At 47.3% G+C, this 144,179-nt stretch overlaps 5 protein-coding genes across 7 annotated transcripts; 1 reads left to right on the forward strand and 4 right to left on the reverse strand.

The window, feature by feature from the left end:
- Positions 1–3,926: 3,926 nt before the first annotated feature.
- Positions 3,927–21,093, reverse strand: EXOSC5 (exosome component 5). The gene is made up of 6 exons (XM_040442353.1): positions 20,928–21,093; positions 15,369–15,482; positions 13,342–13,463; positions 9,958–10,098; positions 9,595–9,684; positions 3,927–4,620 (listed from the first exon to the last, which is right to left on the reverse strand). Exons 1-6 carry the CDS (start codon positions 21,082–21,084, stop codon positions 4,528–4,530), a joined length of 717 nt encoding a protein of 238 aa, XP_040298287.1. The 5' UTR covers positions 21,085–21,093; the 3' UTR covers positions 3,927–4,527.
- A 69-nt stretch (positions 21,094–21,162) lies between these two features.
- On the forward strand, positions 21,163–38,442 carry BCKDHA (branched chain keto acid dehydrogenase E1 subunit alpha). Its single transcript, XM_040442352.1, has 9 exons — positions 21,163–21,316; positions 24,668–24,844; positions 25,109–25,195; positions 27,234–27,342; positions 27,420–27,581; positions 28,393–28,599; positions 35,684–35,825; positions 35,908–36,079; positions 37,912–38,442. The coding sequence occupies exons 1-9, from the start codon at positions 21,248–21,250 to the stop codon at positions 38,080–38,082; spliced, it is 1,296 nt and encodes a 431-aa protein (XP_040298286.1). The 5' UTR covers positions 21,163–21,247; the 3' UTR covers positions 38,083–38,442.
- An 8,484-nt stretch (positions 38,443–46,926) lies between these two features.
- Positions 46,927–48,819, reverse strand: B3GNT8 (UDP-GlcNAc:betaGal beta-1,3-N-acetylglucosaminyltransferase 8). The gene has a single exon (XM_040405282.1). It carries the CDS (start codon positions 48,815–48,817, stop codon positions 47,606–47,608), a length of 1,212 nt encoding a protein of 403 aa, XP_040261216.1. The 5' UTR covers positions 48,818–48,819; the 3' UTR covers positions 46,927–47,605.
- Positions 48,546–93,212, reverse strand: DMAC2 (distal membrane arm assembly component 2). Of its 3 annotated transcripts, none has more exons than XM_040405284.1 (7): positions 93,179–93,212; positions 86,675–86,856; positions 82,538–82,618; positions 78,861–79,000; positions 74,644–74,806; positions 69,260–69,453; positions 48,546–48,678 (listed from the first exon to the last, which is right to left on the reverse strand). In XM_040405284.1, exons 1-6 carry the CDS (start codon positions 93,194–93,196, stop codon positions 69,294–69,296), a joined length of 744 nt encoding a protein of 247 aa, XP_040261218.1. In that variant the 5' UTR covers positions 93,197–93,212; the 3' UTR covers positions 48,546–48,678; positions 69,260–69,293. The 3 variants fall into 3 exon arrangements, with proteins under 3 accessions (XP_040261218.1, XP_040261217.1, XP_040261219.1); XM_040405283.1 differs by lacking the exon at positions 48,546–48,678 and adding an exon at positions 48,688–48,820; XM_040405285.1 differs by lacking the exons at positions 48,546–48,678; positions 93,179–93,212 and adding exons at positions 48,688–48,820; positions 92,984–93,121.
- Positions 93,213–99,200: 5,988 nt separating this feature from the next.
- PRSS16 (serine protease 16) lies at positions 99,201–115,086 on the reverse strand. Its single transcript, XM_040442444.1, has 12 exons — positions 114,949–115,086; positions 110,585–110,766; positions 109,677–109,776; positions 108,304–108,433; positions 107,710–107,833; positions 106,829–106,906; positions 105,947–105,994; positions 103,220–103,483; positions 102,992–103,133; positions 100,923–101,102; positions 99,373–99,518; positions 99,201–99,289 (listed from the first exon to the last, which is right to left on the reverse strand). The coding sequence occupies exons 1-12, from the start codon at positions 115,004–115,006 to the stop codon at positions 99,236–99,238; spliced, it is 1,506 nt and encodes a 501-aa protein (XP_040298378.1). The 5' UTR covers positions 115,007–115,086; the 3' UTR covers positions 99,201–99,235.
- Between the last annotated feature and the right edge of the window lie 29,093 nt (positions 115,087–144,179).

The following is a 144,179-nucleotide window of genomic DNA, read 5'->3' on the forward strand; positions in this document are numbered from 1 at the left end:
TCCTGAGTGTGCACTCTGCTCTCCTGTCAAGGGGATCCTGCAGACTCGACCCATTGTCCGCAGGAACCAGAGTGCGCTTGGACAGTTTGGCAATCGCCATGTCCACCTTGGGAATGGAACCCCACGATTCCACCAAGGGTTTAGCCATCGGAAACATGGTTCTGAATCCTTAGTTAGAATCGGACCTCTTTTGGGTTTCTTCCACTCTGTGCACATGACAGAGAGGAGGGTCTCATCCGCTTTAAAGACACGAAGTGCCCGACTAGCGGGAGAAGAGGGCTCCCCCAGGTCAACATCATGGTCCCCCGACCTGATGGACTTAAGTAACTTTTGCGTCTTATCAGGAGGAAAGAAGCATGAAGTAAGCTCCTCCTCATCCGAGGAGGAGGAACTCAAGGAGACTACGGAAGGTCTCTCTACTGGAGCCGAAGACTCCATAGGAGTCTGAGTAGGAAGCCTCTCATCCAGCAGGCTTATAACCCCTTTGATGGATCCATCAACATAGGTCTTCACCCACTGATACATATCCTGCATCGTAGGTTCGGTGGAAGGTTGGACCCTCGGACGGCAGCCGTCACACTTGGAGTAGGGACAGCTATCCTCCAAAACCGCGCTACAATCATAGCACGAAAAATGTTTCCGCTTGGAACCCGCCTTTCTGCCATTTGAATCCCGTGGAGGCGACATCACTGCGGGAAAAAAAGGATAAGTAAAACCTTTGTAAACAACCAATAAATGTTTCAGGAGAAAGGTAAAAGAAAGGCAGACCGGCGGAAGCTGAAAATGACGACCAGAAAAAAGGCACCAATAAGTGGAGGAACACCAGCTTATAGGACTCTGGGAGCTAGCTTAAAAAGCATGTGCAGCCAGAGAACGACCTGGTTCACAATGTTTCCTTAAATAGGGGAGGGAGTGGGCTCAGAGCCGAGTCCCTGCCCCCAGAGGAGAAAAACACATATCAGAAAATAAAGGTTTCCCCCCAGGAAGGAATACAATAAGACCTCCAACCGGAGGAAAAATCGCGAATTATATATAAAATAAATCGCAATAATGACGCGAAATCGCGTCGCAAGGAAAAATTCCGGAAGTGACGTCAGATTCCAACATCACTTCTGGAAGATGGCGGCGCCCAGAGGCCGCAAGGAAAAGGGCCGAGGACGCCGAAAAACGCACGCAGCGATACACCGCTGCGCAGTGCCGGCAAGCCATCTAGTAAAAGCGGAGGCAAAGCCCGCAGATAAATGAAAAAAAGATTCCCCCCTAAGAGAGGGGGAATCACCGCCCAGTCCACCTGTCCGGAGGACAGAAAAAAACACAGTGGGCTGGAGGTGATTCCCTCCTTTATAGGGGAGGGTTAAGTGTTTAATTATTACTTGGGCTCATTAAAATTCCGCCGGTCCTACCAGTCCATGGGGGGTGGTTAGCCCCCATCTGTGCTGCTGGTAGGACGTAAGGGAATGCTTGCATTCTACATGAATCCTTTCTTAGAGCTTTTTGTTGTGCTGTTCCTCTGTTATTCCTACTAGAAATGTATTTTTAAATTGTCAAATGGCTTTTACTAACTGGGGGGGGGGGGGTGGTGGCTCCTATTTGATCTGCAGAATTTTGGACCAAAAAAAAATGACATGATAAGTAGAGGTAGACCCCTTCCCTCCCTAAATTAGGGCATCAGTAAAATGCTACAAGGGTTATAATACTGGGTTAGGCTACTATCACATTTGTACCCACCAACCGTGATGGTCGGGGGAGAATGAAATGCATGGAGTTTATATGTCGGCACTTCCCGTCACTGTCACGGCAAGTGGGGATAAGAGGAACACCAAGTAAACAAACAGCAACAGGTAAACCGACTAGGCCCCAAATCTAGGGAGGAGGGAATGGTAACCTCCTAACAATCCCTGATCGTCTCCCTGACTGCTGACAGTATGAGCAAGTCCTGATAGTGAACGAACTCATACGCTGGAACCTAAGCCCTGCTGACACTGAAGCAAACCCTAACTTAGGGAGCGGGGAATGAGACAGCCGGTACCTTCCACCGTGAAGGGACCAGCGTCTCCCTGAGACCTAGAAGCAACACACGCACAAAGGAGAAAACAGGAGGACTTAGCTTGAGATGAGCGGGAAGTAGAGGATCCACAAACAACCAGTATAGAACTCCAGAATGAAAATATCAACCGCAAGGTCAGCAGTAAGAGGCGGACTTAAATAGAGCCTCTTAAAAAGCAAACGAGCAGAACCCGTGGAGAGGTGGGATCCTGCCCACAACAACAACAAACAGAAAGGAAACAAAGAAATACCTGTCAGATAGACTCACGTGCTGCAAGTCTATCCGATCTTCTCAGATCTCTCACAGGGCAGGCAGTGACAGTCACTTACAGTTGGGGTATCAAGTGGCACTACTGCCTGGCCAAGGGAGGTTACCTTAATTTTAGACGCCCCCCATTGCTCTAAATTCTCGGTGCAGGCTCGCCCCGTATCTCAATAGAATAAGGAGGAGGATAATGACGGTGCCTGCGCGGATGTATATTGGATGAGCCACAATCTATTTGTCTCTGTCTTAAATTCTACAAAATGCTAACGCATTTCACACCTCCAGTACTTAGTAATATAGTAAATGACGATGACTAAGCTGCGGGAGAGCACAGCGCCTGATGGAAGCGAGAAGCTGTGTATGGAGGCATCTGGTATGATTTGTAATAAACAATTCCTGATTTGCATTTTATGCCCCGAGCTCGGCGGTGAATTCCATCATCTCTGCGCTACGCTGGCAGATATCAGAGGTGACATCACAAACAATAAATGCACCTTATTACGGTCCGGTCAGATAACAAGGACAATGCATTATCTGCCTGCAAGGACACCACGCCATTGATAGGAGGTTATTAGGGCTGTGACAGATTTACGGAGCGCAGAGGGAGATGCATTGTGCGCGCACAATCAGGACAGACATCGCATTAACACAAGAGAGGAGAGAAGATCTGCGAGATGATCCAATCAACTTCTATGAACTCTTCTCATGGGGGTGGGGGGGTTGTGTATAGACATTTCTCTACAGATGGATAGGATCTGTCTGAAGCTATCTCCACCCCGAGTTCTTGTAAGTATCAAAAGACCGAGTCTTCCTTCCATCATCTGATGAGATGAATAGGAGGAGGTAAAGCCGAACAGCTGCCTTATGAGGATCTTAAGACTTAACCGGCTTGACGACAGTTCTCCTTCCTCTTCTGCAAAGTCATCCTCAGAGAAGTCCTGGATGCTTAGATCTATGGTGCTGGTTGCACAGGTGAGGCTCTTCATTATGAGAATCCTGCCAAACAGCCGCATAGATCTCAGCTCTCTGGTAGCTTCTAGGATTAAGGGGTAGGCAGTGAGGTGGACTGGGCTTAAAGGGATTATCCCATTATTAATATACAAAAAGGAAAATCATACAGTACATGACGATCTCTTAATAACAAAGCTAGAACCAGCCCTGTACCTCACATGGGTCCAGAGACCTCCCCATTCATTGATCCAATTGCTCTGCTAAATTCCTATTACTATCACAGCTCAGTGGGCTTTTCCTTTCTGTTCTCTCCAGTCATCTCAGTGGGCGTGTCCTTCCCATTGTAGCTCAGAGGGCATGTCCTTTCTGCTGCAGCTCTCACAGCTCAGGGGGCGTTCTTTCTGTTGCAGCTCTCTCCCTGTAACTGTCAAGTTGATACAGTAGATATGGCTGGTAACAGTTGAAGAATGGAACTGAGCTTGTGCGACCACCCAGCCAGGTGGACAGAGATATAAGGAAAAGAACAAACCGCAGGTGGCGCTATACACATTTACTTTCTTAAAGAACTCAGTGTCTATACAAAATTTTTGTGGAACAACCCTTTAAGTGAATTAGAAGTGCCAAAACATGAGTGTGAATGTAGCCTAAGCCTTTGTTCAGTTTTTGTGGCTTTTCTTGCATAAACACCATTTACAATGTTTCCAGTAAACAGGCTGAGGGATCTCCAGATTTACAACATATATCCACTAGGGGCGCTGTTCCATTGAACTTAACCTATGCCTATACATCACAGAGACGCAAACAGGAAGAATGATATAAAAACTGTGGAAATGTATTTATTAAACTAGAAATGGACAAATACGTCATCGTGTAAACACCTTTAATAAAAGATTACTATTTACAGTTTCATCGTGCGGCTTCGCCTTTGTCCGCGCACCTTTATTCTGTAGGCATCCAGCTAAGGATCATGGGAAATACCCAGAAATCCATATGGCCTCCTGGGGACAGTTCAGGAGCTATTTTGCAATCTTATCCACTATCGACATGATTTCCAATCCATTCACAATGCCCTGCTGAGATCCGCGAAACGCGCTGTGCCTCGCGCCTCAACAGTTCACTGTGCATTTAAATAAAGCATGCTGCATAAGCGTGCAAAACGACTGCCATATAGTAGATACAAACAAGACAAGAAATGGAAAAAAAACAACAACTGGGTCTGATCAGGTCTGGTCCTCCGCGGTGCAGGATGAGGTGCCGCTCTTCTGTTAGGATTTGGAGTATCGCCTCTTGACCGAGTCCCTGTAGAAGTGGAAGATTTTTTGGGCTGAGAGCTGGGCGGCTGCTATACACTGCTGGAGCTGGGGAGAGAGGAGACAGCGGTGAGGAGCGAGCGGCGGCGGCGGCGTGATACATGGAGAAGACACGTTATTAAACCCCCAGGCTCCCCGCACCCACCGCCTCCCCCTCCCGTCCTCTACCCGCTCACTTTATGAACTGCCACAGGGAGCTGCAGCTATTTGTTCAATTTTAATGATTCTCTTAACATCATTTTATTAAATTGTCTCTCACTCTGTCTGCCTGGGGGAGGGGGGCCGCGCTAAAAAAATAAGAAGAGACGGGGAATCTAAACACATCGAGAGCAGAAGACAGGAACAAATGTCCACCCCACTGCGGGAAAATGATAAATGGGGTCTGATTCTCCCACCGCAGGGCGACACAGAAGGCAAAAAAATTATGTCCCTCCTACTATAGGGTGAAATAAGGTGGATGACCCTCCTACTACAGGGTGACATACGGAAGATATGAGACATGGATGTCCCTCCTACTATAGGGTCACATAAGGCAGATATGAGACATGGATGACCCTCCTACTACAGGGTGACATAAGGCAGATATGAGACATGGATGACCCTCCTACTACAGGGTGACATAAGGCAGATATGAGACATGGATGTCCCTCCTACTACAGGGTAACATAAGGCAGATATGAGACATGGATGTCCCTCCTACTATAGGGTGACATACGGAAGATATGAGACATGGATGTCCCTCCTACTACAGGGTGACATAAGGCAGATATGAGACATGGATGTCCCTCCTACTACAGGGTGACATACGGCAGATATGAGACATGGATGTCCCTCCTACTATAGGGTCACATAAGGCAGATATGAGACATGGATGTTCCTCCTACTATAGGGTGACATAAGGCAGATGTGAGATATGAAGGCCCCTCCGATAACGGGGTCACCTTATCTCTCTGGTATGGGGGCACTCTGCCCCCAGCCCAGGGTGACATTGACAGCAGACAGCTGTAGGACGCGGCATCATCAGTATTCACCAGAGAGGAGCCATCAGACAGAATCCGAGCTCCTCTCCAGCTGCGGTGGATTCTGTACGACAGGAGGGAAAGCAGGAAAAAACGTAAATGATGGCGCCGCGTTCTCTCACCACCCGGGACCCCGATATCTGCCGAGGAGTCAGAATATAATCCCCTCAATTTCTGGCACCACCGGAGCTCAAACCTGAGCAAAGATAGGATAGGACAAAGGAGCAGAGCTGGATGTGCACAGTCAGGGCGAGGGGGTAGCAGGGGTGCATGATAGGGACTGAGTGGGGTGCCTGGTAGAGGCCACAGAGCAGGATGATAGGTGTAACTATACAGCATAGTGCGCAATACCGCCTCACCTCCCAGAGAGTGCAGATCTGGCAGGGACGCTGGATGGCAGCGCTGCCCACTAGATGCTGCCAATCACTGGCTTTTGCAGTGGATACATGGCAGCTTTTCTAAGAATGCTGTATTTCCATTATTCCCCTGTTATTCCTCCTGGAAATGTATGACTAAACAGACAACTGGAGCTGGCCATTCTTCTTTTGATCAATACTGACACTGGTGGACTATATAAGGCCACACGGCAATGGTAACGTCAAGTTGTCAAGTTATACACGCATTTCCAGGAGGAGTAACATAGGAACGTCAAGAGACAGAAGATAAGAGACCCCAGCAATGTCATTTCAAGGAGAATGGAAGAATTTACTAAACCCAACACGTCAGGTGGACAGAAACGTCCTCTTTACGACATGCAATCGATGTACATATTGACTTTCAGAGGTTGCGGCGGCCATTTTCGTTTAAGTGACAACAGGAAGTGCCGCCATATTGGTTGTCACTTTCAAATTAGCTTCCAAATGGACAGAAAAGTTCAACCATCAATTCCTGAGATGTTAAGTCAAAGGTGACAACCTATATAGGGGCCAGTCCTGTTGTCACCAACAAAAATGGCCACCGCAGCTTCGGTACTAACACATGGACAATTTTCTGACTGACTGCCCTCTGGATCCTCATAGAGCTGAGCAGCACAGGGCATCATTGGTCTTGTAGTGCATGTCACTGGTCCCCGAGCCTCCGCTCTGAGGCGCAGCTTCAGTCACCAGTGCAGCTGATAATTCGGATGATGGCGGGGGCGATGACAGCTCTGACTGGCCTGTATAAACAGATGAGTGGCGGGGGGCAGCCTGTCATTTCCCTGTCTCAGTGTGCAGACACCTGGTCATTAAGCTCACATTGGCGAGAAGTGGCGCATTTGGTCAATTAGATGGGGAGCCGGGCTGGCGGGCACAGATCTGACGTACACTAAGAGATGGGCCAATTACCCGCAGATTACTCTGATGATCTGCGGCCACCTGGGGTGGGGGGGTCACAGCGAGGGAGATGACTGGTGCGTAATGCTGAGCAGAGGACCCCGGGATACATACAGCGAAGGCTGAGGGATACCAAACCTCCTAATCCACCAGTCCTAGAGGTGTAAAGTTGCAGCGCCCTCCACTGGTCAGTGACAGATATAATCTCCGTATGAGTTGGAGCCTGACCGCCATCACTCACCCGGGCTGCCCAGACACTAGCATAATGCAGGCTGCAGTTCTCGGTGCCAGCGAGGACCATGGTGTAATGCAGATACCACGTACACCATGAGGTCTGAAGCAATCATGTGTGATAACATCTCCTGCATTACTTTCCTACAAGACCCATAAATGGTGTCCCCCCGGGTGTGGGCACCAAACATTTTATGCAGATCCAAACAGTCCGGGAAGTTGTCAGATGCGGCCTCCGTGGGTCAGGCATGTTTTTTCATCACGTCCCTATCGATATGCCACCAAAGTGCGAGATGAGACAACCCCTTTACACTTGGTGTCATGTTCCTCACACCATTTCTAAACAGTTTCTGCAGTGTGGCCAGGACATGGTACTGCTAAAGGAGGCCTCCGCCTTAGGCTACTTTCACACTGGCGTTTTGGCTTTCCATTTCTGAGATCCGTTCAGGGCTCTCACAAGTGGTCTAAAACAGATCAGTTTTGCCCCGTTCCGTCTCCATTTTGCTTTGGAGGCAGACACCAAAACGCGGCTTGCAGCGTTTTGGTGTCCGTATGACGAAACGGAGCCAAACGGATCCGTTCTGACACACAATGTAAGTCAATGGGGACGGATCTGGCACAATAGAAAACGGATCCGTCCTCCATTGACTTTCAATAGTGTTCAAGACGGATCCGTTCTGAACGGATGTATGAGGTTGTATTATCTGAACGGATCCTCACCAATTGCGAGTGTGAAAGTAGCCTTATCTGTACGATGTTTAGGTAGGTGTCACATCCACCTTAACATGTATAGCTTGGAAGAAAGAAGAGACAGAGGGGATATGATAGAAACTTTTAAATACATAAAGGGAATCAACTCGGTAAAGGAAGAGAGCATATTTAAAAGAAGAAAAACGACCACAAGAGGACACAGTTTTAAATTAGAGAGGCAAAGGTTTAAAAGTAATATAAGGAAGTATTACTTTACTGAGAGAGTAGTGGATGCATGGAATAGCCTTCCTGCAGAAGTGGTAGCTGCAAATACAGTGGAGGAGTTTAAGCATGCATGGGATAGGCATAAGGCCATCCTTCATATAAGATAGGGCCGGGGGCTATCCATAGTATTCAGTATATTGGGCAGACTAGATGGGCCAAATGGTTCTTATCTGCCGACACATTCTATGTTTCTAGGTCAAGAACCAAGGTTGCCTATAGCATCACACTGCACCCCCCCCCCCCCCCCCCCCCCCCGCTCGTCTTCTCCCCATAGGTTACCTGGTGCCATCTCTTCCCCAGGTAAGTGACACACACACCCGGTCGTCCACATGGAGGTAAAAGAAAACGTGATTCATCAGACCAGGCCGCCTTCTTCCGTTGCTCCACGGTCCAGTTCTGATGCTCATGTGCCCATTGTAGGCACTTTCGGCAGTGGACAGGGGTCAGCATGACCGATCTTCAGCTACACCGCAAGTGGTGATGTCCTCTGTGTCCCGACAACTTGTTACCATAGTTAGCAGGAACTTTTGTCAGCAGTTTCTGCTCCCGTACCTCTTCTGTGAGATCGGACCAGAGAGATCAGTCTTCACTCTCAACGTACATCAATGGGCGGCCATGACCCTCTCGCCGGCTGTCCTTCCTTGCATCCCTTTTGGTAGGTACTGCATACCAGGAACACCCCACAATATCTGCCATTCTGGAGATGTTCTGACCCAGTCACAATCCGACCTTTCCTGGTGCACCGCTGCCTTCTCAAACAGCTGATCGGCGGGGGTCCCTGGTGTTGGACCCCCACAGATAATCTTGGGAAACCCTTTTAATGTTTTGGCTGAACAATGTGATGCAGGGGGTGGGGATACATATTAGGCTACTTTTACACTAGCGTTCGGGGCTCCGCTTGTGAGTTCCGTTTGAAGGCTCTCACAAGCGGCCCCGAACGGATCCGTCCAGTCCTAATGCATTCTGAGTGGAGGCGGATCCACTGAGAATGCATCAGTCGGGCACCGTTTGTCGTCCGCTCAGCAGGCGGACACCTGAACGCAGCTTGCAGCGTTCGGGTGTCCGCCTGGCCGTGCGGAGGCAAACGGATCCGTCCAGACTTACAATGCAAGTCAATGGGGACGGATCCGTTTGAAGTTGACACTATATGGCTCAATTTTCAAACGGATCCGTCCCCCATTGACTTTCAATGTAAAGTCAAAACGGATCCGTCCGTTTTTTTTTTTTGTTCATGCTAATGCAAACGGATCCGTTCTGAACGGATACAAGCGTTTGCATTATAGGTGCGGATCCGTCTGTGCAGATACCAGACGGATCCGCACCTAACGCAGGTGTGAAAGTAGCCTTAATGATCTCATGGGGGGGGGGGGATACATGTGAATATTCACATGCGGGGGGGACGACACACATGTGAACAGTCTGATGCAGCGGGGGTTTCTCTGCTTCCATGACAGATGTGTAGAACCAGTACGGCAGACACTTACCTCTGCGGGGGAGTATGCACCTCGACTGGAAACGGTTAATATTTTATTTTCTGTGCTCTCAATCGCAAACGTCAGAACGGTGCGGCTCTCCTGGGGACATAACACAAGACAGAATAAATCATCCCAACCCCTGGGCAACATTTCACAGAAATTTGGGTTGGGATTATCCAATTTATTTAAAAAAAATACCAATCAGATTGCATTTTTCATCCCCAAAAGTGGTCTTTGAAATATGAAAGCTGGAATCTGATTGGGCCTGCCATGTCGTATGGCGATGCTGCGATAGCCGGGAAATGGAGGTGGCGGCAGCACGAGTGGCACTGAACCGGCGGCGGGCACTTCTCGGACTTCTGAATGACTGACCTTTTGTTCTTTAGTAGTGGGGTCAATGGTTAGTTGTCCGTCGTTGTCCAGAGCGCAGGTGACACCACAGAACAGGGCGCGCATGGGCAGCCCGGCATCCATCATACCCATGCAGGCCGCATTTAGGAAGCAGGCGAGTAACTAGGAGGGGGGCAGTCAAGGCTTTAAGCACAGACAGGAGCAGCACCAGCTAGGTGAAGGATTTACACATACTCTACAGCAGCAAAATGGCTGCAAATGTTTAATACAGAAAGTTGCTTAAAGCGATTTTCCAGGATTTTCATTATCATGGTCTATCCTCAGGATAGGTCATCAATATAAGATCTGCGGGGGCACGCCCGACGATCAGCTGTTTGAGAAAGCAGCGGCAGTTACCAGAGCGTTGGTGAATGCTGTGGCCTCCTCGCAGCTTACTAAGCACAGCACCACCCATTGTATAGTGGCCGTGCTTGGTATCGCACCTCAGCCCCATTCACTTGACCGGGACCGAGCTGCACCTGGGCCATGAATGTGACGTCACTGACCTAGGAAGAGGCCTCATCATACAGCTGATCGTTGGGATGCCCGGAGCCGGACCCCTGCCAATCTGATATCGATAAACTGTCCTAAGGATACGCCACCAATATGAACATCCTCAAAATCACTTTACAGGGGCTGTGCCAGGTTCACAAGTTATTCCACATCCACAGGAGAGGAGATGACTAACTGATGGCTGAGGGCCGACCACCGGATCTGATGGGAGTGGCAGGGTGTATGCTTGACCTGCCGCTCCATCAGATTATAGGGACTCCATTCTCGGGATCGGTGGGGGTCTCAGAGGTCAGATCCCCAGCGATCAGACATTCACTATCCTTTGGATATGGGATAACTTGCAAACCTGGCACAACCCCTTTAATTTTCCATAAAAAAAATAATAATAATCCTGTAAGGGTGTCCATTGCTCTTAAAGGGGTTTCCAAGACTTTTATATATCATCAATATCAGATCGGTGGGGGTCCGACCCCCAGCACTTCCACCGATCAGCTCCGGGGGCAGCACTGCTCCCCATCACTTCTATGTTTGAACTCGTCTATCTCCGGCAGTCCCGTAGAGCCCCCGTTCCCAGGACTGGCAGGGAACCCCGCCGATCAGACCCTGGAGAGGGGTTAAGTTGTCATGGGATATCCCCTTTCAAGAAAATACTTCAGCCATGATGCTTCTCTAACAACCAGACAAGAAGAGGATGATGTGAGTGACGGCAAGAATCAGCCGGATCCTATTTTAAGCCCTTTTCCCAGCAGCGCAGACATCTTAATTCCAATGCTACCTGAGCTGCTTTAATTAACGCACTCATTTCTGACTAATTAAAAGGTAAATGAAGTCGGCTGCTCTGCCTGAGCGCACGTCTGGGGGGCTGCATTACATCTCCAGCTGTCGGCAGGTACGGCACCTAGCAGGCGACCATGGTGGAGCTCATGTGTGTACACTGCCCTCTGGTGGTGAGAGACAACACAATGCAACAATGCCAATTTATGCTGTAGAGCGTTTATCAGCAGGATCCACACTATTAAACCATGCATGCCGCCTTGTAGGGTTGATGCTGCAGATGAAAAATCTTATGGTCCCGTTAATGAGGGCTTCGGTGCCCAGAGGGGCCGGTCCTACCCCTCAGAGCATCTCAGCTTGTCCACTTTCAAGACATCTTCGTTGTCCTCCTGCCTGGCCCCGTAATCCTGCGTATACGTCATTAAATCGTCAATCAGTGCATGTGCAGATAACATCTCAACATCGCGGGAAAGCCAACCAAGATGTATTGTGCATGGGCGATCGACGATTCAATGGCGCATGCCCAGGACAACAGGGCCAGGTAAGAGTCGCTGCCCTCATGCCTGGCCCTGTAATCTTGCGCATGCGCCATCAGTTACTCAGTACATGCGTGCATCTCAACACTGGGGAAAGCCAAAGAGATGCACTGCGCATGTTCCGATGGAAGATTCAATGGCGCATGCGCAGGATAACCGGGCCAGACAGGAGGACGGGGAGGATGCTTGGCCCCGTCAATCAAAGAGGGCCAATGGAAAGCGGAGGCGCTAGGGTGCTCAGAGGGGTTAGCAACATCAATAAATGGCTGATCTCTCATGAACAGGGCACCGGGTTTTAACGAGAGGTATTGTAGAGGGGCTGTGACATAATTAATGCAAAAAGTGTAAATCATATAGTACATGACCATATCTTTGTAACAAAGCTAGAAACAGCCCTGTACCTCGCATGGATCCAGAGATCTCCCCATTCATTGCTCCAATAGCTCTGCTAGATTTATTTCAAGCTGGCAGCTCAGAGGGTGTGTCCTTTCTGCTGCAGCTCAGGAGGCGTGTCCTTTTTGCTGCAGCTCTCTCCCTATCGCAGCTCAGGGTGTGTCCTTTCTGCTGTAACTCTCTCCCCATCACAGCTCAGGGTGTGCCCTTTCTGCTGCAGCTCTCTCCCTATCACAGCTCAGGGTGTGTCCCCTTTCTGCTATAGTTCTCTCCCCATCACAGCTCAGGAGGCATGTTCTTTCTGCTGCAGCTGAAGGATGGAAATGAGCATGTGCAGCCATGAGCAAGACAGAGAAATTAGAAAAAGAGCAAACAGCAGGTGGCGCTATACGGACAGATTTTATTGAATAGCTCACTGGCTATGCTAAATTTTCAATGACATGCAATTATAAAAGAATTCAGATCCAGGTGCTGGTTGCAAAAATGAAGAATATTTTTGTGGTTCAGCCCCAGGATCAACCCTACCCTAATCAGCAGGATCAACTCTGCTAAGCAGCATGCCTGGTTTCATAGGGGTGACCCTGCTATAGAAGCTCTATAGCCCTTTTTTTCTGAATGCAGTCACTAGGGGTATCGCCAGGACCCCTATAACTTCAGGTACCTGGTACAGAGTGTCAGCTCTATGGACGCTGGTCTACAGCTTGTCCTCTGCAGGCTATTGCACCTGTACAGAAGCTACATGAATTTATTTTCCATGCCGCTGCCAGATTTTATCTGCGGATAGTTCCTGCGGCAAGCAACTAATGGACGGATATTACCTTGTACATCTCCATGGTGGTAAACAATTTAACAAATTTCCACAAGCAGGGCTTATGGGGCGTGCCCTGATTGGGCGTCAAACAAACACGTGACATTTCAGTCTATTCGCCTTCAAATCTTCCTAGAGTGCAATCTCTGCTGCGCTGATATCAGCCCGAGCCGACTGCACAATGCCTGGCGTTCTATCCATGGGAGATAGCGAGAAGATAAGACAGGAAGAGAAGCGTGTACTGATAGCGGAGGACACGAGGAGGAATCATAGGAAAGAGCGGGGAGAACACCTGCCCTCCGGTGGCCAGTCATGATTATTACAAGTCCAGTAAAAGGATACAGAGCCCGCGTCATTGATGACCTGAAGCACGATGGTGATGGATGTCCGTGGGTGCAACGTGCCCAAGATGACCGACTCACAGGTCTCCCGAATCAACTGCTCGTAGTTCTTTTCTTGTATAGCTGACGGGAAGAGAGTAGAAAGTTTTGGATTATTAAAGGGGTAATTCCGGTTATCCCCTATCCACAGCTGTAGGACCCCCACCGATCATGAGAACGGGGGCCCTGTACCCTGTGGACAGAGAGGCTGGTCGTAAAAATGAGTCTGGCTATGGCAGCCCTGGAGATAGCCGAGTACATCGCTGACCAGTCGCTTCCGTCCATTTCAGGGATGCTTCACAGAGTTCGGGGCCCCTGTTCTCGTGATCGGTAGGGGTCCCAGCTGTAGGACCCCCACGATCTGATAGTTATCCCCTATCCTGTGGGTAGGGGACAACTTGTTATAACTGGAATACCCCTTTAAGATAAATAAGCTGCTCGACGGGAGGTAGCCTGCCACCGCAGGAACCACCCCGCACACACCAGACACTGCGCCATGTGCGACTATGTACACAAACAGAAATATCCACATAGATGTCTAGATGGACGCTTCAGGGAACACAAAAAATCAATAACAAATAAAAACGGAGCAACTCGGTTAATTGAACACATACATGATGTGCGGGCATAGAGAAAGTCCAGACCCCAACAAGAGGGGGGGGGATAGAAAACGCATCCTGCTCCAGCAGGAAGCCGCATGGATAATTAGAACGCAGGCCATGGGACCTTTAGGGTTAAATGATAAATTTGTCTGTCTTCATTTGATTCTGTGTATTGCTCTACATGCACCGTATTTTTGTAACTATGAAATAAACTGCAATTCAAGATTGATGGCGAGCGCCGCGGCGCTTTCCTATTTTTGTATACTATCATATGGACTATACCGCCGTGCAGCTATGAAGTGATATATGTGATCAGACAGACACGCGGGGCAGTGCCGGCTGCGATATTTCTCATTTTCTAAATCAATAATAAAAAACCTCAAAATAATAATGTAAATTGCAAAAAAAGTGCAAAAAAAGAGGAAACTGTGAAAAGAGCCCCTTCAGGCGCTAGGGTGCAACACTACAGCGCGGGGAGCGGGCACTTCTTTGGGATGGGTTCACAGGTTGTACCCGCTCCAGAGTCAGTAGGCGCCATCTCTGCAGGTTAAAGGGGTTTTCCGGGAGGTCAGTGTGGATGATATATGCTCAGGACAGGTCATATATCAGATTGGTGAGGGTCCGACACCCGGGACCCCCACCGACCAGGTGTTTGAAGAGGCTGTGGTGCTGCGGCCAGTGACATCACATTCATCAGGTCACATGGTCTTCTAGGGGCAGCAGGTCTGGGCTGCAATACCAAGCACAGCCACTATACAATGGACGGCGCTGTGCCTAGTTTTCTATGAGGAGGCCGCTGCACTCACTGGAGCATCGCGGCCAATCTGGACTATGTCACTTCCGCCGCTGTGGACAGGAGGCCATAACTATTCATCTCCCTGCGCAGGCGCAGATGAAGTGGATTCAGGCGTAGGCGCATACTCCATGGAGCGGAACTGTTCCAGCCCCATCCACAGCAACTCCCTGTACCGGGCTGCGGAAGAGACGTACCCGTCCATCGACCAGACCGGAGACCTGGTAAAGGACGTGAAGTCGGCAGATTCCCGGTCCAGTCCATGAAACTTGAAGAGGTAAGTATGTCGCATTGTCTTCCGCACATATGGGTGGGGACGTGCCTGGTCCCAGAAAACCCCTTTAACTGATGAAATTCCATCTGGCATCAGCCACCACTAGGCTTCTGCCTATAAGCAACAAGCTCCCCCTAGTGGTGGCTGCAGACAGACAGAAGGCCATCATTTCCACATTGCAGCCAGTCTGCTCTACTATACCAGTAAGTGTACGGTACAGAGGCTCCGCCCTCTACGCCAGATATGCAAAATAACAGGTGAATAACCACTTAGAACATAAGCATTAAACATCAGGAGGATATGAAGGTCGGGGTACTCACCAGGTAGCCCCACTTTTGGCCGCACCATCACCTCGACAGTGGACTTGTCGTGCATCTCTCTGCTGAATTTAATCTCTGCCGGGCCATAGACTCCGACCAGAACCGACGTGTCCCCTGCAGTGACGGAAAGAAGTACGGATGTCACCACGGTCTAGGTCAGTGATGGCGAACCTTTTAAAGACCGAGTGCCCAAATCGCAACCCAAAACCCACTTACTTATCGCAAAGTGCCAATGGCAATTTAACCTTAATGTTGAGGTTTTATTTTAGAAAAACTCATACATTCACATCTTTTGCTTTAAAATAAAAATACAATAACAGACCTTTCAATGATACAAATGTAGGACCCCAGCTTTAATAATGGCCCCCATAGTGTAGGATTTTTTTTTTTACTGTCCCCAGCTTTAATAATGTCCCCCATAGTATGTGTGTGTGTTTTTTAGCACCCTCAGCTTTAATAATGCCCCCAATGTAGGTCCCCATCTTAAATAATGGCCCCCCGTAGGGTATGAATAATTTTTTTTAATGCCCCATATTAATTTCCTCCATGCTTTAAACAATGCCCCCATAATGGTCCACACCTTATCCACTTGCTCGCTCTGCAGCAGTCTCTTCTATCTTCACTGAACAGGACCTGCGATGTGCATGATGACGTCACTGCGCGCTCCCACGTGGTTACGTCACCACACAAATCGCAGGTAATTCGGCAGGTCCTGCTCAATGAAGAGAGAAGAGACTGCCGCACCGCGAGCAAGTGGATGAGGTGAGTTTTTTGGTTTTTTTTGCTGCGGGTCACCATGGGGGCACTATTTAAACCATGGGGGACACTTTGTTAAACCCCTAATGAAAGTGTACTCGTCAATTGGCTGTTAAAAACAGTCTTATTGATTTCAGTGGGGTCCGCATGGCTGTGGAAACTGAAAAAAATAGGACATGTCCTATTTTAGGACAGATGCTATTCACTGGCTGTTTATAGAACGGCCATGTGAATAGCCCCATAGACTTTCATTGGTGCTAAAACGGCAGTCACACGGCCATTATTCGTGTGCATGAGGCCTAAAGGATCATTCAGAAATGGATCAAATAAATGCTAAATGTGCAACTGATGCACGGGATTATTTTTTTTTTACAGGATTCTTAGATTTTTTTTTCTTTATTCAGAATGGAAAAATAATGGTAACTTGAACACTTCCCAACTTAGGCTACTTTCACACAAGCGGCAGCCTTCTCCGGCAGCCTTTTCCGGTGGGGGAACAGCGGACTTGTCCCACAATCTTAAGATCTTATGATGTTGTGTGCTCCCCTGCACATGATCAATACCAGTCCGGGACATATGGCCCACTCAGGCTAGTTTCACACTAGCGACAGGATGGATCCCTGTTGGATCCGTCCTGCCGCTAGTTCACGTGTGGCCCCGGACTGCTGCTCATCCCCATTGACTATAATGGGGGTGGAGTTCCAGCGGCAGCACTTGGTGAGAGGCTGCCGTACTAAATGTCGGACATGTCGTAGTTTTAGTCCAAGGGCCTCTCGCCGAGCGCTGCTGCCGGAACTCCGCCCCCATTATAGTCAATGGGGATGAGCAGCAGTTCGGGGCCACATGTGAACTAGCGGCAGGACGGATCCAACAGGCTGTCGGATCCGTCCTGACGCTAGCGTGAAACTAGCCTTAGACTGGTCGTGTGCATGGGCCCTTAGGGAGGAGGACCCCTCTACCACCTCCCATAAACTGGGCTGGAGTCTGAAGGTGTATGAGTGGGGAACAGGGGTGCTCCCTGAGTCCCCTCAGTCAGTGTGAACTTTTATATTAAAAAATAATTATACCAGGGCAGATGTGATTCTCTCACTGCTTGTTCTGCTCCCAGGAACAGCTCATGGGTCCAGGCTGCACCACTCACAGAGCAAGACGATGTTGTACTGACACAGCAGAGGAAGAAGAAGCATAACGCTGATTGGCAGAAGCTTCTTCCTGAAACCCACAAGCAGTCACTGACGGAATACTGAAGGGTAGTGACAGGGGCGGACTGACAACTCACGGGGCCCCCGGGCAATGGAAGATTATGGGGCCCCTGTGTCCCTGCCCACCCTCAAGCCACACCCACACACAGCCCCACCCACATATCGCGCCACACACAGGGACAGACACACAGCTAGGCCACACCACACTCCAGCCAGGCTCCTTTCCGTACAGGAACACACAGGGTCACTAGTGGGTGGGAGCAGGGTTACTAGTGAGATGACAGGAGGAAGGGGGCGATCAGGGTCACTAGTGGGGTGACAGGAGGAGGGGGGAGCAGGGTTACTAGTGAGATGACAGGAGGAAGGGGGCGATCAGGGTCACTAGTGGGGTGACAGGAGGAGGGGGGAGCAGGGTCACTAGTGGGGTGACAGGAGGAGGGGAAGCAGGGGGAGCAAGGTCACTAGTGGGATGACAGGAGGGGAAGCAGGGTCACTAGTGGGGTGACAGGAGGAGGGGGGAGCAGGGTCTCTACTCTCCCATCGCCTCATCAAAGAGGCTGAAAAGACGCTTTTTATGGCGCATCACTGCAGTATTTGTTAATCACACCCAGATGTAGCAGAGCTTTGTTTGCAATTTGTGCAGGGTATACAAGATAGTAAGCGGGTTCCCTGCACAATCCAACCTTATGTACTGTATCATACAAGAGACAGCCCTATGGCCTGATGACAGTGACAGTGTGTCCCTCAGTGATTAACCCTTCCAGTGCTGGCAGCCCAGCAACAATTCCTTTATGTCAATGCAGAGAACAGAGCAGTAATTCATGATCATCCAGAATGCTGCTGCCTGCTTACATAAGGGCAGCCTGTACTCAGCACTTTCCTCTTTATCTGCAATCAATGAAAATGGAGGGTAAACAGTGATCTGCAGATAGAGGTAAGTGGTCTAATCACATCCACAAACCCTACTAGTTTGGGGGGTAGTGAGAACACAAATAGGGACTGGGAATGAGAGACATCAGCAGGGATCCCATATGGATGGTGGAGACACAGGGGCTGAGAACTGTGCACAGACATAAAGGCCATTGTGTGGGAGGGAAGAAGTCCGGATACATGCAGGAGGACATCTGTGGACACTGGCATACCTCTCAGGAGATGTGATGGGAGGGTGGTGCATTGATCTGTCTATAGCAGGCACTGGGAGCATTCTGTCCATACTAGGGATCTCCTTATCTGATGATGATAGGATCAGAAGATCATTACTGACTGTCTCCTCAAACACATAGACAGAGCCCCACTAGCCAGCAGCTACCTGTGTGTATCCTACTAGACAGGAGGATTGAAGCAAGCTCCTGTAGTGAAACAAACAGGAGGAGGGGTGCTGGGGAAGAAAATAAAGAAAACGGAAGCCAAGCAAAAGAGTAATAGTAGCAGCAGCAGAGGGAGGGACACTCTTGTGGTCAGACCTGCTCTCATATACTCCACGGACCCCCTGACTTTATACAGACCAGCAGACTCAGAGGGACCCTCCTGACAGCCTGTGCGTGCCTAGGGATCCAGCAGAGAGAAGGGCAGGCACAGCACTTATGAGGAGGCGGGCCCACCATGGTGGAAGGCGGACCCACGACCCAGACAGCACAACGAGCGGGGGGAACGGAGGCACTGCGCAGCGCTGCAGCCTGCAGCAGCCATATCAAGTGAAGTGGCGAGGTGATCAAGTAATCCTCGCCACTTGCTAAAGTTAAGTGTGTCAGTGTGTGACACTGTAATCCTAGGGGCCCACCGAGGATTCCTCCTGGTGGGCCCCCTAGTGGCCACGGGCCCTCGGTCCAGGCCCGAAGTGCCCAAATGGTCAGTCCGCCCCTGGTCCCTCCCCTCTCACTCCCCTCTGTGTTCGCAGCACTGATGCCAGTCCCTCCCCTCTGTGTTCGGCGCACATGAATAAGTCAGCTGGAGTCCGGGACCGCGATCCTCCTCTTTATACATATGGGATAGGGCGCGCGTGCCGACAGAGAAGGCTCTGCGTGCCCTCTCTGGCACGCGTGCCATAGGTTCGCCATCACGGCCCTATAGGATAGGGAAAACTTCAAAACTTGGCACAACCCCTTTAAAGGGGTTACCCAACCCGTATAATGCCCCCCAAAATGCCCAGGCCCCTCATGCTGTTCATACTTACCATGCGGCACCCGCTTCGCTTCTCGTGCCGGACGGCCGCCGCTGCATCTCCCCATCTCGCGGATCAAAACATCTGGCGATGGGGGTGAGCAGCCAATAGCAGGCCGCGATGGGAACGAGCTTCACTAGCATCGCAGGTGACGCTAGGAGGCTTATCCCCGTCGCAGCTATTGGCTGCCCCCCCCCCCCGCCACCGCCACTGGATGTTTTGATCCGCGCAACAGGGAGATGCAGCGCCAGCCATGCGGGCATCAGAAGCGACGCGGGTGACGGGGAGTGGGGTAAGTATGACCAGTATGAGGGGCATTATAGGATTTGGATAAACCCTTTAACACCCAATTGTAACCTGCTGTCAGAGGTGTTCTCCTCTCTGCCCATTGAAAGCACATGCATGCTCAGCTGGGTATGTGTGTGGAGGTTGGGGGATGGGGGGAGTCAGGAGAGATAGCGGGGCATAAAGCCCCAAAATTTTGGAAGGTAAAATGGATGCGCCTCATTCTGTTTCTCCCTGATGTCCCTTCTCAAAGGTTGGTGAGTATGACATAAAGGCATATTGGGGGGGTCTTTGATCGCCCCTGTACTGTTGGAGGATGCGCCTAATTTATGGTATGAGGCGGAGACCTCGTCAGAAATTAGGTGCATCCTCCAGCAGTCAGTGCACCTAGATTGAAGACTACTCCAGTCCCTGGAAATGGGTGTTAATGTTGATGAATTTGCAGAGGCCCCATGGCCCGGCCGCCGCCATTTCCCACTGTTGAGGGCGGTGTAAAACATTGGAGTTTAAAAAGTTGCAAAACAGGGTCTTGCAACTTTTTTACACCAAAAAGGGGCGTAAGGAGTTTTAGTAAATGACCCCCATTGTGTGCTGTCAAATGTCTGCAGCTGCTCGTAGCAACCAAAAATAATCTGACTGGTTGCTATGGGCATCTGCTACTTTTCCCTTGCACCAGTATTGAAAAATCTCCCCCATAGCACTAAGCTAATGAGGGGGCAACAGAACTATAAGGGGTATGCATGAAAACTGTCTTTGTTGCCCCTGGCAACCAATCCCAGCACAGCTTCCAACATAAACAATGAGAGCTGAGCTGTTACTGGTTGCTAAGGGCAACAAAGCCAGTTCCTTTAGGTAGTTTTCATAAATCTGGAGTAGGTTGCATATGGACCAATTAGATCCCTGTTTTCATATTCTACTCTGTGCCACAAATATGTCCGCTGGAATCTGATTGGCTGCTACAGCTAACGCCTGCAGGGAGACCAATCAGATCTCTGCTTTCATCTTCTACTTTGCGCTCCAGAGAAGACTGCTGGACTCTGATTGGTTGCTATAAACCACGCCTCCACTTTTCCCTCCTAGCGCTGTTATTTTTATGAGGCTCTGGGCAGACATTAATAGCGTCTAATGGTCGGTCAGTGACTGACTATTCATTACCCTGCACGAACGTCGCGGAGCCATCCGGCCGGCTCAGGGGGCTCTGCTCACAAGCGATCTCCCTCAGGCCAGGTTCCTGCACCTCCATCTCGCCCCAAAACGGCACGTGCCGGACACTTCCACTTCCGGGGTCCTGCGCTGAGCTGCCCATTACCATTGCCTGTCAGAATCGTGTACCGGTTGTGACGGTATTGTGCCTTCTCTTCAGGTGGGAGGTTAAGCGCAGGGTTGTTTTCGGAGATCAGGCGTGAACAGGGATCCCGGGCACGGACGGGGGCCTGACGTGAGACAGGCGAGCGCAGGGGGCAGTCTGAGAAAAGATGGCGGCGCTGAGGACGTTGTTGAGGATACGAGCTGCAGCTGGATGGAGGGCAGCCGGGGGGAGACAGGTGAGAAGATAGTCCAGGCTTGGGCTGTCACTCAGGGGGCAGTTACTGTGTGTATGGGACATGCTGTGTGTTATACAGAGGGTGAGCCCTGCACCCTATAAACATACTATATGTGCAAGGACTGCTACCTACCTGTACCTCAGCCTTCCAACATGGTGGTCTCCAAACCCATGGCTCTGTAGAACCACAACTCCCAGCATGGAGAGCCGACGGTTGGGTGATGGCTGTGTTCCGTGGCCGCTGCGGAGGAGCTCTGGAGCCCACCACAGCGTCTCCCAACGATGACCGGTTCCCTTAAATAAGGGCTTTAAATAAAGAATAGAAATATCCCACTAAAGGAGTGTTTCGGTTATATCAAGTTATCTCTTATCCACTGTACGGGGGATAACTATTAGATGGGTGGGTGTCCTACCACTGGGACCCCCTCCAGTATGAACGGAGCGCTCAGCTATCTCCGGAACGCGCAAAGAAATGAATGGAGCCACCATGCACATTCCCGACATTCACAGGGTTTGAGGTTCTTGTAATCAATGATCTAATAGTTCACCCACATCCTGTGAATAGGGGATAACTTCATATAAGTGGAATATCCCTTTAAGAGGAAATTTGTGGAATTTGCTGCAAATCTGTGGCACAATCCCCATGTGTTAAATGCTAATTCTGACCTGGATCCTGCTGCGAAGACTGACTGGAAACGTAGGACTATAGTAAAAGATGCCAGAGGGGAAGGAGACTGACTGGAAACGTACTAGAGACTATAGTAAAAGATGCCAGAGGGGAATGAGACTGACTGGAAACGTACTAGAGACTATAGTAAAAGATGCCAGAGGGGAAGGAGACTGACTGGAAACGTACTAGGGACTATAGTAAAAGATGCCAGAGGGGAAGGAGACTGACTGGAAACGTAGGACTATAGTAAAAGATGCCAGAGGGGAAGGAGACTGACTGGAAACGTACTGGGGACTACAGTAAAAGATGCCAGAGGGGAAGGAGACTGACTGGGGACTACAGTAAAAGATGCCAGCTTACTGAGGACAATTTTTTTATTATTTTTTTAGCTACCAGACTGGGAACATAGCAGGGGCTATATTTTCAGCTACTGGAGAGGAATGGTTAGCACTAAATTTACAGCCATCAGGTGAGAAGGAGACTAACTGGGAATTTACTGAGGATTATGGGGGTCATTTATCATCCAGAAATAAGTCTAATACCCCCCCCCCCCCCCCGCCCCCCCCCCCCCCCCCCGGCAGGTCTAAAAAAGTGGGTGTGGACATGCCGGAAGTCCCGTCTCATTTACCTTTTTCTATGCCTGTTTTAGGTGTAGAAAATTGCCTAAAGCTACTTTCACACTCCGGCGGGTGAACAGCCTGCCAGATCCGTGCTGCCGCTAGTGCACGCGTGCCGCCGGAGGTCCGCTGCAGGGCTGTTGACTATAATGGGGACGGGCTGGAGTCCTGGCGGTAGCAATGCAAACGTGCCGAGAGGTGGCCTGGAGTGTATACGGTTCATGATCTGTATGCGCAGTGCCAGGGCTGTATATGTTACCTATACTCTGAGGTCTGGGCACAGGTAACGCCCCCTTGGGCACACATGTAGCTAGAATTCCTTTAATCCGGCGCCCACAAGCCCAGGATAGCCATATATTGGTATGGTATGCTGTCTTCCTGAAGGATGAGCCCTCATAAGTGCCACGTCCAGTAATCCAGGGAGTTGTCCAGGACTACAAAATCATGGCCGCTTTCTCCCAGAAACAGTGCCACACCTGTCCACAGGTTGTGTATGGTATTGCAGCTCATTGAAGTGCAGAGCCACCCCTGTCGGTGAATTGAGTCTGGTATTGCAGCTCAGCTCCATTGCAATACTGTACACGACCTGTGGGCGGGGGTGGTGCTGTTTTTGGAAGAGCACAGCCATGTTTTGTTTTTGTTTGTTTGTTTTTTTTATTTTATTTATCCTGGACAACCCCTTTAAAGGGAACCTGTCACTTGGATTTTGGGTATAGAGCTGAGGACATGGGCTGCTAGATGGCCGCTAACACATCCGCAATATCCAGTCCCCATAGCTCTGTGTGCTTTTATTGTGTAAAAAAAACGATTTGATACATATGCAAATTAACATAAAAGAGTCATATCTTACTTGTGTGACCAGAGAAGAGTCATATTTTCAAGCTCTGACTCATCTCAGGTTAATTTGCATATGTATCAAATCGGTTTTTATACACAATAAAAGCACACAGAGCTATGGGGACTGGGTATTGTGGATGTGCTAGTGGCCATCTAGCAACCCATGTCCTCAGCTCTATACCCAAAATCCAGGTGACAGGTTCCCGTCCAGGACATTTGCTAGGACTTCACACTCCACATTGGCCTCCGTTATGTGCGGAGTGACTTTGTGTACATACAGCTGCCACCGCCGCGTTAGAAGGTCAGTGACGGGGAGGCTCGCCGGCAGAGCTCAGTCCTGATTGGCTGCTCGCAGGGAGGTGCAGGAACTGGAATTTCCATCCCCCCCCCCACCACGCCATGCCTCGCTTCTATAGACAATTGTGCTGCACGTTTCTCCAGGGAGATCCATAGAGACTAGCGTGACGCGGATTGTCCCTGGGATATGCTGTCATCCTGTGATCGGTGGGGGGCTGATCTCTTGCCCTCCCTGAGAATTGAAGGGGTGACGGCGCTGATATAGATTTGCAGCCTGTAGTAACCATTGTGCGGCAGATCCAGCAATGCATTCTGATAAGCCGATACGTCTTAGGGCTTACACGGCCCGATGGCGGGGGGGCGTAAAGAGCACCAATCGATGATCTAGCACAGGGATCAGCAACCTTCGGCACTCCAGGTGTGGTCAAACTACAACTCCCAGCATGCACAAGTGCTTGGCTGTTCTCAGAACTCCCATAGAAGTGAATGGAGCATTTTGGGAGTTGTAGTTTCACAACAACTGGAGTGCAGGAGGTTGCTGACCCCTGATCTAGCAAGTCAATCGGCACTCGTTTAAACAGCCTGAGGGAATCTGTATGAGGGATGAATGATCGTTCGTAAGATGCATCACATCCCCTGTATACACATTATTGAATGTATTAATTAGCCGATCTTCGGCCTCGTAAAAGGGCCCAAAGGCTGGAAGTATGGTAGGTGGCAACCAGTGGCGGTCAGCCCATTGCAGTGCATCGAGTTCATGTCAGGTGGCGATCTTGTACCACCACGGTCACCAGCGACCTCCCTCTCCAGCTGTCTGCAGAGACACATACAGTGGATAAAAAAAGTCTACACACCCCTGTTAAAATGTCAGGTTTCTGTGATGTAAAAAACGTATTTAAATGACTTACCTGTATTTCCCTGTATCTGGCAGGTCATCTGCTCCCGCAGCGAGTTCACGTCCCTGGAGGAGAAGCCTCAGTTCCCTGGAGCCTCCGCTGAGTTTGTGGACTCGTTGGAGTTCATCCAGCCCAATGTCATCTCTGGGATCCCCATCTACCGGGTGATGGACCGTCAGGGGCAGATTATCAACCCCAGCGAAGACCCCAACGTAAGGACCTCATTGTCTTTCACCGTTTCATGTGTTGCATGGTTTGTACGGCTTGAAAATGGTGAAGTATCGAGACGCAAAGCTTATTAGAAAGGCGCCGAACTGTCGATGTATCTTTATTAAAGGGCGTGACCCCCTAACATGAATTATCCATGGGCGTGGGGGGGGGGGTGTTGGTCTACAAATTCCCTGTTCTCCCTCCATTGGTGAACTCATAGACCTGATATAACAGCGTGAAAAAATGTCATATTTGTCTCATTGCAGCTCCCGAAGGAGACAGTCCTAAAGTTTTATCACACGATGACGCTGCTGAACACCATGGATAGGATCCTGTATGAGTCTCAGAGACAGGTAGGTGGATTTATGTCTGACACTTGTAGTGCTTGGGAGGTACTGGTCCTCAGGTGGAGATCCAGCAGGTGTTGGGGCTTCCTGGGAAAAGAATGCAAATTGGTTCTCTGCCGGAAGGAAGAAAACTCTCATCTACTGTAAGGCCTCATGCGAAGGTGTGTTCTTTCCGTGTCCGTTCTGTTTTTTTTTTTTTTTTTGCAGACCGTATGCAGAACCATTCATTTCAATAAGTCTGCAAAAAAAACAGAAGTTACTTTGTATGCATTCCAATTCCGTATGTCAGTTCTGCGAAAGAATAGAACATGTCCCGTTATTGTCCGCCTTACGGACAAGGATAGGACTGTTCTATTAGAGGCCAGCTGTCCTGTTCCGCAAAGTACAGAAAGCACACGGATGTCATCCGTATTTTTTGCAGACCCGTGTTTTGCGGATCACAAAATACATACGGCCGTGTGCATAAGGCCTAAGTCAATGTCTGGACCATTAAAGGGGTTTCTCAGGGATTTATATATTGATGACCTATTCTCAGGATAGGTCATCAATATGAGATTGATGGGGTTCCAACTCTGCCGATCAGCTGTACGATGAGGCCATAGCACTCGCACGCCTTTTTCTAGACCAGGGACGTCACGTGACCTAGGCACAGCTCGGTTCCATTCCAGTGAATGGGGCTGAGCTGCAATACCAAGCACAGCCACTATACAATGAATGGCGCTGTGCTTGGTAAACTGCAAGGAGGCCGCAGCACCCACATGAGCTCTGTGGTCCTCTCAAACAGCTGATCGGCAAGGGTGCTGGGAGTCGGACCCTTGCAGATTTCACATTGATGACCTATCCTGAGGGTTGGTCATCAGTATATAAATCCCGGAGAACCCCTTTAAGAGTACCTGTACTTTCCTTGGAATTTGAATCTTCGAGAGAAGAAGCCAGAGGATAAGTCATAGGGTGATTTACTTTCCAGAGCCTATGTGCAGAACATGGTCGCTGGGTCCTGTGTAATGCATGTCTACACAACCCTTCATGAAATCTGTCTCATTTCTCTGCGGCTAGAGACAGATTTGACGTAACAACGTAGTATAAAGGGAGACCACAATTTAGGGCGTTTTTAACGGGGTAAGGGTACTTTTACACTTGCGGGTTTTTTTTTACGGCACTGAGTTCCGTCCTAGGGGCTCTATACCAGAAAAGAACTGATCAGGCATATCCCCATGCATTCTGAATGGAGAACAATCTGTTCCGGATGCATCAGGATGTCTTCAGTTCAGTCTTTTTGACTGATCAGGCAAAAGATAAAACCACAGCATGCTACGGTTTTATCTCCGGCCAAAAAAACTGAAGACTTGCCTGAATGCGTAGACTGAAAAAAAGGTGAAAAAAATAAATGCCGGATCCGTTTTTCCGGATGACACCAGAAAGACTGATCCGGCATTTCAATGCATTTTTCTGACTGATCAGGCATTTTTAAGACTGATCAGGATCCTGATCAGTCTTACAAATGCCATCAGTTGGCATACGTTTTGCCGGATCCGGCAGGCAGTTCCGGCGACGGAACTGCTTGCCGGATCACTCTGCCGCAAGTGTGAAAGTAGCCTATCACAGCATTTTTTGTTAACTCTAGTCATGCTTTACTTTATTGACCAGTCCAACCAGAGACTCCCATCTGTAGATGATGCTGTTTCTGAGGTTTTGCTCCTCATCGGCGCAGAGAAGGATTCTGGTTGGCCGGGTGAGACTCTGTAGATATGCAGCTCCTGGGACCAGAAACCTACTCTGAACTGATAAGGACCAAGAACCCCAAAACAGGGGAGCTCTGGTTTGGCTGATATCTCTAGTCGTGTTTCAAGGCTCTGCCATAGGTCACACATCGTCTTATAGGTCATGTACCTTCTGGAGGAAAACTCTCTGCCCACTCTCATCTTGTGGTCGGGGCAGACTGTATGCTGGCATACACACTTTGACCTGTGCCCGCTCCAGTGATTGTACCAGACTCCACTCCGACACTGATCTAAAAGCTCATCGTTACACTCCTGTCTCGTAGGGAAGAATTTCTTTCTACATGACAAACTATGGAGAGGAGGGGACGCACGTTGGCAGTGCAGCGGCCATGAAGGACACGGACCTTGTGTTTGGGCAGTATCGGGAGGCAGGTGAGAGGCTGTCTGTAAAGCGATTGCACGGCATACACCGTATGTGAGCCTCTTGACGTGCCATGCTTTCTCTCTAGGAGTCCTGATGTACAGGGGGTATCCTCTTGATCTGTTCATGGCACAGTGCTATGCCAATGCATCAGATCCTGGCAAAGGAAGACAAATGCCTGTCCACTATGGCTCCAAAGACCTGAACTTTGTGACGATTTCTTCACCATTAGCAACACAGATACCACAAGGTGAGGATAGCGCGACCACAAAGCCTTTCCTCCTTCTAGTCCTTGGTTATTATATAGTGTTCCACGTTGCATCCACTTCTCCTCACAGGTCTAAAAAAGTGGGCAGGGAAGGGGCCGGGCTACATTTACCATTTTCTATGCCTGTTTTAGGCATAAAAAATGGTCTAAACGTAACACAGCTAGGAAGTTGTCTTACGTTTAGAAGCGGCAGAGGGTCTGCCGAAGTTATGTAGACGCTGGCGCCTCTTCATAACTCGGGCAGATCCACCGCCAGTCATGGGGCTTATTAAAACCGGCATCTAAACGCCAGTCTAAATAAATGTGCCCCATAGTGTATATCCCTGTGTAGTCCGATCCTGTAGTAATATTTCCCTTATGTGTTCTATTTCGGCCTAAGTTATCCAATGTACATTAGCACAATCTAGTGGACACATGGAACAACGTATGAGACTATTAGCTGGATCCGACTACAGAGAATTTGTTGTCTGTCACCGTGGAAACGCATAGTCTACATAGGAGCTGTACAGTCGAACAAAAATTAAAAAGATAATATAATGAGTTTTCTAAGACTAAAAGGGGTTGTTTACCTCGGTGGGTTTTGGGAAGACCCCCCTGCCCATATTACCTGCCCCCCCCCCCCCCCCCCCCATTGCTGGGTCCCGGCTCCTTCGTCATACAAAACTCCTTTTAATTAAAAAAAAGTCTTTCATTTTGTTTCTACAGCGCCTGTGTTATCCCTGCACTTAGTCCACTAAATCACACTAAACTTCATGATGTTTCTGATATAAAAGCCACCCTCTTGTTTTCTCAGCCGTGGGCGCTGCCTACGCCATGAAACGGGAAAATGCCGACCACGCTGTCATCTGCTATTTTGGTGAAGGAGCTGCGAGTGAAGGAGATGCCCATGCCGGTTTTAATTTTTCTGCTACCTTGGAGTGCCCCGTGCTGTTCTTCTGCAGAAACAATGGATACGCCATATCTACTCCTACCTCTGAGCAGTACCGGGGGGATGGCATCGGTGAGTGTGCACCTTGGGTCTATCTACGGTCTAGGGCGCAGCCTGTATGGCGGCACACCAAGTCCCTAAGGTTTCCCATGATAGACTTGCAGAGACTCTGTGTACTGCTACGTGGGTCCTCCGTGTGGCACTATATTCTCCCATAGAAGCAGTACTGCAGAATACCGCCATAATAGAGCACGCAGTGGAACATATTACCACTTCTAGAAGCTTTGCGATAAAACTAGATGCACAGAACAGGCCCACAGATTTATATGATGGATTCATAATATCCCGGTCTGGCTGAGACCTTCTCTGTTGCTCGTTGTTTCCCTGTACAAACCTCTACTCAGGCAATGGGGGATTTTATCAGGTTTTCTGTCTTCCACAAGTCACAGTCTTTGGCACAAGCAGCATTTTGTGCAAAAATGTCCACTTTCACACCACATTCACCACTTTAGAGAAAAGTGAATAGGGCTTAGCAATGCCCTTCCGCAGCCCAACAGATTTAGGGAGCATTCACACGACAGTGTTGGTTTTGCGGTCCGCAAATCACGGATCCGTGTGTTCCGTATGTCTTCAGTTATCTTTCCGTTCCGTAAGTCCGTTTAATACGGACATGGTGCTTCTGTGTGTCATCCGTTTTTCACGGTCCGCAAAAGACTGAAATGGGGTTTCCTAGAATGTTTTCAGTCCAGGGGTCCGCAAAAAACAGATGCCATACGGATGCATTTCCGGGGCCACGGACCGCAATTTGCGGGCAAGTATAGGACATGTTCTAAAATAAAAGGAACGGACACACGGAACGGAGAGCACACGGATGACAATGAAAGGCATTCCGCAATTTTTGCGGACCCATAGAAATGAATGGGTCCGTGCATTGTCTGCAAAAATTGCGGAACGGACACGGAAGGAAAACACGGTCGTGTGAATGCTCCCTTACTATACTTTGTCAGAAACCAGTAGCTGGCATAGGTTTGCTTTCCTGGTGTACAGATTTCCAGAAAGATGCGCCAAATTTATTACGAGGCCTGCGCTTTTTTTAGGCCTCTTTCACACGAGCGAGTTTTCCGTTCGGGTGCGATGCGTGAAGTGAACCCATAGCACCTGCACTGAATCCTGCCAGTGACAATGGGTCTGTGCACTAGGCCTCGTGCACACAGCCGTTGTTTTGGTCAGCATCCGAGCCGCCGTTTTGGCGGCTCGCATGCGGCCCCATTCACTTCAATGGGGCCGCAAAAGATGCGGACAGCACTCCGTGTGCTGTCCGCATCCGTTGCTCCGTTCCGTGGTCCGCCAAAAAATATATAACATGTCCTATTCTTGTCTGCGCTTTGCGGACAAGAATAGGCAGTTATATTAAAGGCTGTCCGTGCCGTTCCGCGAATCACAGAACGCGCGCGGACGCCATCCGTGTTTTGCGGATCCGCGATTTGCAGACCTCAAAACACACAACGGTCGTGTGCATGTAGCCCAAGAGTATTGTTTTTTTCACACATCAGTTTTGTGTTGCATGAGAATCGCAGCATGTTCTAAATTCTGCATTTTTCACGCAGCCCTGGCCCCATAGAAGTAAAGGAGGGCTTTAGTGAAAAACGCATTGCATCCGGGTGCAGTGCGTTTTTCACTGATGGTTGCTAGGAGATGTTGTTTGTAAATCTTCATTTTTTTTTTCACACGCGTGAAGAACCCATCAAAACTGATTGATTGCCCCTGCGCAGAAAAAACTGAAACACTGAACGCACTCGCAGACAAAACTGACTGAACTCACTTGCAAAATGGTGCGAGTTTCACTGAACGCATCCTGAGCCAATCTGTATCGCTCGTGTAAAAGAGGCCTTAGAAATTTGTCGTGTCTTACTCCAGTGCATTTTTTCATTAAGATGGGCATGTGAAATGGCAGTCTTAATAAATTATTATTTTTAATTTTTTTTTTGGCATCTTCTCCACCCTGAGATTTTTGCTTAAAGGGGTATTCTCATCACGCAGTTTCATACTTACCTGCTCCCGGCGCGCTGTCCACTTCCTGGTTTTGGCAGGGGGCGGGCTCCATCTTGAGTGAAGTCTTCTCCTGGCCGGGCCGCGCGCTGGACTGAACGCGCACGCCGCCGCGCATGCGCCCTAGTGACTTCTTCCTGGCAAGTATACTATACTGGCCAGGAACAAATCACCATAGCGCATGCGCAGCCTCGGGGTGCGCTTTCGGGACTGCGCGCGGCCGGCCAGGAGAAGAGAAGTCGTCTGCGCAAGCGCGGCCACCGCGATTCCTGAGAAGAGCGGTGGCCGTAACCAGGGAAGACTGAAGACAACAGTCAGGTAAGTATATGTTTACTGGCGTGCCCTATGTTATACTAGGTGTGTATATACCTCCTCCTGCTGGCCTCTCTGTTCTACAGACTGCGGCGGGCTTTGCAGCTCAGTTTCCATTTGCCGGGGTATTGTGCATGGGGGACCTTAATTTGGTAGGAGACGAGACATTAGATAGGTTTCAGGCCAATCCCCGTGTGGACGGCATACATACGGGTGACTCGCGACTTAAACGCTTCATATCGGAGTTAGGGTGGCTAGATGTGTGGAGGGAAAGACACCCGTCTAATAGAGAGTTCTCTTGCTTCACGCCCTCTAGGGGGGCGCTATCCCGCATAGATTATCTGTTATGTGATGTGCAGGCTTACCTCACAATCTCTGATGTGAAGTATGTGCCTCAGGGACCGTCTGACCATGCGCCCATTGTGGGGACGCTGCTCTCATCTGATGGGGGGTCACGTGGCCACAGTCTTCGCATTCACCCATTCTGGCTGTCCCTGATGAACATAAATGACCGTATACCTGACCAGTTGAGAGTGTTCCTAGATCTTAACACAGAGGGAGATGGCGATGTTCTTATACTATGGGATACCCTGAAAGCTTTTATGAGAGGCTGCGTCAAATCATCCATATCTTACATCAAGAAGACCGGGAGGCTTAAAGGGACACTGACAGGCCAAATCAGCATATATAGTTAGATATATGACATTATAGGTCTTATACAGTCTTTTAAAATCATCTAAGTATCCCCCCTGTCCACCTTCTAAAGAGCGAAATATAAAGTTTTATAACCTGCTTGTCCGGTCAGCAATCTGCCCAAGGGGCGGCGTTTCATGTGAAAATGCGCCCAGCCAGCCGCTCCCAACTGCCGTTCTTAAGCCCCGCCCAGCTCATCATTATTCACTTCGCTGGGCGGCGGCTAGAACTCTCCCCAGTCCCGATCCTGCGCATGGGCAATTCAATCCTCTGGGACGCACTATTAACCCCTTTGACGATGTGAGTGAGCAGCGCTCTGAACAGTGCATGGCTGAAGCTGCAGCTGCCTCCAAGACGCAGGCAGGCTGTGTGTGTACGCATGCGCGATCTAACCACGGCGGGGCGCAGGCGCTGAAGATTGGGCATGAACGATGCCCAGAGGATTGAATTGCCCATGCGCAGGATCGGGACTGGGGAGAGTTCTAGCCGCCGCCCAGCGAAGTGAATAATGATGAGCTGGGCGGGGCTTAAGAACGGCAGTTGGGAGCGGCTGGCTGGGCGCATTTTCACATGAAACGCCGCCCCTTGGGCAGATTGCTGACCGGAGAAGCAGGTTATAAAACTTTATATTTCGCTCTTTATAAGGTGGACAGGGGGGATACTTATATGCTTTTAAAAGACTCTATAAGACCTGTAATGTCATATATCTAACTATATATGCTGATTTGGCCTGTCAGTGTCCCTTTAAGGAGGAGGAGCTGTGTGCAATATGTAAAACAGCAGAAAATGCATATGTTTCTGACCCCTCTGAAGAGAATAGACTAGATTGGATGCAGAAAGGCAGACAGTATATATTATGCTTGCAAGAAAAGAGCGACCGCAAGCTCTTCCTTAAACAACAAGCTTTTGAGCAGGGTAGTAAAACGGGGAAGGTCCTAGCACAGGTTGTCAGACGCAACACTATGGCTCCTCCGATTATTCGCATCCAGAATGAGGATGGAACCGTAGTGGAGGACCCTGGTGGAATATTTAACAGATTTAGAGAATTCTATAGTGAACTATACTCCTCAAGAACCCAGTATACATTGTCTGATCTACGAATGTACTTAGGGGAGGTGGCTCATCCTCAATTATCCCCCTTGGATAAGGGGCTTCTTGACGAAGAGATTACGCTAGAGGAAGTAACTGCTGCGATTAAAGGTTTAAACTTGGGAAAGTCCCCAGGCCCAGATGGCACCCCCCTGGAGGTATATTCCAAATATGAGGATATCTTGGGACCTCAGTTGCGCAGGATGTATGCTGCTTCTCTGGACAGGGGCCAGTTACCAAATACATTATATGACACCTCTATTGTAGTTCTCCTAAAGCCAGATAAAAATCCCTTAGAATGTGGGTCTTATCGCCCAATATCACTATTGAATCTAGATTACAAAATCTTGACTAAGATTTTTGCAAATAGATTGAATAGAGTGATTGCCTCAATTGTTCATGAGGATCAATCTGGATTTATACCAGGTCGATCCACATCTAGCAATATCAGGAGAGCCCAGGTGGGATGTATAGACGGCAGACAGTGGGCCTTGGCATCTCTAGATACAGCCAAGGCATTTGATTCAATTGAGTGGGCGTTTCTATTGCATGTCATGGAATGTTTCGGCTTTGGTCCCACTTTTATCAAATGGATAAGGGTGCTTTATCACCAGCCTACAGCTAATATTATGGTCAATGGTTCTTTGTCCTCTACTTTTCCTCTGAACAGGGGAACCCGGCAGGGATGCCCCCTATCTCCGCTGCTCTTTGCAGTGGCAATTGAACATCTAGCCATTAGAATACGCCAAGACAACATCTTTAAAGGGGTGTCAATAGGAGGCAGGAAGGATAGACTGGGGTTGTATGCAGACGATCTTATTCTGTTCATGGACTCAGTAGATTTATCCTTGCCAAGGGCAATTGATCTGATCGATAGATTTGGTAATTTTTCTGGCCTACACATTAATTGGTCCAAATCGGCCCTCATGCCCTTATGGTCCCCGAGCTGGCCCCCTGTATATCACAATCTTATGGTGGTGGAACATTTTAAATATCTGGGTGTCATTATCACCAAGGACCCAGCAATGTCACACCAACTTAACATTGTCCCTATTGAATCTTATGCTGTAGACAAATTTAAGTCCTGGACCACATTGCATCTATCCATAATGGGCAGATTGAACCTTGTCAAGATGATTCTCTTACCCAAAGCATTATATTTATTAGGACATGCATGCACCCCAGTTCTGAGGAGTTTCTTTATAAGGCTACACTCTGCTATAGCGAGATTTGTGTGGGGAAAGGAGAGAAGGAAGCTGGCCCTTGACAACTTGCAGAGGGGAGCGGCCATGCCAGATCTTTTTCTTTATTTTCTGGCAGGACAGCTTAGATTTTTGACCACCTGGGTTTCGCAGACTCCCTTGCCAAATTCTGAATTTTATCTGAAATGTCATTTGGGTCTGTCAACCTTGTGGCCGGTTCTGGAAAACTTACAAACAATAGAAGGCCGAATACTACCCATACACAGGTTAGCTCATCAGGTTTGGGGAGCTGCAAAGCTTCAGCAATACCAAGACCTTCCTGAAGAGATAGTATTATGGAATAATCCTATGTTTCCACACTGTGAAGGGAGAACTATCTGGGAAAACTATGGCGTGCTCACACTGAGGGATCTGTATGAGAAGGGTGTTCTATATTCTTTCTCTCAGTTACAGGAGAAGTTTGGAGTTCTGCGGCCTCACTTCTACAGATTTCTGCAGTTACGACATGCTCTTCAGTCTCAATTCCATGGGATAACAAGAAGTATTTCCAAATACCCATTAATAGGCATACTCAAGACACAGGGCCCAGGTGGGATGATCTCGAATCTTTACACACGCCTTCTTGATCTCAAAGTACGATCCAAACCTTTGTTGGTGGAGGCTAGGTGGAAGGAGAAGGTGACACAGATCACTGATGAGGAATGGGCTGAAGCTTTGAGTGCACCATCAACTGTGTCGCCTTCCCTCAACAACAGGCTTATCCAATTATTCATTCTTCACAGGAGTTATTTGACACCCACCAGGTTACACAAGATGGGTAGATTAGACCACACGAGATGCCACAGATGCGCTCAAAACAATGCAGATTTTTGGCATCTTATCTGGTACTGTCGATACGTACAACCCTTTTGGAAAAAGGTAGTGGATACGTTATCCACCTTAATTACAGAGGTGATCCCATGTTGTCCTAAAATTTGCCTTCTGGGGGTAGTGGATAGTGATAACCGTTCCCTGTATGTTTGCATCTTTTTAAGAGAGTCCCTATTCCTAGCCAGGAAAGCTATAGCTCTACGTTGGATGGCGGATAGACCACCGACCATAGGTCAGTGGAAAGCGCTGGTAAACCAGATATTGCCCTATGAAAAAATAATGTACAGTAATAGAAAATGTCCTCAGAAATTTGAAAAGATTTGGGGTTCTTGGTGTTCTTCATCAGCTACTGCAATGCCATCCCATATGTTCTCGGTGCAAAATGCATAATACTGTCTACCTCAGTACTTCATTATCTGTGTGAGGGGGAGGGAGGGGATTGTACTTCATTTAAAGTTACCACTTGTTGTGTTCCTTCTTTTCTCTATGTCGCTTTCAAATGTCCTAATTGAGGAATTGTACCTCATCAAGATTGTACCAGGAGACTTCACTATGGAATATGTATATTCACGTGAATGTAAAATGATATTGTCACATGTGTAATTGTACCAATTTTCATTTGTTATTCTCAATAAAACGAGTTAAAAAATATATATATTTAGAAAAATGATCACTGTTAAATCAGATTTAACAGTGATCATTAAGATGGGAATACCCCTTTAAACTGGCACCTTGGGAAAGGTTTCCCTTCTCTCCTGTGCTATTCCCATGTTGGATGGGTGAACACCACTGTGTACGTTGTTAAGCAGGTGGCAGTGTCACGTGTCACACCTTAGGGCGTTTGTCTTTGTCCTCAGAGCTGCTCTTCATAATTTGATCTTTCTTTTGGTGCTTTAATATGACAGACAATGGATAAGATTATGGTATCTCTGTTTTCTCAGCCGCCCGAGGTCCTGGCTACGGCATCATGTCTATTCGAGTGGATGGTAACGATGTCTTTGCCGTGTACAATGCCACCAAAGAGGCAAGACGAAGAGCAGTTGCAGAGAACCAGCCCTTCCTCATAGAGGCTATGACTTACAGGTAAGTAGTGCTATCTTAGAGGTAGGTACATGTCTTGCCTGCATTACATGATGCTGAATAAGTCTCAAAATGATTATTGAAGGATCGGACACCACAGCACCAGCGACGACAGCTCTGCCTACCGCTCTGTAGATGAGGTCAACTACTGGGACAAACAGGACCATCCCATTTCTCGACTTCGTCACTACATGATGCACAAAGGCTGGTGGGACGATGAGCAGGAGAAGATCTGGAGGAAGAAGTCACGGAAAAATGTGAGGCTCGCTCTGACCCTGGGCTTTACGCCTTTGATTTGGCACTGCACAGGGCTCTTCACCCTGTGGGAACACATGGAGCTCCCTGTGTGAATGGAGCAGTACTGTTCACGCCTGACGACCGCTCCATTCACTGTGGGACTGCAGAGTGCAGCGCTTGGCTATCTCAGTCCCATAGAAGTGAATGAAGTGGTGGTCACACACGCTCAGTACTTCTCCATTCACACAGGGGACCCTGGATCTCATGATTAGTGGGTGTCCCATAGGTTAGATCTCCAGCGATCATACATTTATCACCTACCCTATGGATGGGTGATACATGTTTGTGTGTCAACACCTCTGATGCAGTTGACTAGATCCTGTTTTAAGTTAAAAGGCATCTGTCATCAGATTTCTACCTATAACACTGGCTGACTTGTTACGTGTGTGCATGGCAGAGGAAACGATGTTTAAATGTATACAAATGAGCCTCTAGGAGCAATGAGGGCGTTGCTGTTACACTTAGAGGCTCTGCACGCCTGGTCCTGTTAATCATAGTGCAAAGAGAGCAGAGCCTCTAGGTGCAACGGCAACACCCCCGTTGCTCCTAGAGGCTCATTTGCATATATTAACACATAGGAACATGGGACCAACACAGATGTCTTCAGCTGCCAAGTGCACATGTAACAGGTCAGCCGGTGTCATAGGTGCAAATCTGCTGACAGATGTCATTTAAGACACAGTCATGTTTCCCTAAAAATCTTAAAACTAGCCAGCATACTTGAGGTCCTCCTCCCCCCCCCCCCCCCCCCTAAAAGGTGCACATGTTTAAGGACTTGTGAAACTCTATTAATAGATAATGTGCCAAGTTATTTATGTATCTCCTATTCATGAGACCCCCAGTGGTCGAACCCCCACTAATCACTTCTCCTAAATCCTGTGGACAGGGGATAAGTCTTGCATAACTTGCACAACCCTTTTAAGGGACATTTTGGGCAAAACATATGCACTGTTATGGCTAGTACAAGGCCTGAGGTGCAGTGCATGACACTGTATCGGTTATGCCCAGAGTATTCCCATTTTATCTGCCAGCACTTCATGATCAGTGGGGTTCAACCTCTAGGACACTTACTGCTTTAGTGCTACATCTCCTACGTTTTCCCTGTGCAGTGGACTCCTAGTCCCATGGATTTCCCAGCTCCTTGGCCGGATGCAGCCGCCCAAGGGGAAATGGTGAAAGGCATGCAGCGCTAAATCACCACTGTGGCCTGTTCAGTGGGTTCAGAGGTCGGACCCCCACTCATCATAAAGTGATGGACTATCCTAGCAGTGCGCCGTAAAACTGATGTCCCACGTAACATTTTTATATATAGTCCGATATAAAATGTACTACAAACGAAGGGGCAGATTTATTAAGACCGGCATTTTAGAAGCTGGTCTTAATAAGGCCCTGCGCTGGTTCTTTGTGCCTGAGCCGTAAGCCAAAAGAAAAACCCAGAAAAACACCACAAAGTCCCTATGTCTGTGTTTTTGGCATAAAGGAGACCTAGAGGAATTGAGGAAACATATTTTTTTTTTGTATTTGTTTTATTGGAGTATCTAAGAACCTGGCAGCCGGCAGTAAACCCCCCGTCGTCAGAGCAGTTCAGAAGCAATTCAATCAGGGATACCTGCTAGTGCAGGCAGTACAATGCAGGCAGCGTTCCGATGATTGCCGCCTGCATTGTAACGATCCATAAAGTAACACAGAGCTAAGCTGGACTATGGAGCTGTCAGTTTTTCTCCGGAGTAATAGGCCCTCTGTGGACTCCTAGTGAGGGTGTGAAGGTAACAGAGCCTCTTTCTGCCTGCAGGTTATGGAAGCCTTTGAGCAGGCAGAGACGAAACGCAAGCCCAGCATCGAACACATATTCACGGACGTCTACACCGAGATGCCGCCACGTCTGAAGAAACAGGAGGAGTCTTTAAAGAAACATCTGAGGGTTTATGGGGAGCATTACCCCTTGGACAGCTATGAACAATAAGTGCAGCCCGGTGCTGCAGAGACATGGCTCTAAAATACTGTTACCCTAGGATCCCTGTTACAGGCAGCAGCAGCAGCAGCACACTCCAGCGGGGTCTCCTCCTCAGGGCTGCCATTTCCGTCTTTTTATTTTTATGGGATAATTACTGATTTCTGCAGGGGTCTGTAAATAATAGGAGAGTTTTAAAGCGGGGAGGTGTCAGGAAGTAGAGGAACCTCCTAGCTGGAGCCTGAGAGGGGCAGTTATAGATAACGGGTGACATTGTGTAACGTATTCTATAAGAACGAGAACACTAGCTCTAACTAATGGTGGAGGAACTGTATGACATTGCAGTGAATAAATGTCTCCTGGTTTGGGGCAGCCGCTTGTCTTTCAGTGCGTTCTTGGGGTACTCCAACCCTAGTCGTGTTTATATGTGCAGGGAAGCCATATTAGGGCCGCTGAAAACAGCACAGGGGTCCTCCCTTGTTCCAATGCCCCCCCCCCCCCCCCAGCGCTTCTTGACAGATGTTCGGTACGCGTCATGATATCCTACAGCAGGAATCAGCAACTTTTGGCGCTCCGGCTGCTGTGAAACTACAACTCCCAGCACGCACACTTTCTTGGCTGTTCTTGTAACTCCTGTGGAAGTGAAAGGAGGATTCTGGGAGTTGTAGTTTCAGAACAGCTGGAGTGCCAGAGGTTGCTGATCCCTGTCCTATAGTAGTGCAATGATGTGACGTAATTTCAGGAGGAGGGAAACGGGCATGTTTCCCAAACGCACTCCCAGGATGTCAACTTCTGCTTTGATGCCACAGCAGCCAATCGCTGGCCGCAGTGGTGACCTGCTCCTCTTGCATCATGTCAAATGGTCACGTGATTCAAGGGGGGGCAGGTCAACACCGGACCCAGCGATTGGCTGCAGCGGCGTCTTAACATAAGATGACATCCTGAGAGTGCAGCCGGGGCGAGAAGGGGCCAGAGCCAGGAAGCAGTCGCTTGGCTATTTTCGGCTGCATTCCACGGATACTACTAGGCTAAAATTTAATTTTCTGAACATCTATCAGTGAAAAATGGACCAAACATGGACACCATCCGTGTAGCGTCAGTGGCTTTCACAGACCCATAGACTTCAGTGGGTGCGGCTTGGACCAAAATTCTGCATGGGTTTTCCCACTGACCGCGAGTCAGTGCAAAATCACAGATGTGTGAATTAACATTAAAATCAATGGGTACGCGTGGAGAACATGGGAAGCACACATCCATGGTTCATGGATGTGTGAATAAGGCCTCATGTATTTCACGTTGTGCAATACACAGATCCACAAAATACAGATGACATCTATGTTGCCTTTTTCTTTTTTTTGCACGCACAGTGGATATAAAAAGTCTACACGCCCCTGTTAAAATGTCAGGTTTCTGTGATGTAAAAAAAAAAATGAGACAAAGATAAATCATTTCAGAACTTTTTCCACCTTTAATGTGACAAACTGCACAACTCCATTGAAAAACAAACTGAAATATTTTAGGTGGAGGGAAGAAAACAAAAAAAACTAAAATAATGTGGTTGCATAAGTGTGCACACCCACTTATAACTGGGGATGTAGCTGTGTTCAGTATTAAGCAATCACATTCACAATCCTGTTACATAGGAGTCAGCATACACCGGCCATCATTTAAAGTGCCTCTGATTAACCCCAAATAAAGTTCAGCTGCTCTAGTTGGTCTTTCCTGAAATTTTCTTAGGCTACTTTCACACTGGCGTTTCAGGGTCCGCCTGTGAGATCAGTTTCAAGGCTCTTACAAGCGGCCCCAAACGGATCAGTTTAGCCCCAATGCATTCTGAATGGATGCAGATCCATTCAGAATGCATCAGTTTGGCTCCGTTCTGCCTCCATTCCGCTCTGGAGGCGGACACCAAAACGCTGCTTGCAGTGTTTTGGTGTCCGTCTGACAGTGCGGAGCCGAACGGATCCGCCCTGACTTACAATGTAAGTCAATGGGGACGGATCCGTTTACATTGACACAATATTGGTGCAATTGTAAACGGATCCGTCCCCCATTGACTTTCAATGTAAAGTCAGGAGTCCCTATTAATATACCATCGGATCGGAGTTTTCTCCAATCCGATGGTATATTTTAACTTGAAGCATCCCCATCACCATGGGAACGCCTCTGTTAGAATATACTGTCGGATCTGAGTTTTCACGATCTAACACAGAGGCGTTCCCATAGTGATGGGGACGCTTCAAGTTGGAATATACTAAGAACTGTGTACATAACTGCCCCCTGCTGCCTGGCAGCACCCAATCTCTTACAGGGGGCTGTGAGCCGCACAATTAACCCCTCAGGTGCCGCACCTGAGGGGTTAATTGTGCGGATCTCAGCTCCCTGATCGGGTGCTGCCAGGCAGCAGGGGCCAGACCCCCCCCCCTCCCCAGTATTAAAAGCATTGGTGGCCAGTGCCCCCCCCCCCCCCCCTTCCCTAGTATTAAAAGCATTGGTGGCCAGTGCGGCCCCCCCTCCCCAGTATTAAAAGCATTGGTGGCAGTGGCCACAGGCTAACAACCCCCTTCTCTCCCCCCCCCCCCCCCCCACATCATTGGTGGCAGCAGAGCGGCATTTCCGATCGGAGTCCCAGTTTAAACGCTGGGGCTCCGATCGGTTACCATGGCAGCCAGGATGCTACTGCAGTCCTGGCTGCCATGGGTACTTAGCTTATACTTACATGAGCTGTCTGTGGCCGGCCGGCGCTCCTCCTACTGGTAAGTGACAGGTCTGTGCGGCGCATCTTTTTTTTTTATGTAACGGACATACAGGTGTGGAAAGCATGTGTTTTGCAGACCACAAAATACAGACGGTTGTGTGCATGAGGCCTAAGTCTGTGTGTAACACGTGTGAATTCACTGCAGATTTACAGCAGAAAACATCCGAACCGGGTTGTTTTGACGCTCAAATGTCTGCGATAGGACGCACGAGACACCGAAATCTAAGCAACAAATCTGCCACGTGCAGATGTTACCCTAAGAAACTCTGTTCTCAGGACTGTTAAAGGGGTTGTCCAGGCTTTTTAATATTGATGCTCTATCCTCAGGATAGGTCATCAATATCAGATCGGTGGAGGTTCGACACCCGGCAGCCCCGCCGAGCAGCTGTACGGAGAGACTTGCGCGTGCAGTCTCCCTTCGGTCTTCCTGTCCGCTGCTGTATGCCCATGGGACAGCAGCAACATCGGAGAGAAGGGAGACGGCACGTGCGCAGTCCCTCCATACAGCTGATCGGCGGGGTGCCGAGGAATGGTAACACCCACGCTGTTGACAATTTATTCATACACTTCCAGGAAGAATAACAGAGGAACAACACAGAGCTCTAAGAAAGGATGTTCCAGCGTTCTTGTTTTGTAGGGGGAAAAAAAAACCAAGGGTAAGATCCGTGTCAGGAGAAATAAGAAGTTCAGTAAAAAAATAAAATAAAAAAAAACTTAGCGGGAGTCGGCTGCTTTCCCGAATTTTCACAAAGAAATTTGCTTTGTGACAAATTACTAGCGCATTTCTTTGTAAGCAGCGGGCGCAATGACTGGGAATGGTCATTGAACCCCTCAGATGCCACGTTCACTGCTGATCGCGGCATCTAAGATAAAAATTGAGGGCTTTAAGGGGTTAATCAATTAAAAAATTTTTTATAAATAAATAATACTTCCCTCATCCATTTGAGAGCGAAGAGGTCGTCGCCGCCATCTTGATTGAAGATCCCGTGCGGTGCGTGATGACGCTGCCCGGCATGGTGATGTCATACGTCACAATGCACGAGATTTTGTGCAGGATCCTCAGTCAAGATGGCTGCCGCAGGCTCTTCACGCTCAAATGGAGGAGGCGAGTGTGATTTTATAAAAAAAATTTTTACCGCAATTTCAGGGTAAATGGATTCGTTACCACGAAGCACAAGGAAATTCGGCTTTGCGGCGAATCAAATTTTCCCTGAAATTCGGATTGAAGTCCACTTTGGATACTTCCATTCGCTCAACACTAATAACTTAGATGTGCAGTTTTTTGGTGGATTCCCCCTTTAAGAGCTGGTCCCCAGCTCTCCGCTCAGTTCTGCAGAAGATCCATGTTCTGTAATTGCCATCTCCTGCCTGTAACGCCCATAACCCGGACATGAGGCGGATGCTGTAACGTGCCCATTACTTGTGGTGTATAATTGCTATTTACATGACTGTTAAAGAGGCGGCTTTCAGTCAATTCCCGAGTCTCCAGCCGGCTCGCCATAATTACTCTCAATATTTCTCTATAATTGCCTTCTAATGACTCGCAGCGCCGCATCCTAGGAGTTAATGGAGCTGAGCGCCTGCTATGGGACCCGGGATTCTCCTGGCACTGCTGGGAGTGGATGCTTTTAACCCATTATTTACCACTGTGATAATCACCAGGGCTTTGCGCTTACCTCATAGGAAATATAAAGATGGCGGTGCTCTCCTCCTGTTTTTGTTATTCCAGCTCTAGAAGTCGCCACCTCCTGCCTGTACCTTCTTCAGGGACTGGTTACTTTGCAGGTCTTCTCCGTCAGTGGGGGTCATTTATGAACATTATTACACCAGTTTTGGGCATAGAAAAGTTGCAAGACCCCTTTTTTGCAGCGTTTTAAACTCCCGTGCGACAATATTTTGGTGTTTTTGTGTCATCCTTGTGACATTGGGAGTGACGGTGACTGGCCCGGGACATCAGCCTCGACAAATGCCTGGAAACGGGTGCAAATGTTGGTGAAAAACTACTTTAGTCAGGGGCTGCAGTAGTTGTTACACCAGGTGCACCTAATGTACGCACGCCTCGTCATAAATTAGGCGCATCTTTCAGCAGCACAGGGGAGAATCAAAGATCAGCTTTACGCCAGTCTTTCTAAATGACTCCCAGTGGCTCCAGTTTTAGGGCCTGTCCAGATCATGTTTTTGTTCTAGGCCGTGCACAGGATATATATTAGATAGAGGTGGGTGGACTGCTGGGACCCCGCCCCCCTCACTGAATTGAGCAGTAGTGCATGTCAGTCAACAGCACAAGCTGAAAAGGATGTTGTCACCTGGTGCATTTTTGTCTTTGAGTTAAAGGGGTTTTCCAGGCTCCAGCTATGTCATTAATATCCAGTCGGTAGCTGAGGTGCAGTACCCCGGATCGACCACTGCACTATGAGTGGAGCTGTACTTCCTGTTCCATTCACAGTGCTAGTTCCAGTGGAAGAGGCTGCAGGGAACAGCAGATCGGTGGGGGGTCCCCGGTGTCAGACCCCCCAGCAATCAGATATTAATGACCTATCCCGAGGAGCCTGCAAAACCTCCGGTCATAGACATCATGTCAGCAGTTAAAAATGTGACGGACACTAAAAGGCCATGGACACCTTTGGGGCAGTTTTTTTAAGATTAGTATACTAATTTGGGGCTAAAAAATGTATTTCAGTAGTTTTTGTGATACATAAAGATAAAGATCATTCTATTTGCAGACTGTCCCTCCTGAGTTCTGTCAGCTGACGGCTCATGTGTAGCTCTTATTTCTGATTTCCTGACCTCATAAGCACTCGTTATAGTAAAACTCTTACCAAACTGATAGGAATAGGTTCTCCCTCCTCTGGCCACACCCTCATCATGTTGATTGACAGGGGCAGGCAGTGGTCACATCACGATGCCCATGATGAGGGCGTGGCCAGAGGAGGGAGAACAGAGCCTCTAGGAGTAAGGGCAACACCCCCATTGCTCCTAGAGGCTCATTTGTATAAAATAAAAGTTCATTTTTTACAAAAACAGAGGCACATAGAAAGAAGGGACAAGGACTGATGGCGTCAGCTAACATTGGCACATGGTTAAAGTCAGCCAGTTTAATAACCATGTTCCTGATGACAGAAGCCCTTTAAATGAGTGGTAATCATGTCAGGAGATCAGAGATAAGGCCGAACGCGGGAAGGACAGTCTGCAAATATGTATATGTACAGTATATAAATATGCATCACAAAAACTGCAGACAATTTCGAATAAAGACCAATTGAAAAAATTGTTTTTAGCCCAAAATTAGTAGAATGCAATCATTACAAAAATTGCCCTGAAGGTGTCCATAGCCTTTAAAGGATAATTGCCACTGGCCTGTAGACGCATAGTACTTCCTGTGGCATACAGATCCGTAACCATATTACCACCAGGATTTCTCCTGAGAATATGTCCATTATAGTCAGCCTGAGGGCTCATGCCCATGAATGTAAAACCTTTGACAAACACATAGGGCAACAGCACTCTACAAACCAAAGGTAGAGTACAAAAGTATATTACATAGTAAATGCTATGCTAATAACTTAGAGATGCTTAGCAAATACATTTTGTACAAAATCATTTGAGCCCGTCTGCCGCACGCCAAGGCGATCTCTAATAAGACGGGTCCTAACACTAAAGCTCACCTGTTGGGTGCCATAACAGCGAGCATGAAATCCAGGAAATGCAGGTCCCACATGCATGCTGGGCCCCTGTTGATCCATGTTAGGACCCGTCTTATTAGAGATCGCCTTGGCGTGCGGCAGACGGGCTCAAATAATTTTGTACAAAATGTATTTGCTAAGCATCTCTAAGTTATTAGCATAGCATTTACTATGTAATATACTTTTGTACTCTACCTTTGGTTTGTAGAGTGCTGTTGCCCTATGTGTTTGTCAAATGTATATTTGCAGCCACACTGCGACGTGCACCTACGCATTGGGATGTGCTGACCCCCCTTTTTTGTGTTCATGAATGTAAGACCTGACTGGGTCCGCAAGCTGCCAGATATGGCCAAAGATTGGTAATCTCCCATCTTCTGCGGTACAGATCGGAAGCCCACGGAAACACTATTAAGAGCTTACATGGGCTTTCGGGTCCGTGCCTCCGCACTACAAAAGATAGGACATGTTCTATCTTTGGGATCATGGACCCATTCAAGTCAATGGGTTCGCGTCCGCAAACAGAGTGCACACGGCCAGTGCCCTGCGGACCGCAGCACAGGGCCATTACGCTCGTGGGCATGAGCCCTTAACGGGGATACTCTAGGATTACATACACATGGCTGCTGTCTTATAGAAACAGTGCCGCACCAGTCCATGGCTTCTATGTGGCATCGCAACTCATGTCAAATGGAGAGAATGGGACTGAGGTGCAACACCACACACAACCTGTGGACATGGGTGGCGCTGTTTTTGGAGCAAAGCAGTCTTTTAATAACTGCACTGTGGGAATATTTCCCTATAATAATAAGTTGCACTGAACAACCAGAATAAAAATAAATAAAATAAAATAATGACCTTTTCAGTATTTGTGTGACTTTTAGCCCTTTTTCACACGAACTATATGGATTCTGTCAGGGTCTGATGGTTTTTCGCGCGCGTTCAGTCAGTCTTGTTTGCGATTGCACCCACGAAGAAAAAACTGAAACACTGAACGCAATCATTTTTGGATGTGTTTTTCACACGCGTGAAAAAAAAAAACGGAAGAATTACAAACAACATCTCCTAGTAATCACCAGTGAAAATGCATTGTATCTGGATGCTTTCTGTTTTTCACGCGAGCCCCATTCACTTCTATGGAACCAGGGCTGCATGAAAAACGCAGAATATAGAAGATGCTGCGATTGTTCCTGAACGTAAAGATGATACATGTGATAAATTAGACCCATTAAAATGAATGGGTCAGGATTCAGTCCAGATGCTATGAGTTTCTTCACACATCGCACTCGGACGGAAAACTTGCTCGTGTGAAAGAGGCCTTAGAAGGTTACTTGAAGATTTCTTGTGTGGGTCAGTGGTCTCCAACCATAGGGAGCTATAAAACGTGGTAAATCACAGGACATTGTGATGCTGTGCAGTCCTAGCAAGATTAGTCCATGTTCAGGACACATTAACTGGTCTTCTGTAACTGGGATATAAACCAGTTCTTTTACGGTTGGGTGAACAGTTCCTTTAAATTTAATGGAGAGGTCCAGAATTTGAAAAACAAAACAGGTTGTGTGTGGTGTTGCAGCTCTGCCCCATTCAAAGTTGATGACCTATCCTCCCGGATCCCCCACAAATCAGCTGTTGGAAGAGGCCGGTGCTCCGTGGCCTCTTCCTAGGCCATGTGACGTCACCCTACATCGGTCACGTGACCTAGCTGCAGCTCTGCTCTATTCAAGTCAATGGGGCTGAGCCGCAAAACCAAGTACTTTATTATAAACATATTCTCAAATACTTTTCATTATAATGGCTCGTTTTGCCTGGGGAGCAATCATCAGAGAAAACAAAATGGCCGCTGTCCCATTAGTTCACACAAAACCTGTCCTGATCACACATGAGGAAAAGTTACTTTACAACACTGAGGTAAATAGCTGCCTCATCCTCCTCCTCTCTACTTGTCAGGGATTATGACCCTGAATACAGATGATAAGAACTTTAGCTGAATCTCTGAGGAATTTGGTTCATGAGGAGACATGAAGTACAGAGAGGACAGACAGGATAGGCTGTGGTAATGGAGGCTGCATACAAGAGCTGCTGCTCATCAGCCACACCTCACCCTCCTCTCATGTCTCCTTATCTCCATTCCCACAGTGATTCACCTGTATTCAGGATCAGGATTGCTGACAAGCAGCACAGAGAGGAGGATGAAGCAGCTTATTAACTAAGTGTTGTGAAGTAACTTGTCCTCCTGTGTGATTAGGACAGGTTTTGTGTGTACTAGTAGGACAGCGGCCATTTTATTTCTCCTAATGATTACTCCCCAGACAAAACAAGCCATTCTAAGTAATGAAAGGTTTTTGTCAATAGATTTATTATAAAATAATACTTAAGTATTTTTTTAATTCCTGGAGAACCCCTTTAAAGGGTTTTTTCGGGTGTTTAATATTAGAGAACTATCCTCCAGGATAGGACATCAATACCCGATCGATGGGGGTGTCCTACACCCGCCAATCAGCTGTTTCAAGAGACCATGGTGCTCCGGTGGGCCCTGCGGTCTTCTCCACTGCTTACCAAGCAAAGGACTGTACACTGTATAGAATCTGTGCTGGAATTGCAGCTCAGCCCCATTCACTTGTATGGAACTGAGCTGGGCCTAGGCCATGTGACCGATGAATGTGATGTCACTGTCGTAGGAAGAGGCCTCCTCAAATAGCTGATCTTGGGGAAGGTCCTGGAAGACGGACCCCACCGATCAGATATTGATGATCTATCCTGAAGACAGGTCATCAATATTAAATACCAGGACAGCTCCTTTAAAGGCAAATTCTCAGATAATTAATAAGGATGATACTGTAGGATGGTGTATATTTCAACATAAATTTCAGTGAACATTTAGAATAGATAAAACCCTTTTTATAGGTAACCTACAGAAGACATACTGGCAGTGGAGACCGAGAAGCCTGCAGTGAACCATGCACCCAAATCACTTGTAAAACGAGCTAAGCTTGTGGCCATTGCATCTCCTCTAATACTCCATAACATTTTTGCAAGAAAGGGCATTTAGGTCGAGGCACTGGCAAAGTGAAGTTCAGTATATAATAAGGCACCGGTCTCAGCACTGCTGTGTCGGTGTCTCCTCATCATCCTCCCCCCACATCTTCAGTATCTCTTGAGGACTTTTTTGATGCATTAAAAGGAGGTTCTTCTCAGTGCAGCTTGATGATTTCACCTTCTTTGGCATACTGAATGTCCTAAATCCAGGGTGTCCAACTGGTTTCACACCCAGGACCATAAAGCACATTCCAGTGTAGACATCATCAATTGGAAAAGGAAGCACAAAATGGGACACCAGGTAAAGCCATGGGGTGAGAGATCCAGAAAACACATACCCTCCTCCTCCAGCATAAGGTGGATATATCCCCATATAGAAAGATATAGGTATGTAGTATTTGCTTTGAGGATCTCTGTAGGGTTTGGCTAGCTTTACAACGTGTCCCATATAGAGTGAGTGACGCCTATGGCTGCTCAGTAACGACAGAACCTGCACTATGTTGGGCGTCCTGACAAAGACATCATCATCCCCTTTTAGTATGTAGGTGGCTTTAGCACAATAGGTCCTCGCCCACCCCAAAAAGAGCTGGTCCTTCAACGTCAAATTGAAGAAGGTGTCTGCAAAGTCCCACTGAAGAAGGTCATGTGAACGGCTGTTCTCGTACTCCAAAAGAGGAGATAGATCAAGTGCTGGCACTATGCCCAGGAGGAAGACCAATCTAACATACTTGCCACCATAGTTTTTCTCTGCCCCCCAGGTATCCCTTACTGCCTGTCTCTGGGCAAAGTTCTGTGGAGAAGACTTGATGGCCAAAAGAAGAAAAGTCCTATTAAGCGGACACTTGTCTGGCTGGTTTATGATCATTTTATGGTTTCGGCATTGATCCTGAGACAGAAAGTTCAATAAGAGTTCTGGATATGACTCGGGTGGTTTGACCCGCGGGGTGGATTTGTTGCACATCCATGCCCGTGGCCTCTTTGCGTCCAGTAACTGAAGCTGCTCACTATTCCAATAGGCTCCAGACGCGGGCAACACTTTTTTCATGTTCTGTGCCAAGGAATGAAGGGCAGCCAAGGTGGACTTCTCATCGCCTTGTAAGGGCTCCAGCATGGTCAGCGGATTACTGTCAGATTCTGGGGAAATAGATGATGGGTCAGAGAGTCTGAGAGGAGGGTAATTCAATTCTATGAAAATTTTGATGATGACGAGGGCGAGCAGGGCGATGACCGAGATGCTGAACTTCCGGCATCTCACCATGGCTGAGTGCTGCATGGGCTGGAAAAATATCACATATAGAAATCATTAGTCCAGCAGAAACTATACCGGCCACCTATATAGCCAGGCACTGGAAAATATAAATAAGAAAAAGGTTTAAACCAGATTTCATTAGATCAAATATTACAAGGGTCTTAAATTGTGTAGGTCGGTGGCCTCCAACTTGTGGTGAAACTACAACTCAAGGCAAGTCATGCAACAGATGGAGAGACACAGGTTGGAGACCATCGCTGTATGCAGTGTTTTGTTAAAGAACTCGTACTGATTAAAAAAAAAAGCACCCCGTGACATCACGCCTTGTCCGATACTGGTAATTTCCATTCATCCGTCTACAGTGAGGAACAAATCAATGGTCCTCTATAGTACATGAGGGAAATACCTTAATGGAGCTGAAGGCAGGTTCAGATACCCTACAAAGCATCTCGCCTTGGAACTCCTCTTTAATGGGGTATTCCTACCGCTGGGATATGCCACCTCTTCGTGATCCTAGAGGTTTAACCCCTGCTGATCCTAAGACTGATAGGACCTCCGCATTGTGTCCCATTCTATGTCTTCCATGCACAACGGTGTTCTGGGACATCCCTGTTGTGCAATGGACTGCTGTCAGCGTCAGCTCTGAACCCATGTTACAGGTACGTCACCAGATCTTAAGAAAATTCCCGATTCAGCGCAGGGCAAGGGGGAGCATCAGAGTGTGAAAAGCTCTGATGCTCCACTTATTCATGGTGAGCGAGTGCAGATCGGGTTGTGTCTGGGTTCAGAGCTGACGCTGACAGCAGTCCCTTGCACAACAGGGATGTCCCAGAACACCGCTGTGCATGGAAGACATAGAATGGGACACAATGCGGAGGTCCCTTTAGTCTTAGGATCAGCAGGGGTTAAGCCTCTAGGATCACAAAGAGGTGGCATATTCCAGCGGTAGGAATACCCCCTTTAATTTGAATTAGGTAGGTGGCAGTCTCCTGCAAAAAAAATGTTTTATTGAACAGGAGGGACGCCTTAAGCCCTTGGACACCGGAGTTTTTTTTCGCTTTTCTTCCCGTTTTTCCCAGATCCCTAACTTTTTTATTTTTCTGTTCACATAAAGCTGTATGAGGGCTTGTTTTTTGCAAGACAAGTTGTACTTTTTAATGTCACCATTTAATATGGCATACAATGTAGTGGGAAGCGGGGAAACAAATTCCAAATGAGGTGGAATTAGAAAAAAGCGCAATTCCACCACAGTTTTATGGGTTTTGTCCCTACGGTGTTATCTATGCGGAAAAAGTGACTTGTGTTCTTCATTCTCTGGGTCAGTACAATTACAGCGATACCACATATGTGTAGATTTTTTGTGTTTTATACTGAAAAAATATATATATTTTTTTTTTCTACAACGCCATATTCTGATCCCTATACCTTTTTTTTTATAGTTAGAACATAGTAACAGTGTTTTTTTTGCTATTTAGATGCCATGGTTACACTTGACCACGGCATCTAAAGGCTTAAATGCCTGCAATCGGCATTATTGCCGATTGCAGACATTAGCCACGGGCCTCTGCTGTTTGAAAATATGGCGCCGGGTGCACGCGCGAGTGGGCGCCATGTTTAAAGAGCCTAAGGGTTAAAAAGGTTTTCATTTTTTTTTTTTTACTGATAATCTATCCTCTTGATAGGTCATCCTCATCAAATCTGATCGGTGGCGGTCCGACCCCCAGGACCTCTGCTGATCAGCTGTTTGAGAAGGCACTGGCACTTACAGTAGCTCCACGGCCTTCAAGCAACTTTGCCTAGGCCATGTGATGCCACTTTCATTGAAGTGAATGGGGCTGAGCTGCGACAACAAGCACAGCCGCTATACAATGTACGGCGCTGTGAGCACAGGGAGGGCCGCGGCGCTATTGAGAGATCACATATTGATGACCTATCCAGAGGATTGGTCATCAGTTAAAAAAATCGCAGAAAACCCCTTTAAAGGAAATGTAGCGCTGCAGCCCCAGAGATCAAAACTTCACTTTATAATATGGGAATACCCCTTTAAGCCATTATTAGTGTCAGCCACGCTATACTGCACAAGTGAGAAAACGATGGGAAACGAGTCCAGTGTTCGACTACACCACACATGGTGACAATCAGCAGGTGACCAAGCCGTTCTGTTTTAGTTTTTTTTGGCAGCCCGTATGCAGAACCATTGACTTTAATGGGTCCACCAAAAAAACGGAAATGACTCCCGTGTGCATTCCGTTTCCGTATCTCCGTTTTGTGGACAAGGATAGGAATGGTTACAATGGATCCGCAAAAAAAAAAAAAAAACAGATACAACATGGACGTCATCTGTATTTTTGTGGACTGCAAAATACATACGATTGTGTGCATGAGCCCTAATTGAGAGAATGAAGTCAAGTTGCAAAATCTTACATTATAGGATTTGCCATTTTTTTTATAGTCCACTCAAGCTGATGGAAATCAGCTGGTAGAGGAGCAGCGCGGCTCTCCTAGTCCTGGACGGCCGCTCGTCACAATGACAGCATCCCATCGCGCTGCTGAGCCAGGAGCTCCTCTAGACGGATGCTCCCCGATGACTAAACATTCCCGGAGAGATCAGATGTACAGATGGAGAGATGCGGCTCGTAATAAGCTGCAGCACATCGACACGCACTGGAATCACTCTCATCCTGCACTTTCTAAGCTGTCTTAATGTGGTCTGCTATGGAAATGGAGCTGGTAACACAGGCTGCTGCAGGTGCCGGGTGGCATCATGCCCATCACTGACACACGGCTTACCTTACACAGATGTGGCACAGATAATTCCAGCATCGGTTCAGTGACTGGTGTCTTCACCACTCCCTGCTTGCCTGCGGCCTCCTCCTATTCACAGCAGTCTCCCCCTCCCGCTCTCCTCCTCCCCGTCTCACAAGTCACTTTATTCTCCTGAATAACCCCAGAGTCTCAGCAGTGCTAAATTATTCAGCAGAGGATGAACCTCGGCGATGACTTTCAGAATGTAATGTGCCGGTATTCTCAGCAAACGGAAGCCGTCACCGTGCCCGGAGGGGTTGTCGCTCACTCTAAATGCAATGTTACACCAGGTCCTGTGGGGCTAGTTCAGCTGAATGTAATGATACCTCTTACTTAGCGATCCGAAAAAGTGCTTTTAATCCGTATGCAAAGGAGCAGTTAAGTGCACCGAAGGCGGGCCCAAGCCGCTATGTGCACCCTTGCTCCTCCAGCTTCCTCTCCAAGCCCTTCCCTCTGCTTCTTGATTGACAGAGCCTGGTTTCTGCATAGTCTTCTCGTTAGAAGTAGGATAATTAGACATGAGCGAATCAATTCATTCAGAATCAGCCCACGACCGGTGAAGTTTACACTGCCTGGTCCTGTCAATCAAAATGCAGGGGGCGTGGCAGTTGCAGAGAGAGTAGAGCCTCTAAGTGTAATGGAAACGCCCCCGTTGCTCCTAGAGGCTCATTTGCATATATTAAAACATCATTTTTCGCAGCAATGCGGGCACATATGAACATGGGACCCACACAGATGTCTTCCGCTGCCAAGTGCACATGTAACAGGTCAGCCGGTGTCATAGGTACAAAACTGCTGACAGATGCCCTTTAACCGCTTCTACCACGGGTCAGTTTTCACCTTCATGCCCAGGCCATTTTTTGCAAATCTGACAAATGCGTCACTTTATGTGGTAATAACTTTGGAACACTTTTATTTATCCAAGCCATTCTGAGATTGTTTTCTCGTGACATATTGTACTTCATGATAGTCAATATATTTCATCGTCATTTATGAAAAAGTCCAAAATTGACCAAAAAAATTGAAAAATTTGCAATTTTAAGGCCTCTTTCACACGGGCGTTGTGGGAAAATGTGCGGGTGCGTTACGGGAACACCCGCGATTTTTCCGCGCGAGTGCAAAACATTGTAATGCATTTTGCACTCGCGTGAGAAAAATCGCACATGTTTGGTACCCAAACCCGAACTTTTTCACAGAAGTTCAGGCTTGGGATCGGTGTTCTGTAGATTGTATTATTTTCCCTTATAACATGTTTATAAGGGAAAATAATAATAGTAAAACAGCGTTGGAGGGGTTAATTTTTTTTAATAATAATTTAACTCACCTTAGTCCACTTGATCGCGGCCCGGCATCTCCTTCTGTCTCCTTTGCTGAACAGGCCTGTGGTGAGCATTAATTACAGGAACAGGACCTTTGATGACGTCACTCCGGTCATCATATGATCCATCACCATGGTAAAAGATCATGTGATGACCGGAGTGACGTCACCAAAGGTCCTGTTCATGTAATGAATGCTCACCACAGGTCCTGTTCAGCAAAGGAGACAGAAGGAGATGCCGGGCCGCGATCAAGTGGACTAAGGTGAGTTAAATTTTTATTTTTATTTTTTTAACCCCTCCAGCGCTGTTTTACTATGCATTCTGTATTCAGAATGCTATTATTTTCCCTTATAACCATGTTATAAGGGAAAATAAGAATGATCGGGTCTCCATCCCGATCGTCTCATAGCAACCGTGCGTGAAAATCGCACCGCATCCGCACTTGCTTGCGAATGCTTGCGATTTTCACGCAGCCCCATTCACTTCTATGGGGCCTGCGTTGCGTGAAAAACGCAGAATATAGAGCATGCTGCGATTTTCACGCAACGCACAAGTGATGCGTGAAAATCACCGCTCATGTGAACAGCCCCATAGAAATGAATGGGTCGGTATTCAGTGCGGGTGCAATGCGTTCCCCTCACGCATCGCATCCGCGCGGAATACTCGCCCCGTGTGAAAGGGGCCTAAAAATTTCAATTTCTCGGCTTTTAAAACAGAAAGTGATACCTCATAAAATATTTATTACTTAACCACTTCATATCAGGGCCATTTGCCCCCTTCCTGACCAGGCCTAATTTTGCTAATCTGACATATCTCACTTTATGTGGTAATAACTCTGGAACGCTTTTACTCATCCAAGCCATTCAGAGACTGTTTTCTCGTGACACATTGTACTTCATAATGGTCATAAATTTGAGTCAATATATTTCACCTTTATTTATGAAAAAATCCCAAATTTACCAAAAATGTAGAAAAATTCTCAATTTTCAAAATTTCAATTTCTCTGCTTTTAATACAGAAAGCGATACCTCATAAAATATTTATTACTTAAACATTCCCCATATGTCTACTTTACGTTGGCATCATTTTGGAAATGTCAATTAATTTTTTTAGGACGTTAGAAGGCTTAGAATTTTAGAAGCAATTAAGAGGGGCTTGGATGTATTTCTGGAGTGTAATAATATTACAGGCTATAGCTACTAGAGAGGGGGCGTTGATCCAGGGAGTTATTCTGCCTGATTGGAGTCGGGAAGGAATTATTTATTCCCCTAAAGTGAGAAAAATTGGCTTCTACCTCACAGGGTTTTTTTTTTTTGCCTTCCTCTGGATCAACTTGCAGGATGACAGGCCGAACTGGATGGACAGATGTCTTTTTTCGGCCTTATGTACTATGTTAATTCTTAACATTTTTAAGAAAATTGCCAAAACCCACTTTTTAAGGACCAGTTCAGGTCTGAAGTCACTTTGTGGGGCTTACATAGTAGATACCCCCATAAATGACCCCATTGTAAAAACTACACCCCTCAAGTTACTTAAAACTGATTTTACAAACTTTGTTAACCCTTTAGGCGTTCCACAAGAATTAAAGGAACATTTTTAAATTTCACTTTTTTGGCAGATTTTCCATTTTAATCCATTTTTTTCTTTAACACATCGAGGGTTAACAGCCAAACAAAACAATATTTATTACCCTGATTCTGCGGTTTACAGAAACACCCCACATGTGGTCGTAAACTGATGTAAGGGCGCACGGCAGGGCGCAGAAGAAAAGGAGCGCTGCATGGTTTTTGGAAGGCAGATTTTGCTGAACTGGTTTTTAGATGCCATGTCCCATTTGAAGCCCCCCTGATGCACGCTTACAGTAGAAACTCCCAAGAAGTGACCCCATTTTGGAAACTAGGGGATAAGGTGCCAGTTTTATTAGTACTATTTTTGGGTACATATGATTTTTTGATCATTCATTATAACACTTTATGGGGCAAGGTGACCAAAAAATTGGTTGTTTTAGCACAGTTTTTATTTATATATTTTTACAGCGTTCACCTGAGCGCTTAGGTCATGTGACATTTTTAAAGAGCAGATCATTACGGACGTGGCGATACCTAATATGTATACTTTTTCTTATTTAAGTTTTACACAATAATAGCATTTTTGAACAAAAAAAAATATGTTTTAATGTGTCCATGTTCTGAGAGCTATAGTTTTTTTATTTTTTGAGTGATTTTCTTATGTAGGGGCTCATTTTTTGCAGGTGACGGTGACGATTTTATTGGTACCATTTTGTGGGACATACGCCTTTTTGATCATATGGTGTTGCACTTTTCGTGATGTAAGGTGACAAAAATGGCTTTTTTTGCCATATTTTTTATTAAAAAAAATTTATGGTGTTTATCGGACTGGGTGAATCATGTGATATATTTATAGAGCTGACCGTCACGGACGTGGCAATACCAAATATGTCTTTTATTTTTTCTATTTAAAAAAAAAATTATTTATTCCTTACTTGACGAATTTTTATTTTGTTTTACATGTGAAACCTTTTTTGTATTTTTTTATTTTAACACTTTATTTTTATTTTTTTTATTTTACACTTTTCGGCCCCCATAAGGTCATACAAGACCTCTGGGGGACAGAGAGGCTGTACAGCGCTATACAACACTGTACAGCCTCAGTGCAGGGCTGATCGAGGTCTGTGAAAGACCCGACAGCTCCTGCACTCTCCGGCCCCGGCGGTCATGTAAACAGGAAGTGCATAGCGCTTCCTGCACTGTATACACAGCGCTCGGTGAGCGCTGTGTATACAACGATCTAGAAGGCAGGGACACCTGGGAACTGTCCCTGCCTTCTCTAAGGCCTCTTTCACACGGGCGTTGCGGGAAAATGTGCGGGTGCGTTGCGGGAACACCCGCGATTTTTCCGCGCGAGTGCAAAACATTGTAATGCGTTTTGCACTCGCGTGAGAAAAATCACGCATGTTTGGTACCCAAACCCGAACTTCTTCACAGAAGTTCAGGGCTTGGGTTAGGTGTTCTGTAGATTGTATTATTTGCCCTTATAACATAGTTATAAGGGAAAATAATAGCATTCTGAATACAGAATGCATAGTAGGTGATCAATTGAGGGTTAAAAAAAAATAAAAAAATTAACTCACCTTCTCCTCTTGTTCGCGTAGTTCCCGGTCTCTTCTTTACTTCTTTAATGATGAGCTGTGGGCTAAAGGACCTTTGGTGACGTCAGATCACATGCTCCAATCACATGGTCCATCACCGTGGTGATGGACCATGTGATTGGAGCATGTGATCTTATGTCACCACAGGTCCTAGCCGATAGTTCATCTTTTAATAAGTAAAGAAGAGACCGGGAACTACGCGAACAAGAGGAGAAGGTGAGTTAATTTTTTTATTTTTTTTTAACCCTCAATTGATCACCTACTAAGCATTCTGTATTCAGAACAGGGGCGGACTGACCGGTCGGGCACTTCGGGCATGGTCCGAGGGCCCGGGCGGGATGGGGGCCCGCCGCAGAATAATATTATTTATTATCAGCAGCGCAGTGGAAGAGTCTCTCCCTCCCCCTGTGCTGCTGCTGCCGCGGCCAATAAGAAGAGGGACAGGGGGAGGGGCTGTGGCCAATGAAGATAACTGAGCTGTTAATACAAATACAGGAGGCGGGTGCCGGAATCAAATAGCCGGCACCCGACCTCTATGACAGGGAGCTGCACCGCAGGGGTTAACTGCCGCTGATCGCAGCTCCCTGTCATAGAGGTCGGGTGCCGGCTATTTGATTCCAGCACCCGCCTCCTGTATTTGTATTAACAGCTCAGTTATCTTCATTGGTGGCGCCCCCCCAGTATAATAAACATTGAGTGCGGCGCCCCCCCCCCCCAGTATAATAAACATTGAGTGCGGCGCCCCCCCCCAGGTTAATAAACATTGAGTGCGGCGCCCCCCCCCCCCCCCCCAGTATAATAAACATTGAGTGCGCCCCCCCAGTATAATTAACATTGGTGGCGCAGTGGGCAGTGCCAATGAGGGTTAAAATAAATAAATAAAAATTAACTCACCTCCTCCAATTGATCGTGTAGCTGCCGGTCTCCTGTTTTCTTCAGGACCTGTGGTGACGTCACTGAGCTCCATCACATGGCCCATTACCATGGTGATGGATCATGTGATGAGCACAGTGATGTCACCACAGGTCCTGCGTCCTGAAGAAAGTACAGAAGACCGGCTGCTACGCGATCAATTGGTGGAGGTGAATTAATTTTTATTTATTTTTTTTAACCCTCATTGGCACTGCCCACCAATGTTTATATATTTATTATACTAGGGAGGGGCGCACTGCCCACCAATGTTTATATATTTATTATACTAGGGAGGGGGGGGGGGCGCACTGCCCACCAATGTTTATATATTTATTATACTAGGGAGGGGGGGGGGGCGCACTGCCCACCAATGTTTATATATTTATTATACTAGGGGGGGGCGCACTGCCCACCAATGTTTATATATTTATTATACTAGGGAGAGGGGGGCGCACTGCCCACCAATGTTTATATATTTATTATACTAGGGGGGGGGGCGCACTGCCCACCAATGTTTATATATTTATTATACTAGGGGGGGGGGCGCACTGCCCACCAATGTTTATATATTTATTATACTAGGGAGAGGGGGGCGCACTGCCCACCAATGTTTATATATTTATTATACTAGGGAGGGGGGGGGGCGCACTGCCCACCAATGTTTATATATTTATTATACTAGGGGGGGGGGGGGCGCACTGCCCACCAATGTTTATATATTTATTATACTAGGGAGGGGGGGGGCGCACTGCCCACCAATGTTTATATGTTTATTATACTAGGGAGGGGGGGGGGCGCACTGCCCACCAATGTTTATATGTTTATTATACTAGGGAGGGGGGGGCGCACTGCGCCACCAATGTTTATTATGTTGGGGGGGGACGCACTGCGCCACCAATGTTTATATGTTTATTATACTAGGGAGGGGGGGGCGCACTGCCCACCAATGATTATATGTTTATTATACTAGGGAGGGGGGGCGCACTGCCCACCAATGTTTATTATGTTGGGGGGGGACGCACTGCGCCACCAATGTTTATATGTTTATTATACTAGGGGGGGGGGGGCGCACTGCCCACCAATGTTTATATGTTTATTATACTAGGGAGGGGGGGGGCGCACTGCCCACCAATGTTTATATGTTTATTATACTAGGGAGGGGGGGCGCACTGCGCCACCAATGTTTATTATGTTGGGGGGGGACGCACTGCGCCACCAATGTTTATATGTTTATTATACTAGGGAGGGGGGGGCGCACTGCCCACCAATGTTTATATGTTTATTATACTAGGGAGGGGGGGGCGCACTGCCCACCAATGTTTATATGTTTATTATACTAGGGAGGGGGGGGCGCACTGCCCACCAATGTTTATATGTTCATTATACTAGGGAGGGGGGGGCACTGCCCACCAATGTTTATATGTTTATTATACTAGGGAGGGGGCGCGCACTGCGCCACCAATGTTTATTATGTTGGTTGGGGGCGCACTGCGCCACCAATGTTTATATGTTTATTATACTAGGGAGGGGGCGCGCACTGCGCCACCAATGTTTATATGTTTATTATACTGGGGTGTTGGGGGCGCGCACTGCGCCACCAATGTTTATTATGTTGGTTGGGGGCGCACTGCGCCACCAATGTTTATATGTTTATTATACTAGGGAGGGGGCGCGCACTGCGCCACCAATGTTTATATGTTTATTATACTGGGGTGTTGGGGGGGGCGCACTGCGCCACCAATGTTTATTATATTGACCTTCTACTATGCATTCTGCATTAAAGAATGCTATTATTTTCCCTTATAACCATGTTGTTATAAGGGAAAGTAATACAGTGAATAGACTTTCATCCTAGCAACCATGCGTGAAAATCGCACGTTTCAACCGGAAGGATGGATCCGGCATTCAGGCAAATCTTCAGTTTTTTTCGCCAGAGATAAAACCGTAGAATGCTGCGGTTTTATCTTTTGCCTGATCAGTCAAAAAGACTGACCTGAAGACATCTTTTCTGGTATAGAGCCCCTGTGACGGAACTCTATGCCGGAAATGAAAAACGCTAGTGTGAAAGTACCCTAAAATATTAAGTTTAAATCCCCCCCTTTCCCAATTTTACATATAAAATATATAAACAATAAATAAACATATTACATAGCGCTGCGTCCGAAAAGTCCAAACTATTAAATTATTAAAAAATATCTCCTATGCGGTGAGCATTCGCCATTTTTAGTCACCTTGTCACCCCAAAAAATAGGATAGGACTGTTCTATTATGGGCCGAACGTTTCATAAAATGCGAAATGCACGCAGCTTTTTTTGGTGTTTTTTTTTTGCACGGTATTGAGTATCGCAATACTTTTTTATGGTGACGAAAGCTAATCAAAACTTTGGTATCGAAACAACCCTACGCCATTCTGATCGGTGTAGCGTTGTCACGATACCAAAATTTTGATTCAGTTTTCATTTGGCGACTAAAAATGTAATTTGGCTCCTAAATTTTTCAGTTCAGGAGCCAATGGCTACTAGGTATTTTTTTTAGTCTGGAGCACTGTGCCCAGCGCCCCGATTCCGAATGTTATGCTGGCCTGGTAATGGCAGCGGGGCCCGGTGCAGTCACTGTAGTCTATTACACCGGGCCCCGCTCACTGTAATACTAATATTCATATGTGAACAACTTGAAATCCCCTGCGATCCTCTCCCTCTCTGTACTCACAACCTCAGTAGCAGGCCGGGCGGCAGCGCAACTCACTGACGTCACGCGCCTGCTCCTCCCACTGTATGAATGAAGCAGGCGGAGCAGGCGCGTGACGTCAGTGAGTTCCGCTGCCGCCCGGCCTGCTACTGAGGTTGTGAGTACAGAGAGGGAGAGGATCGCAGGGGATTTCAAGTTGTTCACATCGGAATATTAGTATTACAGTGAGCGGGGCCCGGTGTAATAGAATACAGTGACTGCACCGGGCCCCGCTGCCATTACAGCACCAGATGCCGGCCCCCAGACCCTGTATTGGGGATCATTCACTCACAGGGACACTGTTATGGGGGGATCTGTGGATGACACATATATAGCATAAGGTGCTATATATGTGTCACCCACAGAGCCCCCACAACAGTGCCACCCACAGAGCCCCCACAACAGTGCCACCCACAGAGCCCCCACAACAGTGCCACCCACAGAGCCCCCACAACAGTGCCATCCACAGAGCCCCCACAACAGTGCCATCCACAGAGCCCCCACAACAGTGCCATCCACAGAGCCCCCACAACAGTGCCATCCACAGAGCCCCCACAACAGTGCCATCCACAGAGCCCCCACAACAGTGCCATCCACAGAGCCCACACAACAGTGCCATCCACAGAGCCCTCATAACAGTGCCATCCACAGAGCCCCCATAACAGTGCCATCCACAGAGCCCCCATAACAGTGCCATCCACAGAGCCCCCACAACAGTGCCACCCACAGAGCCCCCACAACAGTGCCATCCACAGAGCCCCCATAACAGTGCCATCCACAGAGCCCCCATAACAGTGCCATCCACAGAGCCCCCATAACAGTGCCCCCATAACAGTGCCATCCACAGAGCCCCCATAACACCTTTTGGTTCAAAATATTTTTTTATTTGGCTATTCCCCACCCCTCTTGTAATTGTTCCGCTACTTGTGGGCTGCGCGGGAATGAGTTCAGTCACTTCGGTGCGCAATCCCGTCCTGCAGCGCGTGATCCCGTAAGACCCGCCGCTGTAGGTCACGGGTCTCGTGGGATCACGCGCCGCAGGATGGGATTGCGCACCGAAGTGACTGACATTGAATCAATGCTTTCCTATGGGGAAAAATCTGACCCTGGAGGTCATCCTGCAGGGTGTGAGGACGTCCAGCGTCAGATACCGGACCAAAGGTCTGTTTTACTCCAGGAAGCCCTCAGGTGGCTGCCAGCGACTAGAGGCGACTGATTGCTGGAACGTAAACAATGCAGTTTCTCTAGAACATTGCAGCTCGATTTGCAAAAGGGACACTGTACCCAGGCCACTTCAATGAGCTGAAGGGGTCTGGGTGCCTTTTGTGTCGCTTTAACTTTGAAATCTTATTAAAGATTGTGTAGGGTGTGGCTGAAGGCGGGGCATGGAGGCGGGACATAGGTGGGGCTTGCAGCAGAACATGGGTGGGGCCTGTAAGGGGGCCCTTGATTTATTTTGCCCGGGGGCCCTGAGGGTTCTCAGTCCGCCCCTGATTCAGAATGCTATTATTTTCCCTTATAACCATGTTATAAGGGAAAATAATACAGTGAATAGACTGTCACCTAGCAACCATGCGTGAAAATCGCACCGCATCCGCACTTGCTTGCGGATGCTTGCGATTTTCACGCAACCCCATTCACTTCTATGGGGCCTGCGTTGCGTGAAAAACTCAGAATATAGAGCATGCTGCGATTTTCACGCAACGCACAAGTGATGCGTGAAAATCACCGCTCATGTGAACAGCCCCATAGAAATGAATGGGTCGGTATTCAGTGCGGGTGCAATGCATTCAACTCACGCATCGCATCCGCGCGGAATACTCGCCCGTGTGAAAGGGGCCTTAAGGGTTGCCCTGCTGTCACTGACCGCGGGCAACCCGATCTGCAGCTGCACGATTAGCCTGCAGCTGCGATCTCTGAATGGACGTTCCAGAACGTCCATTCAGAGATCAACCGACCGCCCAAGGAGGTTTATAGTCAATGGGCGGTCGGGAAGTGGTTAACATTCCCTATATGTCTACTTTATGTTGGCATCATTTTGAAATTGTAAAAATTTTTATAAAATTTCCAAAACCCACTTTTTAAGGACCAGTTCAGTTATGAAGTCACTTTGTGGGGATTACATAGTAGAAACCACCCATAAATGACCCCATTTTAGAAACTACCTGCCTCAAGTTATTCAAAAACGATTTTAAAAACTTAATTGCTAATTAAAGAAAAATGGAGATGGAATTTCTAAATTTCACTTTTTTGGCAGATTTTCCATTTAATCCATTTTTTTCTGTAACACATCAACGGTTAAGGCCTCATGCACACGACTGTTGTGTGCACCCGTGGCCGTTGTGCCGTTTTCCGGAATCGGAAAATGCACCGTTTTGCAGCCATCCTATTTTTTTCACGGCCAACGGTTCACGGACCCATTCAAGTCAATGGGTCCGTGAAAGAACACGGATGCACACAAGATTGGCATCTGTGTCCGTTATCTGTGGCCGTAGGTTAGTTTTTATACATACGGATCCGAAGATCCGTCTGCATCAAAGCTTTTTCATAGCTGAGTTTTCACTTCGTGAAAACTCAGAACCGACAGTATATTCTAACACAGAGGCGTTCCCATGGTGATGGGGATGCTTCAGGTTAGAATATACAAAAATAACTGTGTACATGACTGCCCCCTGCTGCCTGGCAGGTGCTGCCAGGCAGCAGGGGGCAGCCCCCCCCCCCCTGTAGTTAACACATTGGTGGCCAGTGTGGCCGCCCCCCCCCCCTCCCTCCCCTGTAGTTAACTCATTGGTGGCCAGTGGGCCCCCCCCCTCCCCAGTAGTTAACTTGTTGGTGGCCAGTGGGCCTTCTCCCCTCCCTCCCCCTCCTAATTAAAATCTCCCCCCTATCATTGGTGGCAGCGGAGTGTACCGATCGGAGTCCCAGTTTAATCGCTGGGGCTCCGATCGGTAACCATGGCAACCAGGACGCTACTGCAGTCCCGGTTGCCATGGTTACTTAGCAATTTGTAGAACCATTATACTTACCTGCGAGCTGCGATGTTTGCGTCCGGCCGGGAGCTCCTCCTACTGGTAAGTGACAGGTCCGGCCGGGAGCTCCTCCTACTGGTAAGTGACATGACCTGTCACTTACCAGTAGGAGGAGCTCTCGGCCGGACCTGTCACTTACCAGTAGGAGGAGCTCCCGGCCGGACGCAAACATCGCAGCTCGCAGGTAAGTATAATGGTTCTACAAATTGCTAAGTAACCATGGCAACCGGGACTGCAGTAGCGTCCTGGTTGCCATGGTTACCGATCGGAGCCCCAGCGATTAAACTGGGACTCCGATCGGTACACTCCGCTGCCACCAATGATAGGGGGGAGATTTTAATTAGGAGGGGGAGGGAGGGGAGAAGGCCCACTGGCCACCAACGAGTTAACTACTAGGGAGGGGGGGGGCCACTGGCCACCAATGAGTTAACTACAGGGGAGGGGGGGCCGGCCGCACTGGCCACCAATGAGTTAACTACAGGGGAGGGGGGGGGCCACTGGCCACCAATAAGTTAACTACAGGGGGAGGGGGGCTGCCCCCTGCTGCCTGGCAGCACCTGCCAGCACCTGCCAGGCAGCAGGGGGCAGTCATGTACACAGTTATTTTTGTATATTCTAACCTGAAGCGTCCCCATCACCATGGGAACGCCTCTGTGTTAGAATATACTGTCGGATTTGAGTTTCACGATGTAACTCAAATCCGACGGTATATTCTAACATAGAGGCGTTCCCATGGTGATGGGGACGCTTCAAGTTAAAATATACCATCAGATTGGAGAGAACTCCGATCCGATGGTATATTAACTCCTGACTTTACATTGAAAGTCAATGGGGGACGGATCCATTTGAAATTGCACCATATTGTGTCAACGTCAAACGGATCCGTCCCCATTGACTTGCATTGTAATTCAGGACGGATCCGTTTGGCTCCGCACGGCCAGGCGGACACCAAAACGACTTTTTTTTCATGTCCGTGGATCCTCCAAAAATCAAGGAAGACCCACGGACGAAAAAACGGTCACGGATCACGGAAAAACGGGACTCGTTTTTGCGGACAGCAAAAAAATACGTTCGTGTGCAGGAGGCCTAAAAGCCAAACAAAACTCAATATCTATTACCCTGATTCTGCGGTTTACAGAAACACCCCACATGTGGTGGTAAACTGCTGTATGGGCACACAGCAGGGCGCAGAAGAAAAGAAGCGCTGCATGGTTTTTGGAAGGCAGGTTTTGCTGGATTGATTTTTAGGCACCATCTCCCACTTGAAGCCAATTTTGATGCACCCTACAGTAGAAACTCCCAAAAAGTGACCACATTTTGGAAACTACAGGATAAGGTGACTGTTTTAGTGATATTTTGGAATACATATGATTTTGATCGCTATATTAAACTTTTTGTGAGGCAAGGTAACCAAAAACGAGATTTTTGTGGACTCCCCTGTAAAATTTATCTTGCTGAGTTCAACTCAGCGAGAAAGAGATTTTACAGGCGAGTCCACAGAAATCTTGTTTTCTCGCTTGTATCATTGGGGGACACAGGACCGTGGGATGTCCCAAAGCAGTCCACGGGAGGGAGAAACCACACTCCCATGGAAGTCACAGCTGCGGGAGTCTAAGACACCACAGCCCGCAAGACTTTGCAGCCCAGAGCGGCATCTGCTGATGCAAAGGTATGCACCTGGTAGAACTTGGTGAACGTGTGCAAGGAAAACCAGGTTGCAGCTTTACACAACTGTAAAGCGGAAGCCTGGTGGAAATGGGCACAAGAAACGCCTACCGCCCTGGTCAAATGAGCCATGATACAGAGGGGCGGAGCCTTGGCCCGAGAGTGATACACCTCGGCAATGGCCAAGCGTATCCACCTGGCAATTGTTCCTTTGGAGGCTGCCAAACCCTTGCGAGGACCCTCAGGAATAACGAACAGTGAGCCGGTACGCCGAAACGACTCTGAAGTGGATAAATAAATCCGCAGGGCACGAACCACGTCCAGCTGGTGGAGGGCCCGTTCCTTAGGATGTGAAGGCGAGGGACAAAATGAAGGGAGACTACCTTCGGAAGAAAGAAAGCAACGGGGCGATGCACTGCCTTATCTTGGTGCAGAATAAGAAAGGGCTCCATACAGGAGAGCGCCGCCAATTCCGACACGTGCCTGATGGAGGTGACCGCTACCAGAAAGGCCACAATCCAGGAAAGAAGGCGGAAAGAAACCGTGTCCAGAGGCTTGAAGAGAGCCGATTAGAGAAAACCAAGCACAAGGTTCAAATCCCAAAAGGATAAAGGGGGGCGATAAGGAGGGACAGTGTGAGACAACCCTTGGAGAAAGGTCTTAACTGGGGCCTTTTGCACTAGAGGTCGCTGAAAAAAGATTGCAACCACCGACATCTGCCCCTTTAAAGGAACTAAGACCAAGACCCAAATCCAGCCCCATTTGCAAAAAGGAGAGGATTGTGGGAAGGGAGAAACGGAGCGGAGGGAGGCGATGGTCCGCCCAGAAGTGCAGGATAGACTTCCAAGTCCTGTGATATATCTTGGACGACGTCGGCTTCCTGGCCTTAATCATGGTTCAAATTACTCCATCAAAGAAACCCCGCCACTTCAGAATGGCAGTTTCAATAGCCACGCCGTCAAATGTAGCGATTCTAAATGCTGATGGAAGACGGGTCCCTGAGAGAGAAGGTCGTCCCTGAGCGGAAGCGGCCACGGAGCGTCTCCTAGAAGAAGGATGAGATCGGTGTGCCAGGCTCGGCGCAGCCAATCCGGGGCGATGAGAATCGTCTAGATGCCCTCCCTCTTGATCCTGCGAAGTACCCAGGGTAGGAGAGGGGAGGAAGACATACAGGAGGGAAAAGCCACCAGCACGTCTACTGCTCATGCCCGGGGATCTCTTGTCCGCGACATGAAGGTGGAAAGCTTGTGGTTGATCCTGGATGCCATCAGATCCATGTCCGGACGGCCCCAATGGAGACAGATGGCGTCAAACACCTCTGGGTGCAGCCCGGGTCCACAGTCTTCCAGTTGAGGAAGTCCGCCGTCCGATTCTCCACTCCTGGAATTTAGACTGCCGATAGCGCTGGTACATTTTCCTCCGCCCACTTTAGAATTTTGTCCGACTCAGTCATCACCGCCCGACTGCGGGTTCCCCCCTGGTGGTTGATAGACAATGCCACAGCGGTGGCGTATGACTGGATCCGGACCGGCAGTCACCTCAGGAGAGGAGTCCAATGAAGCAGGGACAAATAAATGGCCTGAAGTTCCAGGATGTTGATGGGCAGTCTAGATTCCAACAGAGACCGTTTGCCTTGGACTGTCCGAGGTGGGAAGATTCCTCCCAAACCGAGGAGGCTGGCATCAGTGGCGATGACCGACCATGAGACTGGGAGAAAGGTTTGAGTCGAGAGCCACCACCTGAGGTCCAACCGCACCTGAGTAGGAAGGGCGATGGTATGGTCCAAGGAACTTGGTGTCTTGTCCCAGGACGACAAGATTGCCCGCTGGAGAGGACGTGTGAAATTGCACGAACGGAAGTGCCTCGAAGGAAGAGACCATTGTTCCCAACACTCGCATGCAAAACCGGATAGACGGACGTCTGCGCCGGAGGAGAAGACGAACCGACCGCTGAAGAGATAACCGCTTGTCCGAGCGAAGGCAGACTGTCGCCGCGGCCGTGTCGAGGATCATGCTGAGGAAAGTAATCCGCCTGCTGGGATGCAGTGGGGACTTCTGGAAGTTCATCAGCCAGCCGAAAGGTGGCAGGGTGTCCAGGGTGATGAGTAAACTGTCCTCGTTCTAACCAAAGGTCTCAGCCTTGACGAGGATGTCGTCCAGATAGGGGAACAGCGAGATGCCCATGGAACGGAGAAGGGCGAGGAGAGGAGCGAGCACCTTCGTAAACACTTGCGGTGCTGTAGCTATGTCTAAGGGTAGAGCCACGAACTGATAGTGGAGAGACTCCACCGCAAAGCGAAGAAAACGCTGGTGCGCGGGAGCAATGGGAATGTGAAGGTACGCATCCTGAATGTCCACCGAGGAAAGGAACTCGCCCCGTTCCAGAGAGATCACTCCACGGGCGAGAAGGGACTGTAATGCCTGAAAAAAGGCGGTGGCCCGAACCAGGTCTCTGAGCAGCTGGGAAAGGAAGAATCGGTCCGGCGGGATGGAGGCCAACTCGATCTTGTAACCCGAGGTTACTATCTCAAGTACCCATTCGTCGGAAATGTGGGACTGCTAAACGTCCCGAGACCGGGGCTAAATTAGTTGCGGCAGCGGCCGGCCGCGACGCACTTCCGGTTGACGAAAACAGAATGGGAGGAGCGGAGGCTGCCTGAAAGAAAAGGCACAAACCGGAGACCCCACTAGAGGAGGAGGAAAACGAGCCCGAGGCACGCGGGGGGCCAGGACGCCCGCAAACCGGGGTAAGCGACAAAAGAAGCCGGGAGCTAAATTAGTTGCGGCAGCCGTCCGCGAAGCACTTCCGGACGGCTGAAAACTAAGGGGAGACCAGCCAGAGGAGAAGAAAAAAGGGTCCAAGGCACGCGGGGACTGTAAAGGCCACCGACTGGGGTAGGCCCAAACAGTAACGACACTTCTGGGCGGCCACCAGAAGGAGATGCCACCCCAAGACCCCCAGAGCCAGGGCCAAACCCCAAGGGAGGAGGACATTTGGGCCCCAGGGAGGGAAAAAGGGAAGGATGGGAGAGGGCAGTGGGGAATAGGGGGAGAATACTCACCCAATCCAGCCTACTCACCCCATCTTCCTCCTCTTTTGTTCACCCTCCCTCGATGGGTGCAGCAGGGTCACCTCTTCAGCTGCTGGCACCGAAGTGGCAGGAAGCTGGCAAGGAGGGAGGGCCGGATCCAGGTGACCCCTTGGCTGGCGGGAAGCAGAGGAGCGAGGCTGCCCTGGTCCTCTTTTTCTTCTTGGGGTAGCTGGACTAGGAGAGAAGCCAACCCAGGCCATGGTCCCCGGGAGAACAGGGAGGCCAGGCGGCCCTGTTCCCCCAGCCTGAAAAGGAATCGAAATAAACAAAAAATAAAAAATAGCAGAATACATTCTGCAGAGCAGGGAGGTCTGCTTCCTACGACACTAAGCTAAAAACGGATATGCTCTCTCTAGGCTGGAGGGGATATAGCCGGCGGGAGGAGCTAACACTTTTTAGCCGTGTTGCCTCCCAGCAGCAGCTACACCCACGGTCCTGTGTTCCCCAATGATACGAGCGAGAAAAATGGCTGTTCTGGCACCGTTTTTATTTTTTTACAATGCTCATCTGACAGGTTAGATCATGTGCTATTTTTATAGCAAAAAACTATGGCTCTCAGAATATGGAGACACTAAATTTTTTTTTATTTTTTTCAAAAATGCTTTATGTAAAACTGTAAAAAAAAAAGTAGACATATTTGATATTGTCAGGTCCACAGTTTTTTTTTACAGTTTTACATAATAAAGCATTTTTGAAAAAAAACCTTTTTTTTGTGTCTCCATATTCTGAGCCATATATATATATATTTTTTGGTGCGACTGTCTTATGTAGGGCTTGTTATTTGCAGGATGAACTGACTGTTTGATTGGTTTTATTTTGGAATTTTTGATCACTTGGTATTACACTTTTTGTGATGTAAGGTGACAAAAAAAAAATTTGCTTTTTGGCACAGATTATTATTTTTTTTTTTTAAGGTGTTCATCTGAGGAGTTAGGTCATGTGATATATTTATATAGCTGGTCATTACGGACGCGGCGATAACTAGTATGTGTTTTTTTTTTTTTCTATTTTTTATTATAAAATCAGGGGAAAGAGGCGTTTTTTTCTTTTTTTATTAAAAACACTTTTTTTTTAACTTTATTTCTGTCCCACTCTGGGACTTCAAATTTTAGGGGTCTGATCCCCTCTGCAATGCATTACAATACATCTGTATTGTAATGCATTGCCTGTTAGTGTATTACACAGAGTAGTGCACTAACAGGTTGCCTAGGAGACGAGCCTGGGGCTGGATCTCCTCGGCCTCCGTAGAAGGCAGGTCCCGATACCTCTGCAAGGCATCGGGCTGCCTTCTCACCCATCGGGTCCCCGTCACCACAGAGCGGGGACCCGATAGGAACCCTCACCTGCTGAAAAACACCTCAGCGCTGACCGCGGCATATAAAAGGGTTTATCCGCCGGCATCAGCTTTCACAGCGATGCCAGTGGATACAGCAGGAGACCGGCTATCAGTGACTGCCAGGCCCCCACACTGATAGGGCGGGCACCAGAGTGGCATGACGTAATAGTACATCAAATGGTGGGAAGTCATCTGCCGCTATTACGTACTATTATGTCAGGAAGGGGTCAGTAGAAAATGACCTATTGTTTAAATCACGTCTTCATGTTAAAGGGGTCATCCAAACCTGTAAACCCCATTTACAAGCTTTCCTCACCTCTGGTGTAAATTAGATCCACACATGGACTGTAATAAGGGGGTTCGGAGCTGAACATGGACTGAAATGTCAGAGCAGTAATGGCGGCTCTACTCACCTTAGCCGGCAGATTCGCCATCCCACGGCTCATTTCATGTCTTCTGAGCCGGCCGAACCTCGTCTGTATGCAGCCCATCTGTATAATCAATGCCCACAATCTCACAGCCCGGCAAGACCTCCTCCAGGAGGATCAGCACCAATCCCTTATTGTTGACGGATGGGAGGTCCGACAGATCCAAATGCTTCAGGTTCCTGGGGAAAGTACTGCAGGTTAGGCCACGCCAATAGTAGATGTGAGCTGACCATGGACATGTACATCATTGTACAAGGTTAGGCAAAAAGGGTCTGCTTTTTATCCTAGAAACAGCGCCACTCCTGTCCAATGGTTGTGCCTGGAATTGCAGTTCAGCTCTATCCTAGTGAAAGGTGGTTAGCTGCAATGCCAGACACGATCCAGAGACAAAAGGGGTATTCTAACCTCATACAACCATTTCAGGTATCAGGTAGTGAATGTCTTCTGAGTACATCGAGGCACTATCAAACCCAACATCCCCCCCCCGCTATCAATCTTATGATGCATTCATACAACCCTATGTATTTTGCGGTCTGCAAAACACGGATCCACAAAATACATATGACGTCCAATCTAAGGCCTCATGCACACCGCCGCTAATCACGGATCCACAAAACGTGGATATAGGACGTGTACATGCCGTCTTTTTTTCTTCCGGCAAAAATACTGACAAAAATAGGACACGTTCTATCCGTTTTGCGAGCCAGCAGATTAGACGTGTATTGGGGGGGGGGCTTCTGACTTTCCTCGGCAGATCATGTCGATGGAGAGAAAAATCAGGCAAACTGAAATTTTCGGCAGTTTCCCACAGAAATCAATCAGCAGTTACTTGCCCAAAATGTGAAGTTTATAGCCCGCTGCCTAATGTTACGACCCGTAGGCCAGCTTCCCCTCGCTGGTCTCCCATGCTTAGCGTCAGTGATAGGAGGGTGTAGCTGGGAACTAATGAGAGAGGCTCGGCAGTGAGGGAGCACAATATGAGATGCACAGGCCAGGCGAGACTCGCTTTTTACCAGCCAATAGTTTTTTAGGCTTAAAATTTTGCGCTGTTCACCGGAATAAATAATGGGGTAGATTTATCAAAACTGATGCTAAGGAAAGCTGGCCGAGTTGCCCACAGCAACCAATCAACTTGATCTTTTCATCTTTCAGAGCTCCTATGGAAAATGAAAGGCAGAGGCTGATTGGTTGCTATGGGCAACTAAGCCAATTCTCGTTTACGCCAATTTTGATGAATCTCCCCAATATGTTACCTTTATTCTACAAGGCGGTGCAATTTTCAGCAATACCAATCCTTCTGGTTTCCGTTAGCCAGGACTTTCTTTTGTACAGTCCACATCTTTTACGGTCCCACTGAAATGAATGGATCGGATGCAGAACAAACATACAGTGGTGTGCGTGAGCCCTAAATCTCACAGACATCCTATTAGACCCTGGCAGGGTCTACAAAGATGGTGTACGTGGGGGCCTTCATTAGGTCACCCGCTGCTATGAGCGCCACTCGATCATGTTGCAGGGTGAGGATGGAGGTAACAGTGCCCCTTTAGATGCCGAGGTCACTATGGACTGTGGCATCTATGGGGCTAAATTGCCAAGACGGGAGCCATCGCCGATCTTAGCAGTTGCAGTGGGATGTCAGCTGCATGTAATAGCTGGCACCTGCTATGGATGGCGCGGGCATAAGAGATGGATGTTACTGTATGCCAATTTGTGGTAAAACGGATGGATAGTTACGGGGGTTAAGACTAAACTGAGCGGAGGATGCGGCACATTTATTACAGTGGCATAGAGCTGGCATATCTTTCTAGACATGTTTCTCTTGGTTGGCTTACTTTAGAACGGGCATGCTCAACCTACAACTCCCACAATGCCCTGCTGTAGGCTGATAGCTGTAGGCCGTTCGGGCATGCTGGGAGTTGTAGTTTTGCAACAGCTGGAGGGCTGCAGGTTGAGCATGCCTGCTCTAGAAGGTATTCTGCACCAAAACTGGGCACCATACAAATCCGTCTAGAGAGGCGCAAAACATGGGGAATTTATTAAGTCTGGTGTTTCATATGCCAGCCTTCAGAAGAAGCGTGCTGAAGAGGAGCCTCTAAAAAGGGTCCATTCACACGTCCGCGTGAATGAGTCCGCATCCGGGTGCAGACCCATTCATTTCATTGGGGACGCAAAAGATGCGGACAGCACATCCGTAGTTCCGTTCCGCGGCCCTGCAAAAAAGATAGAGCATGTCCTATTCTTGTCCGCGGCCATGGACAAGAATAGTCATTTCTATCATGGTGCCGGCCATGTGCGGTCCGCAAGACACTTGCGGACGTGTGAATGGACCCTAAATCTGGTGCATCTTCTTGCAGTCTGTGCACCAGTAAAGCAAATCTATGCCAGCAAACCTGTCAGACTGAGGGAGGCCCTGCCTCCTCCCATTAAATGGAATCTGTCAGCCCCCGAACTAGAGTTAGTGGTGTATAGTGTAAGTGACGCCGAATCCAATTATGTCCTTTTATGTTTCAACAAACCAGAAGTAAAATGCATTGAGGACTCCTGAGCGCACACACCTAATGGAGAGGACTCAAAGAGGAGTCCACTCAATGCATTGTACTGCTGATTTGTCAGATCACAGCGTCAGAATGTAAGAGACCATGAAGATAAAAATGACATACCTGGACTCGGCATCACTTACACCACACGCCGCTTACTCTAGGTTGGGGGTGTTTTGGAGCTGTAAGATCCCTTTTTATTTTTAAAAAGAATTCGATGTCAAGTTGAAAAAAGTCACACAATCTCATGCAAAAAAGTGCGTCTTTTGCAAACCAGCAAACTGGCTTTCAAAAGTCGCAAACTGTGGCACAAGCCATATGCCCAATCTGGACATATTTTTGGAAAAAGTACACATGGTTTAACGAGAGGGACGTGGCTTCCCATGGCCTGGCAGAAACTGGTGTAGTTAAGGCTGCCTGCACACGTTGCAGATTAGGCTACTTTTACACTAGCGTTTTTTTGCGGATCCGTCATGGATCTGCAAAAACGCTTCCATTACAATAATACAACCGCATGCATCCATCTTGAACGGATCCGGTTGTATTATGTCTTCTATAGCCATGACGGATCCGTCTTGAACACCATTGAAAGTCAATGGGGGACGGATCCGTTTTCTATTGTGCCAGATTGTGTCAGAGAAAACGGATCCGTCCCCATTGACTTACATTGTGTGCCAGGACGGATCCATTTGGCTCCGCTTCGTCAGGCGGACAGCAAAACGTTGCAAGCAGCGTTTTGGTGTCCGCCTCCAGAGTGGGATGGTGACTGAACGGAGGCAAACTGATGCATCCTGAGCGGATCCTTATCCATTCAGAATGCATTAGGGCAAAACTGATCCGTTTTGGACCGCTTGTGAGATCCCTGAATGGATCTCACAAACGGAAAGCCAAAACGCCAGTGTGAAAGTAGACTTACAACATGTTTTTTCTGCACAGATTCTTACAGGACCTCATAGGGCTGCATTGCATTAAAAGATTTTGCAGGCGATTGTCGGGAAGGAAGCATTCTTTCCTGGCAATCGCCTGCTTATTGGTGGAGGAGAGCACTGCTATTACATCCAGCGATCTCCTCCACAGTAGGAGGAGGAGCGATTGTTAAAGCCATTCGTTGTTTGCCGGCAGCAGATCGACATTAGACAGCACAATCTGCAGCCGGCAAACAATGATTTTTAAGCATGTTTAAAAATCACGAATGACCAATGACCTGGCAGACCATCGGCCAGTGTAATAAAACCTCTACTGGACCAGCAAAGTGCATGAGACTAGACAAATCTCATGTACTATTGGACCTTCCATGTGGATTTTGAAATCTGCGGATTTTACCCTTTTCAATATAAGGGTGAGACCTGTGGTGAAACCACATCAAATCGCGCAAGTAAAGCATACGATTTTTGGTGTGCAACTGGATATTTGTGCAAACAGCCCACATCCATGTGTAGGTAGCCTAATGGTGAAAATCTGCACAAAAACTACAAAAAACCAACAGAAAACGCACATAAATCCACGCTATTTAACGCTGTTTTGGTGCAGTTTTTTGTTGCAGATTTGTTGCAGTTTTGCCGCAGATCTCACTCTTCCATTGCAAAGGGTGAAACCCACACCAAAAAAAACTGCAACAACAACTGACATGCTGCAAATTTGAAAATCCGCACAGCAGGTCAATTTCTGCACCTAAGAAAAAAAGCAAAGTGTGCATGAGATTCGTCTGATGTCACTTTGCTGGTGCCGTATTATGCTGCGTTTTATTCGGCGTGTAATCTGCATCGCGTGCAGTCACCCTAATAGTGCAAACCTACGCCCGATCATAGCTGGCGTAGATTTAATATTCTGGCGCACGGATAGGCAAAGATGAAACAAATTCTAAAGAGACCTGTGGACAAAAACTAGAGCATGAAACTCCGATCTTCGTAAATTCCCTCCCTGTGTCTAAAACACAGCATAATTCTGGCACAAGGCATGTACGCCAGTTTTTGGGTGCAAACTCGGTCACAGCTCTGGCACCTTTAGCTCAGTAAATCTCCCATGCAGTTGGCTTCAATGGCTGCACACTGCAAGCAGCTTTTTACATAGGCCAGTTACGAACATTCCTACAAATGCTCGTTCCCGCTAACTGCCTGCTGCAATTCTGCCGCCAATCACCCGATAAACGGCCCAAAAATTCCTCATTTGTTGGCAGCCCATAGCATTGTGTAGACAGGGAACTGCTGCAGACAAGCAATGAAACTGCATGGGAACAAATGATCGCAGTAACGATTGTTCATTCCCATGTATTACCGATCAAGGGGGCGCTTGCTGGTGTAATATGGTAACCATAAAAGGCCAAATACCCATTGATAACTCAGCCGGTCTTATACCTGGTGGAGTCGTGCTGAAGGTAGGCTTGAATGGCGGTCAGAGCGGGAAGTCTGTCGCACCCCCACCTGGAGAACTCCTCTAGTCCTTGTTTAGAGGGAGACTGCGAAAAGGACACCAGTGAAGGGCGCTGCTTAGTCCAGCACTCAGTTATGAGTTCAAATTACTACTTCCTTTTATTTGGTGTGTAAAAAAAAAGCAATATGTTTCTTCACCATCCCAATGTCTTCATCTTCTCGCCCAACGAAAAAACTGGAACGATGTTGAAACGCGCTGCTTTTATTCACCCCAAATAAAAAAATTTTTTAAAAAGTAGCTGAAACTCATATCTTCCACTGACTTTATCCACAAATGTGCTGGACTGAGCGAGCCGTCGGCGCCCCCCACTGGTATCTTCTTTGCTGCATATGAACAAGCGGGTAATGATGAGGAATGAACGCCCTTAGTCCATAATGTTGCCACTGTAGGAGGTGTACTCACTGTAGGAGGTGTAGGGTGGCCAACCCTCGCTCCGTCACTTGATGACATCCAGCCAAGGACAGCACTTCTAGGGAATCCTTAAATACATGCAGTCGACTCAAAGCCCAGTCATCTATGTAGTCGCAGCGGCTGAGGTTCAGCTCCCGTAACTCGTGCAGTCCATCTGTCCATCAGACAGTAAAAAGGCATGAGCAACCAATTTTCCTAAAATTCCCTCTACTCCTCTCGGGTCCCTTTTGACTACAATAATGTTTCTGGCCACAAAAAAAAAAATAAAAAGCCTAAACGGAGATTCTAGTGAAAATGACCTTCTGATGTACACCCTGTACAGAATTATTAGGCAAATGAGTATTTTGACCACATCATCCTCTTTATGCATGTTGTCTTACTCCAAGCTGTATAGGCTCGAAAACATACTAGCAATTAAGCATATTAGGTGATGTGCATCTCTGTAATGAGAAGGGGTGTGGTCTAATGACATCAACACCCTATATCAGGTGTGCATAATTATTAGGCAACTTCCTTTCCTTTGGAAAAATGGGTCAAAAGAAGGACTTGACAGGCTCAGAAAAGTCACAAATAGTGAGATATCTTGCAGAGGGATGCAGCACTCTTAAAATTGCAAAGCTTCTGAAACGTGATCATCGAACAATCAAGCGTTTCATTCAAAATAGTCAACAGGGTCGCAAGAAGCGTGTGGAAAAACCAAGGCGCAAAATAACTGCCCATGAACTGAGAAAAGTCAAGCGTGCAGCTGCCAAGATGCCACTTGCCACCAGTTTGGCCATATTTCAGAGCTGCAACATCACTGGAGTGCCCAAAAGCACAAGGTGTGCAATACTCAGAGACATGGCCAAGGTAAGAAAGGCTGAAAGACGACCACCACTGAACAAGACACACAAGCTGAAACGTCAAGACTGGGCCAAGAAATATCTCAAGACTGATTTTTCTAAGGTTTTATGGACTGATGAAATGAGAGTGAGTCTTGATGGGCCAGATGGATGGGCCCGCGGCTGGATTGGTAAAGGGCAGAGAGCTCCAGTCCGACTCAGACGCCAGCAAGGTGGAGGTGGAGTACTGGTTTGGGCTGGTATCATCAAAGATGAGCTTGTGGGGCCTTTTCGGGTTGAGGATGGAGTCAAGCTCAACTCCCAGTCCTACTGCCAGTTTCTGGAAGACACCTTCTTCAAGCAGTGGTACAGGAAGAAGTCTGCATCCTTCAAGAAAAACATGATTTTCATGCAGGACAATGCTCCATCACACGCGTCCAAGTACTCTACAGCGTGGCTGGCAAGAAAGGGTATAAAAGAAGAAAATCTAATGACATGGCCTCCTTGTTCACCTGATCTGAACCCCATTGAGAACCTGTGGTCCATCATCAAATGTGAGATTTACAAGGAGGGAAAACAGTACACCTCTTTGAACAGTGTCTGGGAGGCTGTGGTTGCTGCTGCACGCAATGTTGATGGTGAACAGATCAAAACACTGACAGAATCCATGGATGGCAGGCTTTTGAGTGTCCTTGCAAAGAAAGGTGGCTATATTGGTCACTGATTTGATTTTGTTTTGTTTTTGAATGTCAGAAATGTATATTTGTGAATGTTGAGATGTTATATTGGTTTCACTGGTAAAAATAAATAATTGAAATGGGTATATATTGGTTTTTTGTTAAGTTGCCTAATAATTATGCACAGTAATAGTCACCTGCACACACAGATATCCCCCTAAAATAGCTAAAACTAAAAACAAACTAAAAACTACTTCCAAAAATATTCAGCTTTGATATTAATGAGTTTTTTGGGTTCATTGAGAACATGGTTGTTGTTCAATAATAAAATTAATCCTCAAAAATACAACTTGCCTAATAATTCTGCACTCCCTGTATATAAGAAGATGACAATGGTGAAGTTTAAGATCACCACTGATTTTTTGATTTAAAGGGGATATCCGAGATTTTGATATTTATGACCTGGATAGGTCATCAATATCTATTCGGTGGGGGTCTGATTCCCGGCACTTCTGACAATCAGCTCTTCCTAGGCCAATTCAGTCCCTTTCAAGTGAATGGGACTGAGCTGTAATACCATGGACAGCCACTAGGCAACAGACGGCACTGTGCTTGGTAAGCTGCGAGCACCGCCGTCTCCTCAAACAGCTGATCAGTGGAGATGCCAGGGGCTGGACCCCACAGATCTGATATTGATGACCAGATCCATATCGCAATCTCGAAAAACCCCTTTAATGGATTCTATCAAGGCTCGGTCCCCTTTGGCACTGCACAGAGAATTCTGTTACTGGAAATCTAATAATAATTTAAAGGGGTTGTCCAGGTTCAGAGCTGAACCCAGACATAACCCCTTCTCCCCCCATTCAGCCCCCATGAGTTGAGCATCAGAGTATTTCATGCTCCAATGTTCTCCCTTGCTCTGTGCGCAGGGCAAGGGCTTTTTCTTAAAGGGTTTCTGTCACCCCACTAAAGTGATTTTTTTTTTTTGGGCTAGTTAAATTAGTTATATAGCGATATCTGAAAATATAATAGTGTTCCTTACTTTGATCCAGCAGTTTAGTCAAAAAACGAAGTTTTATCATATGCAAATTCGGTCTCTACCAGCAAGTAGGGCGTCTACTTGCTGGTAGCTGCTGCAGAAATCCGCCCCCTCCTCTTGTTGATTGACAGGGCCAGCCGGGATCTTCTCTTCCGGCCAGCCCTGTCGGCATTTCAAAAATCGCGCGCCCGTGTTGAATCTGCGCAGGCGCTCTGAGATGAGGAGGCTCGTCTCCTCAGAACTCCCTCAGTGCGCCTGCGCCGATGACGTCTTCTATTTCGATGATGTCATCGGCGCAGGCGCACTGAGGGAGCTCTGAGGAGACGAGCCTCCTCATCTCAGAGCGCCTGCGCAGATTCAACACGGGCGCGCGATTTTTGAAATGCCGACAGGGCTGGCCGGAGGAGGAGATCACGGCTGGCCCTGTCAATCAACAAGAGGAGGGGGCGGATTTCTGCAGCAGCTACCAGCAAGTAGACGCCCTACTTGCTGGTAGAGACCGAATTTGCATATGATAAAACTTCGTTTTTTGACTAAACTGCTGGATCAAAGTAAGGAACACTATTATATTTTCAGATATCGCTATATAACTAATTTAACTAGCCCAAAAAAAAAAATCACTTTAGTGGGGTGACAGAAGCCCTTTAAGATCCGGTGACGTACTGGGTTATGCTAGGTGGAGGCTTCCACCTAGCAGTGAGCCTGGTGACGTCACCAGCACTAAACAAGCTAAGGCAATGCCAAAGACTGCCCATTAGTGCCTTTGACGTCACCGGGATCACTGCTAGGCAGAAGCCTCCACCTAGCAGTGTAAAAAGGTAAACAGCCCTTGCCCTGCACAATGCAGCTCAGGGCAAGGGGGAGCATCGGAGCACTTATATGGGCTGAATGGGTGAAGAAGGGGTTAAGCACACTCCCAACTGAACTGCTCTATGGTCAGAATGTGGCAAATAGTTTAAAGGGGTATTCACATCACTAGTATATGCCATCACTTTATGATAATCCTGGAAATAAAGGGGCCACAGCACTAATGTAGTGCTGCGCCCCCTTCACCATGGAGCTCTCCGCCACCCGGCAATGCACGGACGTACAGCATGGTACTATTCAAAAATACATTTAAAGGGGTTTTCCGAGACTTTACAACTGATGAACTATCCTCAGTATAGGTCATCAGTATATGATCGGTGGGGGTCTGACACCTAGGACCCCCGCTGATCAGCTATTTGTGAAGGCACCAGCGCTCACAGTAGTGCTGCGGCTTTCTCGCTGCTTTTCCTAGGCCAGTGACGTCACGTTAATCAGTCACATGACTTAGGCGCTGATCAGCTCCATTAACATAAATGGGACTGAGCTGCGATACCAAGCACAACCACTATACAATGTACGGCGCTGTGCTTGGCGAGCATGGAGAAGGCAGCCGCACTACTGTGAGCACTGGCGGATTCTCAAACAGCTGATCAGCGGGAGTCCCAGGTGTCGGACCCCCACCGATCAGATACTGCCGACCTATCCAGAGAAAAGGTCATCAGTAGAAAAGTCTCAGAAAAAACATTCTACCTTTCTAATATATTCTGCGTTTCAGTTCCTAATTATTTTCAAAATCTCCGCTTTCTTTCAGTGACCAGAAACATTTTCCCCTTTACGTTCAGATGCTAAAAATTTGCCTCTCACCGAGGTTGCCCAGGCCCATGTAGGTCACCATGCTTCCACTCAAGTCCACACATTCTACGGGAACATCTTTGTGCTGCAGGAAATCCCAGGTGTAACGCCCCTTGTGGTTTGGCCGAAACCATTCGGTGTGACCTTTGAACCTGGAAAAAGGACGTGAAGATATCAAGACATTTCACAAAAAGCAGACTGACAACCATTATGGCTGTTATTACAGAGGAGCTGTCACCCAGCCCTCCCAGACTGCCTCCTAATCATGGCACATATACACTCCATCCTTAAAGGGTTTCTACCACCACATTTTGACCTAATTAGCGATCTGCTAGTGTCTGCTCTACCTAACCATGCTATTGTAATTCCTTTCTCTGCAGCGGTTACCCTAAAAAACGTAGTTTTATTGGTATGCAAATGAGCCTCTAGGTGCTATGGGGGCGTCTTTTCAGCACCTAGAGGCTCCGTCCACTCACTATTTCCGCCGCCCAGCGCGCTCCAGCCCGGCCCTCTCCTCTAGATTGACAGCCTTCTTGCCCCTGCGCCGTGTGCTTCTGTATTCGGCGCAAGCGCAGTGACTGTCTCCCTGTACCGGCATCTTCACTGCGCCTGCGCCGATTACGGCGCAGGGAGCAGTCCAACAGTCACTGCGCCTGTGCGGAATACAGAAGCACACGGCGCAGGGGCAAGAAGGCTGTCAATCTAGAGGAGAGGGGCGGGCTGGAGCGCGCTGGGCGGCGGAAATGGTGAGTGGACGGAGCCTCTAGGTGCTGAAAAGACGCCCCCATAGCACCTAGAGGCTCATTTGCATACCAATAAAACTACGTTTTTTAGGGTAACCGCTGCAGAGAAAGGGATTACAATAGCATGGTTAGGTAGAGCAGACACTAGCAGATCGCTAGTGTCTGACAGCTAATTAAAATGTGGTGGTAGAAACCCTTTAAAGGGGTTCAGCAGTTTGTTTAAACTGATGATTCATCCTCTGGATAGATCATCAGCATCTGATTGGCAGGGGTCCGACACCCGGGACCCCCACCGATCAGCTGTTTGAGAAGGCAGCGGCGCTGCAGCAGCACCGCGGCCTTCTCACGGTTTACCGCTGGCCCAGTGACATCACGGCTAGTATCAACTTGCCTGGGCGGGGCTAAGCTCTGTGCACTTGAATGGAGCTTAGCCACGCCCAGGCCAGTTGATACCAGTCGTGACGTCAGTGGGCCGGCGGTAAACAGTGAGAAGGCAGCGGCGCTCCTGGAGCGCCACTGCCTTCTCAAACAGCTGATCGGCGAGGGTCCCGCTGATCAGATGCTCATGATCTATCCAGAGGATAGATCATCACTTTAAACAAACTGCAGAACCCCTTTAAATTGGTTTTCTAGGACTCTGCTATTGATAACCTATCCTCAATATCCCTGACGAAGGAGCCCGACAGGCCCCGAAACGCGTAGGTAGTTTTTTGTCCTACGGAGGCCCCTGTACTCTTAACGGTGACGTATGTCACCGCAAGCGGTTTCCCGGGCATCAGACTCACAAGCTCCCTCGCGCCGCGCGTGCTTCCGGCCGGGGCCGCGCTGCTGCTGGTAGGTGAGCTAGGAGGACGCCGCGATTTAAAAGGACAGCATCATTAGAAGAACAAACACGGAAACTAACAAATAGTGAGCGACAGAGCGGATCATCAACCAAGGGACCATTTTGGATGAAAGATAAGGTAGTTACGGCATCATTATTATCAACACTAACCTTGCCCTTACCGTTTAATCTCTGAACTCCCAGAACAAACACTTGCATTTCTCTATCCTCCTGTCATCCCCATCATCCGACTATACGCCCAGATCCCAATAATTATATAAGTTCACCCTTGCAGAACCAACTTTCAAAACTAACCGCCCAGTTATTTAGGCTGGCACTGACTGATAGTGCCAACTTAAAGAATTAGCTGTTTTGCTTGTGTATACCAGCGCTTTTGTCTCATATCACCCACGGGTGATATACCATTTTCTCATACACTTACCTATGGAGAACAATAGCTCCTTGATAGACAGTAAGCAGCAGGATCTTCCTACATAGGTAGATTTACACATCCAAACAATAGGAGCGCAGGGGGGGGTCTTTTACTTTCATTTATCCTCAATATATCCTACTCCTGACAACACCCCAGCCCCTGATCAGCTGAAAGACAGGACGTGGGTGCTCCAGCAAGAATCACGCCCCCTCCATTGCGACCAGGAACAGTGCCAAACATTTTGTAGTGGCCGTGTCTGGTACTGCAGCTCAGTCATGGACTTAGCTGTAGTACCAGGCACAGCCACTACCAAATATATGGAGCACAGATCTCATATTGATGGCCTATTCTAAGAATAAGCCACCAGTAACTGGTGTAAAGGAAAACTGGATTAGTTGCCCTTAGCAACTGTAACGGACCGTTCAGCGCACAGCTCCGTTCAGACGATATCCTCCTTTCAATGCACAGGCAGCTACTGCAAGCACCAGTCTGCAAACTACACGAACACTGGAAACCGCGGAACAGGAAAAGCATACAATCGGCTTACGCTCCTGGCAATCAGCATACAATCCAATTCCCCCAATGACGAGACGGCACTTCGTTTTGAGGTCAAGCAGAACTGACTGTCCTGGGGCACACCGCCACTTTTATTTACAATCCACAAACATAGTACTGCCCACAGGGGGTTAAAATACAACCAATCAATATATTACAACACATACAATGTAAGTACAGCAGCAAATCGGACACAATGGCACAATGGGACAATAGAAACACACCCAGCATATTCCTCCCCTCTGTCTCAATTTCTGTATCTACACAACTATCTCCTAAGCTGACAAGTTACACTTCTTATAAATTGTTACAACTTTGTGAGTTTACATTGTCCATACATATAACTTATCTCAATTTAACCAGTATAACTTGGGGACAAACCTATCCAAAATTCACTTGAATAGGTTCAGGGGTTTAAAAGTTAGTAAAAGTATCTTAAAGGGCCCGTAATCCTGGGGCAGGAGGGCGGGCAAACAGCCCCCTCCACAGCAACCAATCAGATTTAGGGTCCATTCACACGTCCGTAATTTGGGTCCGCATTCGTTCCGCAATTTGCGGACCCATTCAATTTTTTAATGGGGCTGGAACGGACGCAAATCCACATTTCCTGGATCCGCATCTGCATTTTCGGGATCCGCATCCGTTTTTTCGGGATCAGCAATTTCGTTCCTGAAAAAAATAGAACATGTCCTATTCTTGTCCGCAATTGCAGACCAGAAAAGGCATTTTCTATTATAGTGTCTGTGATGTGCGGATCGCACATTGCAGGTGTCCGTGTTTTGCGGATCCGCAAAACACCTCCGGACGTGTGAATGGACCCTTATCCTTTCATTTTCCATAGAAGCTCTGAAAAATGAAACTGGAATCTGATTGGTTGCTATGGGCAACTAAGCCAGTTTTTCTTGACTCCAGTTTGGATATATCTCCCCCTGTAGTCTGCCGACACGAGGCGGAGGAGCTGCAACAGGAGCAATCCCTTATGATAATATTATATGGAGCAATTGCTATTTATGAGCTTCTCCAATAATTCCCAATAAAAAAAAATAAAAAAAGCTCCAGACTGAACCCTCAATTTCAGTGACTATAACTATTCCCCAAGAATGGAAGAAAAGGGTACATGAGATTTCAGCAATACCTCACACCTCCTGCCTGCTCCAGCGTGTAATAGGCGGCAGCAGCATTTTTTCCATACAGGGATTCCGTGAAATAAAAGCGTCTAAAAAAAATTAAAAAAAAGAAGATATTGAGATTTATCAAAACTGCTGTAAGGGAAAAAAGGCCTAGTTTCCCATAGCAACCAATCAGATTCCACCTTTCATTTCCCAAAGGAGCTCTGAAAGATGAAAGGTGGAATCTGATTGGTTGCTATGGGAAACTAAGCCAGTTAGTTTTAAATTAATAAATCTCCCCCAATGGAGTCATTATAAAATATTCATTGTTAAGTGTAATTCAGTTAATGCGGTTTATCTATTGTCAATGCTAATTTTTCACACTAGGCCTCCTATAACTTCACTCTAGTCAGAAACTAGCTAGGGGGTTAATAAAGACCAGCCAGGAACCCTCCTCCATTATGTCTTGCTAAAAAAACTGCTGACATTACAAAAGAAAATGAGTTCTGTTCATCATTTCACTTTTCCAATACAGAAATATGTCAGGAAGCAGCTTACTGGCATTGAGCACAACTGTTTTAGTTAGAGTCACATATTCGGTTAAAGGGATAAAGACGTTGACAACGCTGCCATTAAGGGTCCATTCACACGTCCGTATGTGTTTTGCGGATCCGCAAAACACAGACACCGGCAATGTGCGTTCCGCATCTTGCCGACCGCACATCGCCGGCCCTCTCATAGAAAATGCCTTTTCTTGTCCGCAATTGCGGACAAGAATAGGACATGTTCTATTTTTTTGCGGAACGGAAGTGCGGATCCGCAAATGCGGATGCGGACAGCACATTCTGGCCCCATTGAAAATAAATGGGTCCGCACCTGTTCCGCAAAATTGCAGAACGGATGCGGACGTGTGAATGGACCCTAAAGGGGTTGTTTCATCTTGCCGTTTCCATTAAAGGGGTATTCCCATCTTGGACAACTCCAGGCCTGGGGCCTACAAAGCGAAGGAGGGCGCACTGCGCATGCGCAGCCACCCTCCATTCATTTCTATAGGAGCGCAAAAGTAGGCGAGCGCGGTGCTTGGCTATTTTCGGCAGTCCCATAGAAATGCATGATGGAGGCAGCCACTCCTGGGCGGTGCCCCCTCTGTCACTTTGCGGGCTCCGTTCTAGAGATAGGTGCTGGTCACAGAGGCAGGACCCGCTCAGACATTGGAGATGTCCAAGATGGGAATGCCCCTTTAAGATGGGACTATGCGCTGAGGCAGAGTTACGGAAATGGAGTCACCGCGGCGTGCGCTGTTTCAATATCTCCCATAGCAGTGCATGGAAGCTACGCAAACAGAGTCCATGCACTGCTATGGGAGTTAAGGAAGCAGCGGTGCAACAGCCACTGCAGCTAGCACTTAGTCCCATCTCGTCATGGAAAAAGCAAGATGGGACAACCCTTTTACCCTTTCCGGAGCTCCGACGTATATATCTACAACTCCAGTCTTTAAAAATAGTGAGCGCAGCGGACTCCACAGCTGCACCTGGAGCATTCAAAAGTCTGCTATGGGGCCCAGCCTTCCCTAGTTTGGCCTCTGCCTGCACCTCTTCCACTGTTAGTTCCCCAAAGTGATTAGGAACATGGCCCGCTTCTTTGCAGCCTGTCTGTTAGGCCTCATGCACACGACCGTTGTGTGCATCCGTGGCCGTTGTGCCGTTTTCCGTTTTTTTTCGCGGACCCATTGACTTTCAATGGGTCCGTGGAAAAATCTGAAAATGCACCGTTTTGCAGCCGCATCCGTGATCCGTGTTTCCTGTCCGTCAAAAAAATAGGACCTGTCCTATTTTTTTGACGGACAACGGTTCACGGACCCATTCAAGTCAATGGGTCCGTGAAAGAACACGGATGCACACAAGATTGACAGTATATTCTAACACAGAGGCGTTCCCATAGAGATCAGGGGCTGCCAGGCAGCAGGGGGCAGACCCCCCTCCCTCCCCAGTTTTAATTTCATTGGTGGCCAGTGCGCCCCCCCCGGCCCCCCCTCCCTCTATTGTAATATCATTGGTGGCCAGTGTGCGGCCTCCCCCGGCCCCCCCTACCTCCCTTTATTGTATTATCATTGGTGGCCAGTGTGCGTCCTCCCCCCCCCCCCACCCCCGATCATTGGTGGCAGCGGAGAGTTCCGATCGGAGTCCCAGTTTAATCGCTCTGGGGCTCCGATCGGTAACCATGGCAACCAGGACGCTACTGCAGGCCTGGTTGCCATGGTTGCTTAGCAATATTACAATATTAGAAGCATCATACTTACCTGCTGCGCTGTCTGTGACCGGCCGGGAGCTCCTCCTACTGGTAAGTGACAGATCATTAAGCAATGTGCCGCACAGACCTGTCACTTACCAGTAGGAGGAGCTCCCGGCCGGTCACAGACAGCGCAGCAGGTAAGGCTCCATTCACACGTCCGCAAAATGGGTCCGCATCCTTTCCGCAATTTTGCGGAATGGGTGCGGACCCATTCATTCTCTATGGGGATGGAATGGATGCGGACAGCACACAGTGTGCTGTCTGCAGCCGCAATTGCGGAGCCCGGCCCCAATTTTGGGTCCGCAGCTCCGCAAAAAGATAGAGCATGTCCTATTCTTGTCCGCAGCTTGCGGACAAGAATAGGCATTTCAATGGGGGTGCCGGGCTGGTGTGTTGCGGACCCGCAATTTGCGGGTCCGCAACACAACACGGACGTGTGAATGCAGCCTAAGTATGATGCTTCTAATATTGTAATATTGCTAAGTAACCATGGCAACCAGGCCTGCAGTAGCATCCTGGTTGCCATGGTTACCGATAGGAGCCCCAGCGATTAAACTGGGACTCCGATCGGAACTCTCCGCTGCCACCAATGATCGGGGGGGAAGGGGAGAGGGGAGGCCGCACACTGGCCACCAATGATATTACAATAGAGGGAGGGGAGGGGGGGGGGGGCGCACACTGGCCACCAATGATAATACAATAGAGGGAGGGAGGGGGGGCCGGGGGGGGCGCACACTGGCCACCAATGATAAAACAATAGAGGGAGGGAGGGGGGCTAGGGGAGGCCGCACACTGGCCACCAATGATAATACAATAGAGGGAGGGAGGGGGGGTGGTGGGGGCCGCACACTGGCCACCAATGATATTCAAACTGGGGAGGGAGGGGGGTCTGCCCCCTGCTGCCTGGCAGCCCCTGATCTCTTACAGGGGGCTATGATATGCACAATTAACCCCTCAGGTGCAGCACCTGAGGGGTTAATTGTGCGGATCACAGCCCCCTGTAAGAGATTGGGTGCTGCCAGGCAGCAGTCATGTACACAGTTCATAGTATATTCTAACTAGAAGCGTCCCCATCACTATGGGAACGCCTCTGTGTTAGAATATACTGTCGGATATGAGTTTCACGATCTAACTCATATCCGACAGTATATTCTAACATAGAGGCGTTCCCATGGTGATGGGGACGCTTCAAGTTAAAATATACCATCGGATTGGAGAAAACTCCGATCCTATGGTATATTAACTCCTGACTTTACATTGAAAGTCAATGGGGGACGGATCCGTTTGCAATTGCACCATATTGTGTCAACGTCAAACGGATCCGTCCCCATTGACTTGCATTGTAAATCAGGACGGATCCGTTTGGCTCCGCACGGCCAGGCGGACACCAAAACGACTTTTTTTTCATGTCCGTGGATCCTCCAAAAATCAAGGAAGACCCACGGACGAAAAAACGGTCACGGATCACGGACCAACGGAACCCCGTTTTGCGGACCGTGAAAAAATACGGTCGTGTGCATGAGGCCTTACTGTGCTGTTTATGGACCTCCAGATCCAGATTTTCTTCTATATTGTAATGGAACGACCTCTGTAACATTCAGTCCCCTCTATAGGGTATCGGCACACCCTCTGTAACATTCAGAGTCCCCTCTATAGGGTATCGGCACACCCTCTGTAACATTCAGAGTCCCCTCCATAGGGCAATGGAACGGCCTCTGTAACACCCAGAGTCCCCTCTATAGGGTATCGGCACACCCTCTGTAACATTCAGAGTCCCCTCTATAGGGTATCGGCACACCCTCTGTAACATCCAGAGTCCCCTCTATAGGGTATCGGCACACCCTCTGGGGCGTGCCCTTTGTGACACATACTCATTCATACTCTTCAGTCTCCACGATTTGAAGGTGGCGTTCCACTTCATCACAGTCTGGACAGCGGACACGTTATTCAGAAGATACTGCAGGACTCTCTCCTTGGTTTCAGATGATGAGGCGGATGACCTGTAACGTAGGGTGCCGTGACGAATGGCGGGCAGCGCCCTGACGCCCTGCATCTGAGAGAAGACAGGGAAGAAGGTACAATTTTTACTAGGATCATCAAGGGATAAGCAATGGCCTACCATGGACCACAGAGGAAATCTACAGGCCATAACGTCCTGTGGGCAAGTATTACCGATCCACATAGGAGGCTTAGGCTGAGTTCACACGGGCGTGACGGATATGTTCAGGATGCGTCCCGGGTGTACTGCGGAAAACCCGCGCGAGTAGGTACCCAATTGCAGTTAGTTTTGACTGCGATTGCGTTCCGTTTTTATCACGCGGGTGCAATGTGTTTTGCACGCGCGTGATAAAAAACTGACTGTGGTACCCAGACCCGAACTTCTTCACTGAAGTTCAGGTGTGGGATCGGTGCTGTGTAGATGTTATTATTTTCCCTTATAACATGGTTATAAGGGAAAATAATAGCATTCTTTAATACAGAATGCTTAGTAGGTGGTCAATTGAGGGTTAAAAAAATATATATAATTAACTCACTTTCTCCTCTTGATCGCGTAGCTGACGGTCTCTTCTTAATTTTTTAATTATGAGCTGCCGGCTAAAGGACCTGTGGTGACGTCAGATCACATGGTCCAATCACATGGTCCATCACGTGGTGATGGATCATGTGATTGGACCATGTGATCTGAAGGTCACCACAGGTCCTTTAGCCGGCAGCTCATGATTAAAGAAGTAAGAAGAAACCGGCAGCTACGTGATCAAGAGGAGAAGGTGAGTTAATTATTTTTTAACCCTCAATTGACCACCTACTAAGCATTCTGTATTAAAGAATGCTATTATTTTCCCTTATAACCATGTTATAAGGGAAAATAATACAGTGACTAGACCGTCACCTAGCAACTGTGCGTGAAAATCGCACCGCATCCGCACTTGATTGCGGATGCTTGCGATTTTCACGCAGCCCCATTCACTTCTATGGGGCCTGCGTTGCGTGAAAAACGAACAATATAGAGCATGCTGCGATTTTCACGCAAACGCACAAGTGATGCGTGAAAATCACCGCTCATGTGAACAGCCCCATAGAAATGAATGGGTCAGGATTCAGTGCGGGTGCAATGCGTTCAACTCACGCATTGCACCCGCGCGGAAATCTCGCCCGTGTGAACTCAGCCTTATGAGATCAGCCAATCAATTGTCTAGCCCCAGTAACCCCATTAATGGGGGTTTTCCAAGCTTTTAAACAAATCCACCTTAAAAGGGTTGGTCCATCTGGGACATCGTTAGGATATGCCATCAATGTCAGATACGAGCAGGTCCCACCTCTGGGACCCGCTCCAATTTAGAGAACCGAACCCCCAAAGTAAAGGAAAGCAGACCGTGCAGGCAAAGCCACCCTCCATTCACTGCTATGGGACTGCTGGAAATAGAGTCAGCACTTGGCTATCTTCGAAACTCCCATAGCACTTAATGGAGAGCAACCCGCGCAGGAACGGCTGCTCTCTGTTCACTTCAGAAGCCCCGTTCCGGACACACAAGCAGGTCCCAGAGATGGGACACGCACTGCACCTATCTGACACTGACGGCATATGCTACAGATATGCCATCAGTGCCCCAGATGGGAACACCCCCTTTAAGCCTAGATTCAAATAATTTCTTCTATATTGCAAAAAAATATATATAATAATAATAATTTCAAGGGGGTGTGCATGGAGAGACGCCATTGTATGCTGAGCCAGCTGTGTGACAACCAGAGAGCATCGTGCATGGGGCTACAAATGGATAATACTCGCTGGCAGTTGCCTCGGCACCTGTCCTGTACAGCGGTGTCTCCACATGTCACCCTGGCCGGGACAGTAATCCTGGATAGAGATTTCCCATAATCGACAAGTATCACCTACAGGACACATTCCCTTTGTGTTTTAAAGGAAACCTGTCACCATGATTTTGCGCATAGAGCTGGGGACATGGGCTGCTAGATGGCCACTAGCACATCTGCAGTACCCAGGTCCCATAGCTCTCTGCGCTTTTATTGTGTTAAAAAAACGTTTTGAGTGATATGCAAATTAGCTGATATGTGTCCTGTAGCCGGAGAGGAGTCAAGCGGAAAGGAGCCCAGCACCGCCCCGCGTCCTCCGAATCTCCTCCTTGCCGGCTGACGTCACAGAGCTGGAGCGCCGAAATCTCGCGATGCGCGAGCTAGCGCATGCGTAGTTCGTTCCCTGTGCTGATGCCAGCACAGGGAATGAACATGATGCCGACACTGCGCATGCGCTAGCTCGCGCATCGCGAGATTTCGGCGCTCCAGCTCTGTGACGTCAGCCGGCAAGGAGGAGATTCGGAGGACGCGGGGCGGTGCTGGGCTCCTTTCCGCTTGACTCATCTCCGGCTACAGGACACATATCAGCTAATTTGCATATTGATCAAAACGTTTTTTTAACACAATAAAAGCGCAGAGAGCTGTGGGACCTGGATATTGCAGATGAGCTAGTGGCCATCTAGCAGCCCATGTCCCCAGCTCTATGGGCAAAATCATGGTGACAGGTTTCCTTTAAGCAAAAAAAATATGTTTTTAATTTCATCTTTTGCATTTTCAAAATAACAAAAAAGGAAAAGGGCCCGACGCAAAAACAAAAATACGCCCTTACGCCTCCTGGAAAAGTAGGAATAAACTGACAGCTGAGTGTTACCATTCCCCTTGTTAGACCTTATTCACATGTATCGTATTTTCCGCCCCATAGGACGCATTTTTCCCCAAAAAAAGTAGGGGGGAAATGCCCTTGCGTCTTATAGGGGGAATACTAATGAAGCGCTTCCATTATTGAAGCGCTCATTAGTACTGGAGGACCGGGAAGCAGTGAAAGATCTGGACTCACCGCTTCCTGGTCCTCGGCTGCGCACAGCGTGAAGGCGCATTGTGACCTCACACTGTGCGCGCCGGTTCACAGCACAGCAGACGGAGGAGGAGGAAGACCGAGCGCGGGCGGTGAGGAGTGGCGGCATCCAGGAGCAGGAGAGGTATGGGGGCTAATGAGGCATAAGCGCTGATATGGGGGCTAATGAGAGGTATGGTTTTTTTTATCTGAGGTCTGAATAGGGGTCATTTACATTGGGGTCTGAGCTGAGGTCTGATTTGAGGACTTATTGGGGTCTTATTAACATTGGGGGTCTGACCTGAGGTGTAATTAAAAAATATGTTTTTCTTATTGTCCCCCTCTAAAACCTAGGTGCGTCTTATGGGCAAAAAATACGGTAATATCCGTTTTGCATCCACAAAGATCCGAGTTCAGGACACGTCTCAGCGTTTTTTTTATTTCCCCGTGGTTGACCTGTTTGTTGCAGACTAATTATTATAATTTTTTTACAAACTTTATATCAATCTTCTATGCAATGGATTAGTGAAAAACGGACCAAGCACGGATCGGATGCCGTCCATGGTGTTTGTGGACTCAGTAAATAGGATGGGCGTGTTCTGTCTACAAAACAGACCAAAAAGTAGTGCACGTCCATCCCCCCCCCGGGTTTCATGAGATGGATGAATTATCAATATCAGATCAGTGGGGGTCCGACACCCAGCACCCCCAATGATCAGCTGCATCGCCCGTCTCCCTTGTAGTGGTGGTGCAGTGTAGTTACAAATTAAAAATGGCGAATTGCGTGTTTTAATTTTTTTATGTTATGGCATACCCTGTGCAGAAAACTACTCCAATATTTTAAGAGTTCAGACATTTTCCGACACTGCGATATCTTTTTTTTTTTTTTTTTTGTGATTTAAATCTATATTATTTTGTGGTTTTCACATATTTTTTACTCTAATGTTTACTCTTCTGATCTCTCGTCCCATAGACTGCAATAGAATACTACTGCGGTCTATGGGATTTTGACACTGTCTGAGAAGCTGTGCCTCCTGCAAGGCCCCAGGCTGTTATGGCAACTGATTGCGGCCCCGCGTCTTCACCACAGGGGCTCCAATCGGAAGGCAGAGGGAGCCTCCTCAGTCTGCCTAACACCACAGGTGCCGCGATCGCTATTGATCATGGCATCTGAATGGTCACACGCCAGGGACCCAACCATTGCTGCATTATACAGCAGGCACCCACCACATACAGGGAGTGCAGAATTATTAGGCAAGTTGTATTTTTGAGGATTAATTTTATTATTGAACAACAACCATGTTCTCAATGAACCCAAAAAACTCATTAATATCAAAGCTGAATATTTTTAGAAGTAGTTTTTAGTTTGTTTTTAGTTTTAGCTATTTTAGGGGGATATCTGTGTGTGCAGGTGACTATTACTGTGCATAATTATTAGGCAACTTAACAAAAAACAAATATATACCCATTTCAATTATTTATTTTTACCAGTGAAACCAATATAACATCTCAACATTCCCAAATATACATTTCTGACATTCAAAAACAAAACAAAAACAAATCAGTGACCAATATAGCCACCTTTCTTTGCAAGGACACTCAAAAGCCTGCCATCCATGGATTCTGTCAGTGTTTTGATCTGTTCACCATCAACATTGCGTGCAGCAGCAACCACAGCCTCCCAGACACTGTTCAGAGAGGTGTACTGTTTTCCCTCCTTGTAAATCTCACATTTGATGATGGACCACAGGTTCTCAATGGGGTTCAGATCAGGTGAACAAGGAGGCCATGTCATTAGATTTTCTTCTTTTATACCCTTTCTTGCCAGCCACGCTGTGGAGTACTTGGACGCGTGTGATGGAGCATTGTCCTGCATGAAAATCATGTTTTTCTTGAAGGATGCAGACTTCTTCCTGTACCACTGCTTGAAGAAGGTGTCTTCCAGAAACTGGCAGTAGGACTGGGAGTTGAGCTTGACTCCATCCTCAACCCGAAAAGGCCCCACAAGCTCATCTTTGATGATACCAGCCCAAACCAGTACTCCACCTCCACCTTGCTGGCGTCTGAGTCGGACTGGAGCTCTCTGCCCTTTACCAATCCAGCCACGGGCCCATCCATCTGGCCCATCAAGACTCACTCTCATTTCATCAGTCCATAAAACCTTAGAAAAATCAGTCTTGAGATATTTCTTGGCCCAGTCTTGACGTTTCAGCTTGTGTGTCTTGTTCAGTGGTGGTCGTCTTTCAGCCTTTCTTACCTTGGCCATGTCTCTGAGTATTGCACACCTTGTGCTTTTGGGCACTCCAGTGATGTTGCAGCTCTGAAATATGGCCAAACTGGTGGCAAGTGGCATCTTGGCAGCTGCACGCCTGACTTTTCTCAGTTCATGGGCAGTTATTTTGCGCCTTGGTTTTTCCACACGCTTCTTGCGACCCTGTTGACTATTTTGAATGAAACGCTTGATTGTTCGATGATCACGCTTCAGTAGCTTTGCAATTTTAAGAGTGCTGCATCCCTCTGCAAGATATCTCACTATTTTTGACTTTTCTGAGCCTGTCAAGTCCTTCTTTTGACCCATTTTGCCAAAGGAAAGGAAGTTGCCTAATAATTATGCACACCTAATATAGGGTGTTGATGTCATTAGACCACGCCCCTTCTCATTACAGAGATGCACATCACCTAATATGCTTAATTGGTAGTAGGCTTTCGAGCCTATACAGCTTGGAGTAAGACAACATGCATAAAGAGGATGATGTGGTCAAAATACTCATTTGCCTAATAATTCTGCACGCAGTGTATAGAGCGGGGTCAGCACAGCAGCCCACTCCATACTCCTTACACCGCACCACAATGTAACTGTGTGTCATGGAGCATTAAAGGGTTAACACTGAAAACACTGATGCAAATCACCGTCATGTGAATAAGCCCTAAACTGGGTGTGTCCTTACACAATTCCAGTGTGACAAGACGAGTGGTAATGCCTGGTTTTCAATGTATTCATATTTCCCAGAGGAATAACAGAGGAACAGTTTGACAGTGGGGATCTATGAAAAGCTGCTCTTAGAATTGTTACTTTCTGAGGTATGCATTGTAAGTATTGACTAAAACAGAAAAAAAAAGTTAAAATAAATAAATAAAAATCACCAATAAAGACAATTGGGCAAATTCTTGTAGGGCAATACATGTAAAAAGCCTCCTGTCAATCTAAAACTGGTCACGTGTCCTCAGCAACCAATCCGATTGCAGCTTTCATTATTCCAATACAAGCAGGGAAATAAAAGCAGAGCGCTGATTGGTAAAAAGCAGGCGATACCGTATTACACCGAATGTAGGCGACCCTGTCGTCCAGGACAAGGTAATTCTACTGTTCTGGCACACGGCAACTACAGCTCATCTCCGGTGTCTCTGTGCCCATGACAGCGCGCACATACACAAGTAAATACGCAGCAGCCAGCGCTCTGCTCTAGTCCTTCACTATGCTACAAACAGTTCTCTATCATTGACCTACCAGCCTGTGCGCTGCCATGTTGATCGCAGACCACGTGATCAGGGGCAGGCTTCGCCCAAACCGGTGATTGGTGAACTTGTCTAAGGTGGGCGTGGCCTACAGTCGCATAATACTACGGTTACAGCGGCTGCCCGAGGCTTGAGTGCTCAGCGGGAGGAGCATGCGCAGTAGCTCCAAACAGTATTTCCAACACTCCCATTCAGCTCTGTGGAGAGGGGCGTCCCGCTGTCTAGTCTAGAATGGAGACCAGGGGCCCCCTTTTTCTTGTCTAGGTCAATGGCCCAACCAGCCTGTCTGAATGGCGGTTTATGAATTGAAAGCTTGTGGACCAAATCTGTGTTTATTAGGGCTTGTTCACACGGATCAGCAAAACACGGACACCTGCAATGTGCGATCCGCACATCAGACACTATAATAATAGAAAATGCCTTTTCTGGTCCGCAATTGCGGACAAGAATAGGACATGTTCTATTTTTTCCAGGAACGAAATTGCGGATCCAGAAAAAACGGATGTGGATCCAGGAAATGTGGATTTGCATCCGTTCCAGCCCCATTGAAAGTAAATCGGTCCGCAAATTGCGGAACGAATGCGGACCCAAATTACAGACGTGTGAATTGACCCTAAAAAAAAAAACTCCCCAAAAATGCAGCAGATCTGATCTTCCCTGTTGCTTTCAATGGGGAATCCGCATGTTAAACCATACAGCACTTTTTTTTCTTCTGCATGCGGTTTAAAAAAACGCACCACTGAAAAAATATCTTGTCCTTTCCTTATATGGAATCCGCATCCAGAATTCTATTTAAAATGACCAGGAATAAAAATCCTCACCAAAACGCGTCAGGTCCCGTATTTTGCATCAGGTTTTTTTCCCCGCTCACATTATACTCAGTGTGAACCTAACCAAAGAAAACGGATGCAGAACCTGCTTGAGGATTCCTTGTGGAGGTTTTTTGGGATGCAACGTTTATGCCAATACAGTTTTTGCCATTTTTTTTTTTAACCCTTAGAGGACCGGGCGATTTTCTGTTTTTTTTTGTTTTGGTTTTTCACTTTCCTCCTTCCCAGAGTCATAACTTTTTTTTTTTTTTTCCAGCTCACATAGCCGTACGAGGGCTTATTTTTTGCGAGACAAGCTGTACGTTCTAATGGCATCGTTTACGGTTGCATACAATGTAGTGTGAAGCGGGGGGGGGGGGGGGGGAAAGAATCCAAATGGGATGGAATTGCAATTCTGCCAGTTTTTTTTTACGGCGTTCACCGTGCGGTAAAATTGTTGCTGTGCGGGCGACTTTGGTCACAAAGGGGTTAATGAGGTCTTTATCCGGCCTATTTACGTGAGAAATTTGAATGTGGATTCAACGTAGAATCCGCACGAAGAATGAACACTTATTTTTTTTTTCCTCTCTTCACTCTGCGGTAAACGTAAAAAAATAAATGTTGTGTAAATTCCCATTGAAATCAATGGAGATGATATGAAAGAGTTTTCAGAGCAGCTTTGGAGGTGTGAAATCTGAACCAAAATCTACATAGAAAAGACATAGAAAATGGCGTACACATGACATACCCCACTATAGCGTATGAGATCCGTCAGGGACTGTCATGGATTTGCAGCAATATTTTTAGCGTGTTTCTCCCTCTGGTGCAAGCGGATGTACCCTTAAAGTGCCCCCCACCATAGTGCCCACAGTCCCATCAAGCTCTTACCTGATCCCACCCAAGTCTCTACCAGTCAGAAGCTCCTGACTCTTTGGATGCATTAGGCCTCTTGCACACGAACGATAGGGATTAGGTCCGGATGCGTTCGGTGAAACTCGCACCATTTTCGCAACCACTTGCTTGCGGATGCCAATGCGTTTTTCACGCATCCCTATTCACTTCTATGGGGCCTGCGTTGCACGAAAAACATCACTCATGTACACAGACCCATTGAAATCAATGGGTCCGGATTCAGTGTGGGTGCAATGCGTTCACGTCACGCATGTGTGAAAGGGGCCTTAGGGTCCTGGGTGCAGTAAGGACCTACCTGAGGTGGTACAATCAAGGAGAAGGACCCCTCCGTAGTCACTGGTTTGATATACAGGGGATGCAGACGTCATAGAGGGGAGGTTTCCCGCAGATCGGGGAGCTGCTCTGAATGATCCTCCTGCAATACTATGGGGAGAATTCATGACTGGAGCTTGCAGGACACTGGGGGATCAACAGATTGCCTCGTGACCGTTTTCTGAAAGGACAATCCCTTTAAGAGCTCATGCACACGACCATATGTATTTAACTGCAAAACATGGATCCGCAAAATAAAACAAAAAAACGAATGACGTCCGTGTCACTTTTTTCTTTTCTTTTTTGCGGATCCATAGTAACAGTGCCTGTCCTTGTCTGCAAAACGGACGAAATTAGGACATGTTCTATTTTTTTTTGCGGAACGGACTTGTGGACATACGAATACAGAATACACATGGAGTCATTTCCATTTTTTTTTTTGCGCCCCCATTGAAATGAATGGTCCCGCATACAGGCCGCTAAAAAAAAATGGAACGGACAGAAAACAGATTCGTGTGCATGAGTCCTAAGGCTAGGGCTACATGGCGCGCCACAAAAAGGGAACCCCTACACTGCAACATGCGTCGCGCAAAATTTTATGTAATGACAGTCAATGGTGTCGCACTGCGACAGTCGAACAAAAATCCAGCTTAGGCCTCATGCACACAACTATTTTTTCACGGTCCGCAAAACGGGGTTCCGTTGGTCCGTGACCGTTTTTTCGTCCGTGGGTCTTCCCTGATTTTTGGAGAATCCACGGACATGAAAAAAAAGTTGTTTTGGTGTCCGCCTGGCCGCGCGGAGCCAAACGGATCCGTCCTGATTTACAATGCAAGTCAATGTGGACGGATCCGTTTGACGTTGACACAATATGGTGCAATTGCAAACGGATCCGTCCCCCATTGACTTTCAATGTAAAGTCAGGAGTTAATATACCATAGGATCGGAGTTTTCTCCAATCCGATGGTATATTTTAACTTGAAGCGTCCCCATCACCATGGAAACACCTCTATGTTAGAATATACCATCGGATTTGAGTTACAGCGTGAAAACTCATATCCGACAGTATATTCTAACACAGAGGCGTTCCCATGGTGATGGGGACGCTTCAAGTTAGAATATACTACGAACTGTGTACATGACTGCCCCCTGCTGCCTGGCAGCACCCGATCTCTTACAGGGGGCTGTGATCAGCACAATTAACCCCTCAGGTGCCGCACTGGCCACCAATGAAATTAAAACTGGGGAGGGAGGGGGGTCTGCCCCCTCCTGCCTGGCAGCACCTGATCTCTTACAGGGGGCTATGATACGCACAATTAACCCCTCAGGTGCGGCACCTGAGGGGTTAATTGTGCGGATCACAGCCCCCTGTAAGAGATCGGGTGCTGCCAGGCAGCAGTCATGTACCCAGTTCGTAGTATATTCTAACTAGAAGCGTCCCCATCACTATGGGAACGCCTCTGTGTTAGAATATACTGTCGGATTTGAGTTCAGCTCTGAAAAAGCTTTTATGCAGACGGATCTTCTGATCCGTCTGCATGAAAGTAGCCTACGGCCACAGACCACGGACGCCAATCTTGTGTGCATCCGTGTTTTTTCACGGACCCATTGACTTGAATGGGTCCGTGAACAGTTGGCCGTGAAAAAAAATAGGGACAGGTCATATTTTTTTCACGGCCAGGAAACATGGATCACGGATGCGGCTGCCAAACGGTGCATTTTTTTTCCGATTTTTCCACGGACCCATTGAAAGTCAATGAGTCCGCGAAAAAAAAACGGAAAACGGCACAACGGCCACGGGTGCACACAACGGTCGTGTGTAGGAGGCTTTTAAACAGATTTTTTGCGACTATCGTGTCACAGTGCGACACCATCGCCTGTCATTATAAAAAAAGTGTAGCACGAGTTTTCAGCGACACGTCGCCTTGTAGCCCTAGCCCAATACTTTTTAAACAGACTGAGCCCCACTGATCGTGCTGTTGCATCGGTGATGGGACCAAATAGCAGGACCTTGGGCCTCCGGTCTCCATTGCGCAGCACAGAGGTTCCACCCCCGCCTCCCAAATGACCCTCTTTAACGCATTTATTAAAACTTTTCCAACTTTTTTTCTAACTCCTTCTGGCTCAGTGATAATTTTATATTAATAAGTATCTTTTTTTATTACCGTATTTTGTATGACGCACTTTTTCCCCCACTTTTGGCCATGGCAGTGCGTCTTATAAAGAGAAGGTTGCATTTTTACATTGCTGACACTGATACATCGCCAGCCGCTATGCTGCACAGCGCGGCCTGCGATGTATCAGAGCTCTATCGCGCGGGGTGGGAGGAGGGGCTGGAGGCCGGCAGCTGCTGTTTCACTCGTGGCGGGACCCGATGCAGTCACTGTACTCCATTACACCGGGCCCCGCTCACAGCAGTCTTCATATGTAAAGTGGCTCTGCTTTGTAAAAGTACTGTAATAGTCAGTAGGAGTCCTCACTATCAAGCTAGCAGGCAGGCCGGCAGCGTCGCGTCACTCAGTCAGTCATGCTCCTCCCACTTCATTAATGAAGCTGGCGGAGCAAAGTCAGGACGGATCCGCCTGACTAACAATTAGACTTAGATTTTTTTCTAAAAATATAATGCAGACGGATCCGTTCTAAACGGATACCATCGTTTGCATTATAGGAGCGGATCCGTCTGTGCAGATACCAGACGGATCCGCTCCGAACGCAAGTGTGAAAGTAGCCTAACAGTGTCATCCAGATATCCCCCCCCCCATCAGTGTCATCCACAGATCCCCCCCATATCAGTGTCATCCACAGACCACCATTAGTTCAAAACCCACCAAAAGCACACCTTTTGGTTCAAAATATATATATATATTTTCTTATTTTCCTCCTCAAAAACCTAGGCGAGTCTTATCATCAGGTGCGTCTTATAAAGCGAAAAATACTGTATATTTGCGTTTTTACAGAATCGAAAGAAAAAAAAACGTCAAGCCTCCTCAATATTGGAATAATTTATTTTGAGAACAAAGAACAAAAATTACAAAATTGATCATCACAGGTTGGCACATAATAGATTTTTATGTATATAAAACCATAGAAAAATACAAAATGTAAAATACCTTTGGTGGTCACTCAGCCCGTTATCCGCGCCTAAACTCCTTAAAGGGGATGCCCGGCCGATAATTTATTTTAAAGGGTCAGAAAGACATTAAAAATGAAGTGATTTTTGACCAATCCCTGACACTGTTGTTCCCGGTTTACTTCCTGGTCGCTGTCCACGCACAGGAAATGACTGCTCAGCCAATCACTGACTGAGGTGAGTCACTGCTGCAGCCAGCGATTGCCTGAGCAGTCATTTCCTGTGTGTGAATAGGGGACCAGGGCAGCACCAAAATGGGAGCCACAGTGGTTTTACACGAGCATGGCTTTTTTTTTAATGACATTAAAGGGGTCACCAGCTGGACCTCTTTAATATCTGTGTAAGAATAAAAAAAAATAAACCTGAGAACAATTAATTTCCTTACAAGTCCCTCGTTTATTGCTCCAATGCATCTACAATTTAGAAGGAACTTGACACATAGGGGGTCATTTATTAAATCCATCTTGATTAAACCTCGCCTACTCTTTGAAGCCTACTCTGTGTCTCCATGGTTACAGACTACAAACCCTGCGTAGTCTGAGGTCAGCCATTCTAGCTAACCTAACCTACCAAACGTACGTTAGCACTGCAGGGTCAGACTACACAGCGTTTGTAGTCTGTAACCATGGATACACATACGTCTGAATTACAGCTGTAGACACCAAACAGTAGGAGATTTTTTTAATCAAGACTATACGCAAATAATTTTCATTTTTTTATTTTAGATGCATTGCAGCAATGGTGGACAAATCCTTTTATTCTAGAAATGACCAAATCATTTTCAGCCGTATTGCACATCGTCTCCTCGTATTATAGACGGAAGCCACTAGCGTTGCTTGCATTGGTTAAAATCCAGTGATTTTTAAAACATTTTGGTATTTGAACGTCACTCTGTCCTCCGAGCGCTTTGTAGCCATTCGCCAATTTTACTGGCAATTTCCTGCAACACAAATGGGAATATAATGAGCCCCGTTTTCTCTATTGCAGGGCGCGTTAGTGCGCAGTGTGATGGAGTCTTCTGACCTCTCGAGCTTTCTGCAGGGATGGAGGATCGGTGCTGCGAGAAGGGCCCATGTTTGCACAGTGGGCAGTCCCGTTGATAAAGATGGCGATTTCCGAGCGGGACTGGTTCTTCAACACGCTGAGGGCGTGCCAGGGGTCTACGTCACCTGCAGGGGAGGTAACAAGAATGGTGTGATACGCTGAGTTATGCCTAGTGCAGGGCCCGAGAGGGTACACTCACATCTGTGGCAGAGAGCAGCCTGCAGGAACATGTTGGATCCGGCATTGCCAGATTCTGCAGTTCACAGCCAGATCCTCATTGTCTATAATGGGGTCTGGAGGTAACCCGGCCACTTCGGCATAAATTCCAGGTCTCATGCGCATTCCGTATTTTGCAGAACGGAACAGCTGGCCCCTAATAGAACAGTGCTATCCTTGTCCGTAATGCGGACAATAATAGGACATGTTCTTTTTCTTTTTTTTTTGCGGAACGGACATTTACGAAAACAGAATGCACACGGAGTAACTTCTGTTTTTTTTGCGGACCCATTGAAATTAATGGTTCCGCATACGGTCAGCAAAAAAAAAAAAAAGGAACGGACACGGAAATAAAATACGTTCATGTGCATGAGCCCCTTATACCTCTTGCACATGGCCGTTGTTCGGCCGTTCCGTGCATTAGGGTCCCCAATGCACGGGCACCATCCGTGCGGTTGCCGCGACGAATGGGTCCACGATCCGTCTGCAACGCAATTTTTTTGTGGTGCAGAGGCACGGACAGAAACCCCAAGGAAGCACTCCGTAGTGCTTTCGTGGAGATCCGTGCCTCTGTTCCACACCGCAAAATGGGTGCGCATCGGTGATGCGGTAAGCACACGGCCGGGCCACAAAACGGGCAATGGCCGTGTGCACGAAGCCTTAACGCGACCCTCCAGTTCAAGAAAAAAAAAAAAAAAAGAAGATTTTTAAAAATTCACAGCTGGAGAACAAACAGGCACTTACCTGGGGACCTCTTTTTCATAATTTCAGCTGCAGACCTGCCAACTCTTAAGCTCCTCTTCTGTCATTCAAGATGGCCGCTTCGCTTCTTAGACTACCGCTGCACACTGTGCACTTGGTAGCCCAAGACACTTCCTGCTTGTTCAGCTCTGCCCTTGGATTGGCCTGCACGGTTCACGTGAGCAGTGCTGGCCAATCTGAGGGCAGCAGGAAACGGTCTTGGGCTACCAAATGCACAGGTGTGGCCATCTTGGATAGCAGAAGAGGAGCACGGGAGCCGACTAATCTGCAGCTAAAAAGAGGAGTTAAAAAGGGAGCTGTTCTGTTTGTTCCCCAGTTAATAAAAAATATTTTTTTTTCTTGAACCGGGGGATCGCTTTGACTGTGAAATGATGATATTACAATCACAAATGACCTGCTCCTACAGCTTAAAAATAAAAATAAAATCATGAACACTGGGAAAAAAATTCCCAATTTTGAGGCACTGTCCAGGAATTTATGGACGGTTGGCAACCCCGATTTTCTACGAATCCCCGTGTCTTGCTCAGAACCCTAATTTAGCAATGTCATACCATTAACAAAGATTATTCTGCTGGACTTGGGATGATCGGCTCCATAGAATTCATTGGTGAATTTGACCGACTGACGGACGGACTCTGCCGGGATCTGGAAGATTTCTGTGCAGAGATCCACCTGAGACTTCAGGGATATGAGTGGGGAGAATGGGCAAGAACTGTCCTCACAAGTCTGATCTGCGGAAGGAAGATGTGAGAAGTCAGAGGAGTTTTCTGGAGTTTTTGGCTGCTCCCTCCCGACACCAGATGTTTTCATCCATGTGCAGGGAAAAGCAGCAGCGGCGGTGCAGGAACCAGGATCGGCACCGGGACCAGGGCAAGTATATTCCATGTGGGGTGCCCGGCACATGAGGGGACATTTTATACTCTTGGAGAACCCCTTTAAGGGCTTATGCACACGGCCGCTGCGGGCCGCAATACACTGGCACCGGCCGTGTGCACCCTGCATCACGAATGCGGACCCATTCACCTGAATAGGTCCACAATCCGGGACATGCAGTGCGGTGCGGAATGGAGGCACGAATCGGAAGCCCACGGAAGCACTACAGAGTGCTTCTGTGGGTTTTCTGTCTGTGCCTCCTCACCGTAAAAAAGTTGTGCATGCACTACTTTTTTGCGGTGCGGACAGTCGGATGCGGATCGCGGACCCCATTCAAGTGAATGGGTCCGCGATCCACATGTGGCGGCCCCACAGTCAGTGCCTGTGCATTGCGGACCGCAATTTGAGCCCCCGCAGCATGGGCCCGGCCTAAAGGGAATGTATTGTCAGAAAGTGACCTATTATTGAAATGAAAATGTAAACATTTTTTGGTGTCATTATCTAGATTTAAAAAAAATCCTGAAATCATGACCAGTAAACATCATGATTCTTTGACAGTTCCTGTTCTGTAGACATCACTTCTCAGCAGTCATCTCATTATCATTACAGGCAGGATTACAGTGGCACGTAACACCTATATAGAGATAACACAGGATCCACCAGTCACAGTAGGTGATGGTCGTAGCTCACCTCCGCCCATGTCATCAAGTAAAGCCCACAATAACAACTCTCCCATAGAAGTCGATGAGCCAACCCTGAACTACAGGTTCCTATGGCAAAATTGAAAGCAGTAAAGTGTATCTCTGAATGCCATTAACATCAGCTCAGACAAAATGGCTGCCTACATAATTATGTACAGAAAATAGAATAAAAAAAATAAATAAAAAATCTACAATCAGAAAATATCAATATCTGGTTTTTATTTTGGTGATAAAATCCCTTTAAGAGAAATCAAGAAACCCAATTTAATAATCTGTAAATGTAAAATTTGCCGATCAGCTGTTTGAAGAGGCAGTGGAGGTCCAGTGAGCGCATTAGCCTCCTCACAGCTCACCAAGCACAGCGCCATACATTATATAGTGGCTGTGCGTGGTATTGCAGCTGTGACTGAGCTGCTGCTAGGTCATGCGACGTGCTCACTACAGCGCCGCGGCCTCTTCCAACAGCGGGGGTGCTTGGAGTCAGACCTCCACTGATCAGACATTGAGGACCTACCCTGAGGATTGGACATCAATATATGATCCCGGAAAACCCTTTTAAATGGGAGCCAGGAGCAGGTTTCATATACAAGTATATTGATTAGTTTACTCCAGGTTTTAATGTTAAGAAAATTCCTTAAAGGGATTTTCCAAGACTTCAGTATCTGATCGGTGGGGGTCCAACACCCGGAACCCCCACCGATCAGCTGTTTGACAAGGCACCGGGGCTCGTACATAGCATAGCGGCTGTGCTTGGGATTGCTCTCAGTCCCATGCACTTCTATGGGGCTGAGCTGCGCCTAGGCCACTTGACCAATGAACGTGATCTCACATGGCCTAGGGATAGCTGCGAGCGCCGGTCCCTTCTCAAACAGCTGATCAACTGGGATCTCCCGATCAGATCAGATACCGATTACCTAATCCAGAGGAGAGGAAAACAACCCCTGTAACTCTATTGGCTCTATATAAAAACAAGCGACAGACCCCTTTGTGCATAACTCCCATCATCCGAGTAGGTAAAACACAACACGCAGACTGCGGTCACTCACAGTAGCCAAACTCTGTGCACGTCTGGTAATACCACTGCCGCTCCCCAACTCCCACCGGATTTATCTTTGTATTTCTCAGGTCCGACAAGGACTTCTCATGGGAGTTTTCCACGCACTGCAGTCCTATGTAATCCATGTACACCTGCCAGAGACAAGATACAGCGCTATGTCCTGTCCTGTGTAAGTGCTTCATCACTGCAGAGTAACTTAATAAAACCGCCAACTTACTGAATTGACAAGTCTCAGCCCTTGGTATGCCGATTCTGCACCGACTAGGCGCTCACAGATCTTCCTCACATCGCTGCCCGGCGTCTCCATGTTGTATTGCACGGCTCCCATAAATATATCCGCCAGGTTGCTGACAAATTCCGCGTAATCATCGGGGGCTTGCAGAGGCGAACAGGACGAGAAGTCTTTCTCGAGTTTCGAGACGTTCCCCGTGTGAAGGATGGAGTCCACTTCTTGGAAACTCTCCCTCACTCTGTCCAGACACTGCAGACAGATCAGACCGTAGTATCAGCAAAGTCTATGGCAGGCGTTTACCGCAACAGATAGCGGATGGCATGATCGTAGAAGAACTGAGAATGCACTCTTGGCCTAAGCCTTCCTACACGCCCAAGACAGAGTCCCATCTTTAGGTATAAAGCATGCACATCTCACACCCGGCTCATATACATGAAGTTTGATGCTGCATTCATAGGTCGGTAAGAACAGCCCATATGAGGGCGGTAGAGTCCTTTCCAGCAGGAGACTGTCTGAAACAGGTCGGCGTTAAGGGGGGCGATGATCTGGATTGAACCCTATTTTGGGATGATGTTCTTTTTAAAATGACTCAATAAAGACTTTTAGGTTTTAAGGACAAAGCGCTGTAGACATCTTTGGGACTTATCAAGCTCTGCGTTCGAGGTGGTCTACAATTACGTGCACCGTCCGCGGAGCCTGGTGTAACCAGGATCAAGCAACAAGAGCGGCGAGCTGGACCAAGCTTGTTGCATTTGTGATTTACCCCAAAATGATACCAATGACAACTACAAGTTAACGTAAAATAAAGTGATCATGTTTTTTACGCCACAAAGCGAATGTCGCTAAATTTGCAGTGTAAAAATTTTGCGGTGGTTAGGGCTGAAACGATTACTCGATTGAATTGCGTAATTCGACACAAAAAAAAAATCCTCGATGCAAATTTTTTGCATCGAGGATTCGTTTGTGTCATGTGACCACGGAGGAGGAGTGAAGCACTAACTCACCGCTCCGTGGTCACCCGCCGGCCCGTAGCTTGCTGCACGCGTCCAGCTGCCATGCTGGTCGGCAGTCTGCTGCCTTTCAGTGTGGAGTGCTCTTCCAGCAGCCTCCTCCGCAGCGCACCCCCTTTGGTCCTGGGCTGCAGGATGAAGAGAATGGGGGTTGCCTCGCCCCCCGCCCGGATCCGAGAGCAACATGAGAGGGCGCTGCTAGAAGCCAAGGACACGCTGAACCGGCCGCCCGAGCACATCAAGGGGGAGATCCAGGAGGAGAATGACTGGCTGCGGGCGCATGGCAGGGGCACGGCCGCAGGCAGGTTAAATCCCCGGCCCTTCAAAGAGCCTATCGGAGTGGTGGGCAAGAAGCCTGCAGATCCTGATGTCAAGTAGAAGCGGGACAAGATCAAGGAGGTGAGGAGCCTGGGGAGAGGGGCTGGTGTAACAGGTGATGCCAGCCACTGCTGGTACCATGTGCTGGCACTGGAGGAGGACATGACAGGTCACACTGGTGCAGAGGAAGGGGCGAGACTTACAGCCTAGGTGGCACTTTATGTCCTGGCTTTCTGTTATACATGTGGGATCAGGACTCAGTGCCAGTTTACAGCGGTATGCGGGTTACGCAGCTTATTGTGGTAGCTGGCATCTACCAGGCATGATGCTGCTCCACAGCTTATGCCTTGATGGCACTGGGGGGGCAAGCTGGTGGCACTGGGAGGGGCAAGCTGGTGGCACTGGGGGATAGTGGAGCTGATGCCACTGGGGGGGGAACTGATGCACTAGGGCTGAACGCACAGGGAGGAACGAAGGGTGTTGGGGACTGATGGCAGGGGGTCTATTAATTCATTTTTTCTTATTAGATTACTCGAATAATCGTAAAAAATGAATCGGTAGAATACTCGATTACTAAAATAATCGTTTACTGCAGCCCTAGTGGTGGTTTCGCAGTTTCTTCTTCAATCCGCCTCAGAAAGAGTTAATAAAAAGGCAATCAATGAGTTATGTGTACCCTAAAATGGCGCCATTAAAAACTACAACTTGTCCCGCAAAAAACAAGCCCTTATACAGCTACATAGACAGAAAGAAGAAAGAGAAAAAAAAAAATAGGTCAAGGGTTAATACCTACTTGGTCTCAGTTTAGTTTCCGAGACATGGAAAAGTGAGCTTTTTAAAGATCTGTTCACATGGTGCAGCGCTGCTGCTGTCGCAGTACCTGTGGGCTGGTGCGGCCCAGTGCCATAAGGGCTTGTCCTGAAAGCAGGGATGTTGCTGGGTCTCAACACCAATAATAGAGCGGTCAGAGTTTAGTCTGATACAGAGCTCCAGACCCCCAGCATAGACAGGGCTCTGCCTTCACCAGAAGAGGGAGATTAGGACATGGCTAATTATACACTGAACCCTATTCTAAACATATGAGCTCCCCCTAGTGGTGGCAGAGACTTAGCACTTTTTCTATACCAGCTCCTAGGCAGCTTGTAAATTTCAGGTGTGCTCCTCTTAATAAATGTAGCATATCTTATTATGCCAGTGCATTTTTTAAAATTAAAACTGGTATAAGAAACACCGTTCTTAATAAATTGCCCCCTGTGTCTTTGAAGAGGGTGTGGAGCTCTGTGTCACAATGGTGTTCAAGACAGGGGGCGTTCACATAAAGACGTTCCCGTATCTAAGATACTCTACAGAAGAGTTGTCCACAGGGCAGTGGACTGGACAGTACCTTGGCTGATCCTCCAATGACTGGATCGGACAAGCTCTGGGCCACCACCTGGAAAGAGGAGGAGAAGAAGCTGACAGAACTGCAGGAAATGATGGACATTTTTCCACGAAGGTTATCTTAACCATGGTGAAAATCGGCAACAAAAGGAGTGTGCTTGTTTTTTCCGTGCAGATTAGGTCCATAGCAGGTGGACGTTCACTGCCCTTGTCTTGTTCTGTATCCTGCTGAGGGTTTTACCTATGCAAATCCATTCTGAATCCACCATGTGTTAAAGGGGTTTTCTGGGAAAAAACTATTAATGTCCTGTAGTGTTGAGCGAACTTGTGTTTTTCAAGTTCGGCGTACAGGGTTCAGGTTATGTAAGAATTCTGTTTTGGATTCCGCTACCACGGACCACAACTTTTGGTCCGTGGTAGTGGAATCCATAACGGAATTCTTAGATAACCTGAACCTTGGAACACGTTATCAATATCTGATGGGTGGGGGTCCGACTCCCAGCATCACTACCAATCAGCTGTCTAAAGAGGTTCTGGCTCTCAGGTGATTGCTGAAGCCTCTTCCTAGACCAGCGACGTCACGTTCTTCAGTCATATGACCTACACAATACCAAGCTGCAGTACCATGCGCCACCACTATACAACGTATGGCGCTGCGCTTGGTAAGCTGTGAGGAGGCCGCAGCACCCACCGAAGCATGACAGCCTCTTTAAAAAGTCGGACCCCCATCGATTAGATGTTGATGACTTTACGCGAGGATAGACCTTCACTGTCCAACTCCCAGAAAACTCCTTTAATTCCCTCAAATTCCCATAAAATGGATTTTTCAGCTAAGCTAATACAATGAATAAATCTACAATAATTAGATCAACTTAATGCTAATGACCTTGTTGTAATCGGTGAAGTCCAGTTCTGCTCTGACCGGGGCAGAGGAGGCCACAGCTGCATACACCAAATGTGGGAACTGCAAAAAAATAAAAATATATAATAATAATAATTTTGAATTATTAGATTTTAAGACACAAACAGCAGGATTTCCCACCCCACCTGCTTTCCCGACATGTCCGTTTCAGCACATACCTGTATTCCCCACGACATCCTCATTTGGCCCAAGATTGCAAAGATGTTGTGGGTGTGAATGACCTACGTTCCAGCTTTGGATATGGGATCAATGCGTCCCATCAGGGGCGTACACAGATCTCAAAGGGGACCCATAGGAAAACTTAGTATGGACCCCTGCACCTAGTTTCCCCAGAGTACGTACGTCAATCACTCCCATGCAATGCAGAAGATTCCCAACGCCCCAGATTTCTGACGAATTTATATATTTTTTTATTCAAGTGAAAGAAATTTTAAATTAAATACAAACTGTTGGTCTCACCCACAGGTGCTTCAAATATATGGTGCTCTTTCTGAACACCAGAAAAATGGGAAAAAATACATTGATAAATCTCCTGCTTCTCTTCCATTACAAGCCTGGCTGCCTGCAGCCACCACTAGGGGGAGCTCTATGAGTAGGATCTAATACAACTACCATGGAAGCTATAGTAATGTCTTTGCATTGAGCTCCCCCTAGTGGAATCTGTGGGAAAATGCAGTGTTTTCACACAGGGAAGAGAATAGCAAGTTCTGCATAGTATAGTAGTTGAGTGGTCTGCGTCCCATCCATGCAACAGTTGGGAGGTATGTCGCTTACCATGTGCCTTGTGAGTGCAGAATATCACACAGAAGGGAATTAAAACCAAAATTAACATTGCAAAGACCCACCTTCAGTCTAAACCAAGCAGAAAGGGATCCAGGGTAGGAGCCTCCAAAGCAAATCCAAGTGTTCTTCTGAGTCAAGTTATATTTCTGAGAGACGAAGAGATGGAAGGAGGCCAGGTCTGCGAGCCTAGGTAATGTCATGGAAAAGCAAACCATAAAAAAAGGCTGTATTTTTAAGGGATTGTCTGGGATTTTAATATAGATGACCGATCCTTAGGAAAGGTGGGGGTCAGACACCCACAGCACCCCTGCCGATCAGCTGTTTGAAGAGGCCGCGGTGCTCCAGTGAGCTCTGTGACCAGGCACAGGACCATACATTTTGCGCGTGGTACTTCAGCTCCATCCCGTTCAAGTGACTGGGACATAGTTATGTGTAGTACCATTCACAACCACCACTGAGTGTATGGCGCTGTGCCTGGAAATGAAGAGGCCGCAGCAAACCGCTGATGGGTGGTGGTGCCGGAAGTAGGGCCTCCACCGATATCAATGTCCTGAACTAAGGATTGGCTATCCGTATTAAAATCCCAGACAACCCCTTTAAGGGTTTAAAGGTGACCAAGGACTTATTTTTTTTTTTTTAACTTTATGAGTACTTACGCCTGCTGACTGGACAGGAACCTTATTGCTTCCAGGGTCAAGCCATCTTGATTGATGCTAGCTCCATAATAACGATGTTCAAGGCACACCAGGAGCGCTTGATGTTTCTGAGCCAACTCAACGTGCTCGCCTAGGTTACAGTTACAGGTCCTTGTATTAATTCTCCCTCCTGACATGTCCGTTTTGGTAGATAATAGCTTTATTCCACGTGAAATGACAATCCTGGAGCATCTACATTGTGCGTTCTTACTAGAAGATTATCAATAAATTGACAACACAATGTTACCAGTTGGGGGGGTTTCTGGCATTGTCCAATCTGTGCTGCCAGTATTAAGCCTCATTCGCGCGTCAGTGTTTCACGGACGTCTGCTGTACGAGTGCTCCGCGGGCAGCACACGTCCCTATTCATTTTAATGTGTGTATTCAGTCATCAGTGTTTTAGCGCGGTCCGTGGGTCAGTGTTTTTAGCACGGATGCATGCTCTATTGTGTCCGTGTTCACGGATCCATCACGTCCATTATAGTCTGTGTGTCTGTGAAAACCACGGATCATTAAAAAGAGATGCTTTGAAAATTATTTTTCAGCAGTTCAGTGTCGGTAAAACACGGATGCAACGCTGACAGCAAAAAATGGACACACGGACCCATCACTGACCACCTGCTCACGGATTTGAGCACGGACACATTGCTGAGAAAAATTATGATTTAATACATGCAAATGAGCCTCTAGGAGCAACGGGGGCGTTGCCATTACACCTAGAGGCTCTGCTCTCTCTCTGCAAATGCCACGCCCTCTGCACTTTGATTGACAGGACCAAGTGTGATGATGTTTACATTGCCTGGCCCTGTCAAAGTGCAGAGGGCGCAGCAGTTGCAGAGAGAGCAGAGCCTCTAGGAGTAATGGTAACGCCCCCGTTGCTCCTAGAGGCTCATTTGGATATATTAAAACATCATTTTTCTCAGCAATGCGGGCACATATGAACATGGGACCAACACAGATGCCTTCAGCTGCCAAGTGCACATGTAACAGGTCAGCCAGTGTCATAGGTACAAACCTGCTGACAGATACCCTTTAAACGTAGACACAAGCAATGGTGGAGATGGAAGTAATATCTATGGATGTCACTTCCTTTGTGAAGCAGTTGGAGTCTTCCCAATGTTTGCTATGGGGCCCAAGGGTCCCTTGTTCCGCTGTTCGCATCTTTCGCGGCCCCATTGAAATGAATGGGTCCTCTCACCCATTCCGCAAAATTGCGGAAAGGATGCTGACCCATTCATACGGTCATCCGAATGAGCCCTAAACATCAAATACCGTCCTACGCTGGAGATATGCCACATAGACCTAGAAAACAAGGCGTCACGTGTAGTACCGACCTGCCAAGACCGAGAATTCAGACTCCGCACCCTCTCCTCCAATAAACAGGAAGACCGGTCCATCAGGGCGTTTCCAAAATTCTTCATTTATCCAGTACCTCTACAAATGGTTAAAAAAAAATATGGCCTGTCAGAAATCCCCGTCCATCTGTAGGAAGGCATTCACGGATCAAAAAATATGAATATTTTTGCAGCGCTCACCTGCGTTAAATGCTTCCGGAGAACGGACACAACGAATAGTCCGGCTTCTTCAAAATGCAATTTTCTTTATTTCAAACGGTAAAATCCATAAGCAGAATACAGTGTAAATCTACGCGTTTCGGACCTCACAACCATTTTTTTTTTTTTAACACGGTGTTCATTTGAGGGGTTAGGTCATGTGATATTTTTTATAGAGCTGGTCGATACGGACTGCCTTCCCTGCCATTGGGTCCCCATCACAGCACCCGATGGAAGCGCTCTGCCTCCCTTCACACATCGCACGTGCCGCGGTCAGCGCTGACCGCGGCACATCAAGGGTTAAAGCGCCGGCATCGGTGATTTCTTTGTCAAATCATGCGATACCGAATCGTTTTGCGATTGGTGGTACACATGTTTATCTTGGTGTAAAACGTCACGAGTAAGGACCAGGATTGTGAGGTCCGAAACGCGTAGATCTGCACTGTATTCCGCTTATGGATTTTACCGCCCGAAATAAAGAAAATTGCCTTTTAAAGAAGCCGGACTTCATCTGTTTGTTTGCAGGAAGCTATTCACTGCAGTGGTCCTTTGCTCTGGCTGGGTCCTAAGTGGGGGCCCCTTCCTGAGGTCCCAACAGGTAAATGCACTGGCCAATGACAGATCTAAGAACGTGTTCAGACTTTCCTGTAAAATATGACGAGCCGCCCCGGAACCGGTTCCTGCTTTACCTGTCTATACGTCTCATTGTTCCTCCTGTTGAAGTGGTCAAGGGGCTGTGTGATATAGCCTTCCACCGGGGGCACGTAGAGGGGGGCTCCCTTTGGAAACCCAAGACGACTGTAGAAGGATTTGAAGTTCTCAACCTGCCGCAGTTGGTGGATTTTTTTCCGGATCTGTCTTTGGTTCCAGGCTAAAATAAATAGGGAGTAGGTCAGGGATTGAGAGTAACCCATAGAGGTGGACGCAGACATAATGGTGATGACATGACTAGGACATGGTAAGCGCTCCCCTATCCCGACTACTTGTGTTCCCCATGTGCGTTACAGGGGTTTCTTAAGTTATGTTATTGGTTCTTTCTTTCCCTTTAATTTGCATTTTTAAATATTACCTTTTATTTTTATATAGTGAATGTAGTTACGCAGTTTAGGCTACTTTCACACTAACCTTTTTACTGGATCCGGCAGGGTTCAGCAAAAACGCTTCCGTTACTGATAATACGTTATGAACGGATCCGGTTGTATTATCTTTAACATAGCCAAGATGGATCCGTCATGAACTCCATTGAAAGTCAATGGAGGACGGATCCGTTTTCTATTGTAGCAGATTGTGTCAGAGAAAACGGATCCATCCCCGTTGACTTGCATTGGGGGTCATGCCGGATCCGTCTTGCTCCGTATCCCAGGACGGAAAGCAAACTACAACATGTTGCGGTTTGCTCTCCGGTATGGGAACGCATTTTGGAGCATTCCTTTCTGTTCAGTTTTGTCCCCATTGACAATGAATGGGGACAAAACTGAAGCGTTTTTTTTTCCGGTACTGAGCCCCTATGACGGATCTCAATACCGGGAAACTAAAACGCTAGTGTGAAAGTAGCCTTAGCTAGTCACTGTATATAAGACCCCCACTGCGCTGTGAAGGCTGCTCAGGGGCACGAGAACCCCATTCCCACGTGCAGGAGGCGGATTTAATGCAGATTTTGGTAAAAAATCCGAGCCGAAATCTATGTCAAATCCACGCCTTGTGAATGGACCCTTAAACTTCAGCAGAATCAACACATTGCAGCAAACCTTCTGCTCCCGTAGTTCATGTGTCTATGGCAAATTACTGTAAATTGCATGAGGTTGAAGCTGCAATCAACAGGTTAATTTGGGCGTTTCCCGCCTCCATTATACTAGCCCAGCCGCGGGGCGTCTCGTCACGCGCCCGCGCTGCTTCCTCTTCTCACCTGATGGGGAAGCCACGCAGGAAACCATATCACGTGCATCCAGTCATGAAGAAGGCAAAGCGCCAGCCCCCGATCTACTGACCTACATCTTGCATTTTCATGAATGACTAAGGGCTGATTCACACCGGCCTGATTTATGAGGCAGTCAGCCTTTATCTGATCGCCGACATCATCATCATCATCCTGTAACAATTCTCACATTGGGGCCCCGGGGGCCTTCAGTTTACACCCTTGGTTGTCATATACTGACATACACAGCACTAAGGGCTCATGCACATGACCGGCGGATGTTTTGCGGTCCGCAAAACACAGATACCGGTCGTGTGCATTCCGCATTTTGCAAAACGGAAGAGCCGGCCCCTAATAACACAGTCCTATTACTGTCCGTAATGTGGATAATAATAGGACATGTTCTATTTTTTGGGGGAACGGCCATGCAGACACGGCGTCATTTCCGTTTATTTTGCTGCCCGATTGAAGTGACTGGTTCCACATACGGGCCGGAATAAGAAAAGGAACGAACATGGGGAAAAAAAAATACACTTGTGTGCATGAGCCCTTATAGTTATTACTTTTACCTATGAATGAAGCAATTGGGATAATATTATATTAGGGAATTGCATGTGTTACAATTCCCTAATATAAGGATATAGACCCCAATTTAATTTTAAAGGAGTTGTCCACCGCTTTACTATTGATGGCCGGTTCTCAGGATAAGCCATCAATATCAGGCGTCACTCGGCACCGCCGCCGATCAGCTGTTCTGCGGTAGATCCGGGTGCTGGAACTCAACAGCTCCATCCACTGTGTAGTGGACAGAGCTGGTTACTGTGGCGCTGCCCCTATTGAAGTAAAAAGGAGCAGCACTGTAGTTACCAGCATCAACATGGGTGCGGGGTATCAAACCCCTGCATATCAGATATTGATTGCCTATCCTGAGGATAGGTCATCAATAGTGAAGGAATGGACAACCCCTTTAAAAGAATCAGGTCTAATAACACTAAACTAACCGCTGCAATATCACTCACTGAAGGACTAATCTGTGACATATGGGTAAAGAGCGACCCCCTGACTGGGCCTTAGGGTGCAGGGAGACACAATGGTAATGGTGCAACATAAAAACAGCACCACTGTCACCCAAAAAAAAGTAAATAAAATTACAAAAATTATTTGGTTTTGCCACAGTTTTGAATGGCAAGAATGCACAGTTCTACCGAAAACTGCAATGGAGGCACAGTCACAACAAAACCCACATGTGCGGTACGGCATTGTATTGCAGCGCTCGCCGACCTCTGTTGTATCGCTACCACCGCATGCACCCTTCTAAGGTCCGGTGTGATACTCCGGTGCGGCCGTTCCAGGCAGACAAGCGGAGGATGGGGCGGACACAAACCGCAGAACGCAGTGGTTTTTGTCCAGCTGGGTCTCCACTTGTCAGCTGGAGATACGTACGCATTCCGGCAAACGCCATTATACTTAGGACCGTTGTTTGGGTACGCATTTCTTGCGCTTCAGATGCAGACCCATTCACTTCAATGAAAAAAAAATTATATGAAACACGTCCTATTCTTGTGTGTTTTGTGATGGCATTTCTATCGTGGGTTGCCAGTTCCATTCAGAAAATTGCGGAACTCACATGGGCAGCATCCTTGTCTTGCGGATTTGCAATTTTTGGACCGCAAAACACGGCGCGGTCGTGTGCATGAGCCCTAACAGATGGGTACAGACAGGCGATCCCTCGCACACGTTGCGGACTTTTCCTCAACAAAATCCGCAGGTGCAGATTTGACAAAGTTGTGCTGTTTTGTTGCGGATTATGCTGCAGATTTTGTTGCAGAATTTTTTTCCCCCTCGCAACGGTATAGGATGGGTCTTTGATGTTGCAGATTACACCTCCACCGAAATGAATGGAGACGTTCAGGTGCAGGAAATCTGCAACAAAACGTTATTTGCCTCCTGTTCCGCAACGGAACGCAGGTATTTACACTTTTCATTTGCGTAGGCTAACATAGGGGATGTCTTCTATGGCATGCCCTTATTTATACCCCCCGATTGTGCCACTCCCTGGTGTTATATGTGGCATTTAGGGCTCATGTACACGACCGGCATCAGCCCATGTGTCGGCAGCATCTCCCAAACTGACCGTATCGTAGTCATTTATCATACAGTCAGTTTGGCTCATGCGCACGACCGTATGCATTTTGCTGTCTGCAAAACACAGATCCGCAAAAAATTACAGATGACGTCCATATTGCATCCGTTTTTTTTTTTGCGGATCCATTGTAACAATGCCTATCCTTGTCCGCAAAACGGACAAGAATAGGACATGTTCTGTCTTTTTTGCGGAACCGCCATGCAGACATACGGAAACGGAATGCACACTGAGTCATTTCCGTTTTTTTGGCGGACCCGTTGAAGTGAATGGTTCCTCCTACGGGCCGCAAAAAAACACGAGTCGGACACGGGAAAAATAATACGTTCATGTGCATGAGCCCTTAGGCAAGGGCTACACAGCGATTTCTGGTTCAGTATTTTCCTACGGCCTCATGCACACGACCGTTTGCAATTTGCGGAACGGAACGGGTGGCCCACTGTAGAAATGCCTATTCTTGTCCGCAAAACGGACAAGAATAGGACATGTTCTATTTTTTTTGCGGGGCCACGGAACGGAGCAATGGATGCGGACAGCACACGGAGTGCTGTCGGCATCTTTTGCGGCCCCATTGAAGTGAATGGGTCGCAAAAACTGCGGCTCGGATGCGGACCCGAAAAACGGTCGTGTGCATGAGGCCTATATAGGAAAAGCTCGGAAGACTGGATTTCATTGGAGAGACACAGCGATGTATGGAGACTTATTGTCAGGCAATGCTCCATGGGAAAAAAAAAGTATGCAAATTAGCTGACATCAGCCAAGCAGGTCTCTGGTCTCCCCACAGGGACAAAGTTTTGCAGTCATCACAAGTCGTCGGCAACTTTTTGTTAAATTGATATACATGCATCTCATTGTGCGAGATCTATCGGTCGGTACTATATCAGTAAATCAGCTGTAGTACACAATACACACAGTCATTTACATGTTACCGATGATGTCATCTCTCACATTTTCAGCTTTTAAAGGACGCAGAGTGTGGTAGGTATGGTACTCACCTCCGTCCGCCCCTGCTAGGAGCAGGACAAGGAGCAGAAGCAGCTGCAGGGCGATCATCGCAGGACAGCAGGCAGACAGTCCAGCTTCCTCCTGGCAGCAGCCTGCACTGCCTCAGTCACATGACTCCTCCACCACATGACTCCTCCAACTTTTCATTGGCTGAAAAAGTTACAAGCTCAGCTTCTGTGTTTTTTTTTTTTGCTTGAGCAGCAGATGAGGAGGAGGGGGGGGGGGAGGGGGTTAACCCTTCAGACACATCCGCTATGCTAGCCCAGCGTCATCTGTCACAGCCTCAGGAAATGAATGCTGTTCTCTGCAGGATGAAAAGTTCTTTCACTTTCTAACGAGCTTTTTGTATCAATCCACAATCTTTTTAAGGCTACTTTCACACTAGCGTTTTTTTTAGCCGATCCGTCATAGGATCTGCAAAAACTGATCCGTTGCAATAATACAACCGCATGTATCCGTCACAAACGCATCCGGTTGTATTATGTCTTCTATAGCCATGACGGATCCGTCTTGAACACCGTTGAAAGTCAATGGGGGACGGATCCGTTTTCTGTTGTGCCAGATTGAGTCAGAGAAAACGGATCCGTCCCCGTTGACTTACATTGTGTGCCAGGACGGATCAGTTTGGCTCCGCCTCGTCAGGCGAACAGCAAAACGCTGCAAGCAGCGTTATGGTGTCCGCATCAGAAGCGGAATGGAGACTGATCAGAGGCAAACTGATACATTCAGAATGCATTAGGGCAAAACTGATCTGTTTTGGACCACTTGTGAGAGCCCTGAACGGATCTCACAAACGGAAAGCCAAAACGCCAGCGTGAAAGTAGCCTAAGATCTCTGTTTGCTGTCAATCTGTAGTGGAGTATACCTCCCATGTTTTGAAAAGCCCAAGGAGGGACGATAGCCACACACAGTGGCGCACCAACAGGGGTGGTCCAGCGGGTCTGGACCCACCCCCCCCCCCCCCCCCCAGAACAACCAGTGAATCATTTTTATAAAAAAATTTATCCCTCAGGACCGCACCGCTGATGACCACAGGCCCTGGTTGTAGTTGGCGGCAGCGGTGGGGGGGCAGTAGGAGATGAGCTCTTCCATTGTGGAAGCGCTCATCTCCTTAGTCATCTGTATGGGCGTCCTCAGGACAGCGATACAGATAGATGTGCTGCGGTGGGGCTGGGGAGGGAGAGGCGTCCCCCTTGCCTGTTCTAATGCCTGCAGCCTATCAGAGGCCGGCTCAGGCGGTGCGATGACAGGCAGCACATAGCGGGGGACACAGGCCGGAAGAGGTCTGCATCGCATCGCTGCTGATGGAGGTATTAGTGTTTTGTTTTTTGGGGGGGAGCTGGCACTATGGGGGCATCTGGCATTTCTTACAGCCTCATTTTTTTGGGGGGTGGCACTCTGGGGGCATTTATTTCTTGCCCATTTGGGGGGGCACTATGGGGGCATTTCTTACTGGCACATTATGGGGGGGGCACCATGGTGGAGAGGAGCACTATGGGGTATCTGGGGGCTCTAAAGGGGCTTTTTTTTATTGGCACATTATGGGGGGCACTATAGGGGAGAGCGGCACTATTGGGCATCTGGTGGCACTATAGGGGAATTATTTGGGGGCACTATTGGGAAGTGGGGGCTCTAAAGGGGCCTTTTTTCATTGGCACATTATGGGGGGGCACTATGGCATCTGGTGGCACTAAGGGGGCATTTTTTACTGGCACATTATGGGAGGCACTATAGGGGAGAGCGGCACTATGGGGCTAATGCCCTAAATAATTTTGGGGGCACTATGGGGGAGTGGAGCACTATTGGGGCATCTGGTGACACTAAGAAGGGGTATTCTTTACTGGCACATTATGGGGGAGAGGAGCACTATAGAGGCATCTGCTGGGGGCACTAAGAAGGGGCATTTTTCTTACTGGCATATTATGGGGGACACTATGGGGAAGGGGGAGAGGAGCACTATTGTAGTGTCCCACTAGGTAGATGTGGGCACTACACAAGGGTCACGTTGTTCTCCACCTCCTGTGGAACAGTGGCAGTGTATTTTACATTACATTTTAATTTATATTGCTATGATTTATGTGCATTTTCCCTGCTTTATCTGTGTATCAGGCCTGTTAGGGTGCAGTTCCTCCTCCTAGACAGTAGAGGGAGCTAGGGGACCCCTAATATATATATAGTCAGGTCCTGTTCAGGGAAAGGTGTGTAGAGTCAGTTCAGAGTGGACACTTTAGCCAGGCAGGAGCTGAAGGCCAGGTTCTGACATGCAGCTAGACAGTCCAGGCTTCTAGTTATCCCACCAGGAGAGGGTCTGCCTCCTGAGAGAAACCAAGTTCCCATAACAGAGCAGAGTCAGTATTCCAGCCAGACAAGAGAGCTAAAGAGCAGAAGGATTTAATTGAAAGCAAGGACATATACCTGAGGAAGCTTCCCTAACCAAGGATAAAGCCAACAATAGGGCATACGGGCCTTGGGATAAAGACAGACAGGATTTCTGAGGAAAAGTGCAGCCTGATCTGTAAGTGTGTTAACCCTCTGAGTATCTTGCAACAACATTGTGCCTGCCATTTGTATAAGCCTGCTTGTGACTGCTGCTGACATATGGAACTGAACAAAAGACTGTAAATAGTTGATTGTTTCCAGTAAAAGGAAGTTTTGGTTCACCACAACATCGTGTTCCTCAATTATTCCTATTATAAATCAGTGTGCCACCGTTACCGGCACTGGCGTCACGAACTTAAAGGGACCTTGCCACGGCAGGTTAAACCTGCAACACCCAGGGCACCTCACCTACCACCGACCTGGTCCCTATACACAGAGAGTGCCCCAGAGGATCCATGTGCCAGCCTCTCCATCACTGCTGTGCGCCTGACCAGGGTCTTTCATAAACTGTGAGTACCTAAAAGCAACCCTCGTTTGCCTATTAACCGTGACCTCACCATCGCAATACTCTGCAGGGCTGCGTACTGCACTATGAGGGCATTTACTGGGGCACTATATAGGGGTATTTTATACTGGCATACATTATGGGGACATTAGCTCAACTGCGGGCACTAAGCGGGGGTATTTCATGTACTGTCACATTATAGGGAGAATTATTACTACTAGGGGGTATTATGGGGAGCTTTACTACTACTACTGGGGGGCTATGAGGAACATGATTACTAGTATGGGCACTATAGGGGCATTATTATTACTAAGTGTGCTCTGGCAGAGAATTATTTCTATTGGTGGGATTTTGGGGAGCACTGTTACTTTGGGGGGCACCCTGGCACAGTATCAGCTTAGCAAAATTATTTTTGGGGGACATTATCTTTATACTATTAGTGTCTGGGCGCAGTTATTTTTTAGAGCACTGTGTGCCAATAATTGTTGAAGGGGGCACTATCTGTGTGGTAGTAGTATTTCCAGGGGGACTGTTTCTGCAGTATAGTATTGGGGGTGGCAGGAAAGGGTGTTCAGAAGATGTGAAGATGATAGAAATGTGGGAATCTAATGTCTGTTTGTCAATCTCTGCAGAGACGGGAGATGGCTGAAAAATCATCATGGCGGTCTGGTCTGAATGAAGAAGATAAAGAAAGAGAATGTCTGCAACAAAGGTGACATCACTGGATGTAAGAGGTAGGGGGCGCTATGTAGGAGAGGAGATGTTCCGGCTCCTCCCCCTGCCATTTGCAGAAGGAGGATTCAGAGCTGGGTGAGGACGGCCAAGGGGGGCAGCAGGCCACGGCGGGTGGCAGATGGTGGGGGGAACCACAGGCCTTGAGCAGGATCTGGGGAGGGAGGAGAGTGGAGGAGCTTCCTGGCTGTAGCCGGCTGTCTATTGTATAATGTGAAGCAGGCAGTGCAGCCAGGACAGGCCTCCCCTCTCCGTATGATGTGTAGAGACAGGCCTCAACTATAGAATGTCAGCTGTACAGTGTTTGTTGGGAGTGGCCTATTATATGTAGGAGGGGCTTTTAATAATGGGCGGGGCTAAAAAAATGTCAACTCCTACAGGGCTTTTAGAAATGGCCAGGCAAAAGAATTGGCGCAGCACACTACACGTGCCACATTTTTTGCCTTTCGGACCCCCCTAGACAAAATCTCTGGGTGCTCCCCTGGCCACACATCTAACTCTGCCCAATACATATCTATACATTCCCCATCCCCAGAGTTCCCCCACACAGTAGAATGCCCCTTTAGTGCAACCACACAGTAGTTATTCTCCCTTTGTGCCCCCTCACAGTAGTCATACCCCTTTAGTGTACCTAGAGTAGAATGCCCACTTAGTCCCCATTCACGATAATGTCCCCACAAAGTAGGATGTCTCCTTAGTGCCCCATGCAGTAGTTATGCCCTTTTAGTGTACCCACAGTAGAATGCCCGCTTAATCCCCTTTCACGATAGTTATGCCCCTTTAGTGCCTCCTCATAAAGTAGTTATGCCCCCTTAGTGCTCCCACACAGTAGTTATCCCCCTTTAGTAACCTCACCTGGTAGTTATGCCCCTTAGTACCCTCACACAGTAGTTATGCCCCCTTAGTACCCTCACACAGTAATTATGCCCCTTTAGTGCCCCCACACAGTAGTTATGCCCCCACACAGTAGAATGCCCCTCTTAGTGCCTACACACTGTAGTTATGCCCCTCTTACAGTAGTTCTGCCCCCTTTATAATATTGTTGTCTCCTGTAGTGTTATAAAAAAAAAAAGAGTAATGCTCACCTCCCCCCATTCCCCCACATGAAGGAAGCATATCATGCTCTCTCCAGCAGCAGGAGCTGAGCAGTGACATCATCATGCCTGCTGAGCTAAGTAGGTGAGCGCATCGGGACATACCTCAACCATCTCACGGCCACTGAACAGCCACTGAAATCCAGTATTGCCTACCAGATCCGGAACGGTTGGTAGGTATGGTCTTGTGATGGGCACATAGGTACAGTTATCAAAGCACCACCTTATTTTTGTTTTATTCACTACAAACCATACTAACAGATAGCGCCACAATAATACTGCGCAGGCGGGAGTATGTTTCTGCACATCGGCGTACTAATATGGCACTGACATTGCATGGGCAAAGAGACTTTGTCCACACAATCCCAAGCAGGTTAATGCTGACATGGCAGGAAATCCTTGTGATCCCAGCCTATACAAGGTATGGGCAGAGAGCCCAGGATCCATTGAAAGCCATTTGTTGAAGGCAGTTGTGGCAGACATTATTTTTGAATGCCCTAGCTCTTAACCCCTTCTACCATATATTTACAGTACTGGTGCCATGTATTTATGGCAGGGGGATAATGCAGCTGCGGATATATTTAATATATAAAGCTGAGTGTATGTATGTATGTCCGCTAAGGGAATCAGCACCCGCATTTACAATTACGAAATTTGGCACACAGGTACTTCAGGTGTCCGGAAAGGTTTTAGACCGGGTCTCAGCTCTAGCACGTACCGTTCCTGAGATATTCCCAAAAAATGCAAATATGGCACATCACATGACCTACATTAGCCAATAGAAGCCTGCAGGTCTTTCTCTTCATATCACAACTGCCATACACACGGTCACATGTCCCTTATCAGCCAATTGAAGCTCGCTGGTCCTTAGTCTCCACATACACACAGTTTTACACCAGGTTTCCATAACAACCCAGCCATTTTTCTTCACTGCTGCAGGTCAGCTTTAAAGGGGCAGGGCGCTGTGGATGACACTGTTAAGGGAGCGGAGTGCTGTGGAGTTCACAGTTCAGGGAGCATGTAGGGTGGCCATTCAGGCCACCCTCAAAAAGATGGACTCAAAACCCCAGGTCCCGCTAAGCCACGCCCCCTCCCACTCCGCAGTGGACAGGTATTGAAAAAATGAAGGTAAAAATCAACTTCTGTCAGCTGCAGAGGTGGGAGGGAGGGTGACTGCGCCGGATAGAAGAAAGGAAGTCTGAAAGCCGGACTGTCCAGCCTAAAACCAGACCTCTGACCACCCTAGGGACAGGCTACTGTGGAGGGCACAGTTAAGGGGACAGTCCGCTATGGAGGTCAGTGTTAAGGGGCAGATTGCTGTAGAGGCCAACTGTTAGGGGACGGGGTGTTGTGAAAATCACTGTTAAGGAGATGGGGTACTGTGGAGGTCACTAATAAAGGGGCGGCATCGCAAGAGACTCTGAAAGAACGGATCGCCAGGCTAGAAGTTTACCTTGATGGCCTGCGCCAAGCTGCTGCGTCCGGAGACGCCCAAGTACAATCGGATGATGACGATTCGTCCACGAACTCTGTTCTCCCCGGGCCTGCAACGGAGGATCCCGTCGCCATTAGTTCGGCGGCCACCATCACCGCGCCAGCAGAAAAACTTTGCTATGTCAGAAGTCGGGTCCGTCGTATAAGACAGACGACACCCAGACCTATGGAGCCTCCTGTATCAATAACCTCCAGACTTGTGGCGCCTGTACAAGGGACAGGCCCATTTGCATTTAAGCTTCGAGACAATACTATTTTGTGGGCCCAGCCAAGTGTCAATCTATGTCCCAGGCCAAGACTCAGAGCGGAACCAGGCTGCACTACTTCTGATGATCAGGACGAATTTGACACATACCTGTGAGTAGGCCTGCTAGGCCATGATAGCTGAGAGACCCATATAGTGAATCTAATTGTTTCAGGACAGGAGTCCTATGTTTCGGCACAATGAGCTGCTGCCAATTTTTCCACGGCCCAGTGGTGGTTGTAAGGCCACTGAGAATTCCATTGCTCTTCTGCCATGCTGTTTTCCAGGACTTTCTGCCTGCTTTAAGTGCCATTCCAAGTTGTGCCTGCTGTTTTGCACCTTACCCTTTTAACCCCCTTTTCAGGTTGATCAGGGATATTACAGCACCACTTTTATCTACCAGGACTTGCCAGGGGAAAGTATCCCTAAGATGTAGAGTTCTGTGCTGTGACTTTTATATGTAATATTAGTTCAAGGACTGTGCGCAGAGATGACCACAACGCATGTGGGCCTCTGAGATGCTGTTTGATGGGAATATTGTATTTTATTATTATGGACTATCCTTGTTATTCCTGATACGCTGTACCAGGTCAGCGCCCCCATTCCATGTACCAACTTATGAAGAGAACGACGCCCCTTTTCACCGCACTTGTCCTTTGCCAGCGGAGCTGCCTGCCAATCTCATTGCAAATGTAGTGGTTGTTGTATATGCCTGCTTTGCATTTTTGTCTTTCAGGTCAGTCTCCAGCTGGGCGGGCTCCCTGTGCTGCGCCGAGGTCGGGCAACCTCAAAGCAGCGGGGTATGTAGTGTCCCACTACGTAAAGGTGGGCACTACTCAAGGGTCAATTGGGTCACGTTGTTCTCCCCCTACTGTGGAACATGGTCATGGTATTTTGTATTGCATTATAATGTGTATTTCTATGTTATTTCCTGTGTACCAGGCCTGCTAGGGGTGTAGTTTATCCTCCCAAGCTGTAGAGGGAGCTAGGGAACCCCCTAGTGTATATATAGACAGGTCCAGTCTAGGAAAAGAGTTGTAGTGTTGAGAAGCCAAGAGTCACTTCAGCCAGGGAGTAGCTGAGGTCCAGCTTCTAACATGCAGCTAGATAGCCCAGGTTCCTAACCTGCTACCAGGAGAAGAAGTTTTCCTCCTGAAGTTATCCTGCATCAAGCAAAGTACAGAGCAGTGCTAATTGTGTCCAGCCAAGTAGAAAGCTGAAGGGCAGAAGTTTATTATACAGCAAGTGGATTTATACCAGAGGGAGGTTTCCCTACCCAAGGATAAAGCCAGCTATTAGGCATTCGGGCCTTGGAGAAAGTCAGACAGGATTCTGCAGAAAGTACAGCCTGATCTGTGAGTTTATTTCCTCTGAGTTATCTTGCTAGGAATTTTATCCTGCCTGCCTGTTACCAAAGCTACTTCATATGGAACTGTCTGAAACTTGTATATAGTTGAACTGTTCAGTAAAGAGGAATTCTAGTTCACTACAATCGTGTGTACCTCCATTATTCCTCCTAACAAATCGGTGTGCCACCGTTACCGGCACTGGCGTCACGAACTGTAAGGGATCTTGCCAACTGCACGCTAAACTTTCAACACCCAGGGCACCTCACCTATCACCTGGCCTGGTCCCCATATCCAGAGAGTGCCCCAGAGGATCTACGTGCCAGCTTCTTCATCACTGCTGTACGCCTGCCCAGGGTATACTACAAACTGTGAGTACAAAGAGCAACCCTCGGTCTGTTAACTGACCCCCGTGACCTCACATTCGCTCACCCTGAAGGACTGACGTACTGCACACCTTTGAATGTCCCATGTTTGGTTCTCTCTTGCAAAGTCCAAACGAGCAGTTCTGTGGCGTTCAAGGAGTCGAGGTATTCGAAGACGTTTTTTGTTTTTGAAGCCCTTCAGTCTCAGATGCCGTCTGATGGTTATGGGGCTGCAGTCAGCACCAGTAAGGGCCTTAATTTGGGTCGAGGATCGTCCAGTGTCTTGACGGACAGCCAATTGGATCCTCCGGCTCAGTGCTGATGAAATTTTTTTGGGTCTTCCACTTGACTTTTTTGTTCCATAACCTTCAGGATCATTTAAGAAATTCCAAATGACTGTCTTACTGCGTCCCACCTCAGCAGCGATGGCACACTGTGAGAGACCCTGCTTATGCAGTTCAACAACCCGACCACGTCCAAAAAGGGAGAGTTTTTTTGCCTTTGCCATAACAACGTGTGACTACCTGACAGAAAATGACAATGAATCCACATCTTTGCACAGATTTGGCCTTTTAAAGGCATGTGGTCCTAAAATTTGGATCAGCTCAAAAACAGCCTGTTTCAGTTTAATCGTTATTTTAGATTAATTGAATGCTCAAAAAATGTTTTGTCTCACTCTCATTTCTTCTTGTTGCATGTTGAAGCTCTACTTGGAACCTTGTTAAGATCCAACAATGTAAAATATGATTTTTTGCCATTTTTTCAAGTGGTCTTAAAGGGGTATTATCATCTTAATGATCACTGTTAAATCTGTCAATGATTTAACAGTGATCATTTTTCTAAATATATTTAATTAACTAATTCCCACCCCTTAGAAGAAAAGAAACCTATACTTACCTGACTGTTGTCTTCCGTCTCCCCTGGTTACGGCCACCGCTCTTCTCAGGAATCACGGTGGCCGCACGTGCGCAGACAACTTCTTATCTTCTCCCGGCCGGCCGCGCTCTGTACTGAACGCGCACGCTGAGACCGCGCATGCGCTATGGTGATTTCTTCCTGGCCAGTATAGTATACTTGCCAGGAAGAAGTCACCAGGGCGCATGCGCGGTCTCGGCGTGCGCGTTCAGTACAGCGCGCGACCCGGCCGGGAGAAGACATCAATCAAGATGGAGCCCGCCCCCTGCCGAGTGCCGAAACCAGGAAGTGGACAGCGCGCCGGGAGCAGGTAAGTATTAAACGGCGTGTTGAGAATACCCCTTTAAACTTTTGATCAGGACTGTATTATCATTGTAGTGAAATTACACATAGTGTCCACCAGATGGCGGTGTAGAATGCCTTCTGCAGCATACTAATATGGGAAGTGCTGGTGTGGAAGCAGTAAGGGTACTTTCACACTAGCGTCGCTGGATTCCGGCAGGCAGTTCCATCGCCGGAACTGCCTGTCGGATCCGGCAATCTGTATGCAAACGGACACCATTTGTAGACAGATCCGGATCCGTAGGGCAGGCGCATGGGGATCGCAGACCCATTCACTTGAATGGGTCTACGATCCTTCCATTCCGCAAAAAGATATAGCAAGTTCTATCTTTTTGCGGTACAGAAGCACGGAACGGAACCCCAGAAAGCACTCCGTAGTGTTCCATTCCGTTATTCCGTGATGCGGAATGGCCGCGGAACGGTGCCCGTGTATTTCGGATCCGCAGTACGGCAACGGGCAGCACACGTTCGTGTGAACGAGCCCTTAGTCAGTGTTTGGTCAGTCATTTCCATCAGTGATTGTGAGCCAAAGCCAGGTGCGGGTCCAAAATACAGAATAGGTGATAATCTTTCCATTTTACTTTATGTCAGTGTAGCCCCCACTCCTGGTTTGGGTTCACAATCACTGATGGAAATCACTGACGTGAATATTGTATATTTACACCGCAATGAACAACAAACAAATGTCAGTTTTTCATGGTCATTTAGCATCAGTGTGTGCGTCCACTTTCTGTCCGTCTATCCATCTTTAACATCCGTTTTGCAACCCTTTTAATGTTTATTTTTATAACCCAACCCCTGTAGTGCCCTCAGTATATATAATGTCCCCACCATAGTGCCCCCAGTACATATGATGGCCCCCATAGTGCCCCCAGTACATATGATGGCCCCCATAGTGCCCCCAGTACATATGATGGCCCCCATAGTGCCCCCAGGATGAATAATGCCAGATTTGAAGTAATGCCCCCACAGGCTCATGCGGGGACACTTGCCCCACACTAGAAGCAGCAGGACCCGATGCTCCCAGTGTCATGACGTCACAACACAGCGCCAGGTCCTGCTGCGTCGTGACTTTTTCTTTTACATAGCGTACTTGTTTTTAACAGCTGTTAGACGGGTGTCTGAACAGCCATTAAAAACGGGCCTATTGCTTTTGGTGGGATTCTGTGTCCTATTTTTGGACGGACGGTGTTCAAGGGCCGTTAAAAACTGGCAATTTTACTACCCCCATAGACTGAAGTGGTTCTGGAACCAGCTGTGTCATGGCCGTTTTTCATCTTCGTGGCTCATGCACACGGTCGTTGCCGTTTTTGCAGTCTGCAAAATCGCTGATCTGCAAAACAAAGGTACCACGCAATTTTTTTTTTCTCCTGCAGAAATGTCCTATCCTTGTCCGCAAAATGGTCAAGAATAGGACATGTTCTATTTTGTTGTGGGGCGGCGGAACAGACTGACAGATGCGGACAGCACACCTGCATCTTTTGCAGCCCCATCGGAGAAACTGCCAAATTTATCTACAGTATCCAAGAGGGCGTTAAGAGAGCTTCCTGAGTTTGCCAGATATACCAGCATGTCATCTGCATAAGGGCTCGTGCACACGACAGTATATTGCGTTCAGTATACTGGCCGTTTTTTTTGGTTCAGTATGCGGTACATATACTGAACCATTCATTTCAATGGTTCAGCAAAAAATACTGAAGTGTCTCCGTGTGCATTCCGTTTCAGTATTTCCGTGTGAAAAGATAGAACATGTCCTATTCTTGTCCGCAAATCACGGTGCTTGGCTCCATTCAAGTCAATGGGTCCGCAAAAAAACGGAACACATACGGAAATGCATCTGTATGTCTTCCGTATCCGTTCCGTTTTTGCTGAACCATCTATTGAAAATGTTATGCCCAGCCCAATTTTTTTTCTATGTAATTACTGTATACTGTATGGCATACGGAAAAACAGAACGGAAAGGAAACGGAACCACAATGGAAACAAAAAACGGAACAACGGATCCGTAAAAAACGGACCACAGAACACTGAAAATCGCAGCATGCTCTATATTCTGCATTTTTCACGCAACGCAGGCCCCATAGAAGTGAATGGGGTTGCGTGAAAATCGCAAGCATCCGCAAGCAAGTGCGGATTCGGTGCGATTTTCACGCACGGTTGCTAGGAGACGATCGGGATGGGGACCTGATCATTATTATTTTCCCTTATAACATGGTTATAAGGGAAAATAATAGCATTCTGAATACAGAATGCATAGTAAAATAGCGCTGGAGGGGTTAAAAAAAAAATAATAATAATTTAACTCACCTTAATCCACTTGCTCGCGCTGCCGGAATCTCGTCTGTCTCCTTCTTTGCTGAACAGGCCCTGTGGTGAGCATTCATTCCAGGACCTGTGGTGACGTCACTCCGGTCATCACATGATCCATCACCATGGTAAAAGATCATGTGATGCATCATGTGATGACCGGAGTGACGTCACCACAGGTCCTGTTCAGCAAAGAAGGAGACAGACGAGATGCCGGCAGCCCCTCCAGCGCTATTTTACTATGCATTCTGTATTCAGAATGCTATTATTTTCCCTTATAACCATGTTATAAGGGAAAATAATACAATCTACAGAACACCGATCCCAAGCCCGAACTTCTGTGAAGAAGTTCGGGTTTGGGTACCAAACATGAGCGATTTTTCTGACGCAAGTGCAAAACGCATTACACTGTTTTGCACTCGCGCGGAAAAATCGCGGGCGTTCCTGTAACGCACCCGCACATTTTCCCGCAACGCCCGTCTGAAAGAGGCCTTAGGCTCCATTCACACGTCTGTGGTGTGTTACAGACCCGCAAATTGCGGATCCGCAACACACCCGCCCGGCACCCCTATAGAAATGCCTATTCTTGTCCGCAAGCTGCGGACAAGAATAGGACATGTTCTATCTTTTGCGGAGCTGCGGACCTGAAGATCGGGGCCGCGCTCCTCAAATGCAGATGCTGACAGCACACTGTGTGCTGTCCGCATCCATTCCGTCCCCATAGAAAATGAATGGGTCCGCACCCGTTCCGCAAAATTGCGGAACGGATGCGGACCCATTTGCGGACGTGTGAATGGAGCCTTATACCCGCCACATCCCAGCCTTCTATTAATAAAAAAATTTTTTTAAAATTAAATAAAAACTTCTATCAATGAGTTAGAAGAAATGAGCAAAGATAATGGCTCCATTATCAGTGCAAAGAGCAGGGGAAAGAGGACATCCCTGCCTGGTGCCCCTGCCAAGGGGGAAGGGGTCAGACATATATCCGTTTACTTTAACCCTCGCTGTTGGGGACCTATAAAGTAGTTGCAGCCAGCGGAGGAAATAGCGGGGGAAGCACATCCGTTCAAGTCTGGTAGAACTTCTCTGATCAGTTGTTTCGCAACTCGGACCCCTCAGCTCTGTCTGGCTGGCCCAAAATGCGGATATTATTTCTTCTGTTCCGGTTTTCAGCATCTTCAGCTCTGGCTTGTAACCGCTTAGCTTGTTGCTGTAGTTGTCTAGTGTCAGTTTCACCCGCTCGGGTCAAATCGTCTACATCACTTAATCTGCGTTCCACTTCGGTGGTTCTTTTACGTATTTTATCAAAATCATGCCGTAGACAGCTGAGATCAGATTGAACATGGTCAATTTTTGCTGCTTGGCACGTTGCAATTGCCTTCATTATTTGGGAGGTCTGTGCTCTGAAATAAATAGGTCCACATCCGTGATGCGGAATGACAACGGAACGGTGCCCGTGTATTGCGGATCCGCAAATGCAGTCCGCAATACAGGAACGGGACACCAACGGTCGTGTGAACGAACCCTAAGGTTCCTACAGGAAGATAATATGTCTCCCAGGTGAAAGTGTATCAGAAGGTCTTACTTTTGGCAGTATAGGAGTGGGACTTCTGCAGATTATAGAGGTTGCAGCCTGGGGGTCTTTATCTAAAGCGACCTGTCAGGGATCCTCCTTCACTCTCTACTATATTGCAGATATGGGGCCGCAGCACCAGCACTCTGTTTCCTGCTGCCAAGATGGCTCCTGCCACGTGCTTTCACCCCCACCGCTGCCTCCGGAGTCCGGACGCCCCGCTCCGCTGCCAACCTCCCCGGTCACCAGAAGGACTCTCAGCGGTACCGCTGTTCAGATGCCCCTGGCAGGTACCTCTATGTGTTCCTTGCGGTCCGTTTTTGTGCTGCCCAAACAGCGCCGCTCTCTCCACAGCTTCACCCCTCCACGGTCAGGGCACCGGTCTCCACCATGCCGCACCGATCCCTCCACACTTTCCTGCGCCCCGGGGTCCAGGTGCTTCAGGGATACAGGTCTGGCCGGGTATTCGCGCAAGTTCCTGGGATTACAGGAGTATTTTTTAAAAAGGATTCTGGAGGAGCTCTTCACTCTTGCTTCCTGACGTTATGCAATTAGTTAAAAATCAATCTTGTAGCACCACAAAAATTTTGGCTGAGCGTCTGTGCCTGGTACTGCAGCTTGTCTCAGAGTTAGGGCTCATGCACACAAACGTATTTTCTTTCCGCTTCCGTTCGGGGGTTTTTGCGAACCGTATGCGGAACCATTCACTTCAATGGGGCTGTAGAAAATACAGAAGTTAATCCGTGTGCATTCCGTTTCCGTTTGTCCGCATGGCCGTTCCGCAAAAAAGGAGTGCATGTCCTATTATTGTCCGCAAATCAGGGTCCGAGGCCCCATTCAAGTCCATGGGTCCGCAAAAAATACGGAACGCACACGGAACACATCCGTATGTCATCCGTATTTGGCGGATCCATACTGTAGAAATGCTATGCCCAGCCCATATTGCTTATGTGTTTGGTGATTAATAAGTTACTGTTTCTGTATACGATCCGCAAAAAACGGATCAAATACGGAAACCATACGGATATGTTTTGTGCAATAACGGGACGGAAGAGGACTTAAATCAGAGAGAAAAAAAAACTCAGATACGGAACAACAGATCAGTGAAAAACGGACCGCAAACGGTCGTGTGCATGAGCCCTTAGTTCTTCACTCCCTCACTATCAACCCTCCAGGTGAGTCTTATTTCGCACCCACAGTTTTGTCATGGGGTTTTTTTTTTGTTGCAAATTTTGTAGTCGAGGAAAAATTTTTTTGAAGGTTTGTGAAAATCTTTGCAGAAAATGCAACAAAACCACCAGAAGGCCCATGGGACAGATTTACTGATCCTACAGATGGTGTAAGCGGAGACCGGCGGTCTAGACCTGCAGATTTATTACGGGGGCTCAGGCTGGAGGATACATCTCGTGTAACCATTAGTTGGCTTACTTTGGGACAGATTTTTAAATCAGAATTGTGGTGCAATTTTGAGCATAGGTCATCAATATTAAAAGCCTGGAGAACCCCTTTAACTTCTAAGGCCTATTTGTTGAGCATGGTGGAAAAAGTGTAGAAACCCTGGAAAATGCAACAACCTGCGCGTAAGACAGATTTGTGGAACAGACACGTTAGTAAATCTGGGCCCATGTGTGATTTAGGTCATGAAAGTTCTCATTTCAGGCAAATTCCACACTGTTATAAAGTGCAGTTTCTCAGTGTTGACACTAGATGGCGATGCATTTCCAGGTTAAATAATATGGATGCGTAAAGACATTTCAAGTTCTTTACTGCAACTCTATAGGTATGTGTAATACAGTTATAGGGGTATGTGTAATACAGTTATAGGGGTATGTGTAATACAGGTCTAGGGGGTATGTGTAATACAGGTCTAGGGGGTATGTGTAATACAGGTATAGGGGGTATGTGTAATACAGGTATAGGGGGTATGTGTAATACAGGTCTAGGGGGTATGTGTAATACAGGTATGGTGGTATTTGTAATACAGGTATAGGGGGTATGTGTAATACAGGTATAGGGGGTATGTGTAATACAGGTATAGGGGGTATGTGTAATACAGGTCTAGGGGGTATGTGTAATACAGGTATGGTGGTATTTGTAATACAGGTATGGTGGTATGTGTAATACAGGTATAGGGGGTATGTGTAATACAGGTCTAGGGGGTATGTGTAATACAGGTATAGGGGGTATGTGTAATACACAATAAAGGGGGCAAATTTGGTAAAGGTCTAGGGGGCTTCTTTGGTGCCCCCGCCAATGTTCTTGCTGCGGATTACTTATTTCCTCTTCCGCACCCCTACATCTCTTAATGAAGTTACAAGAACGTGACTCCAGCTGTGGCCGTAGAGAAGTTGCTCAGGGTAATGTGATGCCAGATAAGCCGTGTTCACAGGTATCATTCATCCGAGCATTGTGGGTACTCAAGAAGGCAGCATTTGAGGCAGTATATATAGAAAATGAAATTCTTCACATCCCCTGCCCGTGGCGCTGCCAACGTAATGTAGACTGTAGGTAATGTATGCCGCCGTGAAGGGTGCGCTGTCTGTGCTTAAATGGCCACTAACCTGTGTAACTTATCTCATTGTATCTTTAAAAAAAACACGAGGGCAGAGAGACGCTCGGGTCGGCTTATATCACAGCTTTTCTATTGATTTTCTTGTATCGGATCAATAAGCCATCATGCATCCATCGTGCATCTGGACCCCCAACATCATCTAGCACAGGGGGGCCTCTGACGAGCCTGGGGCCATGCAGGGGGCCCAAAAGTTGAAAATATAGGCTCCTTGACACCCCCATGGTATAGATGCCCTTAACCCCTTCAACCCCGGGCCTGTTTTCACCTTCATGCCCAGGCCATTTTTTGCAAATCTGACATGTCACTTTATGTGGTAATAGCTTTGGAACACTTTTATTTATCCAAGCCATTCTGAGATTGGTTTCTCGTGACATATTTTACTTCATGATTGTCATAAACTTGAGTCAATATATTTCACCTTTATTTGTTAAAAAATCTCCAATTTACCAAAAATTTTGAAAAATTCCCAAATGCTCAAATTTCAATTTCTCTACTTTTATAATAGATAGTGATACCTCATATAATAGTTATTACTTTACATTTCCCATATGTCTACTTCATGTTTGGATCATTTTTAAAATGACATTTTATTTTTTGGGGACGTTAGAAGGCTTAGAAGTTTGGAAGCAAGTCTTGAAATTTTTCGGAAAATTTCCAAAACCCACTTTTTAAAGACCAGTTCAGGTCTGAAGTCACTTTGTGAGGCTTACATAATAGAAACCACCCAAAAATGACCCCATTTTAGAAAACTACACCCCTCAAGGTATACAAAACTGATTTTACAAACTTTGTTAACCCTTCAGGTGTTCCACAAGAATTAATGGAAAATGAAGATGAAATTTCCGAATTTTACTTTTTATGGCAGATTTTACATTTTAATCCATTTTTTCCAGTAGGAAAGTAAGGTGTAACAGCCAAATAAAACTCAATATTTATTACCCTGATTCTGCGGTTTACAGAAACACCCCACATGTGATTATAAACTGCTGTACAGGCACATGGCAGGGTGCAGAAGGAAAGGAACGCCATATGGTTTTTGGAAGGCAGATTTTTCTGGACTGTTTTTTTTGACCCCATATCCCATTTGAAGCCCCCCTGATGCACCCCTGGAGTAGAAACTGTCACGACTATGTTCATGGTCGTGACTCTTAGAGCCGCATGCAGTTGCCAACGGTCAGTTTGGTTGTTCACCGCAGGTGAGGGCTGTGAGTTGTTTGCCTCACGTGTGGTTGCTGCTAGCAACATGATGTTGGCAGTGTAAGCAGCCTCTGAGCTGACTGCTGGGCTGCTCACTGTCTATGCATGCGGTTGCCTCTGGCAACCTGTGTAGTGTATGTGTGCACTTTCCCTGTTTGTATGGTGTGCACGGGGTTTATTATGTTTGTATGCACTGTGATACCTCCCTTCACTTGTGGTTGTCCGTGGCAACGTGTGGTGTTGTGTGCATGTGGTGGCAGTGTCTCGGCCTGCTGGCTGTTCCCCAGGACATGGTTGCCACGCATGCCGTTGCCGGCGGTAACAGGTGAGTGTGTTGTTTATGTGCTTTTCCCTTTAAGTGGCTTCACTACCCTGCCTGGTGTAGGAAGGGTCAACTCCCTTCTTTGTGTGTGAACACTGGGTGTGTTTGTGTGTGGGTGTGGCTACTTGGGCTATTTAGCTTCCGCTGGATGCCTGTATCTGAGGGGTACTTCAGCCATGGTTTGCTGGAGTCATCCTCCTGGTATTATACCATCTTCCAGTGAGGGCCACCCTTGTGGTCAAAGCCTATGTTACATGGTGTTATGAAGGTGTGTGTTTGGTCTCTTTATTTATTGCAGCGTATGGTCCTGGGTTCCTGTCTGATGTGTGGTGTGTGCTGTGTCCGTCTATGTTGTTGTGGACAGCAGCACTTGTGCACGGGTTCCAGGCTGTGTGTCTGTGGCAGGTAGGTGTGATACTAGTTTCAACTACCTGCCATTGCCATATGTCTGTATATGTTTCCCCTTTCTTTATAGCTTGGCCAGTGAGACTCCTGTTCGTCTGTATCCTAGAGGAACAGGTAGTCTTACCCTTCTCCTAGTCCAGGGCTACCCTGAGGGCGAATAGGTATATTAGGTTCCGGAGTATGAGCCCTCCCACCATCAGGGTCGGCTCATACAGCTAGGAGACAGGGTCAGAATTAGGGATTGATAGGAGGTGACCTGCTCCCTGATTCCTGTTCTGGCCTTGCATCGACCATCCATCTTCTGGCACCGCACGGCTGAGGGTTTTCCCCATCCTCAGCCGTGACAGAAACTCAAAAAAGTGACCACATTTTGGAAACTACGGGATAAGGTGCCAGTTTTATTGGTACTATTTTGGGGTGCATATGATTTTTAATTGCTCTATATTATGTTTTGTGAGGCAAGGTAACCATGGATGTTTTGGCACCGTTTTTATTTTTAACAACATTCATCTGACAGGTTAGATGATGCGCTATTTTTGTAGAGCAGGTTGTTACGGACGCAATGATATCAAATATGTCTACTTTCTATGATGTTTGTTTAAGTTTTACATAATAAAGCATTTAAAAAAAAAAATATTGGTTTTTGTATCTCCATTTTCTGAACGCCCTATTTTTTTTAATTTTTCTGCCGCTCGACTTGTGCAGGGGCTCGTTTTTAGTAGGAAGAGTTGACGTTTTTAGTGGTACCATTTTTGGGTACATATGATTTTTGATCATTCATTATAACACTTTATGGGGCAAGGTGACCAAAAAATTGGTTGTTTTAGCACAGTATTTATTTATTTTTACAGCGTTCACCGGAGGAGTTAGGTCATGTGACATTTATATAGAGCAGATCGTTACGGACGTGGCGATACCTAATATGTATACTTTTTCTTATTTATTTGTTATACACAATAATAGCATTTTTTAAACCCAAAAAATTATGTTTTAGTGTCTTCATAGTCTGAGGGCCATAGCTTTTTTATTTTTTGACCAATTGTCTTAGGTAAGGACTAATTTTTGGCAGGATGAGGTGACAGTTTTATTGGTGCTATTTTGGGGGGGTATATGCCTTTTTGATCGCTTGGTGTTGCAATTTTTGTGATGTAAGTTGACAAAAATGCCTTTTTTTTTACACAGTTTTTATTTTTATTTTATTATTTTTATCTTATTTTTTTTTAAGGTGTTCATCTGAGGGGTTAGGTCATGTGATATTTTTATAGAGCTGGATGTTACAGACGTGGCGATACCTAATATGTATACTTTTTTAAATTTATTTCACTTTAGCACAATAATAGCAGTTTTGAAGCAAAAAATAATCATATTTTAGTGTCTCCATTGTCTTGACCGATTCTCTTAGGTAGGGTCTCATTTTTTGCGGGATGAGGTGACGGTCTGATTGGTACTATTTTGGGGGGGCATACGCCTTTTTGATCACTTGCTGTTGCAATTTTTCGGGATGTAATGTGACAAAATTACCTTTTTTTACACAGTTTTTATATATTTTTATAGAGCTGGTTGTTACGGACGTGGCGATACCTAATATGTATTTTTTTTTTTATGTATTTCACTTTAGCACAATAATAGCAGTTTTGAAACAAAAAAATTATGTTTTAGTGTCTCCATGTTCTGAGAGCCATAGTTTTTTATTTTTTGGGCGATTATCTTAGCTAGGGGCTCATTTTTTGAGGGAAGAGGTGACTGTTTTATTGATACCATTTTGTGGGACATACGCCTTTTTGATCGCTTGGTGTTGCACTTTTTGTGATGTAAGGTGACAAAAATTGCTTTTTTTACACCGTTTTTATTTTATTATTTTTATGGTGTTTATTGTACAGGGTGGATCATGTGATATATTTATAGAGCCAGTCATTACGGACACGGCAATACCTAATGTATGTGGGGGGAGTTTCTGTTTTTTATTATAAAATAAGGGAAAAGCGGCGTTTTTTTTTCTTTTTTTACTTTTATTAATTTTAATACTTTATTAATGTTATTAAAAACACTTTTTTTTAAACTTTTTTTTCTTTACTTTATTTCTGATGTTCACTTTTGGGGGTCTGATCCCCTCTGCAATGCATTACAATACATCTGCAGTGAGTAGTACACAAACAGGTTGCCTAGGAGACGGGCCTGAGGCTAGATCTCCCCGACACCTGTAGAAGGCAGGTCCCGATGCCGTGCAAGGCATTGGGCAGCCTCTGCACGGCATCGGGCTGCCTTCTGAGACATTGAGTCCCCGCCACAGCAGCGCGGGGACTTGATGCGCTCCCTCACCCGACACAAACCCCTTCTATGTCGCGGACAGCACGGACCACAGCATAGAAGGGGTTAATCCACCGGCATCGGCTTTTACAGCGATGCCGGCGGATACAGCAGGGGCCCCTGCAGTGATCGCGTGCGCACCGCTCCTGTGCCCGCGCGATCACCATGACGTACTATTACATCAAATTGCGGGAAGGCAGTGGTTTCCATGATGTGGTAATACATCATGGGTCGGGAAGGGGTTAAAGGGGGTTGTCTTGTAAATACAAGGCCCTTACTAATGTATAGTCATTGTCCATGCTGCCTCCTTTCCTGGCTTGATTCATTTTTCCATCACATTATACACTTCTCATTTCTAGTGTTGAGCGCGAATATTCTAACTGCAAATTTTTATTGCGAAAATCGGCACTTCGAGAATTCGCGAAGATGTAGAATATAGTGCTGTATCTTTGTAATCGCGAATATTCTAGATTTTTTTTTTTTCCTCAGTATCCTCCCTTCTTGCTTGTAGGCCAATGAGAAGGCTGCAATATCTTTGTCAGAGCTTAGCAACATCCCTAGCAACCAATAGGAAAGTTGCCTACCCCTTACTATATAAGAACCTCCTCAGCAGCCATTTTGCAGTTCTGAGAGAGAGAGAGCAGTGACATTGCTGTGCTCTGTGCCTTCATCTGGATCCTATTCCTTAGTTAGTTCATATATATAATACAGATAGTTAGTGGGAGATAGTCAGTGTAGGTGATATACAGTGTAGCTGATAGGTTCCAGTGCAGGGTGTTAGGTAGTGTGATAGGAATTACTGTACTGTGCATTTTCTCCAGTCTCAGGAAACTTCTAGCAACTTAAAAAATGTAGCAAAAGTGAGTCACGACTGTATTGCTGTTTTTCGCAATCAAGAAATTAATGACTGGAGATCACGAATTCTCGAATTTGCGAATTTATGGCGAATATTAGGCCAACAATTTGAGAAATATTGCCAAATTGAATGTTGCCTATGCCGCTTATCACTACTGTTTTCCAGGGGCTACGACCACCCAGTAATCCAGGAGCGGTGGTCGTGCTTGCACAGTATAGGAAAAAGCGTCAACCTCTCTGGGGGTCAGGACTGTGAGAGCTTGCATAGGCCGCTGCTTTTTTCCATAGTGTTCAAGCACGACCACCACTGCTGGATTGCAGGGTGGTCGTAACCCTTGGATACGAGCCGTGTATAATGTGATGGAAAATGAATCCTGCCAGCAAAGGAGGCAACATGGACAATCACAATACATTAGTAAGTGTCTTGTATTAACTTTCTCTACATGATAAATGTCATTTAGGCTCAGTTCACACCTGAGCGTTTTACAGCGCGTTCCTACGCGCTGTAAAACGCTCAACAAGGAGAAACCAATGCTTCCCTATGGGAATGGTTCTCACCTGGGCGTTTTACAGCGCGTACGATCGCGCTGTAAAACGCCCGACGCTCACACAAGTACAGGAGCGTTTTTTTGGGCGCTTGTCGCGCGTTCCCGTACATAGACTTTCGGGAACGCGCGACACTGTGTGCACACTTGTCTCTGTATGCGCGCTTGTAAACGTCCGTACAATCGCGCATACAGAGCGCTCCTTTCAGAACGCTCAGGTGTGAACTGAGCCTTACTGAAGTGAGACAACCCCATTAAGGACTGGGTCAGTTTTCATTTTTACATTTTGGGGGTTAAAGGGAGCCCCTCAGCTATGGTCGCTTTTAACTATGGCATCTGAGGGGTTAAATAACCAGGATCTGAATTGACTCCAATTAAGACTATGCATATGAATGGACTCATGCACACAAACGTATTTTCTTTCCGTGTCCGTTCCGTCTTTTTTGCGGACCGTATACGGAACCGTTCATTTCAATGGGTCCGCAAAAAAAACTGAAGGAATAGAACATGTCCTATTATTGTCCGCATTACGGACAAGGATAGGACTGTTTTATAAGGGGCCAGCTGTTCTGTTCCGCAAAATACGGAATGCACACGGTTCCGATATAACGCATTCCTTCATGAAATCCTTTAGAAATAAAAAAGGAAGTTGTGATAAATGACTTGCGGCAACTTTTCCATTCGCCCCGCTGCCTGTGAGTACTGCTCTTGAGCTTCCTTCCAATAACACACTGTAAACCAGGCTTAGCCCCGCTGCCCTGGCACCCCTCCCCGGGGGATTATAAAGCTGGCGTCTTGCTACACCTCCTCAAGGTTTCCCTGTTCATGGCTCCATCTGTCCCCGAGGATAATAAAAGATTACATATCCCAATCTGTCCGCCTGCTCTGCACCAGTTTTAAACTTGCTGACAGGTTCAAAGATTAGTTCTACCTCCTCCCCACCTGTCCACCGCCAGCTTCCCCTGTGCCGTCCTCTGCGCCGCGCCGGGTAAAACATCCATCTCGTCGAGGGGCGACGTGGACGCTTCTACAATAGACCCCCATTTATTATTCTATTCTATGCGTTATGTGCCAGCTTGTGACATAAAACACGTCTATGTGTATGATTGGGGTATTTTACGACCACCCAGTGGCCACATGCGGGTGTACGATCCCCACCTCTTATATAATACATTGCATACAATCCCTATATAATCAAGTGATACAACCACGGAGACCGCGTAGTCCCTGAAATACCTCGAAATCCCAAGGAAAAATTCCCGTAAAATAACGGCATCTCCATTATAATGAATGATCCGTCACATAGATTGATTTCTGCCTGCAGCACCCAGGGAGAGAAAGATGGAGACCAGGACCCGGTGCTAGATTTGGGATGGCCAGATATGCGGTCAAGTTTGTATTGCTTGAATGCATAAGCCGGAGTAGGAGCTGTATACACAAAACGGTCGGGTATTATGAATCCTGACTATTTGTAGGGAAGGTGACAGACATGTAAACTAGGACATCTGTTAGATCACTTAAAGGGGTTGTCCAAGATTTTGATATTGATGGCTTATCCTATCTGACCGGCGGGGGTCCGACTCTCTGCGCCCCCACTGATCAGTCGTTGGGCAGTAGCTGTGGCGCCCGAACTATACAGTTCGGTCCATTTTGCTGGTAGCTGCAGTGATGCTTCCGTTCACTTCAACAGGAGCAGTGCTGCAGTAACCAGCTCTGTCCACTACATAGTGGATGGCACTATATAGTGTCGGAGTCAAGATCCGCAGCTATTGCAGAACAGCTGATCATTGAGGGTGCAGAGTGTTGGACCACTGCCGATCATATAGTGATTGCCTTTCCTGAGGCTAGGCCAATACTAGACAATGCCTTTTTATCGGTAGAATATGCTATCAGTTTATGATCTGTGCAGGTCGACCAAGAATGAAGGTGCTGCAGGGCTGATGTAGCGTGTCGCAGCCCCTTCACGGTCTTTCCCTGCACAGTGCACCCTGCGGATGAACTACAGCATAGCCAGGAGGGAGTCCCAGAAGTTGGAGCAAGTGACGGCGTATCCTATCAGTATGCCATCACTTACTAAAATGGGATTACCCCTTCAACCAGTGTCCATGGGTGCTAGTGCACCCCCTAAAATACTGCTGGTCAGGGGTTTATTTGAACATGAATATGGTAGAGAAATTACCAAACACATGTTTGCATTAAGTCCTCTAGAGCAGTCGCTCATTGTTCTGATGGCTGTCTCTATCATAGACGGGGTTCGGTAGCAGAAGACTCCCCTTCTATAAAGTCTGCAAAAGATTGTCTACATGTCCACCAGATGTCTTAAAAGGGGTTTTCTGGGATTTTAATATTGATGACCTGTCCTCAGGATCCGTCATCAGTATTAGATCGGCGATCAGCTGGTTGTAGAGAAGGCCGCACTTCGTGCCAGCGCCTCCTCCCCTTCGTTGTTTACCTGCTCGCCATTGACTTCTATGGTACGGCTTCTTGTAATTACACCTGCAATGTCGATGGGGAGCAGGTAAACAATGAAGGGAAGGCTGCGCTCACATGGAGCGTAGCCTTCTCTTCAGTAGGGGTGCCGGGTGTCGGACCCGCGCCGATCTGATATTGATGACCTTTCCTGAACTCCATTGAAAGTCAATGGGGACGGATCCATTTTCTATTGTGTCAGATTGTGTCCGTATCCCATGACGGAAAACGCAACCAAACAGACTGGAATGCATTTTGGGGCATTCCATTCTGTTCAGTTACGTTTTGTTCCCATTGACAATGAATGAGGACAAAATGGAAGCTTTTTTTTACGGTATTGAGACCCTATGACGGATCTCAGTACCGGAAAATATTAACGCTAGTGTGAAAGTTGCCTTACAAGTAGGGATTGGTCACAGCAGAGCACCTCTTTAAAAAAATAAATCAATATACATGTATAAACTATTATTTTAAGCAGTTCTCCTCCTCGGCCAATCCTTAGTTGTTAACAGGGTATCTTGACAACAAGCTGTTCAGTTTTCCTGCAGCGCCTCCAGAGGGGAAATGAAGTATTACACAGTGTTCAATGTCAGTGCAAAGCAGTACAGAACGGGTCTTCCAGAGCAGGTCCTTGATTGGGCTGTTGGATTCAGTATGTCCAATCCTTTTGTTCTCAGGTGAGGTAAGCCGCTACCCAGTGTCTAGCAGTGGTTTGATCGCTGCTCTACCCAATTATGTGCACGTGCATGTGAAAGGTGGGGTCTGGAGAGATAAATGATGGCCGAATGAACGGATACTGAGAATCCACTGATTGTCAAATATAACAGGAAGACCTAGATAAGCTGTCAGCATGGGCAAGATCATGGCATATGAGGTTTAAACCCTTCCTAACATTGGGCATACAGGGATGGAGCGGATGGGTGACATAGACGCAGGTGCCTGCTATTTTACACAGCAGGCCCCTGGTTGCAGAGTCTGTGATCAGCGATAATGCCAATCATGGACTTTTAACCTCTCAGATGCCCCCTGGTCAATTGTGACCACAGGATCTGAGCACTCAGATACTGGGAGCGCTGCACTCCCAGCGACCCCATGGCTCCCCTGCAGTGAGATCAGGGGAGCTGTTTGGTTACTATGGCAGCCCCAGGCCCTCTGAAGGCTCTGAGAGCTGCTATAGTGAAATTCCTATCAACCTTTGCCAGTGGTGGGGCTTAATAGGAATGCACTGAATCTACCATAGACTGCAATGATAAATCATTGCAGTCTATGGTATAAGCGATCAGATGATCGCATGTCTAAGTCTCATAAGGGAACTAAAAATAAGTTTTAAAAAAAGTTTTCAAAAATAAAAAAAATGCAAAACACCACTTTTCCCCTTTGTACAAATTAAAAATAAGCAATAATAATTAAAAAAAAGATTTGCATTGCTACATTCCAAAATGCCCAAGCTTTTAAAATAGTGTCCCCCACTGTGAATGGCATGACCATTTATTGGTCACTTTACCTGATAAAAATAATTGAAAAAAAATTATCAAAAAGTCATACGTACCTCAAAATGGTATAAATTAATAATACTGATCACCCTGCAAAAAAAAAAAAAGTAGTAAAAGGCAAGAAAGACTATAAAAATGTGATCTCGCTGTTATTGTACTGACCACATAGGATAGGGCGTAAAAACAAAACCCATAAAATAATGGTGGAATTTTTTCCCCCACACCTCCGCATTTCAAATTTTTTTCAAGCCTTCTATTACATTGTATGGAATATTAAATCGCAAAGTACAACTTGCAAAAAACCCGCAAAAAACAAGACCTCATACAGCGATGTGAACAGAAAGATTTAAAAAAAGTTATGGTTCTGGGAAGGCCGGGAGTTAAAAAATGGAAAAATGGAAAATCATAGCGACAGGAAGGGGTTAATATTGATAAATGTAAAGTAATGCACTGCGGCTGCATGCACATTGGATGGGATAAACTGGGGACAAGAGAACAAGAAAATGACTTGGGTATTCTCATTAGAAGTAAACTAAGCAGCAGTACTCAGTGTCAGGCAGCAGCTACAAAAGCAAATAAGATTATAGGGTGTAGAGATATAAACCTGCGGTCCCAATGTAATATTAGCCCTTTATAAATCCCTCATAAAGCCAAATCTTGAATATGGGATTTAGTTTTGGACTCCATATACTATATACTAGGATATAGTAGAGCTAGAAAGGGTTCAGAGACCAGATAATTTTATGGGATGATGGGGTGGTTTAGCTTGGGAAAAAGATGCCTTAGAGGAGATCTCATTTATATGTACAAATACATGAATGGTCAATACAAGGAACTGGCACAGAATTAATTCATTTCAAAGAGTTTACAGAGGACCAGGAGACATTCATTATGTGTGGAGGAAAGGATTCTTTACAGTTAGAGCAGTCACACTATAGAATGAGGTAGTAATGGCAGATACTATGTCAGCATTAAAAGGGCTTGATGCTTATGAAATAGCAAATGACGTTGAGGATTAAAGTTAATCTAACAATTAATGTTGTATAATTGGTCTGAAAAAGGTTGAACTTGATGAACCAGTGTCTGTTTCTACCCATGTAACTGATGTAAGATGATGGCAAAACTGATTTTCTCTAGATGCAGTGGATACTCCCTTGCCAGGGTTACAGGCCTACGTATAAAGAGATCATTAGACAGATCTCTGTACTGTCCATTCATATAATTGTACATCTTTGCTCTTACTGTAGAGAATCCCAGTTTATGATAATGGTAAAACTAGATGCAGTGGATAACCCCTTGTCAGGGTTAGAGACATAGGTATAGAGTGATCATTAGACAGATTTCTGTACTGTCCATTCATATATTTCTACATCACTGCTTTTACTGTAGAGAATCCCTGTCTGATAATGGTAAAACTAGATGCAATGGATACCCCCTATCCAGGTTTACAGGCCTGGGTATAAAGACATCATTGGACAGATTTCTGTACTGTCTATTCATATATTTACACTTCGCTGCTTTTACTGTAGAGAATCTCTGTCTCTGCTAATGGTAAATCTAGATGCAGTGGATACCCCCTAGCCAGGGTTCCAGACCCAGGTATAGAGTGATCATTAGACAGGTCTCTTTACTGTCCATTCATATTTTGGTACATCACTGCTCTTACTGTAAAGAATCTTTCTATGATGATGGTATAAATGAATGCAATGGATACCCCTAGCCAGGATTATAGGCCAGACTAAAAAGAGATCATTACACAGATCTCTGTACTGTCCACTCATACATTGGTACATCACTGCTCTTACTCTAAAGAATTTTTTGATGATGATAAAACTAGATACCGCGGATAGCTCCTAGCCAGGATTATAGGCCTAGGTATAAAGAGATTATTAGATCTGAGGTCCATTCAGATATTTGTACAACACTGCTTTAACTGTAAAAAAATCTCTGTCTATGATAATGGTAAATCTAGATGTAGTAGATACCCCCTAGCCAGTATTATAGACCTGAGTATAAAGAAATTCATTAGACAGATCTCTATACTGTCCATTAATATATTGGTACATCACTGCTTTTACTGTAAAGAATCTCTGTCTATGATAATGGTAAATCTAGATGTAGTGGATACCCCCTAGCCAGGATTATAGACCTGAGTATAAAGAAATTCATTAGACAGATCTCTATACTGTCCATTCATATATTGGTACATCACTGCTTTTACTGTAAAGAATCTCTGTCTATGATAATGGTAAATCTAGATGCAGTGGATACCTCCTAGCCAGGATTATAGGCCTGGGTCTAAATAGATCATTAGACAGATCTCTATACTGTCCATTCATATATTGGTACAATACTGCTTTTACTGTAAAGAATCTGTCTATGATAATGGTAAATCTAAATGCAGTGGATACCCCTAGCCTGGGTTACAGGCCTAGGTGTAAAGAGATCATTAGACATTCTACATAGTAATTAGATTGACTCTAAGCCGTCTTTTTCCCAAACTTAACTAACCCCATCTTTATTGGTGCTGCCATATTTTTTATGCTCACCATGATTTGATTTGTCTTTTGCAGCAGCTGCCTGACACATATTGCTAACCTTAAAGGCTATGGACACTTTTGAGGGCATTTTTCTCATTATTGCATTCTACTCATTTAAATTGTTTTTTATTAAGAATTTCAGCAGCTTTCTCTGTAGAGCTGCCAGTTTTCACATAATTGCACACTTGAGTCCCATCAGACAGCAGCCCCGATGGCTCAGTTTGTAGCCCTTATCTCTGAACTCCTGACAGATCACAAACACTCATTACATCTCCTTTCTTATCAACCTGCTAAGAATGCAGCTTTCCAATAAGTGTTTAGGAGCTGTCAGGAGTTCAGAGATAAAATTATTTTTAACCAAATGAGTAGATGCAATAATCATATTAAAAATATTGACTCCCAAAGGTGCCCATAGCCTTTAAGTTTACTGTCCCTGTATGTCCTGAAGCCTCTGGTTTGGTCATTATTTGACTGCACTAATGGTCGGCATCCATTGTAATAATTCCTTATGACCAGAGGAAAAATAAATAAAAAAGCGTTAGTTCCGCTGCCCAACTGGGACGTAGAAGAATGTAATTATTGGAAGGTCTTCAGTGATTCACATGGACGGAGAAAACCCTTAAACAAACTGTTATTTTTTTATTTTGAAGAGTTTGTTCCTTAATTAAAAGTGGTTACCCAGAATCCCCTGCGCATCCCGGGCATCTGTCACCCTTTATTGCAGAACCTATTTGTCATGCTGCCGGGATAGGTAATCCCTCCTAATTCAGTTACCAATCTGCTGGGGGAGCATAGAGCGTAAGAGGATTGAGACATTTGCTAAATTAGATAAGTCAAACTAACGTATAGGGATGGAGGGGTTCAGGGGGGTTGAGGGCAGCTCCGGCGTGTCATTCTGACTGGCGACAAGTCAAAAAAAAAAGGCAGCAGGATACGTTTCATTGGTTGCATCACTTTATACAAATATCGGTTGCCAGCGACAAGTACAACTCGCGTGCTAAATGTCATAATATGTAGATCTGTGATATAACATTAGGTATTATAGCATTGATAAGAGCAGTCATCCAAGATAGGTGCCGGCACACCCCCACCCTCCATATAGTAGGAGTAGTAGTAATGTGCACCATTTGGTAATCTGGGAAAGTTGGTAAAAGTAGATACTAGAACTAGGTATAAATCAGTGCGGTTGTCACCCAGCTTTTCCAGGATCTGATATAAAT

The sequence above is a fragment of the Bufo bufo genome, chromosome 8 (genome assembly GCF_905171765.1).
Source record: "Bufo bufo chromosome 8, aBufBuf1.1, whole genome shotgun sequence".
In the NCBI taxonomy this organism is placed as follows: Eukaryota; Metazoa; Chordata; class Amphibia; order Anura; family Bufonidae; genus Bufo; species Bufo bufo.

Coding starts and splice junctions, on each gene's coding strand:
- B3GNT8 (XM_040405282.1), bottom strand. CDS start 48,817: ATGCAGCACTCAGCCATGGTGAGATGCCGGAAGTTCAGCATCTCGGTC.
- DMAC2 (XM_040405284.1), bottom strand. Junction 82,619..86,674: donor AGACTGAAGAGTATGAATGA/GTATGTGTCACA, acceptor AATTTTTTTTAG/ACGCTTTTATTTCACGGAAT. Junction 69,454..74,643: donor GCCACCCTACACCTCCTACA/GTGAGTACACCT, acceptor TACTTTCCCCAG/GAACCTGAAGCATTTGGATC.
- EXOSC5 (XM_040442353.1), bottom strand. CDS start 21,084: ATGGTAATGGGCAGCTCAGCGCAGGACCCCGGAAGTGGAAGTGTCCGG. Junction 13,464..15,368: donor GCCAAAAGTGGGGCTACCTG/GTGAGTACCCCG, acceptor TCTTCCCGTCAG/CTATACAAGAAAAGAACTAC. Junction 9,685..9,957: donor CCACTACTAAAGAACAAAAG/GTCAGTCATTCA, acceptor TTATGTCCCCAG/GAGAGCCGCACCGTTCTGAC.
- PRSS16 (XM_040442444.1), bottom strand. CDS start 115,006: ATGATCGCCCTGCAGCTGCTTCTGCTCCTTGTCCTGCTCCTAGCAGGG. Junction 110,767..114,948: donor CCTAGCAGGGGCGGACGGAG/GTGAGTACCATA, acceptor TATTTATTTTAG/CCTGGAACCAAAGACAGATC. Junction 101,103..102,991: donor GTGCACAGAGTTTGGCTACT/GTGAGTGACCGC, acceptor TTCCTTCCGCAG/ATCAGACTTGTGAGGACAGT.
- BCKDHA (XM_040442352.1), top strand. CDS start 21,248: ATGGCGGCGCTGAGGACGTTGTTGAGGATACGAGCTGCAGCTGGATGG. Junction 27,582..28,392: donor AGCAACACAGATACCACAAG/GTGAGGATAGCG, acceptor TTGTTTTCTCAG/CCGTGGGCGCTGCCTACGCC. Junction 36,080..37,911: donor GGAAGAAGTCACGGAAAAAT/GTGAGGCTCGCT, acceptor TTCTGCCTGCAG/GTTATGGAAGCCTTTGAGCA.